Raw genomic sequence first — 108,988 nt, 5'->3', positions numbered from 1 at the left:
ATACACTGGGATTAAAAAAGGTTCATTTGCTATAGTTTAACAGGGCACCTCAGTAGGTGGGTTCTGCTGAAGCCACAGCTAAATAATAAGAGACTGGATGGTTAATAAAGGGAACTGTAAATAGGATAACTGTAAATTTGAGTAATTCAATCTGTTCTTTGTAATGTTAAGACATGCAATGTATATATCTATGAACGACATGACAAATTGTACAAGTACCAAAGATTTATTTCTATGAATAAAGTATATTTTGAAATAAAAAAAATACTATTTTTTCTCTAACATTACCAAACTACAACAATGTAAACTCCTCAACTAACTCAATACATATAATACAAGTGACATTATTCTCACTTGTTTGATCCATAAGTATCAGTAAGTACTAGCTAGGGTTTAAAGTTCAGTCTTGTCTTGTAAACCAGAATCTATGGATTTGTAGTTGTTACTACATTTCTATGGCTTGGACAGTGGCTGTCTCCCCAATGAGATGTTAACATGAAGCCTCAGCTAACCCCTTAACCAAATGTAAAAGATCCTAGGGTACTCTTCTGAGAAAGACCCAAGTGTCTGGACAATGTAAGCTCTCAACCAACACCATTAAGTCAGATTATTGGATCATCAGCATTGTCTATGGGCTCTTGCTCTGTACATATCGATTGCTGGATCATGGCTGTGGTTCTGCTTCACAGGCACTTTACTGAGGTCTTGAAGCATGGTACAGAAATGCAACTTATTTCTTTAGTTTTCACATGTCCATTAATGCATCTGCTGCACACGCCTCACTGTAACCACATCATCCGCCGACATTTCCACCATGTCCAAATGGACCCCACCACCAGGGATATATTTCCCTCCCCACCCCTTCCCGCAAAGACCATTCCCTCTGTGACTACCTGGTCAGGTCCACGCCCCCCAACAACCCACCCTCCCGTCCTGGCACCTTCCCCTGCCACTGCAGGAATTGCAAAACCTGCGCCCACACCTCCTCCCTCATCTCCATCCAAGGCCGCAAAGGAGCCTTCCACATCCATCAAAGTTTCACCTGCACATCCACCAATGTCATTTAATATATCCGTTGCTCCCGATGCGGTGTCCTCTACATTGGGGAGACTGGACGCCTCCTAGCACAGCGCTTTAGGGACCATCTCCGGGACACCTGCACCAATCAACCCCACCGCTCCGTCACCCAACATTTCAACACCCCCTCCCACTCTACCGAGGACATTCAGGTCCTGGGCCTTCTCCACCGCTGCTCCCTCACCACCCGATGCCTGGAGGAAGAACGCCTCATCTTCTGCCTTGGAACACTTCAACCCCAGGGCATCAATGTGGACTTGACCAGTTTCCTCATTTCCCCTCCCCCCCCCACCTTACCCCAGTTCCAACCTTCCAGCACCCCAATTTATCTCTCCACCCTGGAAGCTCTCTGTCTCCATTCCTGATGAAGGGCTTTTGCCTGAAACATCGATTTCCTGCTCCTCAGATGCTGCCTGACCTGCTGTGCTTTTCCAGCACCACTCTAATCCAGAGTCCTTAGAAAATTGTACATTTACCTTGGTCAAGTTGACATTGTCAAGAACAATATTATCATTAAGGTGTTGATCTTTTAATGCAATCCATGATCCCCCCTGTTCAGGTTTTAACTTCAGTTTTGCTTTGACTCCCATGTCTGAATGAAGTTAAGTGGGATGAGATCAAAACAAAACTTAAAATGACCAAACTGCAAATAGGTAGCAAGCTAACAAAAACAACAAGAAGAGGGAATAGAAAAATGGCAGGAAAAGCACAGTGTTAATCAGAAGTTATAACATTGTGGTTTCAGGCATGAATTTACAATGTACATTGGTTGATCCTGTTTCAGTGATTCTGTATTTTCTCCAACTCCAATCTATACAGAAATGAAAATGTATCTGTCAACCTTGATAAGCTTCTGCACAACCTTTCAGTTTATTTCTGTAGGGTTATTTAGAAATATTGCCCTGACATTGTGCCTGATTAATTGTGCTTGGTGGTATTGCAGCATGCCATATGGTACTCCAACTGTTAGGGTTCGTCACACTAATCATGTTGTTATGTTTCAGGGTAAGATGTAAGGATGTTATGAAACATATATTATACTTAACTGCTGATTGCTTGATTTGGCTTGCAAAAGAGTTGATGGGGAAGTATTTTCGGAAGAATTATTGACTGGGGTTCCTGGCTAATAAGCAAAAAATTCCTGATGGAAATTTGAGCCCTTGCTCAGTGCAGTGCAACAAGCAATGACTTGTCTGGCCAGTAGAATATGGCACACTTTGTAATTGATAACCTGCTCTGAGGAAAGATCCATGACCTGAAACAGTAACACTGTGCTTTTCTCTCTCTGCTGATGCTGCCTGACCCACTGAACATTTTCCACCATTTTCAATTTATGTTTCTGACCTTCTCAAGCTTGACCAAACAGTGTTGTAATTGTATGATCTGGATGAGAATGTGTACAGTGACTGCAAATAAGACAGAAAGGTTATTTCCTCAATAACTCCATAGAAGAGAGCTTTCCTTAACTCATGGAGTTATGACAGTAGAATACTTGTGATTTAATAACTTATAGGCTGCATGGACCTCAGTTATACTATTTACTCCATCCCATTTGCACCCCAAAGGTATTATAAAGGCAAGTTATGCCAGACTTATCATCTTGGTCATTGTGAGATTAACAGAGTTGAAATAGTTGATAGTCCAAGTGCTCAGATGTCAGTCAGATCCAGCTGTAGTGCAGGAGAGGTAAACTATCTTGTGTTCTCTGATCTCATAGAGGAGCAACTAAGACAACTATTTCTTCCTATATTGAATGTAAGAGAATGTTTCTGTTTCACTTTACTAGAGGTATGTGCTGGGGAATACTTACCCATCAGCCATGGTTCAGTTGCCAGCACCCCACCTCTTGAGTCCAAAGGTTGTCAGAGTGTAATGGGATTAACATCAGAAACTTAGCTCATGATAACAATGATGTACTAAGAGGGTTGAAAACTGTGGTGCTGGAAAAACACAACAGGCCAGGCAGCATCCGAGGAGTAGGAGAATCGATGTTTCGGGCATAAGCCCTTCTTCAGGAATGAGGCTGGTGTGCCAAGCAGGCTGAGATAAAGGGTAGGGGAGAGGGAATTTGGGAGAGGGGGGCTGGGAATACGATAGGTGGAAGGAGGTGAGGGTGAGGGTGAAAGGCCGGAGAGGGGGTGGGGGCAGATAGGTCGGGAAGAAGATTGCAGGTAAGATTATAGTAAGAGTGTCAGAGTCACGTGGTTAAGTCATGAGATCTAGAAAGAAACAAAAGCTCTAACGTCTTATGAAGATAATGTGTGATTATATCAAGTTGTAAATATAAAGTTCTTGCAGAATGTTCCATGGCCTTCAGCAGCATTCTTTTGGGAGCCTAAACAGTCCCAAAATCCCAGGCACACAACAAAACAATTGTAGGTTCAAGTCCCACTCCAGGGACTACCAATGCAGCAATAAGACAGTGCGAAACATTAGAGGTGCTGAGTGATTTTCTTTGTTTCCAAAGGGCGATGGAAGATTTTGTAAAATAGGATAAACATTCCAAAGAATGGTCACATCCTGAAAAGTTAACCTGTTGTTCATGTGCAGATTCTGGCCAAGATGTTGTAACAGTCCAGCACATCCAATATTTTGTTTAAAAGAAATTCTCACATTTATAGACTCCAGTTGATTGTCAAGAGAGTCAAGGTTTGTGGTAGGCAGACGGAAATGTGGAGTTGAGACTACAACCATATTAACCTTGATCTTATTTGATGTGGGGAAGAATTGAAGGGCAAAATGGTCCACTTCTGCTTCTGAGTTCTAACTTTGCATATTGTTTGGATGAGATGTTAAATCAAGTTTCCACTCATCCCTGCCTAAACCAATAGCTAAAGATAGATAAACAAATTCTCAACATTGTTGTGCACAAATTTGCTGCTGCCTTTCCTACATGACAATAATGCTTGTGTTTCCAGAGTACTTTATTAGCTGTAAAGTGCTTTGGAAGATGCTGAGAACATGAAAGAAACCATAGAAATACAAGCCCTTCCTTCCTGCATAACAAATTTCTTGAAAGTGTACTTCTCCATGTAGCCCCTGTGCATGTTGATATACTGTCATATGAGGTATGTGACTTTCTGATAAAATAATCTTCCAGTTATCCCTGTTCAAGTCAAAAATTTTCTAATCTTCTTGAATGATTAGCCTTATCTTTTCAGATGACAACTCTCTTTGCAGAGTGGTTATCTCTCCTGAACGCTTGTCTTTATTGGTCAGTGCATTGAGTATAGGAGTTGGGAGGTCATATTACAGCTATACAGATCATTGGTTAGGCCACTCTTGGAATACTGTGTGCAGTTCTGGTCTTCCTGCTATGGGAAGGATGTTGTGAAACTTGAAAGGGTTCAGAAAAGATTTACGAGGATGTTGCCAGGGTTGGAGGGTTTGGGCTAAAGGGAGAGGCTGAATAGACTGGGGTTATTTTCCTTTAACTGAGGAGTGACCTTATAGAGGTTTATAAAATCATGAGGGGCATGGATAGGGTGAATAGACAAGATATTTTCCCTATGGTGGAGTAGTCCAAAATTAGACGGCATAAATTGAAGGTGAGAGGGGAAAAGTTTAAAAGGGACCTTAGGGGCAACATTTTCATGCAGAAGGTGGTATGTATATGGAATCATCTGCCAGAGGTAGTGGTGGAGGTTGGTACAGCTACAACATTTATAAGGCATCGGGATTGGTATATGAATAGGAAAGATTTAGAGGGTTATGCGCCAAATGCTGGCAAATGGGACTAGATTAATTTAGGATATCTGTTTGGCATGGATGAGTTGGACCTAAGGGTCTGTGTCTGTGCTGTATATCTCCATGACTGACTCTAAAGAAAGGATGTAAATGCTAAAAAAAATTTTCAAAAATAATAAAGTTGCAGAAGGAAAGGCTTTTGAGTCTTAAAGAGGACATCAAGGCTGAGGTCACATGTCACAGAATCATTGAATTGTTGTGGTGCAGAAGGAGGCAATTCAACCCATTGTGCCTGCAACAGCTCTTCGAACGAGGAACAGTACCTAGTGCCAATCTCCTGCTTTCCCCATACTCTTGCACACTATCTCTATCTAACTAATTATCCAATGCCCTTTTGAATTGTTGTCTCATTTGAACCTGCTGCCACATGTCCAAATAGTGTGTTCTCTACCCTACCTGAAAAAGGTTGTGCTGACATCACCCTTGCTTCATTGCATATCACTTTAAATCCACACCATCTCACTCTTGTTTCTTTTGCAAGCGGAAAAAGCATCTCCCTATCTACTTTATCTAGCCCACTTATGATTTTGAAAACCTCATAGAACATAGAACAATACAGCACAGAACAGGCCCTTTGGCCCTCGATGTTGCACTGACCTGTGAACTAATCTAAGCCCATCCCCCTACACTATTCCATCGTCATCCATCTACTTATCCAAGGATTGTTTAAATCTCCCTAATGTGGCCGAGTTAACTACATTGGCAGGCAGGGCTTTCCATGCCATTATCACTGTCTGAGTGAAGAACCTACCTCTAACATCCGTCTTAAATCTATCACCCCTCAATTTGCAGCTATGCCCCCTCGTACAAGCAGATATCATCATCCTAGGGAAAAGACTGTCACCGTCCACCCTATCTAATCCTCTGATCATCTTGTAGGTCTTTATTAAATCACCTCTTAGCCGCCATCTCTCCAACGAGAACTGACCCAAGTCCCTCAACCTTTTCTCATAACACATTCGCTTCACTTCATAACAGGCAACATCCTGGTAAATCTCCTCTGCACCTTTTCCAATGCTTCCACATCCTTCCTGGGGCGATCAGAACTACAAACAATACTCCAAATGAGTTTTGTACAGTTGCAGCATGATATCACGGCTCTGAAACTCAATCCCCTACCAATAAAACTAAAAATACAGTATGCCTTCTTAACAGCATTATCAACAGGGTGGCAACTTTCAGGGATCTTTGTACATGGACACTGAGATCCCTCTGCACATCCACACTATCAAGAATCTTTCCATTGGCCTAGTAATCTGCCTTCCTGTTATTCTTCCCAAAGTGAATCACCTCACATTTATCTGCATTGAACTTCATTTACCATCTTGCAGCCCAGTTCTGCAATTTATCTAAGTTCCCTGCAGCCTGCAACACTCTTCCACACTGTCTACCACTCCACTGACTTTAGTATCATCTGCAAACTTACTAACCAATCCACTGTGTCCCAGTCGTTTATAAAAATAACAAACAGCAATAGTCCCAAAACAGATCCTTGTGGAACACCACTAGTAACCAAACTCCAGGCTGAATATTTTCCATCAACCACCACTCATTGCCTTCTTACAGAAAGCCAGTTTCTGATCCAAACTGCTAAATCATCTTCAATCTCATGCCTCCGCATTTTCTCCAGTAGCCTGTCATAGGCTTTGCTGAAGTCCATGTACACCTTGTCATGGACTACCCTCATCCACCTTCTCAAAAATCTCTTTAAGAGACACGACCTGTCCTTGACAAATCCATTTTGACTATTTCCAATTAAATTGTTGCTTGCTAGATGATTATAAATCCAAGCTCTTAGAATCCTTTCCAAAACCTTTCCTACAACAGACGTAAGGCTCACTGGTCTATAATTACCTGGGTTATCTCTACTGCCCTCTTGAACAACATTTGCAATCCTCCTGCCCTCTGGTACCAAACCTGTAGATAATGACGACTCAAAGATCAAGGCCAAAGGCTCAGCCATCTCCTTCCTAGCTTCTCAGAGAATTCTTGGAAAAATCCCATCCGGCCCAGAGAATGTATCTACTTTCACACCTTCTAGAATTGATAACACCTCCTCCTTACTAAACTCTCAATCCTTTCAAGCCTAATAGCCCGTATCTCAGTCTTCTTCTCTACAATATTCTCCTTTACCTGAGTGAAAACAGATGAGAAATATTCGTTTCGCACCTCTCCGATCTCCACAGGATCCACACACAAATTCCCACTTCTGTCTTTGACTGGCATTATTTCTACCCTCGTCATCCTTTTATTTCTCACATATCTGTAGAAAGCTTTAGGGTTCTCCTTTATTCTGCCTGCTAAAGACTGCTCATGTCCCCTTCTTGCTTGTCTTAACTCTCTCTTTAAATCCTTCCTTGCTAATCTGTAACTCTCCATCGCCTCATCTGAACCATCTCGCTTCAACGTCACATAAGCCTCCCTCTTCCGCTTAACAAGAGATGCAATTTCTTTAGTAAACCACAGTTCCCTTATCTTACCACTTCCTCCTTGCCTAACAGGGACATACCTATCAAAGACACGCAATATCTGTTCCTTAAACCAGCTCCATATTTCAATTGTCCTTGTCCCCTGCATTTTGCTGCCCCATTCTATGCCTCATAAGTATTGCCTAATCATATAATTGTCTTCCCCCATCTATAACTCTTGCCCTGTCGCATGTACCTATCCCTTTCAATCACTAAACTGAATGTAACTGGATTATGGTCACTCTCTCCAAAGTGTTCACCTACCACTAAATCAAACACCTGGCCTGGTTCATTACCAGATCCAGTGTGGCCTCCCCTCTTGTCGGCCCTTCGATATACTGTGTCAGGAAACCCTCCTGTACACATTGGACAAAAACTGATCCATCCAATGTACTAGAGTTATACATTTCCAATCAATGTTGGGGAAGTTAAAAGCCCCCATAAAGACCACCCTGTTCCTTTTGCTCCTGCCCAGAATTGATTTGCCAGCTCTCCTCCACATCCCTGGAACTTTGCGGAGGCCCATAAAAAAACCCCAGCAGTGTGACCTCTCCTCTCCTGTTTCTAACCTCAGCCCATACCACCTCAGTAGATGAGTCCTCATCAAATGTTCTTTCAGCCACCATTATATCATCCTTGACTAACAAAGCCACACCTCCCCCTCTTTTACCACCTTCCCTGATCTTAATGAAACCTCTAAACTCTGGAATCTGCAACATCCATTCCTGATCTTGCTCTATCCATGTCCCAATAATAGCAACAACATCGAAGTCCCAGGTACCTATCCATGCTGCAAGCTCACCTATCTTATTCCGGATTCTCCTGGCGTTGAAGTGGACTCACTTCAAACCAGTTTGCTGTCTGCCAACACACTCCTGTGACCATGAAATCCTGTCCATGTCCTCCCTACTCTCATCCTCCTGTGCACTGCAACTATAGCACAGGTTTCCAACCCCCTGCTGAGCTAGTTTAAACCCATCCGAATAGCACTAGCAAATTTTCAACTCAGGATATTAGTACCCCTCTGATTCAAGTGAAGCCCGTCCTGTTTATAGAGGTCCCATTTTCCCCAGAATGAACCCCAATTATCCATAAACCTGAAACCCTCCCTCCTGCACCATCCCTGCAGCCACGTGTTCAGCTGATATCTCTCCCTGTTCTTCGCCTCACTATCACATGGCATGGTTTACAATCCAGAGATAACAACTCTGTTTGTTCTCACTCTCACCTTCCACCCTAACTCCCTGAAATCCTGCCTTACATCCCTACCCCTCTTTCTATATGTCGTTGGTACCTATGTGGGCGGCACGGTGGCACGGTGGTTAGCACTGCTGCCTCACAGCGCCAGAGACCCGGGTTCAATTCCCGCCTCAGGCGACTGACTGTGTGGAGTTTGCATGTTCTCCCCGTGTCTGCGTGGGTTTCCTCCGGGTGCTCCGGTTTCCTCCCACAATCCAAAGATGTGCAAGTCAGGTGAATTGGCCATGCTAAATTGCCCGTAGTGTTAGGTAAGGGGTAAATGTAGGGGTATGGGTGGGTTACGCTTCGGCGGGTCGGTGTGGACTTGTTGGGCCGAAGGGCCTGTTTCCACACTGTAATGTAATCTAATCTAATCTAATCTATGTGGACCACGGCTTGGGGCTGGTCATCTCAAGCAAGTATCCTCTCAGTCTTTCTCTCTCCCAGGAGAGCAGTTCCAAATTCCTCAATCTATTCTCGTAACTGAAGTTCCTCATTTCAGGAACCATTCTGCATTCTCCAAATTGTTTCTGCATTCTGTCCAGTACATTGTGGCACAATGTATGTAATACATTGTATACACCCTCAATGTATACAATACTTGAGCTGATCACTTGCCTTCCAGCCTCCTGCTCGTCTACTTTGGATTCCAGAATCTGCAGTTTTTTTGTCTGCCCCGCTTCCCCCAAAGACCACCCCCTCCCTCTTTATCTGCAGCTCCCTCTACACCACTTCCATTTCTGAAGAAACATTATACTTGAAACGTCGACTTCTCCACATCCTGATGCTGTCTGGCTAGCTATGTTCTTCCAGCCTCCTGCTTGTCTACTGAGGGCTAACAAGTGTCTTGTACATATACAAAATTCACCTCCCTGATCTTTTATTCTATGCCCCTATTAATAAAGCTGAGGACACTGTATGTTTTATTAACTGCTCTCTCCACCCTGTTCTGCCTCCTTCAATGATCTGTGTATATATTTACTCAGGTACCTCTGTTCTTGCACCCCCTTTAGAAGTGTACCCCCTCTTTTATATTGACTTTCAATTTTCTTCCTATCCAAATGCATCACCTCACACTGCATTGAATACATTGAATGCATCTCAGTGCATTGAACCTCACCTGCCACCTTTCAACCAATTTGTCAATGTCTTTTTGGAGTTCCTTACAGTTTATAATCCTTCCAAGTTTTATGTCATCTGCAAACTTTGAAATTACCCTCTACACACCAAAATCCAGATAATTAATGAAGCAAGGTCCTAATACCAACTTCTGGGGATCTCCACTACAAACCTTCTTCCAGCCCAAAAAATATCCATTGACCAATACTGTAAGTTTCCTATCATTCAGCCAGTTTCATTTCCAATCCAGCTTTGTAACCACATGTGAGGTTTGGTGAGTTACCACATTTTGCTGCAGCTCTACATCTCCTCAGACATGTAATTGTAAGCTGTAAATAAAGTAGTGAATAGATAGAGGAGGTAGAAGAAGAAACTGCAAAACAAAAACAAAATAGTATGATGAAATGAAAGAGGAAAATAATAAATGCTTATCACCAGTTGTGGTGATAAAAATTTAGATGAAGTTAAAAGGGCAGAGAGTTGGCGGAAATGACATACAAATATAATACTGGTCTAAAACAAAACTGCAAATCAAAATTCTGTCGAAAAATTGTTGAACTAAACAGTTAATCTTTATGACTATCCATTGTCTTATTGGCAGAGAGATGCAGAAATGCTGCTGGTATGGCTTCAGGACATCTAAAAGTGCTTTATAGCCAACAAAATATTTTTGAAGTGTTGTCACCAGGAGAGCTCCTCTGTTGAATTATATCCAACTGAGAGAGCAGACAGGACCTTGTTTTAAAGATAGCATCTGACTGGATTTTGGACTCAAGTCTCCGGAGTACGGCTGTATTGAGTCCAAGATCCTGTGCCCCAGAGGTGAGAATTTTAGCAACGGAGGTACAACTGACAAGCACTTACTCTGTTTTCCTGCAGTTCCTAGTCACTTCATTTCTGTGTACAGCAGAGCCTATTAAGCTTCACCCACACAGAATGAGATCATGGAAGAATTAATTGGCACCGCTCCTTCTGTGGTTATGCCATGCAATCTTCTCCATTCCTGCCTGACATCTAATTAGATTTCTAAACTGGTGTGTTCAATATAAAGAATAAGAATTTACACTGATGGAGTTAAACAAAGTCAAATGGGAGAAGACTTGTTTTGACTGTAAATACTGACATAATTTGGGAATGCTTCATGCTACAGTGATCAGCAGCCCTGTGAAATAAATGCACAGAAGCCGATATCCTGTAACCAAGTCACCCTTTATTTACTGGTGCACTGTACACTGGCTGTGGTCAGCCAGCCAGCCAGGAGCCAGTCCTCAATTGAGGAGATTCTAATCTCCTGGTTCTATTGGTCAGCCAAGGCTTTCCTGATGAGCCCAGGTTAACAACCTCAATCAAGAACTTCATAGTTAACAAGGTCAACCTGGTCCCAATCACTACAACTCTCCCCCACCCCAAGTCCAGGGATGTTGGCTAGGTCTTTTGCTTGTAGCTTCTCTTGTGTTGCTTTCGGCCCAGGTCCGTTTCCTCCGCGCGGACTCAGATACAGGCGGCATGTACCGGACCGTGGCCCATCTCTTGCATTCGGAAAATCTCAGAAGAGTCTTCTCCTCTTCCTCCAGCAGCAACATTATCAAGGCTGCATCCATTTCAGACTCGGAGGTATCCTCGACACTAGATGGAGGGAGAGCACCTACGGTTTCATATGGGCCTTCGGGCTGTTCTGAGGGGCCAGATATGTTTACCTCCTGCCCCATTTGTGAGGTAATGGCTTTCAGGTGATCCATGTGTTTGTTCAGGCCGGTATCACCTACCCGAACTTTGTAAGTCACGGGACCTGACCTCACGTCAACCTCACCTCATACCCATACAGGGCCATTTCCATAGTTCTGGCACAAAACGTCATCCCCTGAATTAAATTGTTTCTCTTACTTCGAGGAGGCTGGCATTGATGTTCTTGCTTCTGTTTCACCCTCTCCCCCCATCTGGAAATATCAGGTTTAACCTGGTGCAGAGTCTTCTTTCCATTAGCAGTTCTGCTGGAGCTCTCCCTATTGTTGTGTGTGTGATGGTCCTATAATCAAACAGGAACTGGGACAGTTTCTTTAAGCCTGCCTTCGATGTTTGGACTGCTCTGTCTAAGAGACCATTGGACAGATGGTACGGAGCTATTCTTATGTGCCGAATGCCATTGAATTTCAGGATATATTTGAATTTCCTGCTGGTAAATAACGTCCCATTGTCCGTGATCAGTACTAGCGTAAGTCCGTGTATCATGAACGATGCTCGCAGCTTCTCAATCATCATCCCTGAGTTTGCTGTATGAACTTTATACACATCTAACCACTTTGAATGTGCATCCACAATGACCAGAAACACTGAGCCCATAAAAGGACTGGCATATTCGACATGTGACTGAGTCCAGGGTTTACCCAGCCATGCCCAATGAATATGGGGTGCTGTTGGTGGCAATTTTTGTCCTTGCTGGAACTCTGAGCACTATTCTTCCAATGCAGCTGTGTTGGCATCCTCCCTGGCCACCAGTCATTGCTTCTCGCCAGCATTTTCATCTTAGAAACCCCTGGATATCCCTGATGAGTTCAACCAGTATCTGGTGGTGACCTTTACTTGGGACAATCACCCTGCTCCCCCACACTAATATGTCATCTTCTTCGTGAACTGGTCTCGCCGGGTCCAAAAAGGTTTCAATCCTGGTTGCAATCCCCTACTCCCACCAGCGGTTTTAGTTTTGCTAGGACAAGATCTTTTTTGTGTCCACAGTTGGATATTGTTCACGGTGACTGGAAGGGTGTCCAGAAAGTTTTAACCAAACAGACACTTCCAGGAGAGAGACCGGTGGAGTATCTGCCAGTTGGAGGTGGCTCAACGTAACAGCATTAGCCACTAGGCTTCTTGGAACGTTTGAAAACTTGTACTTGTACGTGCTGAGAATAAGGGTGCAATGCTGAATTCTACTGGAAGCCTACCCACAGAGGAACAGTACATCTGGAAAGGTGCAGTTGACTCACAAAAGCTCAGTCCAAACACCAAAAAGTGAAAACACATGCAAAAAGGAAAGTACAGACGCTAAAAACAGAGTGCTAAGGCTAAGCCCTGCCACAAAATCAGTATAGTCCTTCTCTCAAAGTAAAACAAAAAGAATAACACACAGGCTGTAACCAGTCAGTGAAACACCAGTTCCCTAATGAGAAGTGAAATACATCTGTAGCATATTGACTGTGAAGATCAGCCAGTTCAAAAACCAGTCCTCCTAACAGGAGTACCAGTAACAAACTGGTTGTGTAGATCAGCCAGTTCAGGAATCAGGTCCCTGAAAAACAAAACCAACAGCAGTACACACTGGCTGTAGCCAGCCAGCTCGGCGTCAGTCCTCAACTGAGGAGATTCTAATCTCTTGGCTGTATATTTTTTTCCCTCTGAACTGGGAAGATTCTAATCTCCTGTTTATATATTTTTTCATTGCACTCCCCCCCCCGCCCCACCCCAGCACTACTGCCATACAGCAGTAGTGCTCATATTCCTCAGCACCCATGTTTGTGTGTGTGCAGGTGCAAGATACAGTGAAAACACCAAGTGAAAATAACTTTATTAACATTCCACCACCAGAAAAGACACCTGTGCGGCCAATGAACCAGTGACAAGCAAAGCCCAGGGCGAGCAATAATCTCTTGGTTATATATTGTTTTTTGTTTTTTAGGATTCTAAATCATTCCTTTTTTTGCTTCATATAAACACTACCGACTAACAGCAGTATTGCTTGTTTTTCCCCAGCATCCATGTCATGTGTGTACAGGTATAGGACACAGTGAAGAACAACAAGTGCAGAAATCTTTATTTATATTCCACCACCAGGAAGAAAGGAAACACACAAGTGGCCAGGGACAAGCAGTGCCCTTGTCATTAAAGGGCAATGTTTAAGTGATCAAAAGGCGAAGGGGAGGGCAGGGATCAAAATAGAACTGGAGGGGGAAATAAACACTCCACGTGCCATGGTGCCCAAATGTTTTGGTCATATCAGTCAGCCAAGGCGTTTTTGATTGGCACAAGTTAACAACCCTGATCAAGAACCTTGTAGTTAATGAGATCAACCTGGTTCCAATCACTGCACCTGCTTGTGAGCCAGTAGCTTAGGGTACAAAGTCTTACTCCAGGTCTTGATAACCAAGGAGGTATCATCCTTATGCAGTCCAACTGGCTGTATATCAACTTGTAAATCCATCCAACATTCACCTGTGATAAAATGAAAGAGACCTCTCATCAGCGATCTTTAGAAGGCAATTTTAGTACCTCGCCAAGTATAGCCAGGGATAAACATGAAGTTCATGGTTACCAATGTCCAAATGAAACAAGTTATATCAACTGACCTGTTACTGTGCTGCACATTCAATGAAATTCTGCATTAGAACAGAACACCTCAAAAGTACTTTGTTGGTGTAAAGCACTTTGGGACATCCTGAGGTCTCTTTTTAAATGATATGTGATGTCATATTTAATTAACCACAACGTTTTACAGCATAAAAGGAGGCTACTCGGCCCATTGTGTCCTTGTCAGCCAAAAGTGAATTATTCAGTCAAGTCCCACCTTCTAGATCTGGGCCCATAGCCCTGCAGATTATATCACTTCACTTTTTTGAAATTTTTTTTGCTAATAATTATTTTTCTGAATCTCCTTTGTAAGTAGTGTTCTGTGTCCAATTATGTGAGTCTATTTAACCATTGATGCCCATTGTGTTTGTTTGGTTAAACCTAGGTATGGACTAGGCAAAAATAAATACATTGTGTAAGTTATTGGAAGCTAAAGTTGTAAGCATGGAGCAAATATTTTAAAATACTGTCACAAAACCTGCCAAATGCACTGAATCTATTATTAGCTCTGCACATTTGAGATATAAAGTACAGAATAAACCAACAGTGAGAATTACGAAGGAAAATGTAAACTTACTGGCATCTACATCTTTCATTTCTTTGCTGGGAAATTCACTCATACTGTACAATCAGTGGACTTTGAAGTTAATGACCTAATTATTTGAACCATAGAGCCATAGAGATCTACAGCACAGAAAATGGACCATCAATCCATTAAGTCTGTGCTGGTCAAAAATAACCACCTGACTATTCTAATTCTATTTTCCAGCACTTGGCCCATAGCCTTGCATGCCTTGGCATCACAATTGCACATCTAAATGTCCCTTAAATGTTATGAGGATTTCAAGAAAACCAACCCCAGTCTCTCCAAGCTCTCTGCATAACCAAAGCTCTCCAGTCCTGGCAACATCCCGTTAAATCTCCTTTGCATCTTATCCGATGCAATCATATCTCCTCTTATAATGTGGATTCTAGAACTGCACGCAATACTCTAGCAATCGAATTTTTATGCAGTTTGAACATAATTTTCCTGCTCTTAAACTCTAGTCCTCAACTAACAAAGGCAAGTATTCCATTCTTGAATGCTTTATTACTTGTCCTGGTACCCTAAGGGACAGGTGGGCATGCATATCAAAGGTCCTTCTGATCTTTGGTGCTTCCCAGGGTCCTACTGTTCATCACGTACTCCTTTGCTTTATTTCTCCAGCCCAACTACATTACCTCACATTTATTCAGATCGAATTCCATATTCCTCTGATCAGCCCAGCTAACCTGCCCATCTAGGTAAAAACAATGACTGCAGATGCTGGAAACCAGATTCTAGATTAGAGGTGCTGGAAAAGCACAGCAGTTCAGGCAGCATCCGAGGAGCAGTAAAATCTATGTTTCGGGCAAAAGCCCTTCATCAGGAATACAGCTGCCTGAACTGCTGTGCTTTTCCAGCACCTCTAATCCAGAACCTGCCCATCTATATCATCCTGTAATCTAAAACTACCCTCCTCACTATTTAGCACATTACCAAATTTTGTACTATCCACAATCCTATTACGTTCTAGTCTAAATCATTTATATATAGTATAAACTCCAAGGAATCTAATACTAATTGCTGTGAAATCCTAGTGGACAAAGGTTCCCAGTCACAAAATCACTGCTCAACTATCACACTATGCTTCGTGCAACTCAGACAACACTGGATCCACTTAGCCAAATTTCCTTGGATCCCATGGGCGCTTACCTTTGCTTATCAAAAGCCTTGCTGATGTTGAATGCATGGCCCTCATCTATGCATCTGATCACCTCTTTGAAAAATTTAATCGGGTTGGTCAGACACGACCTCTCTTTTTCAAAACCATGCTGACTGTTTTTGACTAATCTCTGCCTCTACAATTAATTCCATCCCTCAGAATTGTATTCTCCCTGTCTCCTTCTTGAATGCGTCCCAATGCTGTGACACAGATTTACCCAAGAATATCTGCTCCCAATCCACTCTGGCCAAATCATACCTGACCTTATTAAAATTGTCCTATCTCCAGTTTAGAAATGTGATTCAACAATGTTTTGATAACAATTTTGAATCCAACAGAGTTATGAATACTGTCTGTAAAATACTCCCCACTGATTTTTTTTTTTTTGCTTATTTGTTCACAGGATGAGGGCATTGCTGGCTACTTCAGCATTTATTGCCCAGAGAATAGTTAATAGTCAACCACAATGCTATTGGCCGGGTTTCATAGTTAGGCCAGACAAGGTAATGATGGCACTTTCTTTTCCTCAAGGACATTATTGAAACAGATGGGATTTCTTTTTTCCTGACAATTGATTAATGATTACCATTAGACTCTTAATTCCAAATTCTTAATGAAATTCAAATTGTACTATCTGTCATGGCAGGATTCAAACCCAGGTCCAGAGAATGTTACCACAGGCTTACCAAATCAACAAATTAGCAATTAATGCAGGAGTGCTTAGTAGCTTGTCTTCACATGGTTTCATAATTATAAGATTGGACATACTTCAGTAGAAGGTGTGCTTTTATCAAACTGGCGTCCATTTTTGAAAGAGTTTGAAACAGTTGGACGGTTCAAGAAGCTATAGCATTGTCTTTTATTGGGACTGTTAACCTCCATCTTTGAAACCACACATTCATTTCTGAAAAACAGCATTACTGATTCTAACTTGTTTAGTCTGTGTTATATATTCTTGTGAAGGGAAGTGCTTCCCAAGGAAGCAAAGAATGGGAAGAGAGCAGAGGAGCAGCACTAATGGATAGCACTTTCAAAGGATCAAACAAACACTGATGGGCTGAATGGCTGTTGTTGCTTTGTGACCCTTTGACTTGTGTACATGAGCTTCTCACATGATGCTGTTGTGTCTTGCTAAAAATAATTCAGTTTGTAAACTGAGAGATGTCATCAAGCTGATCTGCTGTCATAGTCCCTGGCTGACTCTGATTGCTGTAAATATCACAGCAGTTATGAAATGAAAACACTAATTTCATTAATCAACAGCAGGTTTCACTCCTATCCTCTTCTTGAACAATTATCTTTACCTTTGCTGCTTTGAATGTGATGAGTTTGGACATTCTGGAACGGGAGCCAGACAGTTTAGTTGAGCTCTACTTTGGCAGAGGTCAGATAAAAATATCTTTTCCCCTTGGACCAAACAACTTATAAATATCAGCAGAAATGTTGGGTCCTTGGACTCACAAAAACAGAGATGTTCTCATCTCATTAGAAAGCCTCAGTATTTGAAATTCTCCTTCATTCAGTTCAATCTGGGGGAGCACTGATCCCTGTGGTACCCCATGAGTCATTGCCTGCCACTTGGCAAAAGACCTGTTTATTCTTGTTTCTTGTTTCCTGTCTGACACTATATCCATGTCAGTATGCTATCTCCATGCACTTTAATTTTATATGCTAATCTGTTATGGGGGTCCTTATCAAAAGCCTTCTGAAAATCCAAATGTTGTAGTAAAATTAATAAAATTCAAATTTAGAAGCAAGTCAATCAAATTTATTAAATCAGAAGCTTTTGGGAGTTGCAGCGTGATTCTGACGCTAACAGCAGAACTTGACCACGCCATCTCTCCCCGAACAACAGATACAGCAGTTTTTATCGTCTGGATGATGTGTACAACAAAAGCCTGCAAAGACGGTTTCTTGGGTTCTGTGATTGCATGCAGAAATCGCTGGTTGTGTTCTGCACATGAATGTGCAAGATCGTTGTTCTCGGGAATGGGGTACCACACCGTTGTTTTCTGCGCACGCGCAAGCAGAGATCACTGTTTCCGGGAGCGGCATACCATGACATTGTATTCTGTAAGTATTTCTTCTTTAGTTAGTTTCTGTTTTCACCAAATAAAGCACTGTTACTTAAATGGTGAATCATTGCAGCATCATATGCAGAGAGATCTGTGTGCATGAATCACAAAATGTTGGTTTACAAATACAGCAGGTAATAAATAAAGCAAATGGAATATTGTCTTTCATTGCTAGAGGAGGTTATGTTGCAGCTGTATTGGGTGCTGGTGAGGCCATACCTGGAGTACTGTGTACAGTTTTGCTCTCTTTACTTGAGAAAGGATGTACTGGCACTGGATGGGGTGCAATGGAGGTTCACTAGGTTGATTCTGAAATTGAGACTGTTGACTTCTGAGGAGAGATTGGATAGACTAGGACTATACTCTTTGGAATTTAGAAGAATGAGTGGGGATCTTATAGAAACATATGAAATTATGAAGGGAATAGACAAGATAAAAGCAGGGAGGTTGCTTCTTCTGGTGGGTGAAACTAGAACTTGGGGGCATAGCCTCAAAATAAGGGGGAGCACATCTAGGACTGAGTTGAGGAGGAACTTCTTCACCCAAATGGATGTGAATCTGTGGAATTCCCTGCCCAGTGAAGTAGTTGAACCTACCTCAATGAACGTTTTCAAGGCAAAGAGAGGTAGATTTCTGAACAGTAAAGGAATTCAGGGCTGTGCTGAGCAGGTGGGTAAGGGGACTGGAGTCCATGAAAGGATCAGCCTCGATCTTATTGAATGGCAGAGTAGGCTTGTCAGGCCAGATGGCCTACGCCTGTTCCTATTCCTTATATACTTATCCACCAGCTCCCCCTTATCAACTCTTCTAGTTAATGCTTGAAAAACTTCAGTAGATTTGTCAAGCCTGATTTCTCCTTTCTAAATCCATGCTCTATCCAATTCTGACACTGTTTTCCAAGTGCTATTAATCTGCTACTAAATCTTTTATCATAGACGCTAGCATTTTTCCTCCTAACAATGTTAGGTTAACCAGTCTGTAATTCCTTGTTTTCTCCCTGTCACCTTTTATTTAGAGTCAGGGTCCATTAGCTACCAATCCATGAGAGCTGTTTCAAAGACTATAGAATCTTGGCAGAAGACCATCAATACATCCGCTATTTCTAGGGCCAATTCTTTAAGTGCTCTGGGGTGTAGATTATCAATGTGTGGGAATTTATTGGCCTTTACCCTGTAAACCTCCCCTCACTATTTCCCTATTAATACTGGTTTCATTCAGTTTCTCGCTCTCACTAGACATAGACTCCTCAATATTTTTGGGACATTATTTGTGTCTTTGCTTGTGAAGACAGCACTGAAATGTGTATTTAATTGATCTGCCACATCTTTGTTGCCCATTATAACATCTTTGTTTCTCCCTTTAAATGGACCTACAATTGTCTAATCTTTTTCTCTTTGCCTAATTTCAGTGCTGGTTGTCTGAGGCCCTTGATTGGCCATTTGAGGATTTCATTTGATAGCAAGTAAAATTGACCATGTACCCTCCCACCCACAATTTACTTCTGGTGGAGGTGGTAAGGCAGTGGGGATCAGGTGCACTCATATCCTACCAATGTTCCCTCTGAGCTGTGCAGGCACTGTGAGCACACGCTCACACACACACACAGTCTCCAGCTTGCAGAAATCGGACACATGGTCCTTGGTTATCTGGGAAGAAAATAAGTTAGAGAAAATATAGCACCATATCGTATTAAATGTCCCTCCTGCCTCCTGCAATGCCACCAACAGGGTCACAACATTCTGCTCTTTATGCACATGTACAGCAGATATTATTCGAGTAAAAGAACAGTTTACTCAATGGAGTTGAATGGCCTCCTGCTGTCTTTATGTTCCTGAGGACACAGTGCTTGTTTGCACAGGTCGTTCTGCTATAACGCGTGTATCATTTATGCAAATTCACTGTATTGTGATTGACAAATTGGGGACACTGTTTCTATGGTTCAAACCTTTAAAACGTGTTGCCCCTAATGTGATTACATCACCAATACTTTAGAAGCTGTTTCTAATTTTTCTATAAGCGGGGTTACACAAGAACGCAACCATTGCTTTATAGAAGAACTACCCATGTGTTCAAATTTTCAAACCGGAGATGTCAATTCTTTTCCCTAACATAAACTGACATCAAACTATGAACAGTGAAAACAGCATCCTTCACAGAGTTAAAAACTAATCAGTGTCTCACTTGGAAGGAGTGTCAAAATCTTGAAGGACCAGAAAATAAGAGATAATATACAGACATTGCACTTCTTTCCTCTGCATGCAAAGGGACTATTGGAAGGGAGAGAATGGCATTGGGGTGAGTCAGAGGAGTGGACTGAGGTATCATGGTGGGAATGGTTCCTTCTTAATGCTGAAAGGGGAGGTCAGGGGTAGTATGTTTGGTAGTGGCATATTAGGTGTGGCAGAAATGGTGGAGAATGATCCCCTTGAATGTAAACCCCTGTTATTGGCCTTATTTCTCCAGAAAGCAGAACTTGTTGAGGAGAAGTCTAAATTATTTCTTTGAAATAGCAAATGATTATGATGGGGTAGATGTAGAGATGTTTCCATTTATGAGGGAGACCAGAACTTGGAGACCATGAGTATAATACTGTGACCAAAAAATCCAAAAGAGCACTCAGAGAGACACCTTTACACAGACAGCGGTGAGAATTTGGAATTTGAAACTACATGAAATAGTTGAGGAGAGTATAAATACATTTAATGAGAAACCAGCCACATTCCTGAGGGTGAAGACCATAGAGGGATATGCAGATAATGTGAGATGACCTAGGGTAGGAAGAGGTTTATGTGAGGCATAAACATCCTCAGAGATCAGTTCAGCTGTTATGATCATGCAATAAATAAATTTATAAAATTAATCTAAATCTTATCCAGTGTAAGTGATCTTATATTGTCAGTACCACTGCCAAGTAGTATTTAATATTTGCAGAAGAAATAAACATTCAAATTCAAGATATAAACTTTGTCATCAACAGATTTCAAGTCTCTCAGAGATGAATATTATAATTTTTTTATCAACTCTTAGAGAATCAGAATACTGGTTTATATAGAAGATTGCAAAAAAAAATACTAAATTAATCAAAATTCAACAAAATAAATGCAAACTAGAGTGAAATTTTAATACATCTCTTCAATAATCATGAAAACTTCCTTAAGTTAAATATATTTTTAAAGATTCAAGTACAATAAATTTTCAAACCATTATTTAATTCACAAAATATTAAAAATAGTTAACTAATGTGATGTCATTTATCACCCATCCCTAACTGCACTTAGTGAGGTGGTAGTGAGCTACCTTCCTGAAACGCCTGCAGTCCATGTTGTAGGTACACTCAGAATGCTGTTAAGGAGGGAGTTCCAGGATTGTGACCCAGGACAATCAATGGGAATGTAGTTCCAAATGAGGGCAATGTGTGATTTGGATAGGGAACTTGCAGTTGGTGATGTTCCTATGCATCTGTTGACCTTATCCTTCAAGGTGTTTGTGGTAACAAGTTTGAAAGATCCTGTCAAAGGAGCCTTGGTGAATTGAAGCAGTGCATCTTACCAATGATGGAGGGAGTGAATGGTGATGGGTTGGAGCACCAGTCAAGTAGCCCAGATTGTGCTGAACTTCTTGTGTTGTTGCAACTACACAATACTGCACATTTACTGTCAAATACAATGCATTACCACATATTCTGTAAATAATGTAATTTTGTATCATTAATCTAAAATGACTAGTACTCCTTGACAAAAATGAAACAATTAGACAGAATGATTCAATCCATTTGAATAAGTAAGGTTGTTTTATGCTGATTTTTTAAAATGACAATATCAAACCTTCTCTTTTTCTCCATGGGCTGTCAGCTGTGGCTTACTGGATAGTGTTTTGTTCGACAGTCAAATCACTGAGTCAGAAATTTGTGTTCAAGGCCTACTCCAGTGAATTGACCACAAGATTCAGGCTGAGAACCCATGTACAGTACTGAGGGCATCTGAACTATTGAAGGTGTCATCTTTATTAAACAGAATGTGTTTAATAAGTATGTTTAATAATAGAGTATGTTTAATAAAGAGTATGTTTATTTGTCTTCTCAAGTGGACTTAAAAGATTATTGTGTCATTTTTCAAATAAGACAAACTTACTTGAATGTATTCAAGGTAGGGGACTTCAGCGTCCATCACAAACAGTGCTTTATAAGTAAAATTACCGAATGAGCTTACTAACTCCGGAAGGGCATATTTTTCAGATTGGGCCTGCAGCAGATATTGAGGGACCCCATAAGATGGAAAAGCCTGCCAGACTTTATTCTCACCAGTCTATCTGATACATACACATCTGCACATGATAGCATTGGTAGGAGTGACCACTGCATAGTCCTTGTGAAAATGAAGTCCCCTGTCTTTACCCAGGCATTCCCTCCACATTTTTGTGTGGCACTACAAATGTGCTAAGTTGGATAGATTAAGAACAGATCTATTAGCTCAAAACCAGTAATCCATGAGACTTCGTGGGACATCAGCAGCCAGAGAGTTCTACTCAATCCTGCATTATTACAAGCCAAGAGATGAAACCTAGTTCAATGAAGAGTGCAGAAGGATATGACAGAAGTAATGCCAAGCATATCTAAAAATAACCAGGTGAATCTACAACACAGGACTACATGCGTTAAAAATATCAGAAGCAATATGTAATAGACAGTAATAAGTAATCCCACAACCAATGGATTAGATAAAAGCTTGGTAAGTTCTGCCATACCCAGTTATGATTGGCAGTGGACAATTAAACTATTAACAGAAGGAGGTTCCACAAATATCACTATTCTCAATAATGGAGGAGCACATCTCATCAGTGCAAAAGATAAGGCTGAAGCATTTGCAAAAATCTTCAAGCCAGAATGATGAGTAGATGATCCATCTCAGCCTCCTCCTGAGGTCCCCAGCATCACAGATCCCATTCTTCAGCCAATTTGATTCATTCCTCATGATATTAAGAAATGGCTCAAGGAACTGGGTATTGAACTGGGTTCTATTGAAGATGTTCTCCAGAACCCACTGTGCCCCTAGCCAAGCTGTCTTGTTCTGGTATGGCTACAACACTCAACAAAACCCAAACATTGCCCTGGTATGTCCTGACCACAAATATCAGGACAGATTCAACCTGCCCAATTAGTGTCCTGTCAGCCTCCTCTTTCTCATCCACAAAGTTGTCGAAGGGGACATTGACAGTGCAATCAATTACACCTTCCAAACCTTTGTGAACTGGAAAAATAACAGCAGCTGATGCATGGGAACATCACCATCTGCAAGTCCATCTCTGAACCACACACAATCCTGACTTGGAACTATATCACAATTCCTTTACTGTCGTTGGACAGGATTCCTAACAGCATTTTGGGTCTACCTACATCACAAGAACTGTAACATTTCATGTAGAATAGTTACCAACGGGCAACAATTAATGACTTTACCAGTGTTGCCCACATCTTATGACAGAAGTTTTAAAAACCTTATCACATTGCTGTTTATGGAAGCTTGCTATGGCAAATTGGCTTGAAAGCCAATGTTTCCTATTATATCAGTGGCAACACTTCAGAAGTACTACATTGGCTTGAAAGCACTTTACGATGTCCTTAGGTTGTGAAAGGTGTAATACAAATGCAAATATTTCCCTTGTGATTCAGTGATCCACTCATTAAGGGAGCTTGGGTGAGTGACCTGAGATTCTCTCTTCACTGTGAGAAGTGGCTTGTAGAGTCTGAAAGGAAACATCTTGCTTCTCCTCATGCTGATGTCCCCAGGTTTTTCAGGGGAGACTTCCTGGAGACTCTTGCTATTAAGATAATTTCAAACTACTGTGTCTTATGCACTATGGATTGCTCCAATAGTTGACTGTGATGGGCTTTTTCACTTGCAACTCGCCTTTACTGGGAATTGGTTGGGTTCTTTGACTTCTCATCAGAAACCGGAGCTATACCCACAGCAAAAGGAACAAAACTCTTCCATCGTTGAATGTATCAACTGTAAAGACATGAACATGAAAACAAACAATTTGCAACTTTGGAAACAGACACTCCACTACTTAAAAGATCCACATTTAAAATGGGCAGTAATTAATATTTACAAAGACTTACAAACACCTCAATAAGTGCACCAAATGCAAGAAAGTTAGCCTTTATCAAGACAAATTTTACTTCCTTTGCACTTCATTCCTTTGAAGGTTTAGTTTCACCGAATACTGCTTCCAGATTACTATTTTGGGAATTTTATCCAGATTATTAAAACAAAAAGTTCAGCTTCAATTTTATCCTGATGTCTTTCTCCAGCTAGTAATACTTTGATACAATGGGGAATAATACTACAATTGTCATTTTATCTTTAACATGTGACAAAATGTAGTTCATGATTCTTTTCAGTCGTCTAAACAGAAACTTTTATTACAACAGAAACAGTGAGAAAAATGGCTCACTTTTCAGAAGGAAAATGGTTACAATTCGTTATCACCTTTCAAGAGTTCAGGATGTCCTAGTACTCTTTATAATCAATAAGTACATTTAAACTGTAGTCATTGTGGTAATGTCGGAAAATCAGCAGGCAATTTGTGCACAGCAAGCTCCAACAAACATCAGTGTGATAATGACCAGATAATCTGAGTTACCAAGGAATAAGACAGTAAGACTTGGAGCAGAAAGAGACCATTTGACCCATTAAGTCTGCTCAGTGTTTCAATGAGACCATGGCTAATTTGATAGTCCTGAATTCTACAGCTTTTACCCAACCCTTTGATTCCCTTAGTGATTGAAATCTGTCTGTCTCAACCTTGAATATATTTAATGACCCAAACACATCAGCTCTCTGCAGGTTCCTCCTCATTTCTGCTTTAAATGGGCAGCCCCTTACCCCTTACTTGCAGGTGATGATGTTTTCGGTCTGAGGAACAACCTCTCCAAATCAATCTTATCAAATTCTCCAAGAATCTTACTTATTTTACTCTGGGCACCAGGGAGAACACAACTTGCCTTCTTCAAAATAATGTAACAGGATTTTGTTGAGTCCACTTTAGAGGGCAAACTGCTCTCAATTTCTGCCTCACCTGAAATAAAAGCACCCCCAATAATGTAGCACTCCCCTCTTATAGCAGAGTGTCAACCTGGATTGTGCATGTTGGGAATGAGACTTGAACCCACAATCTTCTGACTCAGAAGCAAGAAACACTGAGCCATTGCTCTAAACTCTTGAGATTTTAATAAGGACTTTAGGCTAATTGTAAACCTATATTTAATTAATAATTCAAAAGGATCAACTGCACTGATGTTAAAACCTAGAAGGGTCAGTTGCTTCAGAAACAACTAAACAGTGTGACTTTTTTTCACCATTATCCCATTAGGCGAGGCATCATGAAGGCAGCCAAATTTCCCTTCATCAAATACACTTCCTATAAGCTCACATTAACTTTCCCTCTTTCGTTTCTCATTCATGTTCCTCATGTTACATGCAGTTTCCACAATGCTGATGGTAATGTCATTCGGCATGTATTTTGAATTTGGTAGATGATTTTACAGCCAGATGTCTTGCCTGCCCCAACCCTCCCCATTTATCCAGTCTGGAGACTGATACATGCTAGTTTGTCTGCACCAGAGTTTGGGTAATATAAGCTCACACTACACACTCCCTGCTTCAAAAGGATATTCAATTACTAAAGGTTTTAGGGAGATGGTGGATTACAGAACTTAAGGGAAAAACCCTTAGTTTTTTTCTCCCTTCACAGATAAAGACAATGAAGCTATGGATGCTTAGAAATACAAAAATCTCAGACACATTGATGCAGAAATTCATCTTTGGCTGTTCTCCTGAAGGACAAATGTGAGGTTGTATTTTGGTAAGGCAAGTCAAGGCAGGATTTGGAAGGGTGAAGTTAATGATAGGACCATGAGTAGTTTGGACAAACAGACGGACTTCGGGTTGAAATAGACAGTGGTGATTAAGGCATTTGCCTTTATTGGTTAGTACATTGATTAAAGGAATTGGGTTGTCATGCTGCAGTCGTACAGGACATTGGTTTGGCAACTTTTGGAATTCAATTCTGGTCTCCCTGCTATAGGAAAGATATTGTTAAACTTGAAAGAGTTCAGAAAAGATTTACAAGAATGTTGCTGGGCTTGGAGGGTTTGTGCTGCAGGGAGAGGCTAACCAGACTGGGGCTTTTTTCCCTGAAACTTCAGAGGCTGAGGGTTATAGAGATTTATAAAATGATAAAGAGGATGGATAGGATGAATATCTAAAGCCTTTCTTCATAAAGTAGGGGAGTAAGATTTAAAAGGGATCTGAGGGGTAACTTTTTCATGCAGAGGATGGTGTATGTATGGAACAAACTACCAGAGGAAGTGGTGGACGCTGGTAAAATTACAACATTTAAAAGGCATCTGGATGGGTACATGAACAGGAAAGGTTTAGAGGGATAGGGGGCAAATGCTGGCAAATGGGACTAGATTAATTTGGGATAACTGGTCAGCATGGGTGAGTTGGTCCAAAGGGTCTGTATCTGTTCTGTATGATTCTGTTCATCTATGACCATTTGGTATGTATCCATGTTGATGTTATAGATAATAGGGTTGGGGGGTACTGAATATTGATTTTCGCTGATAAACAGCTCTATCAGAGCACATTTCTTCCACATTAGATTCTAGTGATGATTTCTTTTGTGTACAACAAATTGAATAAAAATGCATGACAAAAAAAAGTAGTAAGTACAGAAAGGACAGTATCTTGAATAAAAGTGGCAAATGTATAGGATAGGCTCCTGGCGGCATTGATAGAGCAAGAAGTGAAAATGGAAATCAGTTTGGTCCTCATTGATAAGTTGGTTTCAGGATTATTAAGATCAGCAACAAAGAAATCTTAATGAAGCGGCACTTTACACGAAACTCTGTTTTGTTTCTGCAGATGCTGTGTTTCTCCAGGACTTTGTTTTTGTTGAAGAAATCCTGTACCTGGAGATGCTAGATGCAACCAGAAGCCGTTATTCCTTCGCTGGTTTAATATGTAGCAGCATTGGGAACAAACACAGGAAAATAATGCTGGACCTTTACAGACAGTCAGGAGGTTACAACTCTGAATAGTGTATCCAGTACTGGCCACAGTGCTTTATGAAGAGTGTAGAGGACCTTGAGATAGACACAGAGTAACCAGAAAGGTTCCAGGGATGAGGAATTTTAGCTACAATATTAAATTGAAGCGAAGGAGATTGAGAGATGATTAGAGAGAGGTGTACAAGGCTATGTCAGGTTTGAATAAGATAGACAAAGAAAAAATGTTCTCAGTAGTTAATGTTACAAAGACTGAGAGGCAAGAGATACAGGTAGGATATGAGGAAGAACTCTTCTATGTAGTGGGCTGCCTAAAAGGGTGGTGAATATGACATTGAAGATACTTTAGAAAGAAAATGGAGAAACACTTGATAGAAATAAACTTGCAGAGCTATAGGAATAGCACAGGGAATTGGGACTGAATGGATTGCTGTATAAGAGAGCTCGTATTGATCTGATAAGCCTGCTTCTGTATCATAACGTCTGTGACTTTATGATTGTTATACCACTTACTGCGTAGGGGGCTTGTAGGGGATGCTATGCAGTGTTAAACAGCCATGGTCAAACAGTTTATGTGGCAGCTTTCCTTTAGATATCCAGCTGTCTGTCTCTGGGTCATAACAATCTATTGCATCGCTGTCTTCAATAATGTTGTCTGAAGTGACAAACCGTCCACCAGTTACATAGATCTTGTTGTTTATAACTGTAGCTCCATGATGCATCTTCCTCTCTTTCATATCAGCACATTTTACAAATTGGCTTGACTTTGTATCAAAAGCAATCACTCTTCTTGTGTAGCCTGAGAGAATAAAAATCATATGTAAAAAATAAACAAAGCAAGAATGTTTTGAGCTGTTAAAATTATTGATTAAGGTATTGGGAAAGAAAAACTTGCTTTTTTATTAGCCTGTCAAGGCTTCAGAACCTCCAAAAGTGTCTTCCAACTAGTGAAGTACTTTTTAATGGGCAGTCTTTGCTGAAATATAGGTAACACAGCTTCCAGAAATAGCATTAGGATGATGACCAGATACTTTGTTTTGGTGATGTGGATTAGGGGTTAGGTATGGACCAGGAAACCATGGAGAATTCTCCAACATTTTTTTGGGACCTTTCACCTCCACCCATGTACAAGACTGGTGGATGAATTGAACTGCTCCACGTGAACTTCGTTCATTAGAGCGTCATCTCTTGGGTTTCAGGAAGTTGCTGGATTTGCACCGTAAATATGAATTGAATTTGCTGCAAAAGGTTAAGGCTGTCATCTTCGTGTGAAGATTCTTTTAGTGAGATTAATGTTCCTCCATTGACTGTCAACCTCTCTCATTCAGAAAGAGGATAATCAGGAATGCTACACAGCAAGTTTAAGGTAGCAAATTGTTCATTGAGATTTTTAAAAATGTTATTTCTTTCCCTCTATTTTTCCTATCTATTTGTTTTTTCTATCAGAATATAGTCTTTCTTTCACACCATGGGTGTAATTTGACTCTAAATCACTCGATTAATTTTTATGTTGTCATTCCCTCAGTTTATTTCTTAAAGCTTAAAACTCTTTTCTTAGGATGATAAACTGTTGGCCCCAAATTGATTAATGTGATGCCTTATCATTCCTCACTACATTGTTATTACCTATATAATACTTAGTTCCAGCTAATTCTGGTCTAAAACATTATCTTTGAATCAATCCATTATTATTTCAGCTGTTTCATCTTACCTCCAATAATAATAATTTTGTCACCAATCACAGCTGCAGGTGCACAGATATTTTTAACCATCCTTGTCTCCATTCTGAACCACATATTCCTTGATATGTTGTAAACCTAAATAATAATTCAGAATTAAAACTCTTCAAAAGTAATGCAGAAAATATAACTCCACCAAACATTCCCGGTGTTTGACTTTAACATTTCTGAACATATTTGTCTATATTGAACTATCCAGACTAAACTAGGTAGGACTTTCTCATTAAGAAAACGAATGCTGAGGCGTAACCAGATAAAGAAATTAACAGTTATGAGATGTATTAATAGAGCAGTCATTTTGTGCTGAAGACCCAAACTAGGAACCGTACATACAAGACCTGTCTTTGGAGCTCCCTGCCTAGAGATATTCCTTAGCAATTACTTGCTGAATTATGGTGAAGTGCTATTTTTTCCCCTTACTACAAGTAGGAAGTGGAAATAAACCATGAGCCTGTTTCAATTGGAACAAGAGTTGAACCCCACCTATTGTGAATCTAATCTCGACACTAGCTGTTTAGCTAACTGAGCTAAACAGCCTGCCGTGTACGTAGGAGTCGTTAATAATGGGGAATTCAGGAGAAACAGTTTTAACCTTACTGACTGTGGAAACAGTTACTGCCAATAACAGATATATTTAAGAGGAAGCTATATATACACACACATAACAAACAAAGATGTGCTGATGGGTTGAGATAATATAGCATAAGAAGAATAAACACTGGCATAGTCAGTTTGCACATTATAAATTCTGCACAGTTCCATGCAGAGATAGAGAAGCTATGGTAAATCTTTCTGAATCACTGTTTAGGTCGCAGCTAGAGTATTGTGACCAATTCTAGGATCATCCTTCTAAGAACAATGTCATGGTCCTAAGGAAAGTTCAGAGGAGATTTGCAAGAATGGTTCCAAGGGTGAGAAACTTTCAACATGTGGAAAGATTGGAGTGGAGAAAGGTAAGAGGAGATTTAATAGACATGTTCAAAATGCTGAAGGCTTTTGATCATGTAAATGAGTAGGACCTTACCAGCAGCAGGAAGGACGTAGACTTACCATAAATGGAAGAAAGGTATAGATATAGATAGATATATATTCTGGTGGGAGCCATAGCTTTGGAATCCTTGTGTACACGGTTATTAAATGGTTTTGTTTCTGTCAGACTCACTTGCATGCAAACCTAAAGAGGGGACAGGCTGAGCGGAGAGTGTAATTCTATTGTTTTGATATCCTGCAATCTGTGCAACTTAACTCTAAGTTGAATTCATTATTTACAGTGTATTTTATACAACTGTCAGTTAATCACAATCTCATTAAAAATGATACAGCAGGTATCATATTTACCTCAATGAGTTACAAGTCATTTCTTTATTGAGTGCCCTAGTGTTGATTGTCTTGTGTTTTGATCTTGATGAACTTATTGGTTAATGTTAAATTTAATCTAATAGATTAATAACTTGCATTTGATTTAAATGATGTGTGTATCATGTCGAGGCCTATTTTCATAGACCAATGTTAATCTCAATAAATGTTCCTTACTGGTTCTATACTCAAACTCCTAAATCTGAATCTCAGTGCTTAATCCAAGGTCAATCAGCTTGATTTAATAGACCCTGTCTCAATTAAAGCTCTTTTATTCCAAATCTCTTTGCTGCCAGTGCCTCATTAATCCCGAATGCATGCTTATGTTTATCACACAAATCTGTGATTAGCTGAGCAACTTCAGACTCATAAGACCTGACCCTGGCTGAACCTTGTGATATTTATACTTGCTGGAGTCTGATTAGCGACATAATTGATGGGTGAGTTGACATATAGTCTGAATTTTCACTGAATAAATCAAAACTATAATTACAAATTTTATTTCAACAAAAAGGACCTGTAAAATAAATACCATGGTAACCAACTGGTTGAGTACATTTCCTTTCAACTATTTCCATTTATGACAAACAAGTTGATCCTGTGACATCAGATTTATATAATACCCTTGTACACGAAAGAGTGAGCCAGTTGGCTCAGGTGGGTTAGTGTGTGGTTCATAATGATATCATCTGCACCAATTTGGTTCCTTTTCCAGCTGAGGCAGACTCGGCATCTGCCTTTTCACCAGGGCCTGGGATGGGATGGATGGAAGTACATCATGGCCCAGTACCAGGCCCCATGCTCAAGTCATGGGTGAGACATTGTGCCCAGAGGGGACAAGGAGCCCAGACCAGAGCAGGACCACTCCTCACCCTACCCTGAAAGCAAAAGGCAATGGACAAATCACCATTGACAAAAAGTAAAGTACCAAGAAAACAGGTCAGCATGAAGCATCTTCAGACATTGTAACAAAGGCCTTCCATTCACAGGGCACAATTGGAATAGAATAGGAAGTTAGAATATTAAGACAGTTCCTTAGGCTAGGGAAGCTCTTCACATAGAATGGGCATCACCTAAACTGAATAGATAGCAATGATTTTGTGATGAAGATATGCAGGAAATAATTAAGAAGATATAAGGAAGAATTGTCGTCATTAGGCTGCACAGAACCAAATATTGGATTAGACTTAACAATAGTGAAAGGACAAAGCAGTTCAACACAACAAAACCAGGGGAATATACCATGCAGTGGTATATTCTGCATGACATCCTAAAAGGCTGTATAGCTAGTGAAATACTTGCTTTTGAAGTGCAATCACTGTTGCATTGTAGGAAATGCATAAGCAAATTTATACACAGTAAGCTCCAACACACAGCAATGTGATAATAACCAAATGATTTTTTGTTGTGATTTTGGCAGAGGGATGAACATTGGCCAGGGCAGTGAGGTCAGCCCTCCCACTATCCATCAAATTGTGCTATTGGATCCTTTGGTTCACTTTAGATCATTTGTCTATCCTAAAGTATAAACAGAAGTCTCCTTAAAGAAGATAGAGGGAAGCGAGGAAGAGGGTTATAAATAGGTCAATGTCTTTTATAAAAGCAAATAAAAAATTAAGGATGCTGGGAACTTGCAATAAAAAAAAACAGAAAATGCAAGAAGAACTCATCAGATCTGGTAATGTTTGTGGAGAGAGAAACAGAGTTTGCAATTCAGGCCTGTGAGCTTCCATCAGAACAGAGGAAAGTCACTAATGTAAGTCATAGGTTTTGAACAAGTGAAATGGCATGAAGGAGGGAAAGCAGAATAAAAGAGAAGGTTGTTGAAAAGAGGGGCATGTTGCTGAAGCTTTTGGTTTTACACTTATCAAATGCAAGAATGCCAAATTGAAGGTGATCACAATTACACACCAGGAGAAAAAGTGCTGATTGGTTGCCAACTTAAAGGAGATATTGTCGTCAAGACAGTAAGAGGAAGCTATAGGCTTCACAAGCTCCTGAGTAATTCAAAACAAAAGGTGACAGACTTGTGTATATTTGTTTTATTTTTCAGAAAATGGGTCCTGGGCTGTAAATTGATATTGCTCCGAGCAAGCAAAAAATCAGCCATGTTACAAACAAAACAGAAAAATTGTGAGGAGAGCTCACTGACAAAATGAAGGGGTTTTGAACCATTAATTCTTTTGGCACTTAATCTCTCTGTCCTCCATCCTATTACAAACACCCTCTTTGGGTTTTCCTCTCCCTTCTTACCCTGTGGCCGTACTTATTTAAAAATTGTGACATCTATTAACTTTTTCCAGTTCTGATGAAAAGGTCATCAACTTGAAATGCTAACTGTTTTTCTCTCCACAGATGCTGCCTGGCCCACTGAGTATTTCTGATTTTATTGCTGTCTTTCAGTGGAAAGTATGCACACGTTCGGGAACAAAGGTTGGATAGAACTTGGATGGAAAGCTAATTCCAGTTGGGATAAGATTGAGGAATAAATATTCTTGGCTGTAAAACTTAGAGAAAATAAAGAAAGAAAATAACAATGGCAGAAATCTGATTATTTACAGCGTCGTTGCAAACATGGAAAGGGCAGTGCTAATCAGTGGCATTTATGAGTTAACAAATAATAAGAAAACTATTACAGGTAAAAGATCCCTGATCTGAAATGCTCGGGACCAGCTGTTTTCCAGAACTCGGAATTTTTCGGTTTTCAGAGTGTGACAGTTTAATGCTGAAATCTTTAAAAATCTTACTGGAGAAGCAGACTTCTAATTAAGAACATGCTTGGCCACGTGCCCCCCCCCCCAACCCCACGTCGCATCTGCGTGACACACATCAAGTGGGTGTCAACTTGGGGGCATTCACAGAGAAACCCCAGGCCTGTCAGTACTTGGCCACACCCCCATGTCGCATCTGAGTGACACACATCGAGTGGGTGTCAACTTGGGTTAACTGTTTGTTCGCCAAACAACCTTGTTAATGAGAAAAAAACTTCACAACAAAACCTTCAGATTTTGGAGCTTTTCAGTTTTTGGATGTTCAGATAAAGGATCTTGTACCTGTACCACCTTGGGAACATTTTTTGAACTATCAATTGGTGCAAAATACATAAGTCACTGACAGTAGTTTGTTATGCTGATAACTGGGGAGGGGGTTAATTAACCGTGCCCTATGGTTGTGGAATGGCGTCCCTCATGTTATATATTTATTAAGTTTCTGTCTCTAATGGGCAACGGATAATTACAAATTGAGTGTGATTCGATTTCGATATTGAATTTGTGTGTGAAGTTTGATTGGGCTATGGTTGCAGTATTGTTCACAGCTCTGATTCGTGAATTAGAAGTCAGTTTAAATTACATTTTTCCCCAAAAGACTAGATTAAATAAATATGTAATAGAGGTTTTCAAATGCATGGAAGTTCTGGGATTGTAAATAGTGAAAGATTGTTTCTGCTTATCAGTAAATCTCTAATAAGGGACATAAATTGAAAATTATTTGAGAAATGAAGAGGATGGTTAGAAGCATTTTTTCACCTTGAAAACTTTACTGAAGGCTCCAACCTGAACTTAATTTCTAAGTGGAACAAAAGCAAACTATTGAAGATGTCAGGAATTGGAACAAAATAAAGTAGATAATCTGAACACTTGACAAATCTGGCAGCATTTTTGGAGAGAAACAGAGTTACTGATGTTCCACTCTAATTAATAGCTCTTGTAACAAAGTGCTGAAGAACTAACAGTTGCATTGGTTTATTGGGTCTAATGTTGTCCCATTTTATCCTTGTGAGGTCTGTGGCTGGCTGAAGATTTTGTGCAGGAATGTTCTTCTGATTAATTTATTCTAACTCTCTAAGTATTACCAGCTTGTTCCAAGTTGAGGATTGCCCAGTTTCTCGTAATTTCTCCCCACTTTTTAACACAAAAGATCAGTGAGCCTGATGGCTGTACCTGTATCAGACGGACGGCATTCTGTACAACATCTTCTCCACCGAAAACATAGAGCCTTTGGTTCTTGGCAGCAATGGCTGGATGTAGCACAGCAACTGGCATGGGTGCCATTGACTCCCAGATACCGAAAATGCTATCATATCTGTGCAAAGTATTTAGTATTTCTTGACTTGGCCCAACCCCTCCCAGGGAGAAAATATAATTCATGTGTGCTATGGCCTGATTGGAGTAGCATGGCACCAACATATCTACTTCTGGCTTCCAATGGTTCATTTTCAAGGAGTAACTATAAACACATGCACTTATGGTGGTCTTCTTATTACTAACAACCAGTCCTCCAAGGATGTATATATTACTGTGTAAACATACTGAAGAAGCTTTATAAAGGTGGACAGGAAGCTTAGAAAGAGCTACCCATTGTTTTGACCTGGAATCATAAAGCAATGCCTCCTTTGTTGTCTCTTGGTTACTTTTCCTACCTCCGACAATAACCAGGAACTCTTGAGAGGCATACCTGCGGGGGACACACCACATGGGCATGATATCCGGGCTGTTTGCAAGGCTTAAGGAAAATATCAGTCGGCTGACTGATTCCAAGATGTGTCTACAAACAGGTGACGACTGAATAAAGGGATTATTGGCAATAAAGTGAAAGAGGTAAGTAGGGTGGACATACTGGAGTCGGACTTTCTTGAAGAGCTCATGCATGTGTTTTTGCCTTGTCTTTGCGTCATGGTTGATCCAAGTTGTGACAGTATCGAAAACCTGCTCTTCTTCAGCACAGAGTTCATCATCCCCCAAGTAGTCTGCAAGTTCAGTGCAGGTAAGCTCTTTCAAGTCCTCACAGGATGCCACCTCTGAGAAATGTTGCAAAGCAACCGCCTTGGCCTTTTTCTCCAAACTTTTGCAGCTGAAGATTTGTGCCAGTCTCACCATGCCAAGGCAATTTGTAGCTGTCAATTGATTTTGCAAGTATAAGGAGCATGCCTCGAGCACTTTGGGGTACTGATAGATACCAGCAGCCTCCAACAGAGAAAAAACATTTGTTGCATTTATTGTAATCTCTCCTGTGTAGACATAATCCACAATCTGAGTAAGAATGTCCACCGGGACCCCCAACAAATGGACATGGGTTAGGAAACTCTCTTTGAAGTTGTTGCAGAACATTGCCCTGAAGTAAGGGCTACTTGACGCCAGTACGTTTCGATGGCAAGGAACTTCCTTGTCTCCAGCACAAAGAATGACATCAGTCAATATCGCCTTTTTCCGTTGGGCATTAAGCTGTTTTAATAATTGATGAGACAGGTCTGTTTCCTTGAAGTGAAAATAGTTATGGAGAACCATATCTTCATTCATGCTGGAAAAAAAAGGTTTTGTAAACACTGAAATTCACAGTGATTGTATTTTCTTGAAATAGTAATTCTATAAATTGGTTTCACTGACTTATTTGTGTGTAGATAAAGAAAAATTGGAAACTTAAACATGTAAGTGATTTAACACTCTCTAAGTGATCCTACAATCAATACAAGTTAATGGATATGTGTTAACCATAACTTAGTAGCGGATTATAGTGAGGTTAAATGTTATCACAATTCTCAACAGTAACTCACATGGTAGCCAAATCATGCTTTTTTATTCATTCTTGGGATGTGATCATAAGTTCATAAGATATAGGAGCAGAATTAGGCCATTTATAGAGTCATAGAGATGTACAGCATGGAAACAGACCCTTCGGTCCAACCCGTCCATGCCGACCAGATATCCCAACCCAATCTAGTCCCGCCTGCCAGCACCCGGCCCATATCCCTCCAAACCCTTTCTATTCATATACACATCCACATACCTCTTAAATGTTGCAATTGTACCAGCCTCCACCACATCCTCTGGCAGCTCATTCCATACACATACTACCCTCTGCGTGAAAACGTTGCCCCTTAGGTCTCTTTTATATCTTTCCCCTCTCACCCTCAACCTATGCCTTCTAGTTCTGGACTCCCCAACCCCTTGGAAAAGACTTTGTCTATTTATCCAATCCATGCCTCTCATAATTTTGTAAACCTCTATAAGGTCACCCCTCAGCCTCCGACGCTCCAGGGAAAATAGCCCCAGCCTGTTCAGCCTCTCCCTGTAGCTCAGACCCTCCAACCCTGGCAACATCCTTGTAAATCTTTTCTGAACCCTTTCAAGTTTCACAACATCTTTCCGACAGGAAGGAGACCAGAATTGCATGCAATATTCCAACAGTGGCCTAACCAATTTGGTCCATTGAATCTGCTCCACCATTCGATCATGGCGGATATACTCCTCAACTCCAATTTCCTACCTTCTCCTCATAACCCTTCAACACATTACCAATTAAAAATCTGTCTAACTCCTCCTTAAATTTACTCACAGTCCCAAAATCTACCGTACATTGGGGTAGTGAATTCCACAGATTCACAACCCTTTGGGAGAAGTCGTTTCTCCTCAACTCTGTTTTAAATTTCCTATCCCTTATTCTAAGACTATGACCTCTCATCCTAGAGTGCCCCACAAGAGAAAGCATCCAATCCACATCTATTTTATCCACACTTTTTATCATCTTGAATACCTCAATTTGATCTCCCTTCATTCTAAATTCCAAGAGTATTGGCCTAACCTTTTCAATCTCTCTTCATACTTGCAGGGCCAGTATTCTTTTGCTCATTCTTGAGCTGCCTGCTTGAATTGCTGTAGCCCATAGAGAAGTTCTGTTCCGATGAAGAAATACTGGACTCGAAATGTTAACTCTGCTGGATTCCTGCAGATGCTGCAAGACCTGCTGAGTTTCATCAGCAATTTCACTTTTTGTCTGTTTGTGGGGACTGGGAGGGGAACGGTAGCTCCATTTATCGCACTTCTGGATTAGTGGTGCTGGAAGAGCACAGCAGTTCAGGCAGCATCCAAGGAGCAGCGAAAAGCCCTTTGCCCGAAACAACGATTTCGCTGCTCCTCGGATGCTGCCTGAACTGCTGTGCTCTTCCAGCATCACTAATCCAGAATCTGGTTTCCAGCATCTACAGTCATTGTTTTTACCTCATTTATCGCACTATCAAAGAGGCAGTTACTGGTCTATGACCCAGCGGCAGTGCTGAGATTGCTGATATATTTTCAAATTGTAAAGTCTTGGAAGAGAATTTGCAGCTAGTGGTTTTCCCATGTGAACGCATCGAAGTCTATCTGAATATCAACACTGCCAAATTCTGTTTTTCTATTCTAATGACCTAAGTGAATAACCTATCACATCATATACTTCATCTACCATCTGGCTGCCCACTCACTTAGAGTCATAGAGATGTACAGCACCGAAACAGACCTTTCGGTCCAACTTGTCCATGCCGACCAGATATCCTAACCCAATCTAGTCCCATTTTCCAGCACTTGGCCCATATCCCACGAAACCCGTCCTATTCATATACCCATCCAGATGCCTTTTGAATTCTGCGATTGTACCAGCTCCCAACACTTCATCTGGCAGCTCATTCTGTACACACACTATTCTCTGTATGAAAACGTTGCCCCTTAGGTCCCTTTTATATCTTTCCCCTCTCACCCTAAACCTATGTCCTCTAGTTCTGGACTCCCTCAGCCCAGGGAAATTACTTTGGTTAGAGTGGTGCTGGAAAAGCATAGCAGGTCAGGCAGCATCCGAGGAGCAGGTAAATCGACATTTCGGGCAGGAGTCCTTCATCAGGTTCCTCCTGAAAAACATCAATTTTCCTGGTCCTCAGATGCTGCCTAACCTGCTGTGCTTTTCCAGCACCACTCTAATCTTGAGTCTAATCTCCAGCATCTGCAGTCCTCACTTTAGCCAGGGAAAAGACTTTGTCTATTTATCCTATCCATGCCCCTCATGATTTTATAAACCTCTATTAAAGTCACCCCTCAGTCTCCAGCGCTCCAGGGAAAACAGCCCCAGCCTATACAGTCTCTCTCTATAGCTCAAATCTTCCAACCCTAGCAACATCCTTGTAAATCTTGTCTGAACCCTTTCAAGTTTCACAACATCCTTCCGATAGGAAGGAGACCAGAATTGCGTGCTATATTCCAAAAGTGACTAGCTTTGTATCATCACCAAACTTGGATACATCACTATCTGTCCTTTTGCCCAAATCATTAATACATAAATTAATATGGCTTGTAATTAGCTGCAGTTCCAGTACTGATCCTTGCAGTACTGCACTACTTAAAGTTTACCAACTTGCAAATATCTCAGTTATCCCTGCTCTCTGCTTCCTGTCCATTAAACAATACTTTATCCGTGAGTCCTTAACTTACACATTAACTTTTATGTGACAATTTCCTGAATGCCCTTTAGAACTCTAAGTATACTACATCTGCCAGCTCCCTTTTATTTATCCAATTAGATATATCCTCAAAAAGCAGCACTGCCATCAGTGCAGCACTCCTTCTCTATGCACTGCTTTGTTAGCTTTGGAATGCTCAATTCCTGGAATGGAACTTGAACATGGAATCCTTATAATACAGAGAGGAACATGCTACAATCTGAGCCATGGCTGATACACTCCAACAAATCTTCACAGGCATCCCTTCAACATCACTATGTTTGGCAGGCTCCAATCCAGTTGACAAAGCCAACTACTTCCTTGTATTCCTTATCATCTTCCTACCCTTCCTCAACTCCACTTGTGTTTGCACTGTCTCTGAAACATCCTTTTCAAATGCTGCCTCAGTCTTCCAAATACCTACCACTGGGAATGCCATTCAGCACAGCACTCCTAAAGCTGGTAATTTCTTCAACCACTCCCTGCCCCAGAAAGAAACAACAGTAAAACTTAGAAATTTTTACTGGTCATACCAGAACAGCATTTTTGGGTCTGCAAGTCACATTGGACCAACTGGTGTCATTTCAAAGTTTTACTGAGATTTCCTAATCTGTTTGATGGCCTCAATTTCAACCTAACCCTCTTCCCTTCAGTTCAACTTCTGTTCCCCTGCGTCAACCTGAAATTATGTTATTGATTTTCATTACTTTCACCTAGTATTTAACCTGTGCTCATTTTGAGAATGGCTACACAGTCGTGGCACTGAACTTCTCTTCAAAAAGGTTGTGACAATATGGAATCTTCCTCTGTCACTGTAATTGGAGATGGAGGCACAGTGATAATGTTACTGAACTAATAGAGGCAAAGGCAAATGCTCTGGAGACATGGGTTCAAGTCGTACATTCAATTCATAAAATCTGGAATTCAAACCTGGTAATGGTCATCATGAAAGCATCATCGATTGTTATTAAAAATCAACCTGCTTCATTAATGTCCTTTAAGGAGGTGAAATCTGCCATCCTTACCTAGTCTTCCTAGGTTTATCAGTGATCCTAGATCCACAGCAAAATGGCTAACTCTTAACTATGCCTCTGAAATGGCCGAGCAAACCATTCAGTTTTAGAGCAATTAGGGATGGGCAACAAATGTTGACTGTGCCATGCTAGAAAATAATAAATACCTTGGTGAGACAGGACCTCCACCTAATGAGCGCTGGCTCAATATTCCTTGATGCAGTTCAGTGATCTGCCGATTGGGAGGTTAGGAGCTGGTGCTGGAACAAGGCTATAACTATAACTAATGATCATCTCCTGGGTCAATCCAATGAGGCTTCCAATGAAAGCAAGGGAGGAGACAATGGCCTTGTAGTATTGCCATTAGTCTATTACTCTAGAAATCCAGGTGATGTTTCCAATAAACCTGTGTTTGAATCCCACCATGGCAGATGGTGAAATTTGAATTCAATAATAATCTGGAAACAAGAGTCTAATGATGACCATGAAACAATTGTTGATTGTTAGGAAAAGCCCATCTGTTCACTAATGTCATTTAAGGAAGGAAATCTGCTGATGGCCTACATGTGACTGCAGACCCACATCAATGTGGTTGATGCTTAACTGCCCTCTGGGCAATTAGGGATGGACAATAAAAGCTGTACAGCTAGTGACGCCCACATCCCATGCATGAAATGAACTGGATCTTAGGAAAATCTAGACAGTTGGCATACTGCACTAGTGCCATGAGTGCCAAGGACGCAATAGTTTAGAATGTTATCTGACACTCGTGTCATGTCAGTGCCACTCCTTTGTTTGCATTGAAAGCAAAGAGGAGAAGCCACTGGATCCACCCCACAGCAGGCAATAACTCTATGTATGTTACCCAAATACTCTCCCACTTCCCTTGCCTGATAATTGCACCAACAATCCTGTCGGAGATTTGAGGTTAACATTTAAACTTTCTTTCAAAGTATATCAACTTTCTGTGGAATGAATCTTGTGTGTAAATGCATCAGGAGCACGTTATTCATGACATGAATACATTTTATCAACCGAACCAAGGAATTCTAGTCAAAAGTAATATTAATTTGTGTAAGCAAGAGACAAACACACAAAGATTACAAATTAGAGGAAAGCCACCATGCAGTCCATGGTTAGGGACTTGCTAACATATTTCTAACAGATTATTCAACTACCTGAATGGTGTTTGTTCGTGGAGTTGTGCCATTCAGAACACAGTCTTCAAAACTATGTTGAACTTTTCTTTTCTGATCTGATGCCACTCACAGGAACATCAAGGAATAGTGGAGAACTTCAGAAGAACAGCAACAGTGAATTTTACTGAATTAATGTTTTCCAGATTTGTTAATGAGCAGTCAAACTTCCTTTGATACTTGTGTTTAGTTGAGCACTCCGGCACATAGCATTGTCTGCATTCCATGACTATTAATAGGCAGCTTGCAGCTGATAGCACATGTGACCATTCCAGTTGCTTGTTTGGACTAAGAGTAAACTAAGTCATGTAACTTGTTGTTGCCAGCTAATAGGGGGTCATGCGTTTTAACTCTGTGCATAGGTAGAGGTGAATGTCGAGATGCACCCTCACCTAGTTTATGTAAGCAACACATCCAATGGAAACTAATACCAAATGTTGCTAATCTTACATTATTCTTTTGCACACCAGTTTCCATTAGGACACTAAAACTGCAATCTGTTGTTGTGGAGGTGTTATGCTGTTTTGCAAAATGTTTCAGAGATATTTGCACGGGAAGGAAAATCTGCAGATCAATAGTTATTGCAATTTGAACAAAGGTTTAGTAAGTTTATCCCAGTAATCTCCTGAATCTCTCCCTGATTATTTGATTTTCTGCTGAACTTTCCTCATGTACATTTGCCCTTCACTAAAATCAGTTATTTTGAAACTGAGCTTCATAAAAGTAATAAACAGGTCAGCTGATGATTAATGAGAAGAGAAAGAGATTTGTGTGCAGCATTGCATTTGTTTGGTGCCTTTCAAGATGCTCCAAAGCGTTTTGCACCAATGAAGGGCTTTTGAAGTGTAGTCATTGTTGCAATGTTGGAAACATGACTGCCAATTTGCACAGGGCAAACTCACAAACCGTGATTAAAACTTTGTGGTAAACATTGGCTGAGTCATTTGGTGGGAAAAAGGGGTGGATTCATAGTCCCAGGCTCTTCTTCAAAATTACCCCACAAACATCAATATGATAATGACTTGACAAGCTACAGAAATTCACCAAAACTCCTTCGACGGCACCTTCCAAATCCATGAGCACTACCATTTAGGTCAAGGGCAGCAGATACATGGAACATCATCACCTGCAAGTTTCCCTCTGGGTCACTCACACTCCTGACTTAGAAATATATCAATGTCACTGTGTCAAAATCATAGAAATTCCTTCCTAAATGTACAAAGTTAAAAATCCCATATTACCAGGTTATAGTCCTACAGGTTTATTTGGAAGCACTAGCTTTCGGAGTGCTGCTCCTTCATCAGGCAACCACCTGATGAAGAAGCAACACTCCCAAAGCTAGTGCTTCCAAATAAACCTGTAGGACTATAACCTGGTAATATGGGATTTTTAACTTTGTATGCCCCAGTTCAACAATGGCACCTCTAAATCATTCCTAAAAGTATTTTGGGTGTATCTATACCATAAGGACTCAGCAGTTCAAGAAAGCTGCTCACAACGATGTCTCCAGGGCAATTGGAGATGGCCAATAAATACTGGCCCAATCAGCTAGATTCACATTCCCTGAATGAATAAAAAAAAGACCTGAGACTACAGACTTAGTCGTTTAACATCTCAAGCAAAACATGTGTCTCTGGCAGCACTTCAAAGTGCACTGCGAGAATCAACCGACATTAATGTGAGATTAAATGTGTGAGCTCCTCTGATTCAGAGGTGAAGTTACTACCCACTGAGCCATGGCTGAGTCTGGTACTATTCCATTTTCTTTTGGGCAATTTCTTTCACGAGGGTCTGGGATGAGCTTACGAGGGTAATGAAGCATTCACAAGAGCATGATGTCTACTGGATGATCATCTCAAAGTCAACCATCCTTATTTAGCAGTGTTGTATTTTAGAAATATTTTCCAATTTCTACTTTCTTTCAGAAAGGTTACTCGATATAATCATTAACCCTTTTGATAGTATTTATTTGCCCCTCTTGCTTAGCTTGCTTTGTATTTTGTTCATAAATTTTCAATTTACAATTCTCAGCTCTGTCTGCTTGATAATGATGATGTCTAGTCAGTAATGGGATTCAGAAAGATGTATGAAATCATTTAAAATATAACAAAACTTTCCTAAACACCCATATCTGAGAATTTGCGTTGAGTTAATATTTGAATTACTTGTGCTGTGGACTTACTTTCACACTTGCTGAATGAAACATTATATTACTTCATTGTGTTTTAATAGTTCCCATAGAATTTTGAACATTTGATATAAGGTTGAAAAGATTTTTTTAAGAAGTTTGTGAATGCAATTGTGTCATAGCCACCATAATTCATTAGGAAGATGTTTCTACATATGAGGGCGGGAGTCTAAAATTGGTAATCACAAGTGTATAATAGTCAGTAACAAGTAGAACAGAGTATCTATGAGAAACATTTTTACCCTGAGAGTGTTGAGAATGTGGAAGCAAGGTATATTTTAAGGGAAAAGGTAAAAGTGATGAAGGGCTTTTGCCCGAAATGTCGATTTTACTGCTCCTCCGATGCTGCCTGAACTGCTGTGCTTTTCCAGCACGACTCTTCTCCAGAAATATTTTAAGGGAAGCCAGGAAACTACTCAGGAGAAAGGAATAGACAATGTGCACGATACGGTGAGATGTAGTACTGAGGGAGGAGGCTCATGTGGAACATTAACATTAGCATGGATCGGTTGACCCAAGTGGCCTGTTTTTGTACAAGACAATTCTGGAATCTTCCAGGTGCTTTCACCAGGAATCTCATTTGCTTGCTGAGGAATTGCCAAGCCATCTCACCTGACTTTTATGACCACGTCTTGCTGTTTCTTCCTCCAGTTGGGCAGTTTGGGAAGCAGTAGCAAGTTTCCCTGAAATTGTCCTAGGAGCAGAAATTCCATCCAGCATCTGACGGGCTGGACACTGCATGACCATGTTGATGAGTGGACATTTGACATCCCAATGACCAAGGTCTCAGGGAAGTGCTTTTGAGTGTGGGGGGCTAGGTTTTGGCGGAGGGAGACTCGGAGAGAGTGGGGCAAAGGTGTTGGAAACAAGGGGAGCAGGATAGCTCTTATCAGTTCCTACCCTGATTCCAACCTCCCAACTAATGATAGCCTGCCCACACTAGTTTACTAAAGGGTGGGGCATCTCTTTTGCATTCTGCGTGGAGCTATGATATTGCAGTCCAAATGGGAGTACACTCTTAAAGAGTCCTCAAATGACCATCTAAAGGACCTTAACTGGTGCCAAGATTGAAAGGTTGAGGTTGAGCCATCCTGCCCACAACTTAGTTAATGTGGTTTGGGGGAGGTAGGGGGTTCTGAAATGCCCCCGGGGGATTGAGTTTAAGACGTGAGGTTTTGCTGCAGCTTTACAAAACCCTGGTGAGACCACACTTGGAATATTGCGTACCAGTTCTGGTCGCCCTATTATAGGAAAGATACGGAGGCTTGGGAGAAGGTGCAAAGAAGGTTTACTAGGATGCTGCCTGGACTGGAGGGCTTGACTTACAAAGAGAGGCTGACTAAGCTCAGACTTTTCTGTCTGGACAGAAGGAGGAAGAGAGGTGACATGATTAAGGTATACAAGATAATGAAAGGCATGGATAGAGTCAATAGCCAGAAACTTTTCTCCAAGGCAGAATTGACTGCCACAAGAGGTCATAGTTTTAAGGTGTTAGGAGGAAGGTATAGAGGAGACATCAGAGGTAGGTTCTTTACACAGAGAGTTGTGAATGCATGGAATGTGTTGCCGGGGTGGTGGTGGAAACAGGGTCATTAGGGACACTTAAGCGACTGCTGGACATGCACATGAACAGCAGTGAATTGAGGGGTGTTGGATAAGGTTTTCATTTTAAATTAGGAATAATCCTCGGCACAACAACATGGGCTGAAGGCCTGTTCTGTGCTGTACTTTTCTAAGTTTTGTTCTATGCCACCAGCCTGCCTGATTAAGCTGTCTTTCCACCTCCAGGGCCAGAAGATTCCTCTGTTACTCCAGTACACACCATTAAGCATTGGATGTTTGCAGAGAATCATTTTGATGATGTTGCATTGAGGCTGGTATGCTTTCAAGAAATGGAAGAAAGGAAAGTGGAACTTTATAAAATTGGGAGATGATGGGTTACAGGGAGCATAACAAATTGCCTAAGAACAAATTTTGCAGCAAAATAGCTGGAGAATTATAACAAGTCTCTGGTGGAATTTTCTGCTCTTTGGCCTCCAATGAAAATATTACATGTTTGGATAATTTCCAAACAGTCACACTGGAAAGTATTAAACAGGAGGCTAAAGTTAAATCAGCTGTTCCCCTGTTTGCCATTGATGTTGGCGATTTTCTCATTAATTTTCTTTTAATGACATCAGCCCATAACAAGATCAGTTTGATTGCTGGTTAAAAGTTTTGCTGATGGTATTGGGTCAGATGTGTATTTGTGTGGTCCCAGTGCCAGGAAACTATTCGCATTGACTGAGGCCAAGCATAGCAGAGGAGACATCATGGAAAATAACATAAGTCACTCTGTACCTGCACTGCAGTTGACCCACATTAAGAGCAATTGGCAGCAAACGAACACTCTGGCCCTGGTCCATCTCACAGTGTGATCGTCAACAACAACTTTTGGTTTGCAGCAACAGTATTTTTATCCATCTGATTATGTTTGGTGGTTACAAAAACCTATTTTGTTTTCTAACACACTCACTCCAACAGAGGAATACATAGTAAGGCTTGAGTTACAGTCTCCCCATAAAATGTCAGTTGTTTTTACTGATTTGAAGGTAATGATTCACTATGCCTGCTTTGTGTCCTTTTTAAATATTTTTGCAATTATGGTGCTCTTCAGAAAGCATACTGATTTAGTATGTAGCAATCCAATCCTCTTCTGTGCATTACTAATTTAGAAGCAAATTCCAAATTGGTGCTGTGTAGAGTTTATGTATCGCAGAGTAGAGATGACACTTGTTTCTACTGTGCAACAAGTCTATTTACAAGAGTTTCAAAGTATCTCTGCAATCACTTGTACTATGCCAGCTAAAGTTTCTAGCTCTTTCTGTACTGCCTGTTTACTTTGCTCTCAGTTCACACACAGGTTGAACCAAGTAAGCACAGCGAGCAAAGATCATAGGGTCATAGAGTTATACAGCTTGGAACCAGGCCTTTCTGTCTGACCATAATCCCCAAACTAAATTATTTCCACCTGCCTGCTTCTGGCTCATATCCATCCAAATCTTTCCTTTTCAAATGTCTTTTAAACGTTGCAGTTGGACCCGCATCCCCCACTCCCTCGGGAAGTTCATTCCACACGTGAACCACCCTTTGTGTAAAAAATTTGCCCCTTTTTAAAATCACGCACCACTCACCTTAAAAATGTGCCCCGAGTCTTGAAATTCCCCCGTCCTAGGGGAAACAAAATAGCTACCATTACCTCTATTATCTGTATATCTCATTATTTTAAAAACTTCTATAAGGTCACCTCTCAACAGCCTGCATGCCAGTGAAAAAAGTCCCAGTCTATCCAGCCTTCCTTTATAAATCAGTTGCCCGACTCATATAATCAGACAAAATAATCGAACCTTTAAACATTTCAGATGCTTTGATAGTCTTCCCCTAACATGGCTTTATAGGTGTCCCATATTCTTCACTGACGGCTGAGGCAACATAATTATCCACAGGTGGCAACCATTCATTAAATCTGAGAGATTGTTGCTGTCCCAGAGAGTAGATTAGATTAGATTCCCTATAGTATGGAAACAGGCCCTTCGGCCCAGCAAGTCCACACTGACCCTCTGAAGAATAACCCACCCAGACCCATTCCCCTACCCAGCACTATAGGCAATTTAGCATGGCCAATTCACCTGACCTGCATACCTTTGGATTGTGGGAGGAAACTGGAGCACCCGGAGGAAACCCACGCAGACACGGGGAGGATCAAAGACCTCATTTCCTAGTGCATAAACTTTAGTAAACTGGATTGTTTTCAATGTCTGGATGCAGGTTATTAGCCAAGTCCTGATGTACCACCAAGGCCGCCAACCTGTAAACAGGGCTGCAACACAACTGCTGGAGCAGGATCTCCTGGTATTTTCCTGAATAACAGATGCTGCCCATCGCTGTTGAATCTCTCCTGTGAGTGATGAAGAGAAAAGCCTGAAAAGAAAAGTCTCTTAGCTTTTAGGTTTGCCAAATCCTCTTTTTTAGCGACTAAAATCTGGGGAGGGCTGGCGACATGCAACAGCTGAAGCCTCCTATTCTGGCCTTATCTCCAGCTGGCAGGAAATAGATATTAAGGAGTAGCTTGTCACATGTCATGACTTTTGTATATCTATATAACATGCTGAAATTCCTTAAAATCCCTGAGGACTGTTTGGAGTAAGACCTTTGTGCACAGCTGTCTTTTTTGTACTATGGCTTGCTGAGGCCATCTTGGGTGAAATAAAGCTATTTTTCCTGTGAGTCAATAGCTGGCCTCCATCATTAGTGATGTCACATAGATATCATGTCACATGGTGCTGGGACCTGATGGAAGAAGACAATTATGAGGACCCTTGCTGCTGTTTTAGTTTATAATTAATAAATATTAATAGTTTACGCTAGCCTTAGGTTGAGCCCTTGTCTGTCCAGAGATCCTAGAAGATGCTAATGATATTCATAAATGATGGTAAATGTGAGCAGACCCCGAAAAATGGCAGTAAGTGCCAAGGAAAAGTCTAAAGAGAAGCTCAAGATTAGCAGAGAGTAGCAGATAAATATTTTGAAGCATACCAGATCAAGGACAGGTAAACTGCAAGGACAGCCAACAACCAGCAAAGAGAGCACCACAGGAGAGATGATCCACAACTCAAACGAGCATTGAGCCATCATACCAGTGTGCTTCTCAAATATCTAAACCTCTGGAAGGATCAAGAATGGAAGTAAGCCATTTCAAGCTATTCACTTTTGAGAGTGCAGAACTAAACGTATGTTAGATCAGTAACAGGGGAAAGGCACCAACCATACGTTTTCCATTTATCTATCAAGAGTGTGTGCTATGCCTGATATAAGTGAGGCCATTTTAAGGAGGTTTAGCCAAACAGCAGGAGAGGATTTCCATCTGCTGGATAGAAATTTAGGAACAGACCACTCCAGACTGTAACTGTCTAACAAATAGTGAATGCTGAATAACAAGATATGTTCTTTTGAGGCGATCTCTGATGCAGATATCATAGTTAATTGTATGAAAACTAATTTTAAATTAGATATTGGTGCAGGTGTGTTCATTCATTTAGGCACAAATTGGAGAAGTCCTAATGCTTTTTAACAGAGAGCAATTGAAGAGGACCTAATGGTGATTGCATCACAAACACCAGTGGAACTTAATTCTTTTCTACTGGTCACAGTATCTGAGAAGTTTTGGGTTATGGAGTTAAAAAGAGATATTCTAAATCCGTTGTCTTAATGTAAGCTGAATAGCACAATTGACAGATCGAGGAAGAGTGCATCTCTGTTGACTTTGTGAGCTTTTCAACCAATTCCTGTTTGGGAGTGAAAATGTGATGGCAGAGCTAACCACAAGCAACTTTGAATCACTTTTCTCAAGCCCCTTCTATCCACTCCAAAGCCTCTGCAATGGATGTCACTCTCAGAAATATCATTTGGGCTTGAAGTCGAAGCAAGGGAAGTTGATATATATCACCTACAAGCTGTCAAGAATTGTATTTTCTTGAAGTAAGTTGATGAAGCTACTCTTGATTGTGAAGAGTTCTAGATTCAATGAAAAATCTTGGCACAAATTTTACTTTGATAAAGTGGCCAAATTACTGCCAGCATTGAGATTTTAATAACTATTCTGATTACAATTACTCAATACACTTTATAAAGTTGTCACTTTGATCATAGAATCATAGGGTCATGGGGTTTTATAATGTGGAAAAAGGTCCTTCTACCTATCTGTGCGAGTCATCAAGCATCTTTCTACTGTAGTGCCATTTTCTAGCACTTGGCCTGTAGCCATGTGTGTTGTGGCATTTCCAGTGTTCATCTAAATACTTCTTGATTATTGTGATGGTTCCTGCCTCTACCACCCTTTCAAGTTGTGGTATTCATGCCCATCACCCATTGGATGAAAACTTTCTTTCTTAAATCCCCTCCTGGCCTTTGCCTTTAATCTATACTCCCCAGTTATTGATCCCTCTATGAAGGACAAAAGTCCCTTCTTACCTACTCTATCTATGCCCCTCATAACTTTACACCTCAATCAGGTTCACCTTCAACTTTCTACATTCAAAGAAAAACCACCTCAGCCTGTCTAAGAATAGGAACAAATTATTGCAAATGCTTTAATCTGTAACAAAATCTGCTGGAGATCACAACGGGTCAGACAGCATCCATGGAGACAGAGCAAGCTAACATTTTGAATGTAGATAACTCCTCATCAGAGCTCATTTAATCTCTCTTCATAGCTGAAATGCTCTAGCCCAGGCACCATCCCAGTAAATCTCCTCTGCACCCTCCCAAGAGCAATAGTACTATAGTGTGGTGAGCAGATTTGCCATCATTACTCCAATTGTGACCTAATGCTCTGTACAGCTACATTGTAACCTCCTTGTCCTTGTATTCAGTGCCTTGACTAATAAAGACAAGTATCCCATATGCCTTCTTAACCACCGTAATACCTATCCAGTTGCCTACAAGGAGCTATAGACATGTATGCACCAAAGTCCTTCTGATCCTCACTCTTCCTCAGGTTCAGCCATTCAATGTGTATTCCCTTACCTTGTAGTCCTCTCAAATACATCACGTTTCAGGATTAAGTGCCATTTTGCTAATGTTCAGTCCATCTGACTAGCTTGTCTGCACCATTCTGTAGTCTAAGGCTTTCCTCCTCAGTATTGACCATACCACTAATTTTCATGACTCTGCAAACTTATCAAACCTCCTACATTCACATCATTAATATGCACAAAAAAGCAGCAAGGAATCCAGCACCGAAACCTGCTCTATACCAATGGACACAAACTTCCAGTCACAAAAACAATCTGCAACCATCTCCCTCTGCCTCCTGCTAGTAAGTCAATTTTGGACCTAATTTGCCAAATTGCCCTGGATTCCATTGGTTCTTAGCTCCTTGACCAGCGACTCATGCAAGATCTTGTCAAAAGCCTTACGTAAACTACATCCCATTGTATTATCCTAATCAACATATCTGGTCACCTCTTTGAAAAATTCAATTAAATGTGTTAAGCAGGATCTTCCCCCGACAAAGCCATGCAAAATATCCTTGATTAATCCTTACCTGGGTGAGTGGAGATTAATTCTCACAATTGTTTCCAATAATTTTTCTACCACTCATGTTAGATAATGGGTGGTCAGATCTATTGCAGCAAGTATGGATGCACAAATGTAACTGGAGAAGTTGCTCGTTTCCAGTAGATAGCTGATGAGGCAGATCTGCTTTCACCAACTGAACAGGAATGGAGAGACCACCGGTTCCACCCACAGAGCAGAAACAACACTCGCCACAGCAAGGACATTCCCTGGGAATACAGTGACACCCCAGGAATCAGCAGACACTAGACAAACAACCAACATCTTGGGCTGCTTGGGTACTATTAGAAAGCCTAAACATTTTCAAGCATATGCATGAGACAGACAAAAATGAGACAGATTAGAATAAAAAATGTTTTGTTTGCCATGATGAGTTTCTTTGTAGAATGCCTATGTAACTATCAACTGCAAATGAAAGTGCATGCATTTTTTTTATGAAAAGGGAGAATGTTTGGAATAGTATCTATGCACTGCTGCCTTTTTGCCATGTACAACTCTGGTCATCTTGGGTGCAACAAAGGTCATAGACAGAAGCCATGTTTACTCACCACATCAAACAGATATTGGCAGAAGTCTGGCTTAACAACAATGTATGTTTATATTGTGCCTTTGCTACAGGAAAATGTCCCAAAAAATAATTTGAGACAAGTGACCAAGGGCTTAGTCAAAGACATCTATTTAAAAGAGCATCTTAAGAGAGACAGAGAGGTTATGGAGGGAGTTCCAAAGTCAGTCATGCTGGAGTAACAACATGTGGCAATGCACAAGAGGGTTAAACTCGAAGGACACAAACATCACAGAGGGGTAATGTAGTCAATTAAGCTGACATGAAGCATCTCAGTACAGTGAGGAGCAAGAATAGACAAGCTGTATATCACAACACACCTATCATGCCCAGATGTCATGTGATCTCCAAGGAAAGGCAAAAAAGTCTGGTATAAAATAATGGCTGTGAAAGTATTAATATTGGAGACTACATTTAGCTCCCTGTAATCTGATGATATCACACAGTTTGGGACAGAGAGAAAGGGAATCTATCTTGAAATCCTGATAGAGATGTGATATGCCATCAATGTCTCCTGGTAGTCTTAGATATTTTAACCAGTGTATTCAGACACGTGATAACACATACCTGGGGTAGGTGGGAAAGACCCTATAGCCTCTGGCCCAGAAATAGGGATACATCCACTACATCACAAGACCCCCTTGCCTAATAGACTTAATTATTATGTCTAACTAGCCAATATAATCTTTACCTCTTGCTGTTATGTAATAAACTACATCTTAGGAAGACATTTTCTCTTTAAGACTCACAAGTGATCAATTCTGAACCGTTGTTAACTAAATAGACCCTTTACCAAGTTTAGGATTGAAACCATTATGGTAAATTTAAAAGAGTAGAAAGGAGGGTTGGTGACAGCATTCTATCCCTTAGCTGTTGAGTTTACTTTTGCAACAAGTTCAACAATAAAAGCTTAAAATATTAATTTTGGTGGCCAAAAAGTCTGGAAAATTCATCTCTGTCATTCTTAGATGATCAAAACTAGTCCTAGATCTCACTCTATAACCCTAACCACTTTAGGTATTACCTGGTTCTTGTACTGAATGATCTCCCCTGCAGCCAGAGAGGGCCTGCACTCTTTGTTAAAGGAATTTAGAGCATTGGTGTCCATTGGACAAAATAACATCTATTTCCAGAAGCTTTGGAATTTTTGCACAAAACTAAAGAAAGCACTTATTATAATCATCTCTGGATTGGCAGTCATACTGAACTGTGAATTCCTTTAAAATTATTTTTAGTTTTGCACATGCTTGTGTGTGTGTGTCAGGGTAGGGGGTGTAGGCACAGCTACAAATCTGTTCTTATTAAATAGCGAAATGGACATGTAAGACGGAATGGTCTCCACTTATTCCCATATTATTTTCTGATGTATCATAATATCCTTGGTTTCCAGTAACTTTCATTCTCAAAACATATAGCAGAAAACACAAAACAGTCACGAAGTGACAATGCATTAATTTATTATTTTTTGCCCTCTGTCCTTTGCCACCTATTCTCGTCTACATATCCTGGTGAAGACACAGAAGAGCAAATAGGGAATAATCAACAAAGGGGAAACCTTGTGACCTGCTGTTTTGCTTCATATGATCTGTGTGTTATTTCTCTGCAATAAGTTTGCATAAATATTTAGACATCCAACGCTTGTCTGGATTGCTCCGTGGATTAAACAAGTCCAACTTATGTTTACATCACTAAATTTCAGATCAGGATAAGATTTTATGAAGCAAGTTTCTCACTGAGACAAGAAGCTGAACTGGTATTGAGCTGCAGTGAGAGCAAGTCACTCACAGGGCCCACTCAGCAGGTGCATGAGGCTCAAACTGCAATGATGATGGAAAAATGTTATGGTTTGACGCGGAAAATCCATGAAAATAAAATAACTTATGCACACAATATGTTGATAAACTACTGACTGGCAATGATGCTGAATGAAATCTCTGATTTAGTTTGAATAAGCATATTTATGATTATGATAAACATTAGATTGTTTATTAGAGTGGGTTTCATTCTTGTTTATACAATTTGTGACAAAATGAAACCATATTTTACAAGAAAAAGAGTACAATGGATCATCAAAACCATTTTTTAGTAAAACTGAATATTTTCTTAATCATTCTTTGGGTGCAGGTGTCACTGACAAGGCTAACATTTATTGTTCATCCCTAATGTCTACCTGGAAGTTAGCAGTGAGCTGCCTTTTTGAATTGCTACAGCCGTTGAGGTGTAGGTACATCCATAGTGCTGTTACAAAAGGAGTTCTAGGATTTTGACCACACGATAGTGAATGAATGGTGATATAGTTTCAAGTTGGAGTGGTTCATGACTTGTAGGGGATCTTGCAGTTCAACCTTGCACTTCTCATGTATCTGCTGCCCTTGGTCTTCTAGGTGGTGGATGTTATGGGTTAGGATGAGCCTTAGTGAGTTACTGCAAAACATCTTGCAGACAAAGCACACTATTGTCACTCAGTACGAACCAATAAGGGCAGCACAGTGGCTCAGTGGTTAGCACTGCTGTCTCATAGCACCAGGGACCCAGGTTTGATTCCAGCCTTCTGCGACTGTTTGTATGGATATGGGTTTCCACTGGGTTCATCCCACAGTCCAATGATGTGCAGGTTAGGTGGATTGGCATGGGAAATTTCCTCATAGTGTCCAGGAATGTGCAGGCTAAGTGGGTTAGCCATTCTAAAAATGGGGATAGATTGAGGAGAACTGAGTCTGGGTGGGATGCTCTCTGAAGGGGTTGGTGCAGAATCGATGGGCTAAATGACCTCTTTCCGCACTGTTGGGATTCAATTATTCTAATGTTGGTGGTGAAGGGAATGAATATTGAAGATGGTGGACAAGGTGCCAATCAAATATGATGTTTACTACAGGATGATGTTGAGCTTTTTGCTGGAGCGACACTCATTCAAACATGTAGAGAACATTTCAACAAAGTCAAGAATCAAATTAAGTTTTAAAAATCCCCTAGCCATTCTGAGTTCTTGGGACCTGAACATTTAGGATGAAAGAATGGTATGCTTTTTACATTTTGGACAAGCACATTCAAATTTGCTCATCAGAGGCCAGAGAGAAGAAAAAGACGAACAAAGAATAAAGCTTACTTTACTCCTTAAGAATGCCCCTTACTGTGCCAATGTGTAACATTGACACAGCCATCTTTCCCTCCTCTCATGATTAAGTTGTGTGGGAAAGTTGAAAACAGATTGAAGCTGGGCGCGATGTTTGGACTTCATATCCATTGTCGATGCACAAAACCACAGGACACCTGAAATCACTTTATAGCCAATAAAATTTGAAGCATGGCATCTGTTGTAATGTAAGATATGCGGCAACAAATTTTCAGACTGCAAGATCCCACAACTAGCAAAGTAATAAAGACCACATCCTTTCTTTTTGCAATATTGACTAAAGGATAATATTAGCCAGGACACCGTGGAGATATCTCCTGCTCTTCTTTGAAACAGCATCATTGGATCTTCTGTATCCATTTGAAAAACCAACAGGACTGTGGCTTTATGTATTGGACTGGAATATTCACCTAGATATGGGCACTCCCTCGACTGGGACTTGAATGTACAAATGTCTGACATAGGGATGAGCTTGTTACCAACTGGGCAGAAGATAGATTCCCTTTAAGCGGTAATCTGTCCTAGAACTGAACAGAGGTTTCAAAGATTTTCCAGAATTTCAAGGAAATCAAATTTATGGAACCAATATTGCATTGGACATTATGATTCTTATTGATGTACCATACAGTGTTGTATGTCTTTCTTAACACTGAGTTATACACAACGTTGAGTTTCAAATTTTGAAATCATTACAATTAATGCTGTTATGATGGAAAGCAATTGGGTTAATGTACATTGCTTCTAAACAGAGGTCATGTAGTGCAGTGGATACTGTCCTTGCCCCTAAGTCAAAAGCTTTAGGATTCAGTCCTACCCAAGGACTGGATAGCTAAGGAAAGTGTTTTTATTACCTGGCCTAAGCTGATTGAGTACCAACTTGCAACCAAAAACAGAAATTGCTGGAAAAGCTCAGCAGGCCTGGTAGCATCTGTGGGGATAAATCGGAGTTAACATTTCAAATTACTGGACCTGAAACGTTAACTCTGATTTCTCTCCACAGATGCTGCCAGACCTGAAATTTTCTGACAATTTCTATTTTTGTTCCTGATTTCCAGCATCCACAGTTCTTTCAGTTTTCACCAACTTGCAAATCGTTCCAATGAACACCAATGGCAGGTGGTAAGAATGGGAGAGATTCCTGGTCAGCCATAGAGCCTCTACCTTGCTATAACTCTCTAAAACTCTGGACGACAATATGTATGATGCCACCACCAATCAGATTCCACGAATGATCTGTAACATCAGGTTCTAATCATAGAATGATACATAGAATGGAAACCATTTGGCCCATTGTACTTGTGCTGGCTCTTTGGTACAGCAATCTACTTAGTATCCACCCCTCAGCTCTCTGTTCATTTCTCATGAAAGTAATCTAATCAGTTCATTATTTTTCCCCAAAAGAAATACCTTCACAATATTTTTTTAGAAAGCAATAATTTATGGTAGTATTACACTGGTGGCCATCTCAAATCTAACAACCAACGTGGCTTTGTACATTGCATGTTACTGAAGATGGGACACCTAAAAATATTGATTAAAACAGTGTCACAGGATTGACTGCCTTTATTTTATCAAGGCCAGCAAAACTTTCTGGAAATCGCCAGACGTCTCAGATTTGACTGCTTCTGCCAAAGATATCTTGTACATCTCCTGATACCTCTCCTTAATGGATGGAAGATCAACCTGTTTCAAATAAAAAATTAAATTCAATTTTTTTATATATAGTGGGTATGATCTAAGGCCACCAACATTGTTATAAATACCATCTGTAGTTAACTGAAGAAGTTTAAGAAAAGAGAATACTTAAGCAAAAAGCACATCACTACGTAAAGATAAGTGGTAGGTCAGATGATTGATCAGAATATAAAGTATTACAGAGAATGGCTAAAAGATTAATCAAGAGGAAGAAATCAGAGTGTGAGAGGAATCTCGCTAGGAATTTAAGAACAGATAGCAAGAGTTTCCACAGGTAGTTATTAAGAAAAAGTGAAAACAAGTAAATTTAATGGTTGTCCTCCAGAGCATGAAAATGGGGAACAATTTGTATAGTTAATTTATAAACTCTGTCAAGTTAGATTTATATGAATTACTGGAATTTTTTTCATGTTTCAAACTGGTGACTATTCAAACCCATGCCAGTGCTTCAGTTTTATACTGACATGCTGACATCCACAAAACCTCTCTACATAATCACTGAATAATTAACAGGTTTATCCAGCTCGGCATGAACATGACTTAGAATGAAACAGAAAATTCTGAAAATACTCAAGGTCAACAGTATCGATGTAGAGAGAATAATGGCATTAATATTTTTGGTTGATGACCTTTCATCAGAGCTGGAAAAACGTTAAGCAGTACAACAGATTTTCAACAAATACAGAGTCAAGGAAAGGAAAGAATATAATGTGTGAAGGTCTGTGGACTCAGGAGATAGTGCAAGGCAAAATGAGAAGGTAATGGGGCAAGTAACAAAATTAAAAGTTGTGACTAGAGCAAAAGCAGAAACATGACTAGCATCTGCTGTCTGAAACAGAAGGGGGCAGAAGGTATGATTTGAAATTTGTTCAACTCAGTGTAGAATCCAGAAGGATTCAAAGTGCCTCATTGAAAGATGAGGACTTGTTCTTGAAGCCTATTTAGAGCTTCATCGGAACAGGGCAGAAGGCCGAAGGCAGCGAAATAAGTATAACTGTGAAGCAGAGAATTGAAATGGGGTAATGGTTCACATGTTAATGAGGTTTTCGCAAATGGGCCAGTGAAGGCTGTTCTCATGTATATTCCATATTTCTGTTATACAGTAAGCCAAGTTGTTTCTCCATGTTACCTCTGAGCGAGATACCACGATGCGAATCAGTGTGTCCTCATTGGTTCCTGCACCTTTCATCGCCTCATGTAACACCTCGGCAAAATATGCCTGACAGTCCTTTGTGCATTGAGCTGGTGGACATAAATGGAAAAATACGAAGTTAGGGATTTGTCAGTTCATATTTTTGTATATAGAATGTGGGCACCGAAGGCTGAGCAAGCATTTATTACCCATCCCTAATTGCCCAGAGGACAGTTAAGTGACAACCATATTTCTGTGGGTCTGGGTTCACAAGTAGGCCACACTAGGTAAGGACAGCAATTTTCCTTTCCTAAATAACATTAGTGGTTACATGGTTACTAGTAGGTTAGCTTTATATTCCAGCTTTTTAATCCAAACTTTTATTGAATTCAAATTTCACCATTTGCCATCGTGGGATTCAAACCCATGTCCCCCAGAACATTGACCAAGTGTTTGGGACTACTAGTTGAATGAGATAACCACTACACTACCACCTGTATTCCCCCTCCCCCAATTTAAACTCTGTGAAGACATTGGCTGTACACTAGATGTATTCCTTCTTAATCCTCTGTTGATACTCATTACCATCTGCAATTGCAGAAGGTAGATGGCATTTATATAGTGTGATTGTGATCCCTGGATATTCCAAAATAAAACTAAGCATTGGATATGAAGTGATACGTTACAATGTAGACAATGGGGCAGCTGATTTATGCACAAAATTCCAGTAATGGTCAGGCAATAATGTTCAGATAGTCCTATCTTTAGGTTGTAATTGATGATCACCATTTACTAGGAGATGAGGGAGAACCCTGCTAATTTTGCGACATAACGCTGCCATGGGACTGTTTCCATTCATCTAAGAGGGCTTCCTTATCACTTTCCTGCAATGAGATCATCAGCCTCTTGTATTTTCAGTCCATCAGCATATCCTTTTAGTCCTTTCTCTCACATCTCACTTATGAATGTAACTAGCTTTTTATTGGAAGGAACATTCGCAAATCACTGCAGCTGCTCATCAGAGGTGACTTTTACATTCTCGCAACTCTCCTGAAATACCTGTGAAATTTATAGGTGACTGTCTTATTTTATGACCTTGAACACTGCTGAAAAGAGATTAGTATTGCCAAAGCTTATCATCTTGAACTTACTAGAACAAACACAAAAATGCCAAATTTCAAACACTATGGGAGTCGTATAAATCATTGTGGTTGTTTGAAGCTTGGCATTCTTGAGTTTGTCCTGATGAGTGCAAGGCAAAATGTTTCAGCAGTAATCAAGCCCTGCCATAAGCGATTACAGTTATGGTTCCTATTTTTGATTCACCCCCATTCCCCCAAAACAAGTGAAAATATCTATGCCTATTGTAACAAGCACTTCCATAACTTTAAAGGCCTCTATAAGGCCACCCTCAGTTTCTCTTTTCCGGAGAAAAGCCCCTCCAATTTATTATTCAATGTTTTGTCTTAGTTACAACTTATCATGCTTAGAAATCTTCTTAGTACTTTCTATAGTGCCTCAATATCCTTTACAGAGTATGCTGTTGTCCCCATTCCTAATGGAAAGTGCCTCTGCACTCTTGTCAAGATGATTACACAGTTGCTGATAATTGTGGATTAGCTATCTCTGCTTTTTGTGCCAGCACACTCTCCATCCACTATTGGTACAATGACGCATCACTATTGTATTGGCAGCTCCTCAGCCTGTATTGCAGAGGAGCTTCTCTGCCAAATAGTTTGCTTTTTAAGTACAATTTTTAAAATTCTGTCATAGGCTGTTGGTGTTTTGGGCAAAACCAGCACCTAATGGCCATTCTAATTATCTTTGAGAAGGTGGTGGTGAGCTGCCTTCTTGAACTGGAATAGTCCATGGGATTTCGATAAACCCATAGTGCTGTTAGGGAGGAAGTTCTAGAAATTTGACTCTTTCCCAACTTTTACTCTTAGTTAAATCATTTTGGCAGTCGTGCCTTTAACTTTATATACTTTAAATTTGAGAACTTCCTCTTAAGGAAAATATATATTTTTAAACAAGTCTCTGGGTAAATAACACTCACAAGAACTCAAGAACTAAGAATAGGAGTAGGCCGTTCAGCCATTGAAACCGGCCTGCTTTTGACAAGATCATGACTGATCTAATTATGGTCTCAGCTCCATTTTCCTACCTGTGCTTCATACCCTTTATTCTCTGATTAATAAGAAAATTTATCCAACTCATCTGACTCTGCCTCCACTGCTTTGTGAAAGAGAATTCCACACGCTAAACACCTTTTGAGAGAAACATGCTGCCACAAGGAATAATTGTATTCAGTAGCACGTGTTTCAGAGGAAGTTAGATAAACACATGAGGGAGAAAGGAATAGTGTGTGATGAAGAAGGTGGGAGGAGACTCATGTGGAGCGTAAACACTTGCATGGATAAATGGGATGTTTATGTGCTTCTTTGTAAAATATCAGAATGGCGTAAAACCAACATTCCCTGCCAGTGAGTTTGATTATAATCACAGAAAGGAGTTTAAAATTACACACTACTTCTGAATATATCATTTGTTCTTGACTATCCAAGTTAATGTTTGATAAATGATCTAGATAATTCTGGTACATCAAACGGCATCCTCTAAACTTTTGTCTATGACTAAAAATGCAAACAAATAAATTATTTCAAAATCAGAAGGCAACTGATGTTGCCTTAATATAACTATATTAAGGTGCTCAAATGGTCATGGTCAGCACAACACAGCCAAGCAGTAGTGAAGGTATAGATAATTTTTTGCTGATGAGTGCATTAAGGATTACAAAAACAAGACTTGCAAATGGAAAGACTCTACAGATCTGATTAAATGGATGTATAGTCTCAAAGGGCTGAATAGCCTGCTTCTGTACTGTTGTGCTGCTGCATGACTGATACTGATACGCTGCATCACTGAGCATTGATCTTTCAGTCCGTTTGCTCAATGTGATAATACAGCAACAAATTTGAAAGATATTTAAGAAATAGAGAAAATTAAACTCATTTCTCAGCATGGTGTTTGAATTGTAAAGGTCCAAACTATTACCATTGTTTAATAAAACCTCACCAATTGTTAGATAGGCCTTCTTCAAATCGCCTGATGTTTCTGTTTTGATCACTTCCTCAATGGCTGTACCATAGAGCTAAATAAGAGAAATAAGAGAATGAAAAAGTATAGTTGCAGCTTCTGTTAGATAATCTGTCAGTAGTTATACTATACTTCCAGCTGTCATTCAATGCACAATCTCACAAAGTCAAAAGGGTATAGGTTCACATCCCATTCTACAGACCCGAGCAATAATTCCAGCTTCACTTTCTCAGTATGATATTGAGGGAGGGTTGCAATGGTGGAGGTGCTGTCTCTCAAATGAGGTACTCTCTCAGATGATGTGAGCAATTCCATAGCACTAAAAGGAAGGGACTTAAGTTGTTCATCCTGCACAATATTTTTCCCTCAATCAGTGTCACTGAAACAAGTTGTCATTGTAGTGGTTGTGACAAAGTCAGCCAGGTGGACCCTATAGAGTATGAGTTCCCTGAGTGGGGCTGTTAATCTGGTCTAATCAGGGAGCCCTGGTTGACAGGAGTGTCAGAGGTTCTGTTAACTCAGAGCTGGCTCTGGGCAAGCTGGATTAATGTCAAGGACTCTCCATCTTAAATAAAGGGTGACTTGTTGATGGGATATTGGCCTCTGTGGAGTTATTTCAGTCATCTTCTCATTATTGTTTGTGGAAGCTTCCTGTGTGCAAATTGCTGCCCCATTTTCTACAGTACAACAGTTACAGTAAAAGCAATGGAGAAGGTTAACGTTTGATAAGATTATAAACCTTGCACTATCTCTTTTGTTATTTAATCATCTCTGTCTTCTACCCTATCACAGATGTTCCTTTTTGTTCCAAAACCAGGACAGAAATTGCTTGCGAAACTCAGCGGGTCTGGCAGCATCTGTGGGAAGAAAGCAGGAAAGGGTCCAATGATTCTTCATCAGAACTCCTTTTGGATTCTGTTTTTAGCTTCCCCCTTTTATGTGCCTCAACCTATTACATTGTTTAACTTTTCTAAGTTCTGATGAAAGGCCACTGACACAATACAATTAGGAAATGTTTCTTGACCCTAGAGTGATTTGGCATGGGCAATGGTGAGAAAGCCAAGAAAATACATCAAGGATGAAAAATCAGAATCTCAACATCAAGTAACTAGTAGATACCGAGTGGCAGCAGCTTGCCAAAGTCTTGCCCCGGCCATTATTGCTCTCCTCTCCACTACTCCAGCTATCAGCACCTGAAACGCAAAGTGTGGAGCCAACCTGCCTTTTCCGGCCATGTCCTCAGTGATAATGACCAAGTACCACAGTGTGATGGGCAAGTTCTTATCGTGCAGACTCTAAAGTGGTGAGCAGTTTGACTTTAAACATGGAGCCAATATTGTGCTTCTGTCACTTGATTGCTCAGGTAGGGTACTGAAGAACCTGGTTGCATAATTAATGAGGTGAAGAGTGGAAGATTGCATATGCAAAGTCACTCTGAACCATGGAAAATCGTGTGCCAAGAATCTCAGTCAACCAAACATTTGAACTGAAAATAGGAAAATTCTACTCATTTGCTTTGTTTCTCTCACCACAATATTGCGTAACCTTCCAGAAACTTCCAGCATTTTTTATCTTTAGTTCAGATTCACACCAGTCAGAATATTTGTCATTCTAACATTCTCCAAGTTATATAATAATTATTGAAGTCAAATAATGGATAATAAATGGATAAAATAAAAGGAAGACTTACATTTATATAGCACTTTCCAAAACCATCTGGTGTCTCATAATATTTGATAGACAAATAAATATTTATGAAGGTTAGGCATTGTGGAAGCCATAACAGCCATTTGGGCACAGCAAGCTCCCATGAACAGGGATGTGATATTGACCAGATGGTCTGTTTTTCTGACGTTGATTGAGGGATAAATATTGGCCAAGGACACCAGGGACAACTCTTCTGCTCTTCTTTGAAATAGTGCCCTAGGATATTTTAAATCCACCAAAAAAGGTAACCAGGGATCGAGTTTAACATCGCATCCAAACACCACACCCTGGCAGAGGTAGTGTAATGGCATGTAAGCAAAGGTTTTTATGCTTAAACACTTATGAGCAATCAGAAAGAATATGACTAACAGGGCTACCATGACAGCAACCTGATCCCAGTAGCAATTTCTCGTTGAATATTCCAATTTTCATTTTGGTCAGGCACTTCAAAGCTAAGACAGCAATAAACATTTTTAGTGGGACTAACTGTTGAGCATGAATTTCTTGTGTAAGAGATGAACTTCACAGTCACATGACCTGGAAACAAACAGCAGACATTCAGGAGGGCGGGGTTGATACAGTGGTAATTATAAAAAGTTATTAACTGAGTATCTGTAACTTTTTGTATCTATTACTTTTTGTATCACACCTACTGACTCGTTTAGTGTGAAGAAGCGTTAATTAACTTCCCTCCTAAATGGCCTGGCTCTGAATTTAAGGTAGTGTTCCTTCATTCTAAACTCATCTGATTTTATACAAAGGTAAGTTGAAACAACTGACACAGCAAATTATACTTACTGTTTCATAGGCTTTAAAAGTAGCTCTTAACTGCAAACAGTTCCTTTTCGTTAATACAGTATTAAATGCCAGTTCATCTGTGCCCCAGCGATTTTCGCCAGCCTGTGAATAATAATAAGTTTTTAATTTGAAAGTGATAGCTAATAATATCTTACCATAGATAGGGAGCAATAGTTTTAGTGTTAATATAATTTGCCTAGTAATCCAGAACTAAGGCTGACACTGTGGGCACATGAGCTCAAATTCACATGACAGCCAATGGAATTTAAATTCAATTATTCAATTGGAACTATAGTGTTAGTCTCAGTACTGGTGGTCATGGCAACTAATATCAATTGTTGTAACAAACAAGTCTGGTTCATCTGTGTCCACTGCAATTCCTTCCAGATCTAAGTACTGACCTACAGCATCCTGATTGACTCTTAACTGCATTCTTGAGGGTAATTATGGACAGACAACAACTTCTGCACTTGCCAGTGATACCCATATCCATGTAAAAAAGAAAGTCCATAAATTGTTTGGATTGTATTATGTTTATTTACCTCATATAGCTCTTTTGCATCTCGTTCAGCCAGGTTTACATTGACTTCAATTCCTTCATCTCTGTTAGCCTACATTTAGACAATTATCAACAATGTTAGCCAAGTTAATACTTTATATTAGCATATTTTTAAATGCACAATGCAGCTTTACTCTATACAGTTGGAATGATATGCAGATAAGGGTTGTTATATTGAATAATACAAGAAACATGTGGTCCGAGCAAATGGAACCAAAACATTAGAACCATTGTCTAATCTTCTTGCTGTGTCAGTAGGAACGTTGATTTCAACAATTTCAAGCCTTAATCATATCTTTTAATTACTGGCTGATTATCCAAGTATTATTCACATTCCAATTTGAATTGTCTCCTGTACCTTTTGATAGTGTCAGCCGTGGCTTTGTTGGTAACAATTTTACTTATCAGTCACAAAGTTCCAGTTTCAAGTCCTACTCTAGCAGTTAAGCAGAAAAGTGAGAGCTGTTACAGTACTGAGGGAATGCTGTATTGTCAGAGGTATTACTGTTTGGCTGAGAAGTTAAACTAAGGCCCTGCCACCAATTCAGGTGGATGTAGAAGATTTAATGCCATTATTCTGAAAGAGAGCAGGGGAATTACCCCTAGTACTCTGGTCAATATTCATCCATAAAGAAGCATTGTAGTGCTAAGATGTTTTCAGAATCATTAAGTGACCTTTGGTGAAACTTTCACAAATTTCAACTCTTGATCAATCAGTATTGTTTTCTTCCTGTGGCCCCATTACCTTGGAATAATTCTGTTCTCAATTTTATTGGTTGTCTTACACACAAATTTTGAATATATTTTCCTCTTTGAAATGTTGTTTTGAACTTCTAATCTCTGTTGTATTCATTAGCTGTTTTCAGCCTTGGCACCTCTATATGTACAGTTTGGCAAAACAACCACAGAGAGCGATGAGGGAATGTGTTTTCTGGAGGTTGATGTTTCAGTTGGAATAATGTGATAGCCTCCTTAAGGCCCATGGAATTCACTAGTTAATGGCCTTGTGGAGCTTGTTGAGTATGTTCCCTTGGTAACAGGCAATGGCCTGCCCAACTGAAACTCATCAACTGAGCCCTAAGCAGATGTAGCAAGCATGATGGTACTGTCCCTACCCTCAGTCTATGTTCAAGTCCCACCTGTTCCAAATGCTGGTTAAAAAAAAATAATTAACTGACTAGCCTACGTATGCCTTGAGTATTGGTTCTATTTTAATGGTCAACAATAAATTATGCTCCTTTCCGGTCAGGTTTCCTGGGTTATTGTAAATATGCGGTCAAAAAATGTGATGAAAGTAGCTCAGTGGTAATTTTCAAAGGGGAATTGCATAAATATTTGAAAAGGGGAAAGAGCTGCAGTGCTGTTGGTCAGGAGCAGTGGGATTAATCGAATAGCGACATCAAATAGCTGGCATAAATATAATTGACTGAATGGCCTCCTTTGTGCAGTATAATTCCATGATTCTATATTATTGCTCTATATACATGTTTGTAGTGAAATTTCAGGGGTTCATTTTGATGGACCATTTTTGAATAATACAATTTATTTTAAAAAACAGAAATCTCTTTAATTTTATAGATTATTGTATTAGTTGAATCTTTAGCTTGTCAATTCTTTTACTATCAATTTGCACATTGAATGGAGCATTCATGACTTGAAATATCTTTGTCAGAGCAGTGAGTTGGAAATGCTATTTGTACATACCTCAAGCAATGAGAGCAGCAATTTCCTCAGCGTGCCACTGATTTCACCTTGAACATCAATTGTTAGATCATTTGAAAACACTGCCAGGAAAAAGGAGAAAGGGTTACCATGTGCAATACTGTTAAATATGATGTGAAATTATTAGTGTCACGGAGTCGTACAGCATGGATACAGACCTGTTAGTCCAACTCATCTGCACTGACCAGACATCCCAATCTGACGTAGTCCCATTTGCCAGCATTTGGCTCATATCCCTCTAAACCCCTCCTATTCATATATCCATCTCAATGCCAATTTGAAATGGAAGGAAAGGAATTATTGGTGCCCTTTCATCAGTAGATTCCCCCAAGCCATACCTAAGCTGAAATTGCTTCCTTTCTTGAATCTGTTTCTCTTCCCCTTATCATTACCGACATCTTCTTCCTTCTGGTACTTTAACAGCTTCCACTTTTGTGGCCCTAATCCTTTAGTGTACACTATAGATGTCTAATTCCTCTAAATCCCCATTTCCCACTAGGATGGTCTGACGGCTTTCCACTACTTCTTTAAAAGAGGTCCAACGGTCCTCACCCACTATCATCCTCCTCTATCTGCAAGAAATTGTTCTCATGTTGAACAAGTTCTCCTTGAACTCCACTTGCATCCTCCAAATAAAGGTATTGCTCTGGAAACCTAGCTGGATGACTGCCTTTTTGTGAGACATACAGAACATTTTTTTTCCGGTCTTGCTCAGGTGCACTCCCTCTTCTCTTTTTCCAGTATATTAATGACTATATCACTGCCATTTCCTGCTGAAATCTGGATCTGGAAAATTTGCTTTGTTTCAAATTTACCCTCTTTCCTCCCTTTCACATGGTTCATCTCTGACTCCTCCTTTCCCTTCCTCAACTTCTCTGTCTCCATTTCTAGGGGTAGGCTATTGATCAATATCTACTATAATTCCACTGTTAACCACAGTCATCTTAACTACACTTCCTTACCACCCCATTTCCTGTAGACTCCGCTCTATTCTCCCAGTTTCTCTGTCCACATTGATACGGCTTTCTTGTCCTTGTATTGAAGATTTCTTGCATCACGATTGTCAAAACTCTGTCAGAATATATCTGTCCCATTTCACACTGTTCTCTTCTCACCCCTTTCCGCCCCCCACTTAGATATATTAGAACAAGAAACCAAACGTTTATCATAAGGTGAGTTTAAAGATGTTTCTCAGATGTGATGTTAAACTGAGTCCCTGTCTGCCTTTTTAGACGAATGTAAACAACTCTATGGCACGACTTTGAAGATTGCTTGCCCCTCAATGATCACACGCCAACTGGAGGTTGTGTTGTAAAATTACAAGTAGTCAATCACTTAAATAACATCGTCGCTATCACAGATATGAAACTTTTAATTCCATAATTACTCAATTAACTGAATCTGATTTGCAAACTGCTATGGTGGAATTGTGAACGCACATCTACAGATGTCAATGATTCACTAATCCAGCAATGTAACTATTGTACTATCACACTCAAATTCCCAGGGTACTGAAGGTACGCAGTGAACAGCTCAGACACTTAGACTTCTGCATTGAAACAGTGAAAATCCTTGGCTGTGGTTTAGCTCTGGTTTGCTAAAAGTTAGATGGTAAATGAAATATTGATGCAAGAGCTCATGCCATGATTGATACTCCAGAACTCCAAACCAGGAATATGCAGAGATCATTTGGCTGGAATTCCTCTTTAAATCAATGAGAAATTTAATTGGGCAATCGTGTAAAGCAGTCATTTTGTTCATTTTCACCCACCCACCAACTTTCCTAACATCCTGCTCCCAATCTGTTATCATCCCCTTCAAATCTAGAATACAGTAAAGAATCAAAAATTGGACATAGAACAGCATATCTGACTTCCAGAATCATCAAATGGTTACAGCATAGAAGACGATACCAATTCTCAAAAAGTGCAATTGTCTCACCTCCAAACTTTCCCATTAGCCCTGCAAGTATTTTCCATTAAAATAATTATCCAATTCTGTTTTTAAAATCATGATTGACTCTGTCTCTCAGGTATTCCACATGCTACCCAGTCACTGCATGGTCGCCTTTGGTTCTTTTACCATTCACCTTAAAAAGGTATCCTCTGTTTCTCAAGCCTTCTCTCAACGGGAACAGTTTCTTCTTCAACCTCAAATTACTTTGAACACTTCAATTAAATATCTTCTGAACCTTCTCTCCTCAAGATATCCTTGTAAGAGACAGGGACAGAAATAGTGGAACAAGAATAAACTATCTTGCCCCATAAATGCTGTGAAGTTTGGAGCCATTTGAACTTGTTTGCCCTTGTGCAGTAATACTGTTATTTGAAAGATGCAGGCAGCCTTGGCATTGGAAGCTTTGTGATTGCCAGAAATTCATTACTTTTGGTACAGCCTTACATGCATTTAGGGAAAAGATAGACAGCAGGCCATAGGATAATTGTGCACTATTATATACATAATATCCATTGAATCGAATAAAAAGAGTATCTTTCCCCTATACACTGAACAAAAAGAGATTAAAATTTGAAATAACATTTTAACATTTTAACAGAATTACATATAGTTCATTGTAATGTTATTACTTAATTAGTAAATGTAAGTGGCTTTCTTTTTTGAAAGTAACACTTACTTTGCTTGTATGCTTCTTTGATGGCTGTAATTTGCTGAAAAGGAATAATAATAGACTAATAATTATATCTTATAAGAGGTTTTGATTTCACGTAGCGTTTTTGATGAACAAAATAAAGACAGAAAATGTTGGAAACACACGGTAGGTCAGACAGTGTCTTGGAGGGCAGGCAAAGGAGCGATTAGCCATTGAGCCTGTCCCATACCATTCAATGAAACCGTGGCTGAACTGTTTGTAAACTCCAGCCAGCCACCTCTCTGAAGAGAGAAGCAAAGTTAAAATTTCAGGTTGATGCCTGAACAAGATCTGTTTGAAGTTAGAAGTGACCAGCTTTTGAGTTGATGCAAAGTCAGGGAAAGTTTGTTGGGTTTGGGGAATGGTGGTGTTCGTGTTTAGGAAGAGGGACATTGGTGCAGGAGAGGAAACAAGATGCATGCAGGGAAAATACAAAATGGTCTGTGATAAAGTAGAGGATGAGAGTAACAAAGCAGAAAAAGGGATGATGGTGCAAGGCAGAAGGAGGTGACAAAATTAACAAGAAAAAAAAGGCTCCAGAAAAGCAGTTACTGAAGATTCAAGAGCGAATAGATGCTATGGTTAAGAGCTGAAGGTATTAAATTCAGTGTTAAGTTGGATGTCTGTAAAGTGCCTAATTGAAAGATGGGGTCCTGTTTCTTGTGCTTACATTGAGCTAAAGACATAGAAGTCAGAATTGTAGTAAGGAGGAGAACTAAAGTGACAAACAATGTGAAGTTTTCAAACTGAACATGATGTTCAACAAAGGGCTTATGAATGTGAGGTTCTGTTTAGCGTTATTCATCTGATGGATTAGACTAGCAAAACACTGTAGATGCTGGAAGTCATACATAAGAACAGAAACTAGAAACTCTACACGGTTGGCAGTATCTCTGGTGAGATAATGAGCTTAAATGTCAAGTTCTACTGAATTCATTAAGGTAAGGTGGTGTAGGACGTGGGGTGTGGGGCTGTGTACTGGAATGGAAACGTTGCAAACTTATAGGTTTAAGAGCCAGGGAGTCCAAATTCAATTGCTTGCCAAGGAGCTAGCACAGGAAAAATGGACTGAATGATGCTCTTCTATGCTATATGATACTGTGTTGCAGGTCTTCATCTTTCCTGAAGTTTAATTGGAGTCACAATATATTCATAAATAAATATAACTTATTGATATAGTTCAAATTTAAGCATACTGAGTTGGCCCGTGTGCAAAGAATCTCAATGAGCAATTCTTCATTAGTTCCAGCTCCTTTCATTGCCTCCTTCAGCAACTTGGCATCGAATTCACAGGGAAGGTCTAGCATGGCCAAAATTGTCTTTTCTAAGCACCCGCTCAGATCTCCTTTTAGCACTTTTTCCATATCCTAGAGAAAAACAGGAAGAAAAATAGATATTCCACTGTGATTTTCCTCCTTCCAGGTTTCTTTGGGGAATATTAAATCACATTATTAACTTCCTAGTCCACCGGGTTATAACCATCATCTATGGATACATGAGTAGGTGGGCAATAAGCACTTGGACCTCCTCAGTTGGAAAGCAAGTTTTTAAATTCATTAATGGGATGTGTGATGTCCACTCACAAAGATCTTAAGAAGATGGCGGTGAGAGACCTTTCTATACTGGAGCAACCCATCTGCTTTAGGTACACCAATAGTGCTTTTAAGATTTGACCCAGCAATGAAAAAGTTTCAAATGCAATGAATGAACAAATTTGAATGAAATAGATTTTGATTTTGCACCATTTACTTCAATTGTGTAAAAATCTCCCCTTTAGATTTGGGCATAAAATTTGTGAAACAGGAGTGCACAGTTTAATGTGAAATTGCATTGGTTCAGCATCCATTTATCATGCTAGCAGTGTATTAAATTTCATTTCAGCCTTGTCACAATTGTACTTACTTTTCCATACAAAGCTCTGTATTTCTCTTTTATCTTTTGTCTCTGTGCTGTTGTACGATTTGCAAGGATTTTGATGATAGCAACTTCATCTGTTCCTAAAAGTAAAATAGCAAATCATGTGGATAAGTTAAATAGGGACACTAATTATAAATTATGTCATTCCACAGAACTAAGATTCAGGGATTGTACATGATTAAGGGATTTTATAGGGTAGAGAACATAAAACTTAAGAACGGTGGGGTGGCACTGTGGTTCAGTGGTTAGCACTGCTGTCTCACAGCGCCAGGGACCCAGGGATGATTCCAGCCTTGGGCGACTGTCTGTGTGGAGTTTGTACATGCTCCCCATGTCTGTGTGGGTTTCCTTCAGTTGTTCTGGTTTCCTCCCACAGTCCAAAGATGTGCAAGTTAGGTGAATTGGCCACGCTAAATTGCCCATAGTTTTCGGGGTGTGTAGATTAGGTGCATTGTCAGGAGAAATGTAAAGTAATAATGTAGGGGTATGGGTCTGGGTGGGTTACTCTATGGAGGGTCGGTGTGGACTTGTTGAGCCAAATGATCTGTTTCCACACTTCGAGGATTCAAAATTCTAAACATACGAAATAGGAGCAAGATTAAGCCATTCAGCACTATAAACCTGCTCAAACGTGGAACAAATTAATGGTTGATCATATATCCAACTATACCTCCTCATATTATCTCTAAATCCTTTAACTCCCCCAGTTACAAGCCTCTGAGTTGAATATACTCAGTTACTGAGAATCCATAGCTCTAGGGGATAAAGAATTCCAAGTATTCATAACCCTCTGAGTGAAAACATTTCTCTTCCTCACAGTCCTAAATGATTGACCTTTTATCCGGTGACTGCCCTTGTGTTCTAGAATCCTCAACTTCGGGACATTTCCTCAACATCCACCCCTTCAAACCTCTTAAGATTTCTTTTTGTTTCAATTAGATAACTTCACATTCTTCTAAATTCCAGGGCACATTGACCTAATTTACTCAAGACTGAGAGAATCTATTGCCTCAACTGAGAAGAGTCCACTACAAGAAGACAAATTCTTAAGATTAAATCCAGATCCAGGAGTGACACCAGAAAGTATCTCTTTCATTCTATGAGTTATGGAAATCTCGAACTGTCTCCCCAAAAAAATATTGAGGCTGGGAATGAACTGAAATTTTAAAAACGGTGAGTGATAGATCTTGTTAAGTAAGTGTATTAAGAGTTACAAAGCCAAGGTGGCTAATTGGAGTTAAGACTAGCCATGACCTCATAAATAGTAGAGAACAGAATTGAGAGGCAGAATGACATCCTCCTATTTCTGAACTCCTAATTACTCTGTTTTATAGCTTTACAAAATAAAATATTCAGCTTCCAACCTGTCAGGATATTCTGCACCACTGGGCGGCACGGTGGCACAGTGGTTAGCACTGCTGCCTCACAGCGCCTGAGACCCGGGTTCAATTCCCGCCTCAGGCGACTGACTGTGTGGAGTTTGCACGTTCTCCCCGTGTCTGCGTGGGTTTCCTCCGGGTGCTCCAGTTTCCTCCCACAGTCCAAAGATGTGCAGGGTCAGGTGAATTGGCCATGCTAAATTGCCCGTAGTGTTAGGTAAGGGGTAAATGTAGGGGTATGGGTGGGTTGCGCTTTGGCGGGTCGGTGTGGACTTGTTGGGCCGAAGGGCCTGTTTCCACACTGTAAGTAATCTAATTCAAAAAAAAATCTAATTCAACCAATACACAAAATTTATTATCAAAATAAATATTCATATTTAAGACTTTTGTGGCTGATTGACATACAGTACATTAATTAACGGAGCATGATCATTGAGAATGGTCTTGATGAAATCAGTAACCTTAAATTTTATGCTAATGTACAGTACGTTAGAGTATTCTGAAGACATTTACATCCATCAGAATCCACCATAGCTTCACTTACATCATCAGTGTAGTGAGCTGTTGAGGAAAGGGACAAACAGAGAGATGGGGGTGCTCTGTACCAGGGAGATGAGGAGGATTGCAGTCAAAACACTGACAACATGGCTGCTTATGTTTTGGGTCAGATATCTTGGCTAGGGAAGAGATGTTCCTGAAGAAGGGCTTATGCCCGAAACGTCGATTCTCCTGTTCCTTGGATGCTGCCTGACCTGCTGCGCTTTTCCAGCAACACATTTTCAGAAGAGATGTTCAGGCCCATAGAGATGATGCACAGAGATGTGTAAATGGGCATGATGAAGTTTTGAGAGGGAGAGACAGACATTCACAAAATGGATGAACAAACATCTCATAACTTAAGATTATGAAAATTCATGTTTCAAGACTCCCAGAGACTGGGATGAATGTAACATGGTACTGCACTGTGGTGACATGATGTTTTACATTGATCGCTGTTTGAGTTCAATTTCTTCAGGGTTTTATTTTTTGATCAGTGCAAATTTCAGTGATTATGTAATTTTTCATTTTCATTATTAATTATTCACTTGTATGTAACTTTTGATGCACAGGCAATGTATCCACAACAAATTTCCAAATAGGCAATAAAGTATAAGTTGAATGGAACTAAAATTAAAGGTAGGTAAGTTTAGAATATTTTGTAAGGGCACTTTATTCAATCAAGATCGATAAATTGTGAAATGCACTGACAACAACAACTTAAAACTATACAGTGCCTTTAGCACAGCAAAACATCCTGAGATGTCCAGCAACTGTTTAACGAAACAGAATTGATGCTGAGCCAAAAAAAGGAGAAATTAATTAGAACCATTGATCAAAATCTTGGTCAGAGACTGTCTTAAATGAGGAGACAGAGTAGAGAATCAGAAATATTCAACATCAACAACATGCATTATATAGCACCTTCAATGTAGTAAATCATTTTAGGGTCAATGCTGTATAAACATTTGACACTAATCCATGTATAATCTAACAGTAGCATTTTGAGAGTGTTTTCAAAGAAGAGAGGAAAGCTGAGATGTCGAGAGGTTTGGGAGGAACCGAGGGTTGTGAGGGGGTCAGATTCCAGATCTTAGGGCCTTGATAGCTAGAGACATGAAATTCATGATAGAGCAATGAACATTAGTGATATACAGGAGACCAGAATTAGAGGAATTCACCAAAGAAGATAACAGAGACAGAAAATATTGGTCTTATTCAGAATGTATTTATTCTTCCCAGTGAGACCTTACAGGAAGCAAGTGACAGGGACCATGATAGGATGGATAATAAAAGCATGTTTCTGGTCATGAGAGGCTTGAACTAGGGGTACAGTTTGAAAATCAGGAATGTACAATATAAAACAGAGGAAGTTTTTTTTTCCCTTAGACTGTCATGATTCTTTGAACTTCTCATCCACATAGAGCATTGGAGGCAGATTCATTGAATGATTTTAAGACAGAGATAGATAGATTTTTGATTATCAAAGGAGTAAATGGTATTCAGAACAGGCAGAATGTGAAGTTGAGGCTGCAGTCATACCAGTTATGCTGTTGTTGAAAGACTGAGTAGTCTAGTTCAGTTTAATGGCCTACTCTTGCTCTTAAATTATAGCAATGTAATTGGAAGGGAAACCAGAAGTATTGTTTTTAAACTTTTATAAATGGCTTTCAGGTTCCCAAATATTTTAGGAAATGACTGAAGAAGGGAATGGAAACAGAAAGTGTTGGAGAAACACAGTAGCTCTGGCAGCATCCACACAGTGGAAAAAAAAGTTAATCTTTTGAGGTCACTGACCCTTCATCATGTGACAAAATATGTTTCAGATTTCCAGCATCCAAGGCTCTTTGTGTTTGTTTTAGGAAATGTAAAGTTTATTTCCGTTTAGAGCTTTGTTAAACAAAAATGCCCAGGAACAGTAAAACCCTAACTGTTAAGAGACTTGTTTGATAGCCTCATGATATTGATAAACCACAGCTTTTATCTAAGTTATTCCAACTAAGGTGCTTATGTACCGATAGTCAAGAATGATGCATATATTTTTGCATGGTTTAGGAAGATATGAAAATATATTTGCAATAAACTGGATTAGCAACACGCACCATTGCTGACCTCTATTGTTCATTAAGCAAAGTACAACTGCGGTTTCTTCCTCAAGCTGTCTTGACATTGTGAAACAACAAACTTGTGTAATACCATTGCGGACGTATGAACTATGTCTGCTAATGTTGAGAGGGGTTTGGCTTTTGTTTCAATTCAATAAATGAAATAGTTGCATTTATATAGCATATTTCATGATCTCAGATTGTCCAAAGTGTTTTATAGCCGATGACACATATTTGAATTACACTCATTGTTATAATACAGGAAGTTTGCTGGTCAATTTGTTCACAGCAAGATTCCTCAAACAGCAATGAAATAAATGATAATCTGCTGTGGTGACGTTAGTTCAGGGATAAAAATTAGTCAGAACATCAGGAAGAACTCTGCTTTAAATATTGAATCCTATAAACTAAAGCCCTCTCAGATGGTTTTAACACCAGGTCCAACAAAGGGCAACTCTTACACCACAGCACTTCGTCAATACTGCACCCCGGATGTGCTAGCCTAGGTAATATGCTCAAATCTCTGGAATGTTATTACAAACCCATCTCCTTCTGAATCAGAGGCAAGAGTGCTCCCACTGAACCATGACTGACACTTTTCATAAGTGGCAAGGTTGAAAATATATAGTTAAAAATATATGTCTCCTTGTAAGCGTTCGTTCTTTTTGCTATTGTAGTGAGTGACACAGGTTTAGAGTTGAGAATACTGGGGTGGCCTTTTATCACCTTGAACAGTCAGGAAATTACAATACAGATCGCTGTTTGTTTTTAACAGGGCATATGTAAAATGGGTCAGGTGAGGGTTAGGGTTAGCTAAACCACTCCAGGGCTGACCACTCCCACACCAGGTGGGTGGGTGCTAAACTCAGCTGCTTTCAACAGCTGTAGATATTACAGGGACAATATTATAAATATTTGTTTTTATTACACATTGTGTGATGTGAAGAGGAGGCTCGAAATAAAATAATGCAGTGTGACCCCATTTTAATGCCTCAGTCTAGATGTCACTCCAGAGTCAAAGAGTCATAGAGTCATAGAGCACGGAAACATACCCTATGGTCCAACATGTCCATGCTGACCAGATATCCTAAACTAATCTAACCCCATTTGCCAGCATTTGGCCCATGTGCCTCTGAACCATTCCTATTCATATTCCCATCCAGATGCTTATTAAATGTCATAATTGTACCAGCCTCCACTACTTCCTCTGGCAGCTCATTCCCACACGTATTACCCTCGGTGTGAAAATGTTGCCTCTTAGGTCCCTTTTAAATCTTCCCCTCTCACCTTAAATTGATGCTCTCCAATTTTGGACTCACCCACCATGACGAAAAGACCTTATCTATTTACCCTATCCATGCCCCTCATGATTTTATAAACCTCTATAAGGTCACCCCTCAGCTTCCGACACTCCAGGTAAAACAGCCCCAGTCTATTCAGGCCCCCCCGTATAGCTCAAACCCTCCAAATCTGGCAACATCCTTGCAAATCATTTCTGAATACTTTCAAGTTTCACAACATCCTTACTGTAGCAGGGAGACCAGAAATGAATGGAGTACTCCAAAAGTGGCCGAAACAATATCATGTACAGCTGCAACATGACCTCCCATCTCCTAGACTCAATGCACTGACTAATAAAAGCAAGCATACCAAACACCTATCTACCTGTGACTCCACTTTTAAGGAGCTATGAACCTGCACTCCAAGGTCTTTTTGTTCAGGAACACTCCCCAGGACCTTACCATTAAGTGCATAAGTCCTGCCCTGTTTTGCCTTTCCAAAATGCAGGACCTCACAATTATCTAAATTAAACTCCACTTGCCACTCCTTGTCCCATTGGCTCATCTGATCAAGATCCCGTTGTACTCTGAGGTAACCTTCTTCGCTGTCTACTACATCTCCAATTTTGGTGTCATCTACAAACTTACTAACTATACCTCCTACGTTCACATTCAAATCATTTATATAAATTACAAAAAGCAGTCGACCCAGCAGTGATTGAGTAAAATTTTGGACAGGTAAGAGAGTTGGTGAGAGCTGGGAGATGAGCAGCTTCAGTTGTTGAGCAGGAGGGGCAGGAGGACAAACTAAAATACAAGCTCTTGATGCAACACCAATCATACCTCAAAGTGTAGTACATTGGGCTGTATCCAACAACAAAGATATAGAGATGCTGATGTTGCACTGGTGTGGACAAAGTCAGATGTCACATGACATCAGGTTATCATCCATCAGGCTTATTTAAAATCACAAGCTTTTGGAGCGCTGCTCCTTCATCAGGTGAAGACTATAACCTGGTGGCATGTAATATCTGTCTTTGTCTACCAACAAAAGCAAAGCAAGGATTTAAAAGAGCTTCAAAACATGTTAGAATTCAGACTGATCAACACTGCAGACATTGCTGCTTCAGAGTTCATGATGGCATCAGTGGTGGACAAGTTGTTGGAGGGAATCCTGAGGGACAGGATCTAAATGTATTTAGAAAAGCATGGACTGATTATGGATAGTCAACATGGCTTTGTGCATGGGAAATGTGTCTCATAAACTTGAACTGAGTTTTTTGATGGAGTAATGAAGAGGACTGATGAGAGCAGAGAGGTGGATGTGATCTATATGGATTTCAGTAAGGCACGCGAAAAAATTCCTCAAGGTAGACCGGTTAGCAAGATTAGATCACATGGAATACAGGGAGAACTAGCCATTTGGATACAGAACTAGCTTGAAGGTGGAAAACAGAGGGTGGTGGTGGAGGGTTCAGACTGGAGACCTGTGACTAATGGTGGGGCCTGTTTCCACACTGTAAGTAATCTAATCTAATCTAATCTAATCTAATCAGACCTTACCATCCGACACTTAATCCGGCACGCTGGCACAGTGGTTAGCACTGCTGCCTCACAGCACCAGAGACCCGGGTTCAATTCCTGACAGGCGACTGACTGTGTGGAGTTTGCACATTCTCCCCGTGTCTGTGTGGGTTTCCTCCGGGTGCTCCAGTTTCCTCCCACAGTCCATGCTAAATTGCCCGTAGTGTTGGGTTAAAGGGGTAAATGTAGGGGTATGGGTGGGTTGCGCTTCGGCGTGGACTTGTTGGGCCGAAGGGCCTGTTTCCACACTGTAAGTAATCTAATCTAATCTAATCTAATCAGACCTTACCATCCGACACTTAATGGTAAGGTCCGAGGGAGTGTTGCTGAACAAAGAATCCTTGGAGTTCAGGTTCATAGTTCCTTGGAAGTGGAATCGCAGGTAGATAGGATAGTGAAGAAGGCTTTTGGTATGCTTTCTTTTATTGATCAGAGCATTGAGTATAGGAGTTGGGAGGTCATGTTGCGGCTGTACAGGACATTGTTTAGGCCACCTTTGGAATATTGTGTGCAATTCTGATCTCTGTTCTGTTGGAAGGATGTTGTGAAACTTAAAAGTGTTCAGAAAAGTTCTACAGGGATATTGCCAGGTTTGAAAGGTTTGAGCTATAGAGAGAGGCTGAAATGGCTGGAGCAGTTTTCCCTGGAGTGTCGGAGGCTGAGGGGTGACCTTATAGAGGTTTATAAAATTATGAGGGATATGGATAGAGTAAATAGACAAGGTCTTTTCTGTGGGGTGGGGGAGTCCAGAACTAGAGGGCATAGGTTTACAGTGAGAGGGGGGAAAAAATTAAAAGGGACCTGAGGGGCAACTTTTTCACGCAGAGGGTGGTGCGTGTATGGAATGAGCTGCCAGAGGAGTGAGTGGAGGCTGGTACAATTGTTACATTTGAAAGGCATCTGGATGGGTATATAAATAGGGAGTGTTTAAGGGGAAATTGCTGGCATATGGGACTAGATTAATTTAGGATATCTGGTCAGCATAGACAAGTTGGACCAAAGAGTCTGCTTCCATTCTGTACATCTCTATGACTTTATGACTCTATCCCAAAATCTTATCTTGTGATTCGAGGGAAACCCTGTCATAAGATCTCTTGGCACAGAAGGAGGCCATTTAGCCTATGTACCCATGCTTGCTCTTTGAAACTACAAGTCATGTAATCCCACGCCCTCCAATCATTCCCCACATAACCCTGCAAATTAATCCTCAAGTATGTGTCTGATGACTCTATTCAAGTACCATGTTACAAATCTTAACAGCCCTCCTCTGTTCCCCTTAAATTCTTTTGTCAGTTATTTAAACTATGACATCCAGTTCCACGCCAACTTGCTGAGAGAAACAGACAGTCCCCATTCACTCCTTCTATCAATTCCCTTATCTTTGATACCAATGTTAAACTGTCACCTGGAATTTCTTCCACTGAGATCATTAAACAAAAATCTGTGGTCTCTGTCTTTAATATTTTTTATCTGGTTCTTCTGCAATGAGATTTGGAATTGGAGGCATCTGCTCGAAGTGCCTCAATAAGTTTTGCAATGATTCTCTGGGTGTGCATTCCTATCAAGTGAGGCATTTGGTTTTAACTGCCAGGGTGAAAGGAAATCCACTGATGATTGAAGTAACAATGGACTACAAATATGACATATTCAAGCATACATTTGATGCTGTAGCTAATACAACCCAAAGAAATGTTGGCTGGAAAGTGGAACTGTTTTTTTGGGCATGCTTTGATCTGTTTGCCTGCAATGCCTCAATCTCATGAAGTGTAACCCAGATCCACACTGCAGCTCTCCAAATTACTAGCAACAAAGTACTGGTGATGAGATCCTTATCCACTCCCAGTAAAACAAAGCTAGAGTGCTGGAGAAATCTGCTTGCCTGCCATGTTTCCTAATTAAGAACAATTGCTTCATTACCTGTATGGTGATTGGAGTTATTCTAAACACAGTGACATAGAGAGAAGAGGAGGCTATTTAGTCTTTCCAAACTGTACCATCATTCAGTGAGAGCATGGGTGATCTATGCCTTAACTCAAGACAACTGCAATGTCTCAGACTTCACAAAAATCTATCAATCTCGATTTAAAATGAAAATTGATCAAGCATCACTTGCTGTTGGAGGAAGATAGTTCCAAATTTCTCACAGTTACTTTATGTGGAGAAATGTTTCCTCTGGTTGAATTTCATGGCTTGAGGTGGGGAAAGGGAGAGATTGAGGTTGGGGTGGGGGTAGCATGTTGCTTGTGCCACTGTTGCAAGAGTTGGCCAATAGTTGACAGACCTAAGAAGTGCCCACCCAGAAGCAATAATGCATTGTCAGCCGGCTAAATGGGCAGAGAGTGGCATGCACCTTCCTTGGTTTGAGCAAGTCTTGCCCTTGACAGCCACCAGCTCTAGCAGTCCCCAATAGTGGTGGGTGTTGTTGGGACTGTATCCAAGATAATGTATGCAGAGTTTTGTTGGACTTCAGAGCGGGATTAGTCAAAGGCAATTAAGGTAGGGCAGGGTCATGCAGCCTAAGGAGGCAGGATGATGGCAGCTGGGAGGAAAATGGCATGGAGGCCAGGTGATGAGGATCAAAGAGATTCCTAGAGGTACCCTTCTCAATGCTGTGAGTCCTTCCATCCTGCCTTTCCAAAACCATTTTTCACAAACAGGCTCCCTCCCACCTGCCCGTGTCCACCACGTAATGGCATGAGAAGCATAGGACTGGAGTCAATGGTTTGGCTCAAGCTCAATTGCCCATTCATTTATTTTTAGAAAATGGTAGACAGGCTGTCAATTTCAATCACTTTATCGCCACTGTATTATGGGGATGAGTGGAGAAGCAACGAGCTTATTATCCCTTGTATTATCTATTCTACCACCTGCCAAAAACATGCCTGGCACATTTAGGATGCATAACCTAGCCCCCAATTTCATTCCTGAAAGATTTGGCTGTAAATTAGAGAACTGTATCGCTTTATTGTGGATTTGGCACTTGAATTGGCGGGGGGGGGGGGGGGGGGAGCAGATAGTTCTTGGAAGTATGTTTCTTCTTTCTACAGAATCAGAAATGCCATATCTCTTTATTAGTGTACCTCTAGCTGAAAGTCTTTAATCCCAATAGAGTCTCAATAAAGACCCTCCACAGTTAAACTTCAGCTTTCTTAAAAATAAAATTCTAATCTGTAAATGATCGCAAAGCATTAGATGTCAGCTAAATTCAATAAAAGTTTAATGTCCAATTTTAAAGGGTTGATTACCTGCTCCCTTGCAAGCTTTTTTTATCTTCTTGGCATCTCCCTCTTCACTGAAATGCACATGATATTGAATTCCTGGCTGCGTAATGAAATATACATTATTAATAATTGAACACACATTTTACTTAGACACAAGGCATGGTATAATTATAGCTCAAAGGATAACTTTCAATCATCCCACTATTTCCTAATTCGCACAAACTTCCATTCATTCATCATCTCCCTATGTGTGTGAACCTACATTGACTCACAATCTGGCAATGCTTTAATTTTAAATTGTTAGTGTGTGTTTTTAAATCTGTTTATGGCCCCCTGTCTCCACTACACTGTAATCTCCTCCTGCCCCATAATCCTATAATTCATCATTTGCTACTGCTCCCAATTCAATTTCCTTAAAATGTTGAACATAGAAACTCTGTTACATTATTCCCCATTCACACTAGAATGGTACAAACAGATAAAATGGAAATTACTGAACATCAACAGATAAGGACAGAATGGCATTAATTTTTCAGTTATTGTACATAAAATTTATAGCACAGGACCAGGCCATTTTTTCCAAACAGCCATGCTTTACTTGACTCACCTCTCTTCCTAAATACACTTCACCCCATCAGTATATCCTTGTATTAATTTCTCCCTCATATATTTATCTAATTTCTCCATAAAGACATCTATATTATTTGATTCAAGCAGGCCTAGTAGTTTCAAATTCCATGTTCTCACTGCTCTTTGTGTATAGGTGTTTTTCGTGAATTCGTTGTTGAATTTATTGGTAACAGTCTTATACGTATGACCCCTAGTTTTGCAAGAGGAAACATAGCTAGAAATTTGGGTCCGTGTTTTTGCAGAGGCCACCACTTGTACTATGTATGTGCTTGTTTGGATCAATCTGGTTGTGTGCACGTTTGGTGCACCCATCTCACCTGATTGATTGGAGCAGGGCTGAGCATGTCTCTCACTGTTGTTTTCTTCTTAATACTGTTGGCTGTCTTTGCATTCAGCTGAGCCCAAATGGTTCACATTCCCATGATGCAGAATCCTGCTCTACATAAGTCAAGTGCCAGGGACTGATGCCAGCTGAGTGATAAGAACGTAGTGCATTCAGTACAGTGACAGCTGTGTAGTAGGTTAGATATGCTGCATGAAGATGTATTCGTTGACCTTGACTATCCATGTGAGGTAACTGGATTTCTTGTAGCACTGCTGCAGTTCCCTTCCACGGGTGATTTTTGAGCACTTTCTGGCCCCCAGTGGAAACAGGGTGTTAATCCTCTTGCCCACTTCAATCTCTGCTTGCCTTCTCTTTTAGCACAGACTGATAGCCAAGCAGCTTCTCATGTTTCACAGCAAAGGACAGTCAAAAGGGAAAATGGACTGGCCCATAATTGGTCAGGAAAGGTGGTGAGAAATCCCATATGAGTAAGTAGGAAGCAGAAGAGCAAGAAAGATTAGTAGTCTGGGGGAATGGGGATGAGGGAAGATGCTGCAGGCAATACAGAAAATGGTAGGCCACACCATGATGGGAAATGGGTTCAATAGTAGAGCTACAGTGAGTTTGAGGTCACAGAGAGAATATGGTGACACTTACCTTTGCAGACTGCAGAAGATCATTAACCTGCCCATTCACCAGAGTGTGGACACTATACTGATCTGGGTGGCTATTCAGACTAGGCTAGCAATGTTTGTCGCAATGCACAGTTACTGCTTCTGAACATACATTAGTCAAAAGCAGCACTAGAGGCATAGTACATACTTTATGAAGTGAGCTGTGTGAAACTCAGTGAGAAAAATCTGGAGAGCCTTTGGAAGGAAACCATCCATAAAAATCCCTGAAGTTGACAGTCAAATTCTGGGAAAAATTCAGCACCTCATTTCTGAACAAAAGCTACTGGATTCCCTGATGAATGTAGAAGCAGCCAGTAGTCTCAAAAAGAGGACCACTGCATGGGACCCTCTTAATCAGGCTCTGAAGCCATTCAGATGAGGTAGGTGCCCCAAATTTGTATGGATCTGACCTCTGCACCCAGAAAAAATTGGCACCTGAATTTCCATCCTCTGTTTATCAGCCATTGACCGATATCAATAATAATGAGGTCCTTGTAATTTTTTGCACTTCTCCCAGGCCTCCAGATCCATATCCTTTATGTACAATGGTGCCCAGAACCGTGCACAGTCCAGAAAAAAATACAAATAGATGGACATCCTCTTTGAACCCAATTGTACTGATAATGATCACATTTCCAAACCATAGTCTAAAATATGAACATGAGTGCACAACCTTTAATTGCTTAATAACATAGTCAGCTCCTTATCTTTACTGTTTTATAACATTTCATTGACAAATACGTCCAAGGGGCCTTTTCTGTAATTAGGTTGTAAGGTTGTTTTATGGTCTTGTACCATTCAGTGTCAAACATGCTGAAAAAAACATACTGATCTGGCTGACTCATACATCCCGATTTCCTATATTGGCTGCTAATGTTTTGCAGTACCAATATTTTCCACCATATGGGCTCATGGAGTTTATAATTGGACTATATTTGAATAATTTCTGCTGTTATTGGTTTTATGGTAGCTTATTTGGAGTCATACTAGCACAAAAATGATGGATGTGGTTGTTGGAGATCAATCATCTCAGTCTCTGGGATATCTCTGCAGGACTTCCCCAGGGTAGTGTCCTAGGCCAAGACATCTTCAGCTGCTTCATCAATGACCTTCCCTCCATCATAAGGTCAGGAGTGGAGATGTTCACTAATAATTGTACAATCGTCCACACCATTCATAACTCCTCAGATACTGAAGTAATCCATGGCCATATGCAGCAAGACCTGGACATTCAAGTTTGAGATGGAAAATTGCACATCGCATTTATGCCACACAAGTGTCAGGCCATGATCATCTCCAACAAAAATGAATCTAACTTTGCCCTTTGACATTCAATGACATTACAATCATTGAATTTCTCACTGATAGCATTCCCAAGAAGCTCTTTGGGAAGTTTTACTGCATACATGGTGCCATAAAAGTACAAGTTGTTGTTGTTGAAGACAAAGGAAGCATGTAAAAGAGTGGATTTTGCATCGATGCCCCCATGCCCAACTCACCTCGCATTCATGATGGTCAGAAATACTTAGAGATGTTCACATCAGCTAGAAGGCTCTGATGCCTGTGTACATAATGGAATTGCAGGCTGATTTCTTCCAAAAATTTCAGGTTGGAGGTCAACCCTTACCAGGCTTCACCTGCCATTCCCCTGGGCCAAGCAGATAAGAACATAAGAAACAGGAGCAGACGAAGAGCATTCGACCATGGGAGCCTATTCTGCCATTCAATTATCCTGACTGACTTTGATCTCAGCTTCAACTTCACTTTCCTGCCTGTTCCCATATATCCTTGATTCCCAAGTCGTTCAAAAATATGCCTAGTCCAGTCTTTAATATATTCAATGGCTCATCCTACACTGTGCTCTGGGATAGAAAATTCCAAAGAGTCGTGATCTACCAAGAGAGGAAATTCCTTCTCATTTCCATCCTTGAATGGGTGACCCTCTAATTTTGAAACCAAGCCCCCTTATTCTAGTTTTCCCCAGTGAGGATAAAAACCATATTGGAATCTATCCCAGGAAGGTCAATGCAGAGACTGGTCCTGCTGAAGGAAAATCTGCCTTCGCAATCGAGTACTGGGCTGCATCTGTCTCAGATATAATCTGTGCAGTTTGGCGCACAACACACTCTCTCTGTGCCTAACAGTTTTTGTTGATTAGGAGATCGAGACACATTGACTTGGAGGAAAGAGGCAAATTGGGGAAAAAAAACAGAAGTATCTGACATCTTAAAAAAAGAAACTGAAAATATTTAAATAGAATGAAATTTTTAATTTGCAATGGTTTACTTTTGTCTATCAGTATCTGTGAATACAGGTTGAGAATTATGACTGGGGAATAACACAATTCATCCTGTTTAGAGTTCTATAAATATTAAGCCCCAACATGATTGGAGTGTTCTGAATGTTCTGAATTTTGATTGTAATTTTAATGTTTAGCTCCTATAAGTCTATTTAATTTTCTGGTAACATGTTGCATAATTTCATAAAAATATAAAGTTGATGGAAGTCTTGCCAATAAAACTTACATTGCTGGATCCTGGATCCACTTACTGATTAAAAGTCTGCCTTTCTCAGTCTTGAATATACTTAACAATACCACTGTCAAGGCTGGGTCATTATATTTATTCAATGCTGAGATTGACAGGTTTTTAACCAGTAAGTGAATTGAATATTACTGGGTAAAGGCAGGAAAGTGATAACTATCAGAGCAGCCATGATCTCAATGAATGATAGAACAGATTCAATGGGCTGAATGGCCTACATCTGGTCCAACATCTTATGGTCTTACATACCATCCTGTCTCTTACAAGGATAGATTGGAGGATCTGGGGCTGTTCTCCTTCGAGGGCAGAAGGGTGAAAGTATATTTTATTGAAGTGTTCAAAGTCATTTAATTAGATAGGAAGAAACTGTTCCCATTGATGAAAGAGTTGAGAAACAGAGGATAATTTTTTAAGCTGAATAGCAAAAGAACCAAAAGCAACCATGTAGAGAGTGTTTAGCATATGGAATACACAAAGAAGCAAAATCTGTTCTGAATTTCAAAAAGGAATGGATATTTATCTGAATGGAAAAAACTTGCAGGGCTATTTGGAAAGGTTGGAAATGTGGGAATGAATTAGTTGCATTTTCTGAGAGTTGGTCTTTTTCTATGTTTGAACCATTCTTTATTCTGGAAATCAATGGTTCTGTCTTATGTCCAATTTTTGATTTTCCATTGAACTCCAGACTTGATATGTCCAATTGTCGATTGGATTATTATGGATATTCAGTGCTGAGATAGACAGAGTTTTAATCTGTCAGGGAATCAAGGATTAAAGGGAAAAAGCAGAAAAGTGGAGTTGCCAATTATCAGATCAGCCATGATCTTAATGAATAGTGTAACAGAGTCAATGGACTGAATGATCTATTTCTGCTCCTATGTTTTGTGGACTGACATAGTTTCTTTAATGCAATAAATGAGGCTTCACATGAGCTTTATCAAACAAAGATTTACCCTGAACTACATAAGTAAATATTGGGACAATTCAATCAAACAGATAGCTTTCAACTGGAAGATAGAGTTTTGAGAGGTTTAGTGAGGGATTCCAAAGGTTAGAACCCAGGCAGCTGAAGATGGCCAGTGAACCAATTAAAATCAGGGTGTGGTAAAGAGGAATGTTGGAGGAACAAAGATACCTCAGAGAGTGTTTGTGCTGCAGACTGTTACAGAGATAGGGAAGGGTATAGGGATTTGGGCAGGTTGAAAAAAAAGCTAAAAAACTAATCTCAGTAAAAACAGTATAATATCCTATGCCTCAATGAGCCTCATAATGATATGCTTGTCCTTCAGCTCCAATACACTTAAAAAAACTTGTTGCATCCAGGAAAAGCTGCTTGCCTGACCAAGACCACTTCCTTCACCACTGATGTGCTTTGGTAACAGTATGTACTATATCCAACTACAGCAACTCACCAAGGCTCCTTGAGCAGCATCTTCCGAACCCATGATCATGTCTACCTTGAAGAACAAAGGCAGCAGATGCATGGGAACATTACCACTTGCCATTTCCCCTCCAAGGCACACACCATCCTGACTTGGAACTATATCACCATTCCTTCACTGTAAAATCCTGGAAAATCTTGCCTTAACAGCATTGTGATGTACCTATAACATATTAACTACAGCGGTTCAAGAAAGCAGCTCACTGCCACCTTTTTGAGAGCAGTTAGGAATGGGTAAGAAACGCTGTCCCTGTCAGCAACACTTCCACAATTAATTAATAGAAAGAAATGTTTCAAATAAGTGGTTTAGTTAAATTATGTGCACAAAAGAACAAGTGATAGGACCAATAAAATATTTTAAGTCAATACTTATTCATCAGTTATAATATGAAATGTTAAGAACTAGGGTTTTACAAGTTCCCTCGAACTGCCTTCATCTGCACAATTAACTGAGTTAATTTAAGTCACAAAGTTCAGATATTGCAGATAATTTGCATTTTACACAGGACTGATCGACTTTACTTACATGAGAGTTGCCCATTTGTTCGCAGCTGTGTATCCTATCCTGAGACACTGACACAGTAAGATATCTGTGGTGCAATACTTATATGACGAGCAATAAAATCTATCCATGTGTTGATTGGTTATGGCTTCACCATCAGAGAGATAGGATCCAGAGATAAGAAGTTTAATAAGTAATATCTGATACATTGGCCTGACTTTGCCATGTACAGAAACCTGGAGGCAGAGTTCAGATTATTGAGTTTTGCATTCAAAGATAAATGAATCATTGTTTGAGTCAAAGATGGATGGTGATAAAGTCATAACCCTGGATATTATTATTAACAGGGCAAAATAGTGAAGTGCATCAGTACAAATTCACCCACCACATCTATACTCACAGACTGATATTGAATTCCATTCTGGAAATGACTCAATTTTAAAATTCTCATCTCTGTTTTTTGAATTCTTCCATGGCCTTGACTGTCTCTTATCTCTGCAATCTCTCTCAGCCTTACTACTTTCCAAAACCTGCATGCTCCTCCAATTCTGGCCTGTTGCATATCCCCAATTTCCACTGCTCCATTAGTAGATGTACCTTCAGATGTTTAGTCCCAAGCTCTGGAATTTGCTCTTAAAACTTTCTCCCGCTCTTTCACCAAGGTGCTCTTTAAACCCTATCTCTTTAACAAAGCTTTTGGCTGTCAAGCTCAAAGGTTCCTCTGTGGCTTGGTGCCAAATTATGCTTGATAATAATCCTGTAACATTTTACCACATTACAAATACTATATAAATACTCATTATAATTGGCATTGGTGTGTTGCTGGACTGGTAATTCAGAGGTGTGCATGGAAAGTCCAGGGAATGTGATTTCAAATTTCACCAGGCCAGTTTAAGAACTGAATTCAGGTTTAGGAGAATATCCATGAAGCTATCAGATGGTTGTAAAACAAAACTGGATGCCAATGGGACAGAAACCTACTGTTCTTACCATTGTTGATCTATGAAAAAGGGTAACTAGAGAGAGAATAGGAGCCCTCAAAGATCAACAAAGCAGCCTATACATGGAACCACAGGGGGAGATACTAAATGAGTATTTTGCATCAGTGTTTACTGTGGAGAAGGACATGGAAGATATGGAATGTAGGAAATAGATGGTGACATTTTAAAAATGTCCATATTACTGAGGAGGAGGTCCTGGATGTCTTAAAATACATAAAAGTGGTTAAATCCCCAGGACCTGATCAGATGTATCCTCGAACTCTGTGGGAAACTAGGAAAGTGATTGCTGGGTCCCTTGCTGAGATAGTTGTATCATCAATAGTCACAGGTGAGGTGCCAGAAGACTGGAGGTTGTCTAATGTGGTGCCACTATTTAAGAAAGGAGGTAAGGACAAACCAGTGAGCCTGACATCAGTGGTGGGAAAGTTGTTGGAGGGAATCATAAGGGATAGGATTTACATGCATTTAGAAGGGCAAGGACTGATTAGGGATAGTCAAGATGGCTTTTTGCATGGGAAATCATGTCTCACGAACTTGATTGAGTTTTGTGAAGAAGGAACAAAAAGGATTGATGAGGGCAAAGTGGTGCCCGTGATCTATATGGACTTCAGTAAGGCGTTTGACATGGTTCCCCATGCGAGACTGGTTAGCAAGGTTATATCTCATGGAATACAGGGAGAACTGATTATTTAGATACAGAACTGGCTTGAAGGTGGAAGACAGAGGGTGGTGGTGGAGGGTTGCTTTTCAGACAGGAGGCCTGTGACAATTGGTGTGGCACAAGAATTGGTGCTGCGCCCACTGATTTTCGTCATTTATATAAATAGTTTGGATGTGAACATAGGAGGTTTGGTTCGTAAATTTACAGACAACACCAAAATTGGAGGTGTAGTCAACAGCGAAGAAGGTTACCTTAGAGTACAATGGGATCTTGATCAGATGGGCCAATGGGCTGAGGAATGGCAGATGGAGTTCAATTTAGATAAATGTGAGGTGCTGCATTTTGGGTAAGCAAATCAAAGCAGGCTTATACACATAATGGTAAGGTCCTGGGGAATGTTGCTAAACAAAGAGACTTTGGAGTGCAGGTTCATAGTTCCTTGAAAGTGGAGTCACAGGTGGATAGGATAGTGAAGAACGTGCTTGGTATGCTTTCCTTTATTGGACAGAGCATTGAGTACAGGAGTTGGGAGGACATGTTGCGGCTTTACAGGACATTGTTGTAGAATATTGTGTGCAATTCTGGTCCCCCTCCTATCGGAAGGATGTCGTGAAACTTGAAAGGATTCAGAAAAGATTTGCTAGGATGTTGCCAGAGGGTTTGAGCTATAGGGGGAGGCTGAATAGGCTGGGGCAGTTTTCCCAGGAAGCGTCAGAGGCTGAGGGGTGACCTTATAGAGGTTTATAAAATCATGAGGAGCATGGATGAGGAAATAGGTCTTTTCTGTGGGGTAGGGAGTCCAGAACTAGAGGGCATAGGTTTAGGATTGGGGGGAAAAGTTTAAAAGTGACCTGAGGGGCAACCTTTTCACACAGAAGAAGGTACGTTTAAAAGGCATCTGGATGGGTATATGAATAGGAACGGTTTAGAGGGATATTGACCAAACTATGGCAAATGGGACTAGATTAGGTTGGAATATCTGGTCAGCATGGATGAGTTGGAACAAAGGGTCTGTTTCCGTGCTGTACATCTCTGACTCTATGTCTGGCTCCAATCCCATTTCAGCGTGGTTCACCATTCTGAAGAGGCCCATCAAATCACAATGGTCCACTATTGCTTTCCAATGTGCTCTGAGAGATCAATCAGCTTTACCAGAAATACCCAACTCTCAAATAAAAAGAGAAAAAATATGATCAGCTCAGCTATTACATTTGTTTTTTCAGTAAAAGGAGAATACTGGAGTGAGAAATAAGTGGTTGGGTTCTCACACTGTCACCATTTTTTCCTTTGACCTTCAACTATAGGCAAGAACTTTATTAATGTATGAAAACCAGGTCCAATGGTGAAGCAAAGAACAGAAATTGTGGGTTCAATTTGCTTGCTTGGATTTTATACCCATATGCTCCCAGTTTCAGAGCAGGCTGGGAAAAGGAAAGGCATTAAATGCCAGTGGGATAGCAGTGTGAATTAATTTATGATTCTCTTCTTGCTACTGTTGGTAAGATGCCAGCAATTCGTAACCACTTCTTTGTGTGGGGAGACTGCAGAGAAACTTGTTCCTTGTGGTGGACTCAGTGAGCTGGGGCAGCCCTCCTGAATCAGGTAGCCTGTGTGCATAATTGCTGGTAGACTCTCGACTTGCCTTTGGGATCACACCCCTTTTCCCCATCACATGAACCTGCCTATTGGCTCTGTGAACCCCAAATCCAGGTCTTCTCAATCGTCAATGGTCTAGAGCCTGCTGCATTCCAGCAGTAACCACTTCTTTGAATGACATTGCTGGGACAGACTGCCGCTACATATATTTTATCTTTGATCCTGACTCAAAAGTGCCACTAATTGAATTAGTTATTAATGTTTTACTTATAAAGATGTGAATTATCAAGGTGAGCCCTGGCTCTTTCAGGCATGACTGTGCAGGGCAGATTGAAAGGAGTGACAATAGAGTACATAACTGGGGTGTTGCCAGTCAGGTGTGGCTCATTAACTTGTTCCATAAAGCATACATCAACATCACATTGCTGGATTTTGGACCATTTTTCATGTTCTGGCCAATGTTCATCCCTCAGTGAACATTAAGAAAACAGTTAAAGCATTGAGCAGAAACCTGTTGCGGCTTAGGGGGCCTTGCCAGCCTGCTAGAGAACCTGCACTCCTTCTTCCAGGGAAGGCCCACTCAACCACAAGCCTGTCAGGCAGTGGTAAGGTAAAAACAATGACTGCAGATGCTGGAAACCAGATTCTGGATTAGTGGTGCTGGAAGAGCACAGCAGTTCAGGCAACATCAGGCAGTGGTGAGTCCACTGTTGGCCTTTCATAAAATCAAGATCCAGGGAGAGAGTTTCAAGTCTGCAAGTGTTGCCAGTCAAACACAGCCTGGCAACACTTGCGCTCAGCAACACTGGGGAAAGCCATGGCTCCTGCAGGAAGTACACACCCTCACAATCCCAGGATCATGAGGCACCCAGGACAGAGTTAAACAATATAGGGGATGGAGTGTATTGGGTTGGGGCTCACAGAGCGAGGACAGCAAGGGTTTCAGAAGCAAGGACGGGAGATGGCTCCCTGCGAAGACACCACCTGATGTTCTGTCCATTGATCAGGCACTGATCACCTTCCCCCGCTGATGTGACAATCTTACCACAGTGTAAAGGCTGTTATCATTGAGTTTTTACAGCACAGGGAAAACACCCTTCAGCCCATCATGTCCACATCAGTCATCAATCATCTATTTTAATCCCATTTTCTAATATGCTGTAGCTAGATTAATATCAGCAGTGCCAAGATTAGGTTTTTAAATAATTTCTAATTTTTCACACATAGGCCTCAGTTGGTAATGGAGCAGAAAGATCAAGCATGAGGTTGCTCGAGCAGAACATATTTCTGTGGGAGCCAGAAAATGGCAGGATTTACGAAGGCCACCATCCTGCATCATTAAGTGCCATTAGCTCTTCCAAGCTTGCCTTTTCAGGGAACAGAAGATTCCATTCATTTTTACATTGCTGTTTGAGGGACCTCCATACATGCAAATTGGTGGCTATGATTCAGAAGCTACAACAGTAACTATGTCTCAAGCCACCTCAATGGGTATAAAGCAGTTTGGGACATCCTCTTGTCATAAACGATGCTCTATCAATTTAACTTCTTTCTTAGAGACAGCAAGTTGAAAAACTGGATACAAATCAGTTGTACAGTCTCCTCCCATGAAAGCCGAAAGCAGTATTTCTGAAGTGACAGCTCACACCTCACCACTGCCTTATTCTCTAACACTGAAAATATTCAGCCAACTTTTCCTTCAATGACTATTGGCAAGGCAAACACATAAACAGCTTTACGAAGACTCTTGAGGCCCAAGTACCAGAAGCAATGAAGATTTTAATGTGTCCACACCCAGCAATAAGATCAAATCATAAATTTCCTGTGTGTGAGAACTTGCATTTCTATGGCACCTTTCACACTTTCAGGATGTCCCAAAGAGTTTACAGCCATTGAATTACTTCTTGAAGTATAATTCTTGCTGCAATGTTGAAAATATAACTGCCAAGTCCAGCACAGAAACCTTCCACAACAGCAATGCGATAAATGATCAGATTACTTGTCTTTCGTGATGTTATGCAATGGATGACTATTGACCAGAGCACTTTCTGAAACAGCACGCTCTCCTTATGATTTTGAAGCTTAATATCAAATCACTGTCATCTAGAGGTTTCATTTCCATTTGTGATCAAGCATTATTACAAAATCTTTGTTATCAGGGGATCTCCTGTTTATTGTATGAATGTACATATATCTGTTCGTGAAATCCCTAATTAGTGTGCAAAATATGCTTCAAAGAATATGACAGATTACAGTTATATACTAAAGTCACCTAACAATTTAAGTAAAACAATCCATATGCTGGAAACCAAAAAATAATGAAAACTGTTGGCAACACACAGCATATCAGTAATATCCTAACTGAATGGTAGAACAGATAAGGAGCTGAATGGGCTCCTCCTGTTTCTGTGTGTCAACACCTTGTATGGAGAAAATAAACAATATTAAATATTCAGTTTCAGATTCTCCTTCACAACAAGGAGCATTTTAGTAAAATTTTGAAGTCAGCAGGGGAAAATCCAGAGAAGCCTACGCAGGAATCTTAAGTAGAATGATGCAGATAATCAGAAAAGTATTATACAGAGGGTAGACCACAGAAACTATTCATTCAGTCCAACTAGTTTGTGCTGGTGTTGATGCACCACATGAGTTTTCTTCTGCTCCTCCTCAGTCCTAGGGGGAGATGGTAGAATAGCTAATGTTCTAGGGACGTGTGTTTGAATTCCACCATGACAGATTGTGAAATGTGAACTCAATAAAAGTCTGGAATAAAAGGTTGCTCTGTTGATTGTTGCAAATTTATTGATAGGTTGGCACAGACCTACAGAGTTCACATAATTTTCTGTTCCAAAAATAACCAAATATCAATACAGTATAACAAAATTGTAGAATGCTTATAGCATGAGTCTGTTCAGCCCATCCTTGTTGGCTCTCTGTGACAGTAATTTAGCCAATCTCACTCCCACACTCTTTGCCCCAACCCTGGAATTTTTTTTTCAGATGTTAATCAAATTCTCTTATGCAATAAATTCCAAGTTTTAATCAGTTGCTGCATTAAAATATTCTTTGTCATGTCCTGGTTGGTTCTTTCATTCGTGAACGTAAATCTGTGTCCTCTGTTTTTAATTTTTTTCGCCATTGGAACAAGCAGGTTCACTAATGTCCTTTTGGGAAGTAAATCTGTTATCTGACCTACATGTGACTCCAGACCCAGGGAATGTGATTGATTCTTAACTGCCTTCCGAGCCTTAAATACTGGCTAGCCAGCAATATGCATATTTCATGAATGAATAAAAAAAACTTACCCTCAGCACATTCTTCTCTTTCTTTTTCTCTCAAAGCTTAACTGTATCTTGCTCTTTAATAGCTTTTTGTGATACTTATTTTCACATTTTCACCACCCCCCTTACCAACACTTTATTGGTTGGGCAATGTGGTGGCTCAGTGATTAGCACTGCTGCTTCTCAGCAATAGGGACCTGGGTTCAGTCCCACCCTTGGGTCACTGCCTGTGTGACGTTTGCATGTCTGTGTAGGTTTCTTCTGGGTGTTCCAGTTTCCTCCCACAGTCACAAAGATGTGCAGAGAGGTGAATAAGCTATGCTAAATTGCCAATAGTGTGCAGACTGGGTGGATTAGCCATGGGAAATGCAGGGTTATAGGGTGGGGGTGGGATGCTCTTTGGAGGATCAATATGGTCTTGATGGGCGAAATGGCCTGCTTCCACACTCTAGGGCTTCATTTCCATTTAGTACTGACTATCTAGCATTTATGGTCCTCTCGACAAGTAGAAATATCTTCTCTATGTGTATCCTTTCACAACTTTAAAGAATTCTATGAGATCACCCTTCAGCCTCCTCTTTTCAAGAGAAAACAGCTCATGTTTGTTCAGTCTTTCCTGATATATTTATCTTCTCATTTGAGTCATGTAAAACCAGTTCCTGTATGTGACCCATGACCTGGAAGCTACGAAACATTTATTTAAAAAATGATAAAACATTGTCTCTCTGAAATCCTACTACCCTGTGTATAGTATCTATCAAATTTCCTCTCACTCTTCTCTTTTTCAGACAAGAACAGACATTTTCAGACGAGAACAGCCACAGATTTCCCCATCTATCTGTAAAGCTGAAAGCCCTGAAATATTCTTGTATTTCTTTTCAGTGTAGAGGTTTTGGTAGGTCAAATTTGTAAATTGACTGTGTCCGAGGAACTCCAGGAATGTGAAAGTTTATTCATTGTAACTTTCAAAAGGGAATTGGATAAATATTTGAAACAGAAACAATTGTAGGTCTGCGAGGCAAGAGCAAATGAACTGGACTCTAAACATTAACTCTGTCCTCTGTCCATAGATGCTGCCAGACCTGCTGAGTTTCTCCAGCAATTTCTGTTTTTGTTTGTCTAAGGGACTTAAATGAAAGATCTGGCAAAGAATGGCTTCCTTCTGTGCTGTAGTGAGAAAGCTCATGGCCTTACATCTGACACATCTTCTACAGGATATGCAGGAAAGCGCTTGACCACGGTGGTAGCCCATTTGCTCTTAGTGTCAATAGATCGGTGTAAATAAGGTGATAACATTTGTTCACTTGTGGAATGTGTCTCAAGACTTCCTTTTGACCCCAAGGGCTGGATGCTGAACATATTTTACAGTTGGAGGTTGGATAACTAAATTTCTGCTTTATATTGAAGACTCTGAACAAACTCATACTCAGTAGGAAAATAACTTGTAATTTAATAAGCTAAGTGGAATACACATGTAATAGAATACATTTTCATGTATACCACACTGAGCTGATACATTTTCATGTACACCACACTGAGCTGATTTAATTTTATGAAGTTCAGCTCCCTAATCTTGACTGTACTGGAATGTGAATGTCTCATTATGCTTATAAGCTAGGAAAACACAAAGGCTGAAATGTGAGATAGTAAAACAGTTGGAATTGCGTGCACTTCTGGTCTCCTTCCTATTGGAAAGATGTTTAGAAACTTGAAAGGGTTCAGAAAAGATTTACAAGGATTTGCCAGGGTTGGAGGATTTGAGCTATAGGGAGAGGCTGAACAGGCTGGGGCTGTTTTCCTTGGAGCGTCGGAAGATGAGGGGTGACCTTATAGAGGTTTACAAAATTATGAGGGGCATGGATAGGATAAATAGGCAAAGTCTTTTCCTTGGGGTCGGGGAGTCCAGAACTAGACGGCATTGGTTTAGGGTGAGAGGGGAAAGATATAAAAGACACTGAAGGGGCAATGTTTTCACGCAGAGGATAGTACGTATATGGAATGAGATGCCAGAGGAAGTGGTGAAGGCTGGTACAATTGCAACATTTAAGAGGCATGTGGATGTGTATATGAATAGGAAGGATTTGGAGGGATATGGGCCGTGTGCTGACAGGTGGGACTAGATTGGGTTGTGATATCTGGTCGGCATGGATGGGTTGGACCAAAGGGTCTGTTTCTATGCTGTACATCTCTATGACTCTATGTTCGTGTGTGTGGGTGTGTGTGTGAGAGAGAGAGAGACATTCTTCTCTAAATTACATTCACTGACCTCAGGGTACAAGAGACACTGAGACGGAGAGACAGGATGGAAGCTGGTGGAAAGGTTAACTCTTTATGATCTGATTTGAGTGTACACTTGCTTGTCATGGATTGAATGTTTGTGTGTTGTTCCCTGGAGCTCAAGATCTGGGAATGTTATGAATTTAAGTTGCATTTTGGGAATCTAAGATGATTTAAAAAAAGCCATTTTGTAGGACAATGATACTGGGCATGTTAGCTGAGCGAGGTCACCTCATGACCGTTTCCACATAGTTTAGACTAGTCTCTCGTCATGATGTACTGTTAAAAAGGAAGATTATCTAGCCAAAGCAATTGGCCATTTGACCTGGCTTGATCAGGGTTTCCCACTTTGATGTGCATGTAGCTTAATTAGTCAAGTGTACTCAGATCTGTCAATTAGTTTCTTTTCCTCTACAAGCTTTTGCCATTTTATTGCTGCTTATCTGATTAAGGACGTGTGGTGTTTTTGTAATCTCAGTATCAAATTCTGTACAAAGACAGCTTGTTTGCAGCAATAAGGGGAGTGGCCTGAGAGAACTCTTAGGGGTAAGGGCTGGTGCCGCTACTATGCTAATGGTTTTAGAATCTTAGCTTAAGTCTGGTTTGTAGGTATCTATATTATAGTGTAACACAGATGCCATTGGTAAATAAAGATAATAATTTAAACTAAACTGTCTGTAAGAGTTTTATATTCCAGACTGCCAGAGAGCACAATCTCCAGGATGAATCAAGAGAGGCTTACAGGTCAAGTCCATTAGGGATTCCCTGAGCCATTTCAAATAAGTACTTTAACAGTAGGATTTTGATTTTTTTCAAACCTAGTCACTTAAAAGGAATTAAAATTGAATCTGATACAAATCAAAGTTTGAAACAATGGGCAGAATCTTCTCTTTTAAAACGTTCAGGTATCAAAACTATTTCCAGACCCTGACTCCACTTGGTTCAAAAGTATGTTGACAGGAGGATTCATTCAGGAAATTCTAGTCAAGGATGTCAGGTAGGTTCCTGTGGTCAAGGTGTTGGATGTACATGAGCCAGTGCAATGGAGTTTGACAGCCGTGCTGTTTTTTAAATTATTTTGAGAAGAGCATCTCTGGCAAGGCCAGCATTTTTATCCCATTCCTTCATCTGACTGTCTTGCTTAGTCATTCTAAAAGGCAGTTAACAGTCAACCACATTGCTATGGGCCTGGAGTCACATGTAGCCCAAATTTGACATATCCAGGTCTGGGGCAAAGGGTGTGGCAGTGAGATAGTGATAGCGAAGTCACACATAGACCAAACTGTACAAAAATGGCAGATTTCCTACCCCAATGGCATTAGGAAGTGATAATTAATGAGAGTTTCATCGTCACCATTTCAGAGACTAAAACTAATCAGAATTATCCATAACTATTCATTAACGATTATTTATTAAATTATTTCAAATTCCACTATTAGCTGTAGGGTTTGAACTCATGTCCCTAGTGACATTAAGACTAACACCCTGTGGGCTGAGGAAAACAATGAGGCCAGACTGTAAGGAGGCAGCCGCATTAGCATGCATGCAATGTTCACAGAATATAACCTTCACAGACGTTCATCTCCAGGATTTCTTCCCTCAAAAGTATGACTGCTAGATGGGCAAGAGCAGCCTAGCCATTCACTGCTGATTAGCTCTTCAATAGCCTCAAAAGTAAAGAGAGTTTTGAAGAAGAGCCACATTAAATTGAACTACAGACCTGCTGGGTATTTTCAGCACTCCCTATGTTTATTTCAAATCTCCAGCATCTGTATAGACACTTTTATTAAACGTAAACAGGCTTTGAACTTTCTCTGTGAGATGGCCTTGTGGCACCTTGTACAGAGATATCAGGGTGGGGGGGGGGGGGGGGAGATAAGAGTGACATGATGGAGGACCTGAGTCACACTTACAAGATTCCAGTAGTGTCCAAAGATAAGAGCTAATTGACATTTAAAGCAGTTTGGTTGGAGACCTGCCTCGACAAGGTTTGTTGCCATTTCTCATCTCTGGGAAGGTTTCCTGAAGCTGAGGTGCGCAACGTTCCAATTTTGTACATGCTCCTCCTTCCTATATTATCTTCAGGGATTGGAATGAATCCACCTGCTGATCCTATTAAGTCAGAATGCAAGGGTCTGATTTTCAGAAATGTGCTTATTTGGAAGTAATGAATTTCATGGATACATTTTAAAGTATGGGTGAGTTGAATTCTTGCAGACCCCAAGAATGAATGCCTATGTTAAAACAGCATCAAAACTCTATAATTAGGTAAATGAATTTAACTGGTTCAGAGTTAGTTAAAGCAAAATTACTAATCATAAAATAAGCTTTTAACAACTTGTTAAATTAAGGATTACATTTCTTTGTTTTTAAGGTTCCCCATTCTTTACAGCAAGATAAGCCTCACTGGGCTCAGCATTATTAATATCCAACTTTAACCATCAATCCATCGAAGGTGGGAAGTGGTTCAATGTTATCACTCCTTCTGCATGTTTGAAGACATCATAGATACATGGGGAAGTTTAGATTAAGAGCATTGGTGTAAAATTACAAAACTGACTCAAGTATTATATTAAGTTACAACAAAAAACAGGACCAACTGGTCCGTGCCATTGTTTATACTTGAGACGAGCCTCCACCCATATGAATTCATATCATTCTGTCAACATCTTCATCTATTCCTGGTGTTTACCTGGCTTCCCCTAAATGCATCTATACATTTGCATTGAACATTCCTGTGATAATAGGTTCCACAATCTAATCCTCTTCACATTTCTGCTACGTTCTCGAATGAATTTATTTGTGACTATCTTATACTTATGGCGCAGGATTTGTAAAATACAAATAGTGAAAAGTAAATAAGATAATGAATAATACAGGTAACAATTAGTAAATGTAATTTGAACACTATATAAATTAATACTAATGAATCCCGAGCATTGCTTGTGAGTAGTGTTGCAATAAGGTTTTTGTGTTTAGTTTCTGACAATTATTACACAAGGAATAGAATATAAACGTAGGGAAGTGCTACTGCTACTGTACAATGCCTTGTTAAGACCGTACCTGGAGTCTTTTGCTCCCTTTACTTGAGGACAGACTCAGTTGTGTTGGAGGAAATTCAGAGGAGGTTCACTAGATTGATTCCAGAGATGAGGGGATTTTCTTATGAAGACTTTTGGCTTCTCCAGTCTGGAGTTTAAAAGATTGAGAGAATATCTAATTGAGGTTTATAAGATTCTAAAGGAGATTGACAAAGTAAATGTGAAAAGGATGTCTCCTTATGTGAGGCAATCTAGAATAAGAGGTCTTAGTTTTAGGATAATGGGTGGCAGATTCAAATTAGAGGTAAGGAGAAGTTAGGGTCATGAATCTGTGGAATACACTACTTCAGAGCATGGTGGATTCTGGGACATTGAGTAAACGTAAGGAGGAGAAAGACATTGTTAATTAGTAACAGTTTGAAAGGCTACAGATAGCAAAACAGGAAAGTGGATTCGAGGCTGAGATGAGGTCGACCATGATGGTACCAAATGGCAGAACAGGCATGAGGGGCTGAATTGCTAGTTATTACATTTTTATATTACATTCTTTAAATCGTAGTTTAAGTACTCCCTGTGTTGTTAATGCTTGTACACTGCTAGGATAACTTTTGAGCATTCATTTGTGGTTATATCATATCAATTTAAATCATAAAATTCTTCTGATGCACTCTGGTTTAAAAAGAACTCAAGCCCTACAAATGCAAACCATTTTTGAACTTTATTTCTTTTTTATTGTCTCGGAAAAGCTCTCAGTGAAAACATTTAGTGGGATCCCATACTTTCGGGAAATACATAGCTGCTAATCTCTGGCTCAAGGGGCTGGATGTTATATCCATAAATCAGCTGGGGCCACTGCCCCGCATAAATGTAAAACAGGGTGGAATAATGTCCGATGAGTAGTAAAATGCCATGGTGCTCGTCCCAAATTGTGGCAGGTGAAGTGGGGTTGATTTCAGATGTCACTATATTTTGAAATTACTGACGGATAAGCTATTGAACTTGTCAAATGACACAATCATCCACAGTTAGTTGTTTTCTACTGCATTTATTTTGGTGCCAGATATTAAAGATTTTGGGATGTTTGATGGCAGCTATGCAGAAGCAGCCCAACAGTGGTAACAACAGATTCTGCTGGAGAAGGTTGTAGCATCTTTGGAATTCTTTTAAATTCATGTTTAAATAATTTTATATTCTTCAGTTAAAAAGAGAGAGAGAGATTTAGAGAGGGAGTCTTTGATTTAATTTTTTTTCATAGCCTTACCCCTCTGTCCCCTGACTCCTGGCCTAAAGTGATGATTGGGCATGGAACTACTCCTTTTACTTTACTTATTCTACCTGAATGGCCACTAATTGATCATCTGCCATTGAATGATCTGATGGCAAGGGAGGAAGAGAGCAGACTGCTCGGTTTCCACTCTATACCCCACATCCCTCCCAAAAAAATGTAAAATACAGCCTATATTACAGAAACATTCTCAAAGCTCTCCAATAGTATGTGTTTATCCCATCTCCTGTCTGGGTTTGCTGTAGACTAATTGAGAGAGATTGGTTGGTAATGATGAGTCAGAAATTCCATATTGCTATATCATATAACTACCATACTAGCAGAAGAAAGAACAGATGCATTTCTGTGGGTAATACTGTAAGTTCTGAGTCAGGAGGTCATGGGTTCAAATCCTGTTCCAAAGACTTGAGTACAAGCCGACATTGAGAAAATGCTATAACGTTGGAATTGCTAGCTCTCTGATGAGGCATTAAGTCTGTCCTTGCAAGTGAATTCAAAAATCCTATTGCATTGTATGGAAGCAATGCAGGGGAGTTTTTCTTGTTGTCCTGGGTCAATACATTTCTCTCAAGCAGCATAATTAAAAACAGATCAGTCAGTCATTACCTTCTTGCTGTTGCTTATGGGATCTTGCTGTGTGCAAATTGGCTGACACATTTTGCACATTATAAAACTACTTCATTGACTGTAAATCACAGATGTCCAGTGGTTGTGAAAAGCAGAATATAAGTGTAAATATTTCTTGCATGGTCCTTTATGTCTCGTAATCTTGGTTTCCAAACAGTCTAATTATGCGTTCATACTTAGTTACACAGAGAGCACTTAAAATGATATGTGTGGTTAATCTTTCTTTGTGAAAAACAATCATTTTAATCTATTATTATTTTACTTTCTAAGTTTATTAGGTGATTCAAATTGAAAGATGTCTATGCAGAAGATTAAGTGATATAATGTAAAAAATAGCTTTTTTCATTTTAAATCATGTCAAATTCCAGTAAGTCAACTTGAATAAGAAATGGAAGTGTCAGGAATATTCTTCTATTTTGCTTGTTTTTCAAAAGGATCTGTGTCAAAAGAAACAACTGACATTTATATTGTACCTTTACCTTAGTAAAGTGTCCTGAGTTGCTTTATATGTGGTTTATAAAATAAAATTTGACACCAAGTTACATAAGATGATATTATTTCAAGTCACGAAAAGTTTAGGTCAAAATAGTCATTTTACAGAAGGAACTTAAACAAGAGAGAGGTAGTAAGGTGGAGAGGGTAGAAACAGCATTGAGCAAGATATAAGAAAACTGCAGTATTATACTTTGCAACTGTGTTCTCTGAAACTGATGCTACTGCCAATTATATTTCAGGGTCTGTTGTGCAGTAGTTCTGCTTTCAGAGCAAACAGGGATATTTATAAAATTGCTGCTGTTTAAAACAACACTGCCGGATGATAAGCAACAGATAGTTGTTATTACCCATATCTCTGAAAAATAACTTCAGTCCACTTTTAAACTTCCTGCTCAGGATGACAGCAATGCTTTCAGGTTTCAGCTGAGGGTCACTGAATGCCATTCCTCTGCTAAGTCAGAAGGTTTGGGTTCATATTCCACTCTAGGAGTGGAGTACAAAAAAATCAATGCTGCAGAAACTCCCAGTGTAGTGCTGAAGGAGTGCTAGATTGATGGAGCTGCCAACTTTCAGATGTGATATTATGCCAATGCACTTAAATGAATGTGAAAAAAACCCACGGACTTATTTTAAAATCAAAAACAAGCGAGTTTGCTCAGTGTTCTGGCCAACAACTATCCTTCAATCAATGTTGCAAAAAAAAGGTCACTTGTTTATTTTCACTTTAATGTTTGTGGGAACTACCGTGTTTCCTACATTACAACAGCGGCCACATTTGTAAGGTAAATTACTAATTGTATGATTATAATTAAAATGCTTTGACCCATTGTGAAAGACACCATATAAATGCAAACCTTTTTTTTCTTTAACATTTGTACTGTCTGCTAGAGGACAACTATCTTCCTATTTTAACGTCAGCAGCATTTGCACTATGTAGCATAGTTTTTTGCATTCTGAAACCATAAAGATGGTTAGTATTAGTAAATGTGTAACTAAGGTAAAATCAACTTATTGATTTCAACAACATACACATACATGAGGAGTGTTTGGCCAACATTAATTATCTTTGTTATCTATGTAATAAGTCAATTCTGCTATCAGTGGTGTACAGTCAGTACCAACTCACTGTTGCTCCACCCAATGATTTCCATGACACTATTGATGTAATGTGTACTCTGTTTCAGAAGTTCTGGCTAGGTTACATTAAAATTAACTGCTCTAAAATAATTTTATTTTAGGTTGAGATTCAATTGCTTGGTAGCATGGAATCATAAACACCAGCACAGACCAATTGGGCTGAATGGTCTGATTCTGTTCTATAAATTCTATGTAGTTGCAGCAAATTATTCCAAAATAAAATTCTCATGCTTATTTTCGAATTCCTCCATGGCATTGTCCCTCTTGATTTCTGTATGTTTTCCAGTTCTGCAACCCTTTGAGATCCTCTGGAGTGCAAAGATGTCAAAGGGTTATAGGACTGGAAGTTTCTAAGTTGTCTGGCAAGCTTAAAAGTAGATAAATCTCCAGGCCTGGATGAAATGTATCACATATTATTGAGTGACGCTCAGAAGGAAATAGCAGGGCACTTGCAAAAGTTTTCAATTTCTCTCTGGCCACATGAGAAATGCCAGAGGACTGGAGGACAGCCAATGTAGTGCCATTACTCAAGAAGGTAGCAAGGGATAAAGCAGGAAACTGCAGGCCAGTCAGTCTAACCTTGGTGGAGGAAAAACCATTGAAAGCAATTCTGAGGGACAGAACTAACCTGAATTTGGAGGGGCAGGGATTAATTAAAAACAGTCAGCACAGTTTTTTAAGAGCAGGTCATGCTGACCAACTTGATTGAATTTTTCAAAGAGGTGATTGGGTGTGCAGATGACAACAATTCTTGTGATGTGGTATACTGGGATTTTAATAAGGATTTTGATAGGGTTCGACAAATAGGAGTGATAGAATCCATGGGATTCAAGGACATTTGGCAAACTGAATCCACGATTGGCTGATTGGCAAAACTAGAGGGGTGTTTTTCCAACTGGAAGTCTGTGACCAGTGGGGTCCCACAGGAATCAGCCCTTGCTGTTTGTGGCTTATGTAAATGATTTAGACTTGAATGTAGGAGGGATGATCAGTAAGTTCACAGATGATACAAGAATTGGTAGTGCGGTAAATAATGATAAGGATAGCCTCTGATTACAAGAAGATATAGATGGGTTGAGTGGTGGTGAATGGAATTCAATCAGGACAAAAGTGAGGTGATGAACTTGGGTAGGTCAAACAAGGCAAGGGAACACATTCTCACTGGTAGAACTCTGGACAGCACCAAAGACCAGTGGGACCTTGGTGTGCATGTGCACTGGTTCCTTGAAGTATCAGGACAGGTGGATGATGTGGTTAAGAAGGCATATGAGATACTTACCATCATTAGCCAAGGAATAGATTTTAAGAGCAGGAAGTTATGCTGGAACTGTATAAAGTATTGGTGAGGCAACAACTAGAGTACTGTGAGTAGTTGAGGAATTCACACCGTAGGAGAGACGTGATAGCACGAGAGAGGGTGCAGAGGAGATTTACCAGGATGTTGCCTGGGCTGGCAAGTTTCAGTTATGAAAAGAGAGTGGAGAGACTGGGGTTGATTTCCTAGGAGTAGAGGAACCTCTCATTAAATGTTTAAAATTATAGACAGGGAAAACAGGAAGTTTTCCCCCTTGGGGAAACAGGAACATTCCCCCTTGATTGAGGGACCAATGAGCAGGGGGTAGAAGGCTTGTCAGAGATATGATGGAAAGCTTTTAACCCAAAGGGTGGTGAGTAACTGGAGCTTACAACTTGTAAGGATGGTAGAGGAAGAAACCCACATAACATTTAATAAGTATCTAGATGTGTACTTGCAATGCCAAGGCACACAAGGTTACAGGCTAAGAGCTGAAAAATGGAATTACAATATTTCGATGGTTGTTTTTGACTAGCACAGATAGGATGGGCCAAAGGGCCTTTTTCTGTGCTGTAGGTATCTTTCACTCCTACAGTTCTAGCCACGTGCACATCCCTCTTTTCATTACCACAACAATGCCTTCTATTTTAGAATTTCCTCCAAAATCACTGACTCTCTTTTATCTTACTTAGACCACTCCTTAAAATCTACGTTATTATGCTAAGCCTTTGGTCCCCTGTCTTCACATTTCTTTTGGCATCAAAAACATAATCCGTTTAAAGTTTGGTATTTGTCCTATTCGGATACTTAAGCCATTATTTAATTGAATAACAAAATAGGCTTGAGGCCATGAAGGGTCTACACTTGTTTCTAATTTCTCTAATCTCTGAATTCTAGGCTGAGAGGGCTGTGTTCAGTGGCAGTAACAAGACGTTACAGATTTATAATAATGGGGAAACGAACCAGGGGAGGTAAGGAGAATATTTTTGACAAAGTAAGTTGTTGTGAACTGGAATTTGCTGCTGAAAAAGCACCGGAAGCAGATTCAGCAAGAACATTCAAAGGGAAATTGGATATCTATCTGAAAAGGATAAATCTGCAGGGCAAACAGGAAAGAGAAAGGAATTGTGAGCATTATGGATCAAAGAGTTTCATTCTGTACTATGCACTTCATAATTATATGTCAAACAAAGGCCCTCATTTTTGGTTTCAATCTGGTAAATCTCAGCATCATTAGCGATCCATATAGGTGAGTGTTTCATGGACCAACAATGTTCAGAAGTAACATAAGTTGGTTTAGCTTAAGGTAGTCAGTAAGCTTTGCACAGTCAGCAAGGAGAGATCACATCCAAAGTAGATACAGACTGAGTGAGTAAATAGTTCAGGGAATTTGGCAGCTGAAATAACTCCATGAAGGCTGGTATCCCATCATCAAATCACCCTTTATTTACACATGCACAGAACATGACATTGACCCAGCTGGAATAGAGAGTGAGCAGAACTCTAACATTCCTGTTTATGTCTGTCAGCCAGGATTCCCTGATTGAACTTGGATAACAGTGCCAATTAGAGAACTCATATTCTTTGAGGTCCATCTGGCTTACATCATCGCAATCACCATCCCTCCCCTTCCAAGTCCCAGGATATAGGGCATTATTTTTCCTGTAGCTTCTCCTGGGATGCTTTTGCACTGTGTCTGGTTCCTCATAATCTGCCTCAGATACTGGCACCGCGTACCAGACTATAGCCCACCTCTTATACCTGGAGTGTCTTGGCCTAAACTTATCTTCTTTAGGTGGTAATGGCATTGAAGCTCCACATCTGCTGTGTCCATCTCATCCTCAGAGGTTTCTTTGATGCTAAGCAGAGGGGGAGAACATATAGCTTCTGAGGATGTTCTGAGGGGTCGGGTATGTTTTACTCCTGCCCTCTTTGCAAAGTTGCAGCTTTCATGTGGTCCATGTGTTGTTTAGGACTGCCACATCTACTGCCACATGTTGTATGTCACGGGACCAGACCTTGCGTCGACCATGCCTGTAACCCATGCAGGGCCATTGCTGTGGTTGCAATACCAAACTTCATCGCCTGAAGTAAATTGCTTCACTTGCTTAGAGGAGTCTTGTGTCCGGCCTTGGCATTCCTGATGTCGTTTTACCCTCCCCCTCAGTTTGGGGAACTACACGGGTGGTTTAACTTGGTGCGGAGTCTTCTTCCCAGAAGCAATTCTTCTGGAGCTATCCCTGTAGTTGTGTGTGGGATCGTTCAATAATCAAACAGGATCTGGGACAATTAGGTATCGAGTGAAGCTGTAGGCTGTTTCTTTAAGCTTGCCTTCAAAGTTTGAACTGCTCTTCTGCCAGACCATTGGATGCTGGATGGTATGGAGCTGTTCTTACATGCCCAATACCATTTGACTTCAGGAAATAATGTAATTCCCTGATGGTAAACAATGGCCCATTACCTGAGATCAAAATCAAGACAGTTAATGAATGGTTTGGATTTCATCTGCATTTATGTACGGGGCATACCTGGAAATTTTGAAACAATGTTGGGTAGGTGCTTGTGTTGTGCCTGTAAGAACAGGTTTGTGTGAAGAATATCTGGAGCACACACCTTGAGTGCTATTTCAGGAATGTTGTCAAGACCCATAGCCTTTACTGTTTCTTGACAGAATGTGGAGTGAATCAAATAAGCTGAATGTTGACATGTGTTCTGGGAATCTGTGGAATAGGCTGAGATGGATCATCTATTTGGCATTTCCAGCTTTAGCCTTCTCTTCTGCACTGATGTGCTCTGCTGCCCAAACATTGTGATTTGGATACTTATGAAGCCTCCTCCTCTACTGTTTATTTGTCCACTGGACGTGGCAGGACTGCAGAGCTTATCTATTAATTGCTAAAGCGCTTAGCCCTGTCTGTCACTTGATGGTTTTATGACAAGTAGTCCTGTTTTGTATCTTCACCAGGTTTGCCTGGTGCTGCTCCCAGCATGCCCTCCTGCTGTCTTGAACAGAGTTAATTTCCTGGCTTGATAGTAATGGTAAGACTGAGGGATATACGAGGCTATGAAGTCTCCTCAAGGATGTGTGGTGGGCATTCCTACTGATATCATTATGGAACAGATGCAAATTGGTGTTATGAGGTCAAGTAGAGCACGGTGGCTCAGTGGTCAGCACTGCTGCCTCATAGCACTAGGGTCCCAGGTTCGATTCCAGCCTTAGGCTGTGTGGAGTTTGCACATTCTCCCTGTGTCTGCGTGGGTTTCCTCCCACAGTCCAAAGATGTGCAAGTTAGGTGAACTGACCATGCTAAATTGCCCATAGCATTAATCAGAGGGAAATGGGTCAGGGTGGGTTACTCTTCAGAGGGTTGGTAGGCCTGTTTCCACACTGTAGAGAATCTAATCTAGATAATTCCCTCGTTGGTTCTCTCATGACCTGCTTCAGACATGTGCCACTGTACCCTCTTTATGACTGATACTAAAATGTCCCAGCCAGAGTAGATTCCACACTCTTGCTGCCTGTCAGTGCTTCCTATAATTGGTGTTCAACATGTTGGAGTACTGATTCATCAGTTGAATGGTGGGATGGCTGTGGGGTGGGAGAATAGTAAGTGGTAACGAGCAGGTTTCCTTACTTATGTTTGACCTAATGTTTTTCCATACAGTGGGAGAGTCCGGAACTACAGTGCATAAGTTTAGGATGAGAGGGGAAAGATATAGAAGGGACCTAAGGGGCAACATTAAGGGTGGTGTGTGTATAGAATAAGCTGCCAGAGGAAGAGGTAGAGACTGGTACAATTACAGCATTTAAAAGGCATCTGAATGGATCTGTGAATGGGAAGAGCTTAGAGGGATATGACAAGTAGTTCTGTTTTGGGTATATGAATGGGAATATGAATGGGAAGAGCTTAGAGGGATATGGTAAAAACAAGGACTGCAGATGCTGGAAACCAGAGTCTAGATTAGAGGTGGTGCTGGAAAAGCACAGCAAGTCAGGCAGCATTCGAGGTGCAGGAAAATTGACGTTTCGGGCAAAAGCCTGACCTGCTGTGCTTTTCCAGCACCACTCTAATCTCTTAGAGGGATATGGGCCAAACACTGGCAAATGGGATGAGATTAGGTTAGGATATCTGGTCAGCATGGACGGGTTGGATCAAAGGGTCTGTTTCCGTGCTGAATATCTCCATGACTCTGATGCCACAATTCTTCACATGGGCACAGAGTCAATGTTGAGGACTCCCAGGCCAACTCCTCCTGGCCATAAAAAAACTGTGCCACCAGTCCTGCTGGGTCTGTCTTGCCTGTAGGGGACAGAACATACCCAAGAATGATAATGGTATTTCCTGGGACATTTTTTGCAAAGTATGACTCCACGTGTGTGTCTATTTCAGACTATTGCTTGACTAGTCTGCAAGAAAGCTCTTTCCAATTTTGGCACTAATCTTCAGACATTGGTTAGGATTTACTTGCACGATCCACAGGGCTGATTTTGCCATTGTCATTTCAGGTGCTTGCGTCACCCGCCCTCAGTCAAAGCAAAACGCTCAGAGACACAGTGTAGTTTTACCTCCTTCATTTTATTCTGGGCCCTGGAGGGAGAGAGTACAATTGCCCATATGCACAGAGACATGGGTTCGCTGTCTTTTCTGGCACAGTAGTTTTTCAATGAACTATATAGTCATTTTACAGGGAGGAACATCCATATAAGGCAACATACATATTGATTGGATGACCGTTACAATCAGCGAGTTGTCAATAGCAGAGATTAAGCCATCTGCTGTTACGCAATGAATAACTGACTTCACATAATAAATACTTTTCACCTTGTTAAACTGACCTCAAATACTGAATGTTTCCAGTATTGTTAAATAGCTCTACATAATGAATGCTTTTCCACTTTGTTAACCCATTACCTTTGCCTCCAGCACCCCATTGTTAACTGTAAGTTGTTATCTGATCAGAGTCATGCTCAGCTGAACCTCATTTCATAAAACTCAGAACTTAACTCTATCCCTGCCTGCTTATACCCTATACACATTCTCACCTGGAACCTGATAATGCCAGGTGCTCTATTGTGAAATGTTTGATCACCGACTGCACTGTGGAGGTCATTGTTGGAGGATTCCTCATGCATTTGTTACTGGACTTGGCCCAGGTTGGCCATGATCAGTGGAATGTTCAGCTGCCAGTCCATTTATCCACAGTCTTGACTGTGCCAAAGTGTCCCTCAAGAAGAAACATGTATTGCCTACCAGTGTACTTAAGGCCTTCTGTGAGCTGTCAACACTACAGCAATTGGGGTGGATAATGATTAACAGCAATCCAATTATTATTCAGGTTTGATAAATTTAACATTGGTTAAGAAAAAGTTTCCCTCATTTTTGAATTGAGCCAACACACTGGCTTATCAAGCTTCTACCTGACTGTTCTGAGGTCCTTCAGCAAAGAATTGAGGTAACATGGATTCTGCATGTGAACAAGTAGCACGATATTCTCACTCTGTATGAATTAGTGTTCCCTTTCCAAGAGTGTTCCTTGCGCGTTTCACACAGGGTGGCGAGTGTCTGGAACGGGCTGCCAGAGGTAGTGGTGCAAAGGAGTACAGTTCCGTCATTTAAGGAACATTTAGGCTGGTGCATGGATGGGACAGGTGTGGAGGGATATGGTCCAAACACAGGCAAATAGGACTAGTTTAAATTGTGGAGACTGTGTGACATGGGCAAGTTTGTCCGAAGTGCCTGGTTCCATGCTGTAGGCCTTTCGATTCTATGAGGAGAAAGTGAGGTCTGCAGATGCTGGAGATCAGAGCTGAAAATGTGTTGCTGGAAAAGCGCAGCAGGTCAGGCAGCATCCAAGGAGCAGGAGAATCGACGTTTCGGGCATAAGCCCTTCCTGAAGAAGCTCTTCGATTCTATGGCCGCCCTGATGCGTGTCAAGATGAAATGCTAAGATTTTGTGTCTCTAACTGCAAAATAAACTCCATATTACCAACCAATTGATTTGTGCGACTATTTGCTGCTCAACGTTATTCTGCATCGCGTACACAACGCCATATCTCATTACCGGTGATTTTAGAGACGTTTTCATAAACAGAGATTTTGCTACAAGGCCGCCGAGGCCAAGAAAAGCATGCGCGGAAATTCGGAAGCTGCGGGACAGTGCGCATGAGTCCGCGTGCGGGCCGTAACACACATGCGCGACCAGTCCGTCTCCGAAGATGAGCGCAAACGTATTCCCCACTGGATCGTTGCAGGAGCAGGGAGGGAAGCATGCGCAAACACGGCATTGGCGGTGTGGGATTACGCATGCGCAGCTTTTAGGTTTTTGTTGACAGCGCATGCTCAAAAATGAGCACGCACACGGCTACGTTTACGTCTTACGTTCTGGTGTGCGTAGGTAACGGTGCTCTGGTGGAGCGCAGGCGAGTTGGCGTTTGGGCCCGGTGTGTGTGTCGCGGGGAGAGAGCGAACACTAAAGCCCAACATCTCCCCCACCTCACACACACTCGCTGCTGTCCGCTATGGGCTAGGGTCAAAGGAGTAAAACAAATCCGCTGACCGGCAGCTCGGGCCCATCCGCCTGCCATGAACATCGACGTGGAGTTTCATATACGCCAGAACTACCCGTGGTCTAAGCTCCCGGGGAATGTCAGGCAGGTCAGTACTGCACTGTCAGAGGGTCAGCGCCGAGGGAGTGCTGCACTGTCAGAGGCTTTGCGCCGAGGGAGTGCTGCACTGTCAGAGGGTCAGCGCTAAAGGGAGAGCTGCACTGTCAGAGGCTCAGCGCCGAGGGAGTGCTGCACTGTCAGAGGGACAGCGCTAAAGGGAGAGCTGCACTGTCAGAGGCTCAGCGCCAAGGGAGAGCTGCACTGTCAGAGGGTCAGCGCCGAGGGAGAGCTGCACTGTCAGAGGGACAGCGCCGAGGGAGAGCTGCACTGTCAGAGGGTCAGCGCCGAGGGAGAGCTGCACTGTCAGAGGGTCAGTGCTGAGGGAGAGCTGCCCTGTCAGAGGGACAGCGCTAAAGGGAGAGCTGCACTGTCAGAGGGACAGAGCCGAGGGAGTGCTGCACTGTCAGAGGGTCAGCCCCGAGGGAGAGCTGCACTGTCAGAGGGTCAGCGCCGAGGGAGAGCTGCACTGTCAGAGGGTCAGCGATAAAGGGAGAGCTGCACTGTCAGAGGGACGGAGCCGAGGGAGTGCTGCACTGTCAGAGGGTCAGCGCTAAAGGGAGAGCTGCGCCATCAGAGGGTCAGCGCTAAAGGGAGAGCTGCGCCGTCAGAGGGTCAGCGCTAAAGGGAGAGCTGCGCCGTCAGAGGGTCAGCGCTAAAGGGAGAGCTGCGCCGTCAGAGGGTCAGCGCTAAAGGGAGAGCTGCG

The 108,988-nt window shown here is 40.6% G+C and overlaps 3 protein-coding genes across 8 annotated transcripts in view; 1 reads left to right on the top strand and 2 right to left on the bottom strand.

Moving 5' to 3' along the window:
- Nucleotides 1-13,450: 13,450 nt before the first annotated feature.
- Nucleotides 13,451-40,643, bottom strand: LOC122549220 (kelch-like protein 38). 3 transcript variants are annotated; one of them, XM_043688660.1, is made up of 5 exons: nt 40,410-40,643; nt 33,915-35,271; nt 28,590-28,695; nt 27,392-27,677; nt 13,451-13,853 (listed from the first exon to the last, which is right to left on the bottom strand). In XM_043688660.1, exons 1-5 carry the CDS (start codon nt 40,439-40,441, stop codon nt 13,850-13,852), a joined length of 1,785 nt encoding a protein of 594 aa, XP_043544595.1. In that variant the 5' UTR covers nt 40,442-40,643; the 3' UTR covers nt 13,451-13,849. The 3 variants fall into 3 exon arrangements, with proteins under 3 accessions (XP_043544595.1, XP_043544592.1, XP_043544594.1); XM_043688657.1 differs by lacking the exon at nt 13,451-13,853 and adding an exon at nt 17,781-17,899; XM_043688659.1 differs by lacking the exon at nt 13,451-13,853 and adding an exon at nt 22,444-23,813.
- A 13,796-nt stretch (nt 40,644-54,439) lies between these two features.
- LOC122549222 (annexin A13-like) lies at nt 54,440-85,010 on the bottom strand. 2 transcript variants are annotated; one of them, XM_043688662.1, is made up of 12 exons: nt 84,948-85,006; nt 79,756-79,909; nt 78,833-78,908; nt 68,688-68,782; nt 67,982-68,152; nt 66,771-66,804; nt 64,121-64,200; nt 62,400-62,468; nt 61,858-61,959; nt 59,332-59,407; nt 56,254-56,366; nt 54,440-55,112 (listed from the first exon to the last, which is right to left on the bottom strand). In XM_043688662.1, the coding sequence occupies exons 2-12, from the start codon at nt 79,780-79,782 to the stop codon at nt 54,993-54,995; spliced, it is 963 nt and encodes a 320-aa protein (XP_043544597.1). In that variant the 5' UTR covers nt 79,783-79,909; nt 84,948-85,006; the 3' UTR covers nt 54,440-54,992. The 2 variants fall into 2 exon arrangements, with proteins under 2 accessions (XP_043544597.1, XP_043544598.1); XM_043688663.1 differs by lacking the exon at nt 79,756-79,909 and having other exon boundaries at nt 84,948-85,010.
- Nucleotides 85,011-108,028: 23,018 nt separating this feature from the next.
- Nucleotides 108,029-108,988, top strand: part of fam91a1 (family with sequence similarity 91 member A1) — a 54,549-nt gene continuing 53,589 nt past the window's right edge. The window contains exon 1 of one of the 3 annotated variants that reach the window (XM_043688654.1): nt 108,029-108,274. In XM_043688654.1, the coding sequence (XP_043544589.1) occupies nt 108,203-108,274 (72 nt within the window). In that variant the 5' untranslated portion in view covers nt 108,029-108,202. The remainder of the gene's footprint in view (nt 108,275-108,988) is intronic. The other 2 variants (XM_043688655.1, XM_043688656.1) reach the window with 2 other exon arrangements.

This window comes from Chiloscyllium plagiosum, chromosome 4 (genome assembly GCF_004010195.1).
Source record: "Chiloscyllium plagiosum isolate BGI_BamShark_2017 chromosome 4, ASM401019v2, whole genome shotgun sequence".
Lineage (NCBI taxonomy): Eukaryota > Metazoa > Chordata > Chondrichthyes > Orectolobiformes > Hemiscylliidae > Chiloscyllium > Chiloscyllium plagiosum.
This window is presented reverse-complemented; position numbering and strand designations above follow the sequence as displayed.

What these genes read in the sequence shown, in the direction of transcription:
- LOC122549222 (XM_043688662.1), bottom strand. Translation starts at nt 79,782, where the DNA reads ATGCTCAGCCCTGCTCCAATCAATCAG. An exon ending in AAAAGCTTGCAAGGGAGCAG is followed by an intron (nt 68,783 to 78,832) that starts GTAATCAACCCT and finishes TTTTACTTTTAG; the next exon opens with GAACAGATGAAGTTGCTATC. An exon ending in TCGTGGTATCTCGCTCAGAG is followed by an intron (nt 55,113 to 56,253) that starts GTAACATGGAGA and finishes TATTTGAAACAG; the next exon opens with GTTGATCTTCCATCCATTAA.
- LOC122549220 (XM_043688657.1), bottom strand. Translation starts at nt 40,441, where the DNA reads ATGGCACAACTCCACGAACAAACACCATTCAG. An exon ending in CACGAACAAACACCATTCAG is followed by an intron (nt 35,272 to 40,409) that starts GTAGTTGAATAA and finishes TTTTTTTTCCAG; the next exon opens with CATGAATGAAGATATGGTTC. An exon ending in ATGCCGTCCGTCTGATACAG is followed by an intron (nt 28,696 to 33,914) that starts GTACAGCCATCA and finishes ATTATTATTTAG; the next exon opens with GTTTACAACATATCAAGGAA.